This window comes from Rhinoderma darwinii, unplaced genomic scaffold (assembly GCF_050947455.1).
Source record: "Rhinoderma darwinii isolate aRhiDar2 unplaced genomic scaffold, aRhiDar2.hap1 Scaffold_956, whole genome shotgun sequence".
Lineage (NCBI taxonomy): Eukaryota > Metazoa > Chordata > Amphibia > Anura > Rhinodermatidae > Rhinoderma > Rhinoderma darwinii.
In genome coordinates, this window is record NW_027464531.1 from 1 (window position 1) to 117,500 (window position 117,500).

A 117,500-nucleotide genomic window follows, 5' to 3' on the forward strand; every position below is an offset into this window, starting at 1 on the left:
ATGAAGTGCAGAACTTTTGGGATTTTTTTGACGTCAAATTAAATCAACTTTTTTTTGAGGACCCTCCCCCCACGGCTTTATAAGCTTTAGAGACCCTTCTTTATAGGGGGCTACTACAAGTGGATCAGATCCATATTTAACGTCCATTATTTAGGGTCCGGTTTGCAGTTATATTACGTAGACATCAATGATTATAGATACGGCTCATAAGCCCCTCCCCCTCCAGGTAACGTATATATTATATGAGGTGGATGAACTGAACCCTCAAACTTCACTGCATTTACACCCCAAAATGAATTTCCCCCTAAATTCTCTCCGTAGTGTCCGCGTCTTACCCCGGCCGCCCCTGCTGTGATGTCCCGGGTCGTGCACTCTTCCTCCGTCTCTGCGGCTGTTGTGAGACGTTATCTCAGGTACCTGCACTGTGGCCACACCCCCAACCGAGGGACGTTCACCTTCTTAAAGGAAAAGGACTCAAGAAATGAAGGATGGGGGGGGGTCATCAAAACTGCTGCAAAGGAAAAGTGGAGCAGTTGCTAATTGTAACCAATCAGCTGCCGCTCATGAGAAACGCGAGGTGGGATCTGATCACTTACTGAGAAGCGGCGGCTCTTTTCCGGTCTTTTGACATTTCTTAGTTGTATTTGGAACAGTTGGATAAAAAAAAAAGCCAAATGGCCGTAATCTCAGCGCCCATACGTGTTGTCAAACCAGCCAACTTATACAATGACACCCCGACCTCCATAGACGTGACCCCGACCTCCATAGACATGACCCAGAGGTCCAAAAACGTGACCCCCAACCACCGTAGACGTGACCCCGACCCGTATATTTCACCATAGATGTGATATTGGTGAATCCGCCGCCTCCAGGGAACATGAATTATCCTCCTGCTGCTTCAATTCCATTTGGCTGAGATCAGATCCTATAAATCACACAATGTTCTGTAAATCGGTCACCTGACACCGCGACATGTAACTTACCCGCAATGTCACAGCGAGAACGAGAAAGCGTAACAGGCGGCAGCAAATTATCATCATCTTGTTGCCAAATAAATAATTCTCTCCATCCATGAAGAAATCCTCCAGATTATAGAGAAGTTACTGCTGAGGGGAGGGATGTGATGTAACCGCCGCCTGTGATCAGATCGTTTACCCCCAAACTGCAAAGCATCATGGTCCATAAATCAGGTCACTAATCTCTGTAAATTAAATGTTAAATCTGCCTGCCACTAGGGGGAGCTCACTGCATATAGATCTATAATGGAGTTCAATGACGGCTGTATATATCTGTATGTAGTGAGCTCCCTCTAGTGGTGGCTGCAGGAAGTAGAATGTTATCATGTAACTCTATGGGAGCTGTATATATCTGTATGTAGTGAGCTCCCTCTAGTGGTGGCTGCAGGCAGCAGAATGTTATCATGTAACTCTATGGGAGCTGTATATATCTGTATGTAGTGAGCTCCCCCTAGTGGTGGCTGCAGGTAGCAGAATGTTATCCTGTAACTCTATGGGAGCTGTATATATCTGTATGTAGGGAGCTCCCTCTAGTGGTGGCTGCCGGTAGCAGATTCTGTAACTCTATGGGAGCTGTATAGAACTGTATGTAGTGAGCTCCCCCTAGTGGTGGCTGCAGGCAGCAGAATGTTATCATGTAACTCTATGGGAGCTGTATATATCTGTATGTAGTGAGCTCCCCCTAGTGGTGGCTGCAGGTAGCAGAATGTTATCATGTAACTCTATGGGAGCTGTATATATCTGTATGTAGTGAGCTCCCCCTAGTGGTGGCTGCAGGTAGCAGAATGTTATCCTGTAACTCTATGGGAGCTGTATATATCTGTATGTAGGGAGCTCCCTCTAGTGGTGGCTGCCGGTAGCAGATTCTGTAACTCTATGGGAGCTGTATAGAACTGTATGTAGTGAGCTCCCCCTAGTGGTGGCTGCAGGTAGCAGAATGTTATGTAACTCTATGGGAGCTGTATATATCTGTATGTAGGGAGCTCCCTCTAGTGGTGGCTGCCGGTAGCAGATTCTGTAACTCTATGGGAGCTGTATATATCTGTATGTAGTGAGCTCCCCGTAGTGGTGGCTGCAGGCAGCAGAATGTTATCATGTAACTCTATGGGAGCTGTATATATCTGTATGTAGTGAGCTCCCCCTAGTGGTGGCTGCAGGTAGCAGAATGTTATCATGTAACTCTATGGGAGCTGTATATATCTGTATGTAGTGAGCTCCCCCTAGTGGTGGCTGCAGGTAGCAGAATGTTATCCTGTAACTCTATGGGAGCTGTATATATCTGTATGTAGGGAGCTCCCTCTAGTGGTGGCTGCCGGTAGCAGATTCTGTAACTCTATGGGAGCTGTATAGAACTGTATGTAGTGAGCTCCCCCTAGTGGTGGCTGCAGGTAGCAGAATGTTATGTAACTCTATGGGAGCTGTATATATCTGTATGTAGGGAGCTCCCTCTAGTGGTGGCTGCCGGTAGCAGATTCTGTAACTCTATGGGAGCTGTATATATCTGTATGTAGTGAGCTCCCCGTAGTGGTGGCTGCAGGCAGCAGAATGTTATCATGTAACTCTATGGGAGCTGTATATATCTGTATGTAGTGAGCTCCCCCTAGTGGTGGCTGCAGGTAGCAGAATGTTATGTAATTCTATGGGAGCTGAGAAATATAATGGCGATTGCGACCTCGGTCGCTGTTAAGTAACAGCGCCATTACCTAACAGCGACCGAGGTCGCAAATGCCGCATATCCTTATCTACGGACGGAATCCGTGTCTGAAGAAGGTCGAATGTATGGACCGAAACGTAAAACCTATTTTTGAATTACTACATTTCGCTATACGTGAAATAAAATATCACTTATTGTATAATACCTTGGAGTGCGGAGTTCCCATTTTTTATAGGTTGGCGTGGAAGCCTAATCACGCACCCTTGAAACACGAAGTGCTGCGGGATCAAGAAAGTACCATAGCTGAGAAATATAGCCACGCCCCTAAACTGTCAGACATGCGGAGAACATGGCGGCCAGACCCTATAAAGCTTTTCCGCCATTTTTAATTTCTTTAAAAAAAAAAATTTTGAAACCGCAGTGGAGTCGTTGCCCGGAACATCCCAATAGATTACGACGTTCACTTTCCAGTGCGGTTTAAGAAATAAAAGCAGTGATCTGATTGGTCGCTCAGGCGGTTGCTCCCCCTGGTTTATATACACAAGGTCTGAAAGGTAGAAAATCAAAGAGATGAATAACCTGAAGTCTGATCTAATGGAGGAAGCGCCAATGTTAGGACTGAGGTTTCCATGATCAGATTCTCAGGCGCCGCTGCTCACGTGTTCAGTGCAGATGGAATTCGTCAGCTCCACCTGTGACTGAACAATGGGGCGATTTATCCCAGGAGATTATATATTTTAATCTGCAGAAAATTGCAGTTATTACATTACAGGACATTTATATAACCTGAGGATCGGGGCGAGAACATCCTGCGGACCGCGCTGAAATCACAGGGTAATGTCAGATTCCTCCGGTACAATGTATACAGCGACGCTTCTCCTCTAATGAACACCGGTCTGGGCATTACAGCCGTCAGTAAGTTGCTGATGATGGATCTGCCGCAGTCAGAATCCTGCTTTTATTTCATGTCTTATGCTCCAGTCGCATCCAAAGCTGCATTTACAATGAGGCAACCTACTACCTGGAATTGACACACCTCTAATAGCTGAACATGAACAGCGCGTGGTGTAAATACTACATCAACCACAGAAGAGACTGAACCAGCAGGGAGAGGCATTAAGATGTTAAGATGAGGGCCAACAGCAAACCAGCAATGTTATAAATGCAGCTTTGGATGTGATTGGAGAATTAGATTAGAATTGTACACAGTAAAAGACACAAAACGAATGTGAATATTTTTGGTATTTTATTATTATAAAGACTGAATGTTCCACGTCCGAGGCGGATGATATAAAACATTGCGTCCAGGGCGGAATTTTTTGAAAATTTATTTTTTCATTTCGGTCGTTTCATTTTCTGTGATGATTGGAGAATATTCAGTCTAATCATCAGATCCGTCCAGGAGGCGCTGGAAGGAGAAGGGACTGAACATTTGACCCGTGCCGGAGTAAAACTTGTTCTGGAACTCCACCCTTAAGAGAGAGAGACGGAGGTGAGAGAGAGGCCGTAATCACCGCACAGCTCGGGAACATCACATGACAACACAAAGACGAGGAAGAGGCGGTGCCGCTTCCAAGAAAACCAACTTTTTTTTTTTTTACAAAAAATGTTGCTGCACTTTGCTTATTAGTCTCCTATTGGTCAGGATGGTCTGCAGCTCCCCGTGATGTCACTCGGTATGCACGCTCAATGGATAAGAAGTTTTACTTTAACCCCTTAATGACTGACTGTGACCTTAGTAGTAGCAACTGCTTGTGGGATCGGTAAGGGGATGTTTTATAATGTATCTGTCTCATGTGGTGTCAAGCCCCGCCCCCGAGGAGCTCTCATGCTGTTAACCGATAAATAGAATGTGTGGGATATTATATTTATTATCTAAATATTGGGCGATTCCAGAAGCCGGCTCAAGACAGCAAGATCATCAGGATATATTTGTGACGTGAATATATACAGCAACATGGACACCCCTGTACTTACCAGTGGAGACGCAGCGCATGAAGGAAGGCGGACAGACCTTCCATGACCAGCAATATGGCTATCGAGAGGACAGCAAAGGCGGCAAAAATTACAAAAACACCAATCAGGCCGCCCCAACCAGCGCTGGAGAGTCCAAAGTGCATCACCATGGTCCATAACACCTCAGAGAGCTCTGCAGGGGAGGAACCAAGGGCGGGTTAATGAAGCAGCAGCAAATGAGGAAATCGCAATAAAGGAACAGAGAAAAAAAAAGGGTCAGAATATATAGAAATGATAAAAAAATATATATTAATAACAAACATTAAACTTATCAGTGTGAAAAGACTAGAGGGGATTATTATAATGTACAGGGAGGGGCTTATTATAATGTACAGGGAGAAGCTTATCATACACGTACAGCAAGGGGCTTATTATAAGTGTACAGGGAGGGGCTTATTATAAGTGTACAGGGAGGGGCTTATTATACACGTACATGGAGGAGCTTATTATAAGTGTGCAGGAAGAAGATTAGAAGTGTACAGGGAGGGGCTTATTATAAGTGTACAGGGAGGGGCTTATTATAAGTGTACAGGGAGGGGCTTATCATAAGTGTACAGGGAGGGGCCTATTATAAATGTACAGATAGGGGCTTATTATAAATGTACAGGGAGGGGCTTATTATAAGTGTACAGGGAGGGGCTTATTATAAGTGTACAGGGAGGGGCTTATTATAAGTGTACAGGGAGGGGCTTATTATAAGTGTACAGGGAGGGGCTTATTATAAGTGTACAGGGAGGGGCTTATTATAAGTGTACAGGGAGGGGCTTATCATAAGTGTACAGGGAGGGGCCTATTATAAATGTACAGATAGGGGCTTATTATAAATGTACAGGGAGGGGCTTATTATAAATGTACAGGGATGGGCTTATTATAAGTGTACAGGGAGGGGCTTATTATAAGTGTACAGGGAGGGGCTTATTATAAGTGTACAGGGAGGGGCTTATTATAAGTGTACAGGGAGGGGCTTATTATAAGTGTACAGGGAGGGGCTTATAATAAGTGTACAGGGAGGGGCCTATTATAAGTGTACAGGGAGGGGCTTATTATAAGTGTACAGGGAGGGGCCTATTATAAGTGTACAGGGAGGGGCTTATTATAAGTGTACAGGGAGGGGCTTATTATAAGTGTACAGGGAGGGGCTTATTATAAGTGTACAGGGAGGGGCTTATTATAAGTGTACAGGGAGGGGCTTATTATAAGTGTACAGGGAGGGGCTTATTATAAGTGTACAGGGAGGGGCTTATTATAAGTGTACAGGGAGGGGCTCCCTACTTGATCCTCACACAACTTTAAGATTCACCATGACAGTAAATATATATATACACACACACACATACACACACACACATTTCCTATATTATAGCACATCACAGGTCATTACAAGGTTTAATGGCTTAGACTTAGACAACCCATTTGTGTTAGAAAGGTTCCCCCCAATAATAAGTTCATCACATGATGCCCCGCAGAACGATCAGCTGTAATCTGTATGGGAATCCCGCAGCAAGTGTCCAATTCACCTGCAGCGCCACCACAGGATAAGTGAAGCATTACTCAGATGCTATAGAAACCTATGGGATGTATGTGTTATGCGCGGACAAGCCGGGTCCTCCAGACACTCTTTATCCAAAGTGGCTGCGCGGATATAAAGATTAGAATCCTGAACAGGGACCCCCCCCCCCCCCCTCTATTATTCCAAAATAGTTTTTTTTAAGACAGACACCCCCAGTTCTGTATTCAGTCCCTCATGGGGACATAGTCATTGGAGAAAGAGGAGGAAGTGATGGACGGGGGAAGGGACGAGGTTACAGGTGAGAGGTCGGTCTTACGTGCATGCGCCAGACTCAGGGCCCAGAGACGCAGGTAGGAGGCCGTGTTGGAGATGCAGCCCAGGCAGTACTCTATGGTGTGGATGGACTGGTGAACAAAGACGTCCCCAAAATCAAACTGTAAAGAGAGAGAACAATGAGCAGCAAGTCCCCATCACACGGGTCAGGTCCTGATTATTGTGGAGAACAGAAGAAATTATCATCTCGTTACTAAAGCGGCTCATCAGATTTCCTGCGCAATCCCTCGTGGCCGCCACAAGACGTTTCCTGCACGATTTCATACATTTCATTAGTCATGTGACTTGTGGTCTGGATATAAACCCAAGAATTACAACAAACGAGACCATAAAGTGCAGACACGACAGATTAGACACCTATGGACTCGGCAGAGAAAACCAACACTAGAAGCTTCTGCAGGATAAGACACCTGCTGCCACCTGCCTGCTAGGACTAGTACTACAGCTATGCTGCCACCTGCCTGCTAGGACTAGTACTACAGCTATGCTGCCACCTGCCTGCTAGGACTAGTACTACAGCTATGCTGCCACCTGCCAGCTAGGACTAGTACTACAGCTCTGCTGCCACCTGCCTGCTAGGACTAGTACTACAGCTCTGCTGCCACCTGCCTGCTAGGACTAGTACTACAGCTCTGCTGCCACCTGCCTGCTAGGACTAGTACTACAGCTCTGCTGCCACCTGCCTGCTAGGACTAGTACTACAGCTCTGCTGCCACCTGCCTGCTAGGACTGTTACTACAGCTCTGCTGCCACCTGCCTGCTAGGACTAGTACTACAGTTCTGCTGCCACCTGCCTGCTAGGACTGGTACTACAGTTCTGCTGCCACCTGCCTGCTAGGGCTGGTACTGCAGCTCTCTACTACACTCACGTCATAGTTAGGGGGGCTTCCATTGCTGTTTGTCATCACTTTTCTAGAATGACCCCGTGTCATAGGCAATGAGTTATTTACTTTAAAGACTTTAAATAAGGATATATAGATACAACTCTATACTGTCTATACGTGACTTAGTCTTGATAGACAGCCCGATCCTGAAAGGGCGAGGGTCTTGTCTAAAGTAGGTGGAATTAGACGTGTGTGGAGCTATGGTATGGGTAAAGGACAGTCTGTGGGTGCGGATTAAATCCTGCCGATGCCTGGGACATGATTGGCGCGGTTTAATACAGTTTATGAGGGTATAATCTGCCCCTTTCCTACCTCACCCCCGTGTCCTCCATGATCATCGTGCCCTCCATGGTCTCCATGTCCAGCCCCGTGTTCCTTCTTTTTTTCTTCCTTTTTGGAGTGATTTGATTGTGCATTTTCCACGTCTGTGATCTCAATATCTTCTTCAGGTGAGGATGATGAGTGCAACTGTGAGAGATACAGAAAGCAGGGCCGGGAATCAGTGACTTCACATGTAGCGGCCGAAATACCCCCCGACGTGCAGGTTTACCGCAATTCAGAACAGTCTTTACATTGATTGTTAATGGCCACGTGGTTTTGCAGGTAAACATCAGTTTAATCCGGTATAAACACTTCGGTCGATAAAGGGTTAATAGGGTTACAATAAAATACTTTTCCACATTTGATGCAGGACAGAAATCAATGCACTTGTCCTCTGTTATCAGCCATCTCAGGCTAGGGATTAGGCTGATGGTAGGACAGGTGAAAACTATTGTTTTCTGTTGTCAGCCATCTCAGACGTCAAGCCAATTTGATAATATTGCAAAAACTCCAGTCCTAGCGCGGTGTCGTCATAGACATGGTCCGTAGCGGAACAAGCTGCGTACATAGTAATCCCACAGGGAAATCTACTCCCCAATAATAAAGCCCGGTGACCCCCACTCACCATTCGCTGCTGTTTCTGGTGATTGGCTCGTAGGATGAAAGGTTTTATTAGAAGCATCCAAGGAACGGCCAGGAGCGCAAATATGACCAAGAAACTCTGAATGTCTTTCTGAAACCGAAAAACGTTACATGATATTACTGACCGCGATAAACCGCGGGGACGGCGGCGGGAAGAAATGCTACAGGGACCGAACTACACAAGTAATAGAACTACAAGTCCCAGCATGCTGGTGTATAGATAGCTGGAGCCCTCTGCTGGATAACATGAGCAATTACAATAAATTCAACTCCACCCTAACAGACCTTGACAGATCCCACAACTAAAGAATCCTAAAGCGTCAGATCCCCTCCAGGACTAGAGATTTCCGTCACTGGATCCTCCGACACCAGACGGAGCACGGATCTGGACTTCTCAGGTCCCCCCAGAAGATTTACCTGGTGCTCGTAGAGCGGGGCGTTGGTCGGGTCGTTGTAGTTAAACAGGAACATGTTGATGAAGTGAATGAGGATACTGGGGGCCTCCTGGGAGTTATTCACATTGTACACGCACCACTTGAAGATGATCATAAACACCAGATAACCGAACAGACACAAGATGAAGATCATCTCCGGGACAAACTGCAGGATGATGTTAATGTGTCGCCGGAAATTACTGAAAAAAACAAATAAAACGGAACAGCGGACGTGGAGATCCAGTAAAATATCACAGCCCAAGTATCAGCCCAGTTACTGTCAACCAAACCTACATGTGGTTCAGCAAACCGAGTACCACCCCAAACACCATCTGCGTGATCCCCAAAACCACCGACATCTTCATCTTGTAGGAGTTCAGGAAAGTCAGCTTGTTCTTAGCAATATTCCAGATCTGCGGAAAACACGGGACAAAAGCAAATATTAGGGAGCAAAATACACGTGCCAAGAAAAACGACAAGAAAACGGTAAATCAACTCACCGGGTCAATCCCAAATGGATAAGGATTCCCAGAAAATACACCGGTTATCTTTGGATCTAGTTGTAAATCAATTCCCTGATGAATTAATTGATCACTAAGAAAGAAAACAAAACTTATCAATTCTACAATGTAACCAAATAATATCTGCCCCCTATATACAGGAATATAACTACTATAATACTGCTCCTATATACAAGAATATAACTACTATAATACTGCCCCTATATACAAGAATATAACTACTATAATACTGTTCCTATATACAAGAATATAACTACTATAATACTGCCCCTATATACAAGAATATAACTACTATAATACTGCCCCTATATACAAGAATATAACTACTATAATACTGCCCCCTATATACAAGAATATAATTACTATAATACTGCCCCTATATACAAGAATATAACTACTATAATACTGCTCCCTATATACAAGAATATAACTACTATAATACTGCTCCTATATACAAGAATATAACTACTATAATACTGCTCCTATATACAAGAATATAACTACTATAATACTGCCCCCTATATACAAGAATATAACTACTATAATACTGTTCCTATATACAAGAATATAACTACTATAATACTGCTCCTATATACAAGAATATAACTACTATAATACTGCCCCTATATACAAGAATATAACTACTATAATACTGTTCTCTATATACCAGAATATAACTACTATAATACTGACACCTATATACAAGAATATAACTACTATAATACTGCCCCCATATACAAGAATATAACTACTATAATACTGCCCCTATATACAAGAATATAACTACTATACTACTGCCCCTATATACAAGAATATAACTACTATAATACTGCCCCCTATATACAAGAATATAACTACTATAATACTGCTCCTATATACAAGAATATAACTACTATAATACTGCTCCTATATACAAGACTATAACTACTATAATACTGCTACTATATACAAGAATATAACTACTATAATACTGTCCCCTACATACAAGAATATAACTACTATAATACTGTCCCCTACATACAAGAATATAACTACTATAATACTGCCCCTACATACAAGAATATAACTACTATAATACTGCCCCCTATATACAAGAATATAACTACTATAATACTGCCCCTATATACAAGAATATAACTACTATAATACTGCTCCTATATACAAGAATATAACTACTATAATACTGCTCCTATATACAAGAATATAACTACTATAATACTGCCCCCTATATACAAGAATATAACTACTATAATACTGTTCCTATATACAAGAATATAACTACTATAATACTGCTCCCTATATACAAGAATATAACTACTATAATACTGCTCCTATATACAAGAATATAACTACTATAATACTGCTCCTATATACAAGAATATAACTACTATAATACTGCCCCCTATATACAAGAATATAACTACTATAATACTGTTCCTATATACAAGAATATAACTACTATAATACTGCTCCTATATACAAGAATATAACTACTATAATACTGCCCCCTATATACAAGAATATAACTACTATAATACTGCTCCTATATACAAGAATATAACTACTATAATACTGCTCCTATATACAAGACTATAACTACTATAATACTGCTACTATATACAAGAATATAACTACTATAATACTGTCCCCTACATACAAGAATATAACTACTATAATACTGTCCCCTACATACAAGAATATAACTACTATAATACTGCCCCTACATACAAGAATATAACTACTATAATACTGCCCCCTATATACAAGAATATAACTACTATAATACTGCCCCTATATACAAGAATATAACTACTATAATACTGCCCCCTACATACAAGAATATAACTACTATAATACTGCTCCTATATACAAGAATATAACTACTATAATACCGCTCCTATATACAAGAATATAACTACTATAATACTGCTCCTATATACAAGAATATAACTACTATAATACTGCCCCCTATATACAAGAATATAACTACTATAATACTGCTCCTATATACAAGAATATAACTACTATAATACTGCCCCCTATATACAAGAATATAACTACTATAATACTGCCCCCTATATACAAGAATATAACTACTATAATACTGCCTCTATATACAAGAATATAACTACTATAATACTGACACCTATATACAAGAATATAACTACTATAATACTGCCCCCATATACAAGAATATAACTACTATAATACTGCCCCTATATACAAGAATATAACTACTATACTACTGCCCCTATATACCAGAATATAACTACTATAATACTGCTCCTATATACAAGAATATAACTACTATAATACTGCTGCTATATACAAGAATATAACTACTATAATACTGCTCCTATATACAAGAATATAACTACTATAATACTGACACCTATATACAAGAATATAACTACTATAATACTGCCCCCATATACAAGAATATAACTACTATAATACTGCTCCTATATACAAGAATATAACTACTATAATACTGCCCCTATATACAAGAATATAACTACTATAATACTGCCCCTATATACAAGAATATAACTACTATAATACTGCCCCCTATATACAAGAATATAACTACTATAATACTGCCCCCTATATACAAGAATATAACTACCATAATACTGCTCCTATATACAAGAATATAACTACTATAATACTGCCCCCTATATACAAGAATATAACTACTATAATACTGCTCCTATATACAAGAATATAACTACTATAATACTGCCCCCTATATACAAGAATATAACTACTATAATACTGCCCCCTATATACAAGAATATAACTACTATAATACTGCCTCTATATACAAGAATATAACTACTATAATACTGCCCCTATATACAAGAATATAACTACTATAATACTGTCCCCCATATACAAGAATATAACTACTATAATACTGCCCCCTATATACAAGAATATAACTACTATAATACTGCTCCTATATACAAGAATATAACTACTATAATACTGCCCCCTATATACAAGAATATAACTACTATAATACTGCTCCTATATACAAGAATATAACTACTATAATACTGCCCCCTATATACAAGAATATAACTACTATAATACTGCCCCCTATATACAAGAATATAACTACTATAATACTGCCTCTATATACAAGAATATAACTACTATAATACTGCCCCTATATACAAGAATATAACTACTATAATACTGTCCCCCATATACAAGAATATAACTACTATAATACTGCCCCCTATATACAAGAATATAACTACTATAATACTGCCCCTATATACAAGAATATAACTACTATAATACTGCCCCCTATATACAAGAATATAACTACTATAATACTGCCCCCTATATACAAGAATATAACTACTATAATACTGCCCACTATATACAGGAATATAACTACTATAATACTGCTCCTATATACAAGAATATAACTACTATAATACTGCCCCTATATACAAGAATATAACTACTATAATACTGTTCCCTATATACAAGAATATAACTACTATAATACTGCCCCCTATATACAAGAATATAACTACTATAATACTGCCCTCTATATACAAGAATATAACTACTATAATACTACCCCTATATACAAGAATATAACTACAATAATACTGCCGCTATATACAAGAATATAACTACTATAATACTGCCTTCTATATACAAGAATATAACCACTATAATACTGCCCCCTATATACAAGAATATAACTACTATAATACTGCCCCCCTATATATAAGAATATAACCACTATAATACTGCTCCTATATACAAGAATATAACTACTATAATACTGCCTCCTATATACAAGACTATAACTACTATAATACTGCTCCCTATATACAAGAATATAACTACTATAATACTGCTCCTATATACAAGAATATAACTACTATAATACTGCCCCTATATACAAGAATATAACTACTATAATACTGCCCCCTATATACAAGAATATAACTACTATAATACTGCCCCCTATATACAAGAATATAACTACTATAATACTGCCCACTATATACAGGAATATAACTACTATAATACTGCTCCTATATACAAGAATATAACTACTATAATACAGCTCCTATATACAAGAATATAACTACTATAATACTGCCCCCTATATACAAGAATACAACTACTATAATACTGCCCCTATATACAAGAATATAACTACTATAATACTGTTCCCTATATACAAGAATATAACTACTATAATACTGCCCTCTATATACAAGAATATAACTACTATAATACTGCCCCCTATATACAAGAATATAACTACTATAATACTGCCCTCTATATACAAGAATATAACTACTATAATACTGCCTCCTATATACAAGAATGTAACTACTATAATACTACCCCCTATATACAAGAATATAACTACTATAATACTGCTCCCTATATACAAGAATATAACTACTATAATACTGCCCCCTATATACAAGAATATAACTACTATAATACTGCTCCTATATACAAGAATATAACTACTATAATACTGCCCCTATATACAAGAATATAACTACTATAATACTGCTCCTATATACAAGAATATAACTACTATAATACTGCCACCTATATACAAGAATATAACTACTATAATACTGCCCCCATATACAAGAATATAACTACTATAATACTGCCCCTATATAGAAGAATATAACTACTATAATACTGCTCCCTATATACAAGAATATAACTACTATAATACTGCTCCTATATACAAGAATATAACTACTATAATACTGCCCCTATATACAAGAATATAACTACTATAATACTGCCCCTATATACAAGAATATAACTACTATAATACTGCCCCCTATATACAAGAATATAACTACTATAATACTGCCCCCTATATACAAGAATATAACTACTATAATACTGCTCCTATATACAAGAATATAACTACTATAATACTGCCCCCTATATATAAGAATATAACTACTATAATACTGCTCCTATATACAAGAATATAACTACTATAATACTGCCCCCTATATACAAGAATATAACTACTATAATACTGCCCCCTATATACAAGAATATAACTACTATAATACTGCCTCTATATACAAGAATATAACTACTATAATACTGCCCCTATATACAAGAATATAACTACTATAATACTGTCCCCCATATACAAGAATATAACTACTATAATACTGCCCCCTATATACAAGAATATAACTACTATAATACTGCCCCTATATACAAGAATATAACTACTATAATACTGCCCCCTATATACAAGAATATAACTACTATAATACTGCCCCCTATATACAAGAATATAACTACTATAATACTGCCCACTATATACAGGAATATAACTACTATAATACTGCTCCTATATACAAGAATATAACTACTATAATACTGCCCCTATATACAAGAATATAACTACTATAATACTGTTCCCTATATACAAGAATATAACTACTATAATACTGCCCCCTATATACAAGAATATAACTACTATAATACTGCCCTCTATATACAAGAATATAACTACTATAATACTACCCCTATATACAAGAATATAACTACAATAATACTGCCCCTATATATAAGAATATAACCACTATAATACTGCTCCTATATACAAGAATATAACTACTATAATACTGCCTCCTATATACAAGACTATAACTACTATAATACTGCTCCCTATATACAAGAATATAACTACTATAATACTGCTCCCTATATACAAGAATATAACTACTATAATACTGCCCCCTATATACAAGAATATAACTACTATAATACTGCCCCTATATACCAGAATATAACTACTATAATACTGCCCCTATATACAAGAATATAACTACTATAATACTGCCCCCTATATACAAGAATATAACTACTATAATACTGCCCCCTATATACAAGAATATAACTACTATAATACTGCCCACTATATACAGGAATATAACTACGGTACTATAATACTGCTCCTATATACAAGAATATAACTACTATAATACAGCTCCTATATACAAGAATATAACTACTATAATACTGCCCCCTATATACAAGAATACAACTACTATAATACTGCCCCTATATACAAGAATATAACTACTATAATACTGTTCCCTATATACAAGAATATAACTACTATAATACTGCCCCCTATATACAAGAATATAACTACTATAATACTGCCCTCTATATACAAGAATATAACTACTATAATACTGCCTCCTATATACAAGAATATAACTACTATAATACTACCCCCTATATACAAGAATATAACTACTATAATACTGCTCCCTATATACAAGAATATAACTACTATAATACTGCCCCCTATATACAAGAATATAACTACTATAATACTGCTCCTATATACAAGAATATAACTACTATAATACTGCCCCTATATACAAGAATATAACTACTATAATACTGCCCCTATATACAAGAATATAACTACTATAATACTGCTCCTATATACAAGAATATAACTACTATAATACTGCCCTTATATCCAAGAATATAACTACTATAATACTGCTCCTATATAAGAGAATATAACTACTATAATACTGCTCCCTATATACAAGAATATAACTGCTATAATACTGCCCCTATATACAAGAAAATAACTGCTATAATACTGCCCCTATATACAAGAATATAACTACTATAATACTGCCCCCTATATACAAGAATATAACTGCTATAATACTGCCCCTATATACAAGAATATAACTGCTATAATACTGCCTCCTATATACAAGAATATAACTACAATAATACTGCTCCTATATACAAGAATATAACTACTATAATACTGCCCCTATATACAAGAATATAACTACTATAATACTGCCCCTATATACAAGAATATAACTACTATAATACTGCCCCTATATACAAGAATATAACTACTATAATACTGCCCCTATATACAAGAATATAACTACTATAATACTGCTCCTATATACAAGAATATAACTACTATAATACTGCCCTTATATCCAAGAATATAACTACTATAATACTGCTCCTATATACAAGAATATAACTACTATAATACTGCTCCCTATATACAAGAATATAACTGCTATAATACTGCCCCTATATACAAGAAAATAACTGCTATAATACTGCCCCTATATACAAGAATATAACTACTATAATACTGCCCCCTATATACAAGAATATAACTGCTATAATACTGCCCCTATATACAAGAATATAACTGCTATAATACTGCCTCCTATATACAAGAATATAACTACAATAATACTGCTCCTATATACAAGAATATAACTACTATAATACTGCCCCTATATACAAGAATATAACTACTAAAATACTGCCCCTATATACAAGAATATAACTACTATAATACTGCCCCTATATACAAGAATATAACTACTATAATACTGCCCCCTATATACAAGAATATAACTACTATAATACTGCCCTCTATATACAAGAATATAACCGCTATAATACTGCCCCCTATATACAAGAATATAACTACTATAATACTGCCCCCTATATACAAGAATATAACTACTATAATAATGCTCCCTATATACAAGAATATAACTACTATAATACTGCTCCTATATACAAGAATATAACTACTATAATACTGCTCCCTATATACAAGAATATAACTACTATAATACTGCTCCCTATATACAAGAATATAACTACTATAATAGTGCTCCTATATACAAGAATATAACTACTATAATACTGCCCCTATATACAAGAATATAACTATTATAATACTACCCCCTATATACAAGAATATAACTACTATAATACTGCCCCTATATACAAGAATATAACTACTATAATACAGCCTCCTATATACAAGAATATAACTACTATAATACTGCCCCCTATACACAAGAATATAACTACTATAATACTGCCCCCTATATACAAGAATATAACTACTATAATACTGCTCCTATATACAAGAATATAACTACTATAATACTGCTCCTATATACAAGAATATAACTACTATAATACTGCTCCTATATACAAGAATATAACTACTATAATACTGCTCCTATATACAAGAATATAACTACTATAATACTGCCTCCTATATACAAGAATATAACTACTATAATACTGCCCCCTATATACAAGAATATAATTACTATAATACTGCTCCCTATAAACAAGAATATAATTACTATAATACTGCCCCCTATATACAAGAATATAACTACTATAATACTGCCCCCTATATACAAGAATATAACTACTATAATACTGCCCCTATATACAAGAATATAACTACTATAATACTACTCCTATATACAAGAATATAACTACTATAATACTGCTCCCTATATACAAGAATATAACTGCTATAATACTGCCCCTATATACAAGAATATAACTGCTATAATACTGCCCCTATATACAAGAATATAACTACTATAATACTGCCCCCTATATACAAGAATATAACTGCTATAATACTGCCCCTATATACAAGAATATAACTACTATAATACTGCCTCCTATATACAAGAATATAACTACAATAATACTGCTCCTATATACAAGAATATAACTACTATAATACTGCCCCTATATACAAGAATATAACTACTATAATACTGCCCCTATATACAAGAATATAACTACTATAATACTGCCCCTATATACAAGAATATAACTACTATAATACTGCCCCCTATATACAAGAATATAACAACTATAATACTGCCCTCTATATACAAGAATATAACCGCTATAATACTGCCCCCTATATACAAGAATATAACTACTATAATACTGCTCCCTATATACAAGAATATAACTACTATAATACTGCTCCTATATACAAGAATATAACTACTATAATACTGCTCCCTATATACAAGAATATAACTACTATAATACTGCTCCCTATATACAAGAATATAACTACTATAATAGTGCTCCTATATACAAGAATATAACTACTATAATACTGCCCCTATATACAAGAATATAACTATTATAATACTACCCCCTATATACAAGAATATAACTACTATAATACTGCCCCAATATACAAGAATATAACTACTATAATACTGCCCCTATATACAAGAATATAACTACTATAATACAGCCTCCTATATACAAGAATATAACTACTATAATACTGCCCCCTATACACAAGAATATAACTACTATAATACTGCCCCCTATATACAAGAATATAACTACTATAATACTGCTCCTATATACAAGAATATAACTACTATAATACTGCTCCTATATACAAGAATATAACTACTATAATACTGCTCCTATATACAAGAATATAACTACTATAATACTGCCTCCTATATACAAGAATATAACTACTATAATACTGCCCCCTATATACAAGAATATAACTACTATAATACTGCCCCTATATACAAGAATATAACTACTATAATACTGCTCCTATATACAAGAATATAACTACTATAATACTGCCCCCTATATACAAGAATATAACTACTATAATACTGCCCCTATATACAAGAATATAACTACTATAATACTGCCCCCTATATACAAGAATATAACTACTATAATACTGCCCCCTATATACAAGAATATAACTACTATAATACTGCCCCTATATACAAGAATATAACTACTATAATACTGCCCCCTATATACAAGAATATAACTACTATAATACTGCTCCTATATACAAGAATATAACTACTATAATACTGCCCCTATATACAAGAATATAACTACTATAATACTGCCCCCTATATACAAGAATATAACTACTATAATACTGCCCCTATATACAAGAATATAACTACTATAATACTGCCCCCTATATACAAGAATATAACTACTATAATACTGCTCCTATATACAAGAATATAACTACTATAATACTGCCCCCTATATACAAGAATATAACTACTATAATACTGCTGTCAGGGATCATTACTATGTATATTGTCTGAAAAATATTATCCTCACATATATGTATATACATTTCAGTTCTTTGTGTAATATACTGATATATATAACAAGTTCTTTGTTCATGTCGGACACACCTATGGAAGACACCGCCCCCTGGAATGCAAAGAGGAGTGTGCAGAAGAATGTATAGCAAAAGTTACAGCAGAAGAGCCAATGGAATTCAAGCAAGTCACACATCTATAGGGAGGGGCATGTGTCTTCTCTGTGTGTGTTTCTTTGGTTCTGAATAAAGGGCACTTCTTCCTGGCTGACATTGAAGCTGTACCTCAGACATTTGTGTGGTGTACTTCTTTCCAGGCATGCCTTCAGCTTTCAATTTACAGAGGTGGTTATTCGGTGTGAAATACGGACCTGACACTGCCCTCTATATACAAGAATATAACTACTATAATACTGCCCCTATATACAAGAATATAACTACTATAATACTGCTCCCTATATACAAGAATATAACTACTATAATACTGCTCCCTATATACAAGAATATAACTACTATAATAGTGCTCCTATATACAAGAATATAACTACTATAATACTGCCCCTATATACAAGAATATAACTATTATAATACTACCCCCTATATACAAGAATATAACTACTATAATACTGCCCCAATATACAAGAATATAACTACTATAATACTGCCCCTATATACAAGAATATAACTACTATAATACAGCCTCCTATATACAAGAATATAACTACTATAATACTGCCCCCTATACACAAGAATATAACTACTATAATACTGCCCCCTATATACAAGAATATAACTACTATAATACTGCTCCTATATACAAGAATATAACTACTATAATACTGCTCCTATATACAAGAATATAACTACTATAATACTGCTCCTATATACAAGAATATAACTACTATAATACTGCCTCCTATATACAAGAATATAACTACTATAATACTGCCCCCTATATACAAGAATATAACTACTATAATACTGCCCCTATATACAAGAATATAACTACTATAATACTGCTCCTATATACAAGAATATAACTACTATAATACTGCCCCCTATATACAAGAATATAACTACTATAATACTGCCCCTATATACAAGAATATAACTACTATAATACTGCCCCCTATATACAAGAATATAACTACTATAATACTGCCCCCTATATACAAGAATATAACTACTATAATACTGCCCCTATATACAAGAATTTAACTACTATAATACTTGCCTCTATATACAAGAATATAACTACTATAATACTGCTCCTATATACAAGAATATAACTACTATAATACTGCCCCTATATACAAGAATATAACTACTATAATACTGCCCCCTATATACAAGAATATAACTACTATAATACTGCCCCTATATACAAGAATATAACTACTATAATACTGCCCCCTATATACAAGAATATAACTACTATAATACTGCTCCTATATACAAGAATATAACTACTATAATACTGCCCCCTATATACAAGAATATAACTACTATAATACTGCTGTCAGGGATCATTACTATGTATATTGTCTGAAAAATATTATCCTCACATATATGTATATACATTTCAGTTCTTTGTGTAATATACTGATATATATAACAAGTTCTTTGTTCATGTCGGACACACCTATGGAAGACACCGCCCCCTGGAATGCAAAGAGGAGTGTGCAGAAGAATGTATAGCAAAAGTTACAGCAGAAGAGCCAATGGAATTCAAGCAAGTCACACATCTATAGGGAGGGGCATGTGTCTTCTCTGTGTGTGTTTCTTTGGTTCTGAATAAAGGGCACTTCTTCCTGGCTGACATTGAAGCTGTACCTCAGACATTTGTGTGGTGTACTTCTTTCCAGGCATGCCTTCAGCTTTCAATTTACAGAGGTGGTTATTCGGTGTGAAATACGGACCTGACACTGCCCTCTATATACAAGAATATAACTACTATAATACTGCCCCTATATACAAGAATATAACTACTATAATACTGCCCCTATATACAAGAATATAACTACTATAATACTGCTCCTATATACAAGAATATAACTACTATAATACTGCTCCCTATATACAAGAATATAACTACTATAATACTGCCCCTATATACAAGAATATAACTACTATAATACTGCTCCCTATATACAAGAATATAACTACTATAATACTGCTCCTGTATACAAGAATATAACTACTATAATACTGTCCCCTATATACAAGAATATAACTACTATAATACTGTCCCCTATATACAAGAATATAACTACTATAATACTGCCCCCTATATACAAGAATATAACTACTATAATACTGCCCCTATATACAAGAATATAACTACTATAATACTGCCCCTATATACAAGAATATAACTACTATAATACTGCCCCCTATATACAAGAATATAACTACTATAATACTGCCCCTATATACAAGAATATAACTACTATAATACTGCCCCAATATACAAGAATATAACTACTATGATACTGCCCCTATATACAAGAATATAACTACTATAATACTGCCCCTATATACAAGAATATAACTACTATAATACTGCCCCTATATACAAGAATATAACTACTATAATACTGCTCATATATACAAGAATATAACTACTATAAAACTGCTCCTATATACAAGAATATAACTACTATAATACTGCCCCTATATACTAGAATATAACTACTATAATACTGCCTCTATATACAAGAATATAACTATTATAATACTGCCCCTATATACAAGAATATAACTACTATAATACTGCCCCCTATATACAAGAATATAACTACTATAATACTGCCCCTATATACAAGAATATAACTACTATAATACTGCCCCTATATACAAGAATATAACTACTATAATACTGCTCATATATACAAGAATATAACTACTATAAAACTGCTCCTATATACAAGAATATAACTACTATAATACTGCCCCTATATACTAGAATATAACTACTATAATACTGCTCCTATATACAAGAATATAACTACTATAATACTGCCCCTATATACAAGAATATAACAACTATAATACTGCCCGCTATATACAAGAATATAACTACTATAATACTGCCCCTATATACAAGAATATAACTACTATAATACTGCCCCTATATACAAGAATATAACTACTATAATACTGCCCCCTATATACAAGAATATAACTACTATAATACTGCCCCTATATACTAGAATATAACTACTATAATACTGCTCCTATATACAAGAATATAACTACTATAATACTGCCCCTATATACAAGAATATAACTACTATAATACTGCCCGCTATATACAAGAATATAACTACTATAATACTGCCCCTATATACAAGAATATAACTACTATAATACTGCCCCCTATATACAAGAATATAACTACTATAATACTGCCCCCTATATACAAGAATATAACTACTATAATACTGCTCCTATATACAAGAATATAACTACTATATACTGCCCCCTATATACAAGAATATAACTACTATAATACTGTTCCTATATACAAGAATATAACTACTATAATACTGCTCCTATATACAAGAATATAACTACTATAATACTGTTCCTATGTACAAGAATATAACATATATAATACTGCCCCCTATATACAAGAATATAACTACTATAATACTGCTCCTATATACAAGAATATAACTACTATAATACTGCCCCCTATATACAAGAATATAACTACTATAATACTGCCCCCTATATACAAGAATATAACTACTATAATACTGCCCCTATATACAAGAATATAACTACTATATACTGCCCCCTATATACAAGAATATAACTACTATAATACTGTTCCTATATACAAGAATATAACTACTATAATACTGTTCCTATATACAAGAATATAACTACTATAATACTGCTCCTATATACAAGAATATAACTACTATAATACTGTTCCTATGTACAAGAATATAACATATATAATACTGCCCCCTATATACAAGAATATAACTACTATAATACTGCCCCCTATATACAGGAACATAACTACTATAATACTGCCCTCTATATACAAGAATATAACTACTATAATACTGCTCCCTATATACAAGAATATAACTACTATATACTGCCCCCTATATACAAGAATATAACTACTATAATACTGTTCTTATATACAAGAATATAACTACTATAATACTGCTCCTATATACAAGAATATAACTACTATAATACTGCTCCTATATACAAGAATATAACTACTATACTACTGCCCCTATGTACAAGAATATAACATATATAATACTGCCCCCTATATACAAGAATATAACATATATAATACTGCCCCCTATATACAAGAATATAACTACTATAATACTGCCCTCTATATACAAGAATATAACTACTATAATACTGCTCCCTATATACAAGAATATAACTACTATAATACTGCCCCTATATACAAGAATATAACTACTATAATACTGTTCCTATATACAAGAATATAACTACTATAATACTGCCCCTATATACAAGAATATAACTACTATAATACTGCCCCTATATACAAGAATATAACTACTATAATACTGCTCCTATATACAAGAATATAACTACTATAATACTGCTCCTATATACAAGAATATAACTACTATAATACTGCCCCTATATACAAGAATATAACTACTATAATACTGCCCCTATATACAAGAATATAACTACTATAATACTGCTCCTATATACAAGAATATATCTACTATAATACTGCCCCCTATATACAAGAATATAACTACTATAATACTGCTCCCTATATACAAGAATATAACTACTATAATACTGCTCCTATATACAAGAATATAACTACTATAATACTGCCCCTATATACAAGAATATAACTACTATAATACTGCTCCCTATATACAAGAATATAACTACTATAATACTGCCCCTATATACAAGAATATAACTACTATAATACTGCTCCTATATACAAGAATATAACTACTATAATACTGCTCCTATATACAAGAATATAACTACTATAATACTGCTCCTATATACAAGAATATAACTACTATAATACTGCCCCTATATACAAGAATATAACTACTATAATACTGCTCCCTATATACAAGAATATAACTACTATAATACTGCTCCTATATACAAGAATATAACTACTATAATACTGCTCCTATATACAAGAATATAACTACTATAATACTGCTCCTATATACAAGAATATAACTACTATAATACTGCCCCTATATACAAGAATATAACTACTATAATACTGCTCCCTATATACAAGAATATAACTACTATAATACTGCCCCTATATACAAGAATATAACTACTATAATACTGCCCCTATATACAAGAATATAACTACTATAATACTGCTCCTATATACAAGAATATAACTACTATAATACTGCCCCTATATACAAGAATATAACTACTATAATACTGCCCCTATATACAAGAATATAACTACTATAATACTGCCCCTATATACAAGAATATAACTACTATAATACTGCTCCTATATACAAGAATATAACTACTATAATACTGCTCCTATATACAAGAATATAACTACTATAATACTGCTCCTATATACAAGAATATAACTACTATAATACTGCTCCTATATACAAGAATATAACTACTATAATACTGCTCCTATATACAAGAATATAACTACTATAATACTGCCCCTATATACAAGAATATAACTACTATAATACTGCTCCCTATATACAAGAATAGAACTACTATAATACTGCCCCTATATACAAGAATATAACTACTATAATACTGCCCCTATATACAAGAATATAACTACTATAATACTGCTCCTATATACAAGAATATAACTACTATAATACTGCCCCTATATACAAGAATATAACTACTATAATACTGCCCCTATATACAAGAATATAACTACTATAATACTGCCCCTATATACAAGAATATAACTACTATAATACTGCTCCTATATACAAGAATATAACTACTATAATACTGCTCCTATATACAAGAATATAACTACTATAATACTGCCCCTATATACAAGAATATAACTACTATAATACTGCCCCTATATACAAGAATATAACTACTATAATACTGCTCCTATATACAAGAATATATCTACTATAATACTGCCCCCTATATACAAGAATATAACTACTATAATACTGCTCCCTATATACAAGAATATAACTACTATAATACTGCACCTATATACAAGAATATAACTACTATAATACTGCCCCCTATATACAGGAATATAACTACTATAATACTGCTCCTATATACAAGAATATAACTACTATAATACTGCTCCTATATACAAGAATATAACTACTATAATACTGCCCCTATATACAAGAATATATCTACTATAATACTGCCCCCTATATACAAGAATATAACTACTATAATACTGCTCCCTATATACAAGAATATAACTACTATAATACTGCTCCCTATATACAAGAATATAACTACTATAATACTGCTCCTATATACAAGAATATAACTACTATAATACTGCCCCTATATACAAGAATATAACTACTATAATACTGCCCCCTATATACAAGAATATAACTACTATAATACTGCCCCTATATACAAGAATATAACTACTATAATACTGCCCCTATATACAAGAATATAACTACTATAATACTGCCTCCTATATACAAGAATATAACTACTATAATACTGCCCCTATATACAAGAATATAACTACTATAATACTGCTCCCTATATACAAGACTATAACTACTATAATACTGCCCCTATATACAAGAATATAACTACTATAATACTGCTCCTATATACAAGAATATAACTACTATAATACTGCCCCTATATACAAGAATATAACTACTATAATACTGCCCCTATATACAAGAATATAACTACTATAATACTGCTCCTATATACAAGAATATAACTACTATAATACTGCCCCCTATATACAAGAATATAACTACTATAATACTGCCCCCTATATACAAGAATATAACTACTATATACTGCCTCTTCTATGACTAATGCCTGATCTCTGCTGTGAGGTTTTATACTGTATATATCGTGTGGACACCAGTTCTGGATTCTTTAGGCGACATTCGCACGACAGTGAAAAAAAATGGCCATGAAAAACTGATGGATTTAATTTCTTGGTTTTATTGTCCAAAACCCCTGAAAACACCACAGTTCTTATGTAGATAGCACAACAGTGTCCCCTGTGGATAGTCACACCCCCATATAGTGCCACAGTGCCAATGTATATAGCACCACCCCCCACTGTAGATCGCAAACCAATGTAAATGACCCCCCCCTGTAGATAGCACCCCCCATGTATATAGCACCCCACTCCTAGAGGGAGCCCCTGATGTCTCTGTCTCTCGGCCGGGGATTCCGCTCCTTCAAGGAGCTACAGCGGCGCTACCTGGGTGGGGAGGGGGGTGAAAGTGCCATCTACGGGGTGGGGGGATGGCGCTATCTATGGGGGGAGGGTCGAAGGGAGACAGGGGTCCCTGGCAAGAGATCTCGCAATGCTCTGGCCGGAGACTCCACAGTTGAAAGCCCGACATCACTGTCCATATATGGATAGTAAGGTCATGGGCTTCCCCAAGCTCAGCGCTCAAAGTAGCGCCGTGTGCGGGGAATCCTCGGCCGGTAAAAACTTCTCCATTGACTTGTATGGGAGCCGTGGGGCCGTCAAAGCGGACAAAAATAGGACATGTTAATACACACATAGAACGCTATTGTTCTGAAAACGCTGTGTGAATGTAGCCATACTTTTTGCTCCAGACGCCCCTGTGCCCGGATCTTACTCATTGGATGTACCTTAGTGACCTGACGACCTTTCCCCTTTCTATTCGATAATATAATACTGCCCTTATGGCTATATGACGAGGCGGGGGAGGGGTGGTACATACTTCCAGGTGCCGTTGGTGAACATGGGGCGGACTCTCCACGATGACCCGAATATGTTGAATGACTTGGAGAAGCAGTCATTGTAGATGAATCCGGTGTAGATGGAGAATATTCCCATGAGGAAGATCAGGTATCGCCCCCCGAAAAACGTGTTCCAGATCTAGAGGAGAACATGGTGTAACATGAAAGATCAGCGGACGTCCTGAGGTCACCGGGGGCCACACGGGGACCCCTAATGTGAAGACACTGGAGCTCTAACATTAATCTACGGACTGAACCCTAAAACATCCAGAACCTTCAAACTTTTAAAGTGTTTCTCAACCCCCCCCCCCCCCCCCCAAAAAAAAAAGAAAAACATAATTTATCTATAGGATAGGGGAAAAATTCTCTGATCGGTGGGGGTCTGACTGCGGAGAGCACGACCGATCACCAGAACGAGGGTTCCTGAGTCCCCTATGTGAATGGAGCGGCACTACACATGCTCGTCCACCGCTCCATCTACACAGGGGGGATGGGGGCGCTCCTTCTCAGGAGTCCGGCCTGGGGATAGGTGATGAATGTATTTTTATGGGAAAACCCCTTTAACTCATCAAAACCATTCTGTACATTTTTGTTATAGAGAAACTAGTGGGGTCCTGGTACACACCATAACACTGAGGGTCTCTCTATGACCGGAGACATTTCCCCTTTAAGTAAACAAAGGGACGTTCATTTTCTACTTGTTTTAAAATCTCATGTGACGACAATGTAACAAGGCGCGAGCGACAACGTAACAAGGCGCGAGCCACAACGTAACAAGGCGCGAGCCACAACGTAACAAGGCGCGAGCCACAACGTAACAAGGCGCGAGCCACAACGTAACAAGGCGCGAGCCACAACGTAACAAGGCGCGAGCCACAACGTAACAAGGCGCGAGCCACAACGTAACAAGGCGCGAGCCACAACGTAACAAGGCGCGAGCCACAGCGTAACAAGGCGCGAGCCACAGCGTAACAAGGCGCGAGCCACAACGTAACAAGGCGCGAGCCACAACGTAACAAGGCGAGAGCCACAACGTAACAAGGCGCGAGCCACAACGTAACAAGGCGCGAGCCACATCGTAACAAGGCGCGAGCCACAACGTAACAAGGCGCGAGCCACATCGTAACAAGGCGCGAGCCACAACGTAACAAGGCGCGAGCCACAACGTAACAAGGCGCGAGCCACAACGTAACAAGGCGCGAGCGACAACGTAACAAGGCGCGAGCCACAACGTAACAAGGCGCGAGCCACAACGTAACAAGGCGCGAGCCACAACGTAACAAGGCGCGAGCCACAACGTAACAAGGCGCGAGCCACAACGTAACAAGGCGCGAGCCACAACGTAACAAGGCGCGAGCCACATCGTAACAAGGCGCGAGCCACAACGTAACAAGGCGCGAGCCACAACGTAACAAGGCGCGTGCCACAACGTAACAAGGCGCGAGCCACAACGTAACAAGGCGCGAGCCACAACGTAACAAGGCGCGAGCCACAACGTAACAAGGCGCGAGCCACAACGTAACAAGGCGCGAGCCACAACGTAACAAGGCGCGAGCCACAACGTAACAAGGCGCGAGCCACAACGTAACAAGGCGCGAGCCACAACGTAACAAGGCGCGAGCCACAACGTAACAAGGCGCGAGCCACAGCGTAACAAGGCGCGAGCCACAGCGTAACAAGGCGCGAGCCACAACGTAACAAGGCGCGAGCCACAACGTAACAAGGCGAGAGCCACAACGTAACAAGGCGAGAGCCACAACGTAACAAGGCGCGAGCCACAACGTAACAAGGCGCGAGCCACATCGTAACAAGGCGCGAGCCACATCGTAACAAGGCGCGAGCCACAACGTAACAAGGCGCGAGCCACAACGTAACAAGGCGCGAGCCACAACGTAACAAGGCGCGAGCCACAACGTAACAAGGCGCGAGCCACAACGTAACAAGGCGCGAGCCACAACGTAACAAGGCGCGAGCCACAACGTAACAAGGCGCGAGCCACAACGTAACAAGGCGCGAGCCACAACGTAACAAGGCGCGAGCCACAACGTAACAAGGCGCGAGCCACAACGTAACAAGGCGCGAGCCACAACGTAACAAGGCGCGAGCCACAACGTAACAAGGCGCGAGCCACAACGTAACAAGGCGCGAGCCACAACGTAACAAGGCGCGAGCCACAACGTAACAAGGCGCGAGCCACAACGTAACAAGGCGCGAGTCACAACGTAACAAGGCGCGAGCCACAACGTAACAAGGCGCGAGCCACAACGTAACAAGGCGCGAGCCACAACGTAACAAGGCGCGAGCCACATCGTAACAAGGCGCGAGCCACAACGTAACAAGGCGCGAGCCACAACGTAACAAGGCGCGAGCCACATCGTAACAAGGCGCGAGCCACAACGTAACAAGGCGCGAGCCACAACGTAACAAGGCGCGAGCCACAACGTAACAAGGCGCGAGCCACAACGTAACAAGGCGCGAGCCACAACGTAACAAGGCGCGAGCGACAACGTAACAAGGCGCGAGCGACAACGTAACAAGGCGCGAGCGACAACGTAACAAGGCGCGAGCCACAACGTAACAAGGCGCGAGCCACAACGTAACAAGGCGCGAGCCACAACGTAACAAGGCGCGAGCCACAACGTAACAAGGCGCGAGCCACAACGTAACAAGGCGCGAGCCACAACGTAACAAGGCGCGAGCCACAACGTAACAAGGCGCGAGCCACAACGTAACAAGGCGCGAGCCACAACGTAACAAGGCGCGAGCCACAACGTAACAAGGCGCGAGCCACAACGTAACAAGGCGCGAGCCACAACGTAACAAGGCGAGAGCCACAACGTAACAAGGCGAGAGCCACAACGTAACAAGGCGCGAGCCACAACGTAACAAGGCGCGAGCCACAACGTAACAAGGCGCGAGCCACAACGTAACAAGGCGCGAGCCACAACGTAACAAGGCGAGAGCCACAACGTAACAAGGCGCGAGCCACAACGTAACAAGGCGCGAGCCACAACGTAACAAGGCGCGAGCCACAGCGTAACAAGGCGCGAGCCACAACGTAACAAGGCGCGAGCCACAACGTAACAAGGCGCGAGCCACAACGTAACAAGGCGCGAGCCACAACGTAACAAGGCGCGAGCCACAACGTAACAAGGCGCGAGCCACATCGTAACAAGGCGCGAGCCACAACGTAACAAGGCGCGAGCCACAACGTAACAAGGCGCGAGCCACAACGTAACAAGGCGCGAGCCACAACGTAACAAGGCGCGAGCCACAACGTAACAAGGCGCGAGCCACAACGTAACAAGGCGCGAGCCACAACGTAACAAGGCGCGAGCCACAACGTAACAAGGCGCGAGCCACAGCGTAACAAGGCGCGAGCCACAACGTAACAAGGCGCGAGCCACAACGTAACAAGGCGCGAGCCACAACGTAACAAGGCGCGAGCCACAACGTAACAAGGCGCGAGCCACAACGTAACAAGGCGAGAGCCACAACGTAACAAGGCGCGAGCCACAACGTAACAAGGCGCGAGCCACAGCGTAACAAGGCGAGAGCCACAACGTAACAAGGCGAGAGCCACAACGTAACAAAGATCTACAGAACGGAAATCAATACAAACCCTGATCAGAATATTAATTATTTCTGCCGTTCCCCTCCCCCGTCTTCTCACCTCGTTGTCACTTTTTGCAGCCAGAAGACTTTTCTCGTTCAGGAGCATCCAGGCCGCGAAGCCCAACATGACAGCGCCGTGTCCGCAATCGCCAAACATCACCGCGAAGAGGAAGGGGAAGGTGACGATGGTGTAGGGGGCTGGACAAGAGATAAGATGCATCAGCTCAGGGGCTCCTCATGGGGGTTAGGTCAGTACCCCCAAATAATTCATGGCCCCCTCCCCCACCCCAAAAGATGATGTTTTGTGTATTGAAGATCTTACTTGGGTTCATTTCTCTATAATTCCCCACACCATAGGCGTCTACGATGTTCTGGAAGCCGGCGGTGAACTTATTGGTCCGGTTGAAGGTTGGCGGCTCCAGTGTGGTTGGTACGTCAGTCAGGATGGGAGCGATGACGGAACTGCTGCGATCCTACAATGGAAGAGTCTGTTACACGCAAGTGGTTCTGTGGGTAACTAGGGGCCCCCCAATGAGGCTTAGGGCCCCGGCTATTATAACCAGTGCAGGAGTCGGTGGTTATTACAGGCTGGGGTGACATATATTCGGACGCGCTCACCATGCCGCGGTGCAGCGCCTGTTTGATACGTTCCTTGTCGTCCACTGGGCACCAGATCTCGGCGATGACGCACTGCTGAGTGACGTCGATGTTACACAGGTTCAGAACGTGGTACACGGCCTTCATCTTCTTCACCTTGATCACCCAGACGGACAGATTCTGCGCAGCTTCCAATAGTACGCGCTGGCGGTGGGACTCGGTCTGTGTTATGACCTGAAACGGACGATAAGTCGAAATGAAGACGATTTTCATAAGTTACAAAAGTGAAAAAACGAAGACTCAGAGCGAAATTATAATCTATTCCTGGGTTTATGTTCTATCACATGGATTCATCTTACGTCACCTGTCTGGGAATGGAATAGAATAACAAAGCTGCAGTGTGGACTGACACTTAAAGTGAGGGCAGTGTAATTCTGTAGAAGAATGTAAAGGTATAAATCCATTTAGGAGACCAAGAGAACAGAAGAGAACGACTCGGACTGATCGTTATAGGTTTTCTCCACCCACCGAATTCAGATCCTCAATCCTGGTGTTCACTTCAGCAGCCATGTCCCGGCGCTCAGCTGCGGACTCTGGACACGGGTACACTGTCGCTTTAAACCTGTAATATAAGAATATTAGGATCAGGTCATCAGTGGGATATTGCACATATATAATCCCTGAATACGCCACCCACTGACATACACCCTGAATACGCCACCCACTGACATACACCCTGAATACACCATCCACTGACATACACCCTGAATACACCATCCACTGACATACACCCTGAATACGCCATCCACTGACATACACCCTGAATACGCCACCCACTGACATACACCCTGAATACACCATCCACTGACATACACCCTGAATACGCCATCCACTGACATACACCCTGAATACGCCATCCACTGACATACACCCTGAATACGCCACCCACTGACATACACCCTGAATACACCATCCACTGACATACACCCTGAATACGCCATCCACTGACATACACCCTGAATACGCCATCCACTGACATACACCCTGAATACACCATCCACTGACATACACCCTGAATACGCCATCCACTGACATACACCCTGAATACGCCATCCACTGACATACACCCTGAATACGCCATCCACTGACATACAGGGATGAGCACATGCGCCCGCCGCTGCACTCAATTTCTATGGGACTGATGGAAACAGCCGAGTGAGTTCTCAGCTGTTCCTGTCATTCTCGTAGACTTTAAATGGAGCGACAATGCGCATCCTCAACCCCCGCTCCATTCAAGAGGTGAGGAGCAACAGGGGATTCAGGACCGCCGCTCTCATGATTGGTGGGGGTCCCAGCGATCAGACAATTATCGCATGTCCTGTAGATCGGTAATAATTGTCTATTCTGGGATTATCCCTTTAATGGGAAGTCTGGTATAAAAAGTGCTCTCCAGTCTCATATAAATGGAAACCCCTGCGTAGCAGGACCTGCTCATACAGCTGATGTTTGTTACAATGTACCAGTGCAGGTAATCCTCTATGATACACTGACGTGTGTTTGATCAGGACGGGTTTTTAGCCTATAAATGTACACAATGAATGTTCCCATTCACTGACAGCAAGCAAAATCTTGAAAAGGGTGAGGAACTGAAACACGTAGGAAGGAATTGACGAAGATTGAGGTCTCATAGACTGTCGCACGCTGGAGTAATATGCGCTATATTTATTAGGGGCGCACACTTCTTAATAAACTTGGCGCAGCTTGGACTGTCTGTGCGACACAAATGCATTTCTGGTGTAAATGAACGTAAATCTGTCGGGCTCCGGTGACCCGGCCCCTCTGCCTCGAAGTCCCGCACACTATTTTAAAAGTGGCGAGAGCGGCGTCAAATTTTAAAAGTCGAAAATTTACTTGCAAAACGGTCGTGCTCCAAAATATGCAACTTTTTTTATGCCAGAAAACTGGTGCAAATCGCTCAATAAACCTCCCCCGAAGTCTATTAGAAAGTTGCAGGACTTTTCATTATACATAAGACTGGACAAGCGCTTGGCTGGTATTTTTTCTCAATCAGACAGAGGGGTCTGGGGGGAGCACCAGGACCCAATCCAATTGAAGAAACGGTGAGGGTCCTTGAAATTGTACAAGCGTCTATACAGATCAAGAATAGTAAGTTCTCGTGCAATGCATAAAAGTGACCACTAGATGTCCCCAGCGCACCCCTCACAGATCTTCTTGATCTTCTGCTTGAGCTGCTCGCCCTGGTAGAATATAATGAAGACGTTCTTCTTCACCTCTTCTTTCTGCAGGAGAACGGAGACAGATCATGTGATTATACAGCAATGTCACGAAGCAGAAGCCACCGCAGCGGGAGATCTGGTAACGTAAGCGAGAAAATCATTCTGGAAAACCAATTCTGAGATTTATGGAGGATTAGAACCCGAGAGGCCACTGATCATAGATGTTGATGCAGACGATGTCTCCAAGACAGAAGAGAAATGGGACAGGTCGTCATCAGGGGAGCAGCCTAAAGGTGGCCGCACACATTACACTAATGTCGCCAAATCGTCGGATTTCAGCGGGACCGGCCGTGTATTAGATGTTCGGCCAATCTTTGTTTGACAGATGTCGGAGAACCAAGTGATTGGGCATGTTACATTTCCGCATGTCCGATCCTTTGTTCCCAATAAGGAAAAGCCGCTGCCAGGTGTGTGTGAACGCGGCTTATGCCCCTCTCCCCGTTGAGAACACGTGCACCGTCGCCAGATCCTGCGTGCATGTGTATGGGGGGGGGGGGGGTAACTGACGACCTAACACGTGTTTCTCCGACAGCCATTAAAGGCGTGCGGCCTCTTTAAAACGTAACTAAACTTTTATAAAACTTTTGACATGTCTGAAGTTTTGATCAGTGGGGGTCCGAGCACTGAGACCACCCAAAGTGGCAGAAACGCTTGGGTGATCGCTGTGCCGTTTTATTTATGATCGGCTTTTCTTCGGAGCGGAGTACGAGCTCAATAGAAAGTCCATGAATCCGTGCACCGCTCCGAGGAAAGCCGATCAGAAACGTAGCGGCACAACGATCGCACCAGCTCTTCCGCCGCTTAGTTTTAGCGATCGGTGGGGGGTCTCAGTGCTTGGACCTCCCCGACCAAAACTTCTTACGTGTCACCACAAAATGTCAAAAGTTTTTGAAAAGTTTAGTCACCGGTTACTTCGGCGCCTGTTCCCTCACGTGACCGCATCTCCGCCGTCCGGTAAAGAGGTAAAAGGATTTTTCTTGTAAGATAAACTTTAAGGCTCAGAACAGACTCAAGAAAACGTTCTGTCTATTATCCCGACTCCTCCGTAATCTTAGGTTTTGTGTGCTTGTTTATTGCTAGGAGGAGAGAGGATAAGCGTCTGGCGCCGCTGATCTCTCACTAGAACATAGGATCAGATGAGTAAAAACACAACTTGTCTGATCCTTCTCCGCCCCTATGGCATTGTTCAGGCAGCGGGCACCGACATGAGGAGATTGGCGGCGGTTCTCACATCTGTTTTGCAGTGAGTTCTGGGCTGATCATAAAACATTCCCCTCTGTATTCCCGGGGGGACTGGGGCCCCGGAGTCACCATCTTCCCCTCTGTATTCCCGGGAGGACGGGGGCCCCGGAGTCACCATCTTCCCCTCTGTATTCCCGGGGGGACCGGGGCCCCGGAGTCACAATCTTCCCCTCTGTATTCCCGGGAGGACCGGGGCCCCGGAGTCACCATCTTCCCGCCCGTATTTCCTTACTGTAACGGGATCCTCCAGAGACGTGTCCAGCTCACTGTACTTCAGGTAGATGTTCCCCCTGCAGACCCTCCACAGCAGCCGCTCGAAGGACGCCATTCTCTCCCTCCCGATCACCCCGGCCGTGAACCTGCAAAATGAGAGGAGGATCGGATCAGAACCGGAGACACCAAGCGACACTGGATACCCCTGCGGCTGCGTTCCACCCTTTCTGCGTTTTTAGGGTCATTACATTTTGAAAACGAGACGATCGCAACGTGAAGTGACAGGAAACGTCCGCTGATGACTCGTTACTTTGTGTCTCCCCAGCAGATATAACGTCACCGGTCCTGGAATATCAGGGAGGTCCATTCCTAGGACTAAGTGACGGCGTCATGTATGGAAAACACACAACCTGCGCCCATTGCTCCATCTAGCTCGGACGAAAATCTGCGAATAGTCCCAGCGACGCTTTCTCAGATCATTTTACAGGTTCAATTCCACACTGCAGTGCATCATGGGATGCCACCTCAGATGATAGGTGAATGTCAGACACAGCACAGTGCTGAGAAATCGTGGCAGAAGCCAGCTGAATTATGAATGCAGCTCTGGAGGTGACTGAAATAGAAGATAATGTAACAGCAGAACTGTGAATGTGACTGGACAGGAGGTATCAGTAGAATTGTGACTGCAGCTCTGGTTGGGATTGGAGTAAGACCGAATGTAACAGTAGAATTGCTGATGCAGCTTTGGATGTTACTGGAGTATAATACATAATTTAAAGCAACTTGATATAACAACCTTTGCTTTAATTTCATATATTTTTAATTTGCAACCGCAGCTCAGAACGACTCGAGGATAACGGAGGAGAACATTTACAGCTGCGGATCAGGGTATCGATCGCTATATATTAATATCAGATACAACGCGGCACATACCCCAGTTTGCCAGCGGCAGCAGCGGAAGGGACGGTCCGAAGCTCCAGGAGGCTGCTGGTGTCTTCATTAAAAAAATCATCAGGAAGATTCGCTTCAGCCTGGACACGGAATAGAACGAAATAAAAAGAGAATGTCACATCTGAAAGTCATGTGATGAGTGATTGTATAGAGGAGCCCCGTGTGGTTATCAGTGGTCACTGCAGCCGATCCCACCCCCCCCCTATAACAAGAACAAACCTCAAAGAAATCCTGAGTCTTCTTCAGCAGATGCTTCAGCTCCGTCAGCTCCAGAAAGTTCTGTTTCAAGGTCTGCTGGTTACGATTTACCTCCTGCAACTCCCCCTCCAACTTCTCCAACACCGTCTGTAAGATATTTAACATATAGGATATCATAGTAACATAAATAAAGTAGTCACAGCTCCGCCCCCTGTTACTGAGAGGTTGTCATAGCCACGCCCCCTGTTACTGACATCACTGATATATAATATAATTACACTGTGATCAGACATGAGATCCACACATCTTATATACAGTCACAGCTATTCATCTATTACTACTGACAACCAGCCTGTATATCATGTGTGAGAGGTTGTCACAGCCCCGCCCCCTGTTACTGACATCACTGATATATAATATAATTACACTGTGATCAGACATGAGATTGTGATGGTATAGAACAACCTATAATCAATGATATAAGTGTAATGTATGTACTACTTCAAGGTAGAAGGATAAACGAGTCTATATTTTGGGTATTATTGAAAGGTTATGGAATGTGATAATCTGCAGATGTTCTGCCGAAACTAGAAATTGCGAATTCATTATGTTATGAGGGTACTACCAGGAACTAGGGAGTCTGTTTACAGACTTTTTGGGTTCTGGGCGTACAGCCAAGATAGATATGGGTAGAACACCGGATTAAAAATTAGATGTAAGGAATAAGAACAATGAATGTAGAGATAAGAATAATGAGGAAAGAAACCACAAGAATGTATATGTGTCTGCACGTAATTATATGATATTTTTACTATATAAACTCTGTGTCTCTGCAAATAAAGTCAGAAGTATTTTTGCCTTGAGAAACGTCTCAGTGTGTCTTTGCTTCTCCGAGCTCGCACCCCCCCCCACCTGATTTGAACCTGCATGGAGATCAAGGCGTAACGTGACCTCATTGTGATCACAGAAATTGGCGCCCGAAACAGGGACTTGACCAGAAGGACGGCACCCCACCTAGGGGATCTCCCGGGACTAGAGTGGCGACTCTCCAGACTAAGGAACGGGCAGACCACAGCTGCAGCAACGTAAGAAGACTTAATTCTTACAAACTCTGCTCTGCACCTTCCTGTCTGGTAGGTCACCTTCCCGGTAGTACTCCTGAGGGATAGAGGGGCCACATGAGGGTATTTTTAGTGTAAAAATCTGGTCAAGTCTATATGTAATCCTACCCTCAGGATAAAGTGCCTGATCTCCATGACAGTATTTGTATGAATGTTGTAGAAACCCAGTTTTGTGTCACAAATGCATTTTAGAATAAGGAAATTGTTTTTTGGAAAAAAACTTCCGATAATCCGGCAAATTACCAGAAACATGTGTACATGCTTCAGGTGACTATGGGGATTATGATAGGCTAAATTTTAGCCTGGAAATCGAAAATTTTGTGCAATCTGATAATCCGGCAAAATACCGAAAATGTGTGTACAGCATTGAGGTACTTGCGGGGATTATCATGCACTGATTTTCAGCTCAAAATTCCAGAATTTTCTGCAATCCGATAATCCGGCATGTCAAATGAACAGCTTGATTTTACGTTTGCCTTATTATTTGGATCAGGAATATTTGTCATATTACTGTTATGGTGTGGAGGATATCTCCTTGAGTGGTGTTTAAAGTGAATAAGAAGAAAGTAAGCTAGTTATAAAAGGAATTTAATTCTCTGGCCAGAGTAGAAGAAGGTTTAAAAGGGTTTTGAGGGGATAAGTAACTGTATAAAATAGGTGAGAAAGGTAGTGTGGGACTTTCCCTAACAGCCAATAGCCATAGTGTTTGTTAGTGAAGATAAAAACTGAGAGAGAAGGGTAAGAGTCCCCTCCATCATAGCAGGGCTATGGGAAACAGTCACGGCAAACGAGAGTTTGAGGTATGGCATATGGGTGAGCAAGCACCTGTTAAAAGGGTGTAAGCTTACTAGGGGATCGTAAATCCAGAAATTCACCTATCAGGAAAACTACCCCCTACATAACTTAGGGTCTGCCTATAGGCGACCACTTATAACTAGACAATGGGGAACTGGTGTCCCTATTAAGTACGGAAATTAGAAACTGTCTAAAACAGATGAGAATGGAATTCGTCTGTCAGCTAAAATCTGTAACAAGAGTAAGTACGGAAGCTAGAAACTGTCTAAAATAGATGAGAATGGAATTCATCTATCAGTAGCTAAAATCTGTAACAGGAGTAAGTACGGAAACTAGAAACTGTATAAAACAGATGAGAATGGAATTCATCTGTCAGTAGCTAGAATCTGTAACAAGAGTATGAGATGAGCACCCCAAAGGACAAACCGCCAAACAGTAGTAGCAGAAAGAGAAGGTAAAAAGGCAACGCAGGGAACAAAAAAATAAATAAATAAAAAAAAAAAAAAAAAAAAATTAATGAAAGCATGTGGTCTAGAATCCCATGGACGGTTAGACGCAGAAAAATGGAATGAATGTTGTGACACAAAACGTGGATGGTTGAAAGATAAAAAGTTACAGGGGAAAGCAGAAGCATGGAGAAAAGTGTCAGAAGAAGTAGTACGAGGAGGTTGTCAGAGGAAATTCATATTTTATAAAGTAAAGTTTAAAGCAAAGGAAGTGATAGAAGTAGTAGTTGTTTTAATGTTGCAAATGACCTTATAGTAAATTCCCATATGGTATAATTTAGAATCAACTAGTGTGACAAGAGAAGGGGGAGGTGAAGAACAGCTGCTAGTGAGATAAGAAATGTAATCTTGTTCTTGAAATGAATGGACACAACATTAAATGCTGATATAGATATTTTGTATGACTTTGTGTCATTTTGTAGATTGAATCAGGAAAAGTGATAAATGTAATAATGTATAAGCAGTCCTTCACAGCCAAACCACCAGACACCTCTGTCTTATATTATGAGACCCTTGATCCTGTCATACATTCTGCACAGAGTGCAGAGTTGCTTGCCCTGATCAAGGCATGATAACTGGCAGAGGGAAAAAGAGGAGGGCGGCTCCAAGCCGCAGATTGGGCAAAAGGTATTCTGGAGAACAAAGGGAAGTTGGAAGGTAGAAAGTTGATGAAAAGTGCTTTAGAGGGATTTGCAGAAGAGGAAGTTAGGAATAAGAAATGTATTGTATGTATTAGAGAACAGGACCAGCAGACGCCCGGTAATGGCGTCCGTACCTCATGTTGAGTGTGTCCTCATTGTTGGTGGGAAACCCCCTGCGCGATGTTTCCAATGGGAGAGGCTGCCCCCCCCCCCCCTGCCCCTGATGTGGCCACGCCCGGCCCAACCAAATCAGTATGAAATAATCACCTTGTTAATTTTGTCATTTGTAGTGTCTTTTCTATTTACAGAAGTTCCAGTTTTAGTTCACTGATGAAACAACACGTCATCATAATATAGAGATGGTGGCCGTCAGATTGTACTGTTAAACATTAACGTAGATAATTCCTGTACAATGGTGTGATGAATGATTGCAGATACGTATGTTGTTTTGCCGGCATTGAAAGTGTTAAGATTGTGAGAAGTTGTGAGAAATGAGTTTGTGACCCCCCTCCCTCCCCCCTAAAGTGTGCTGTGTTTGGGAGGAGGAGGAGGGGGGCTGACTGGGTGCAGTCTGCAGGGCTGATGAGACAAAGGGATCTCAATATGCACTGCTGAGATATATATATATATATATATATATATATATATCAGTAATGTCTACAAACCGAAATAAATTTCTTCTCTTTTGCGCAAGCGCTGTTGGTTATAAAAGTTACGATATTTATGTGTTATGATGTGATCAGATTTCATGTGTTTTGATGTTAATTCAGATGTATTAAACTACAGATACGGTGAGACACGGGGGTTTGAAAATGTATGTGCCCCCCCACCGTTCCCTATTTTTTATATACAGTTTATTGGTTTGCAGTAATTAATGTTATCAGAGATAATATTTTCTGTTTTATTGAATAACTAACTACAATTGTTTTATTTTTGATTTCACACATGAGTTATGTTATTGTAAAGATCAAATGTTTGTCAGGAAAAAGTTATTTTTGTTTCAGGCTGTTGTACATTACAGGGGGTTAAACTAGTGTTATGTTGAGATGTAGTTTTGAACTCTGCTACATCACTCTCGCAGAGTCCACAAAGGGGGGAAGGGTGAAGGAACTGATCAGGTACAATTTTGATTTATGTGTAAGAGACCATCCCCCTCCAGCAAAGTTACACAGGAGGCGATGTGACATCACTCACACGAGTCTTTATGGATTTGGATGAGGGAGAAGGCAAAACAAAACTTGTCTGGACATTGTTAATTTGATGTAAAGTTTTTGGGGATGTTTTATTTTTATTTGTTTTTGTATTAATCAAGAATTTGCAGAACCTGATAAAAGTGAGATTCTCAAAGTATTCTGCATTATCAGCTGAATGAGGAGGAGTTGTGTTTGGTAGCGGCTTGTGACACCAATCCATGGAGTACCTCTACGCAAGCATATACTTTGTACTGTACTGAACAAAATGGACATGCCACTGCAGTTCTCACACAAAGTCATGGACCACAGCAGCGCCCGGTAGCATATTATTCAGCTAGACTAGACCCTGTGGCCCGAGGTTCCCCATCATGTGTGAGAGCTATCATTGCTGTAAATTCAATGTTAAACAAGGCCTCAGATTTGGTCCTGGCATTTCCAGTCCAAGTTTTGCACCACATGATATTACTGCTATTTTTTATTCAAGTACAGCTGAAGCATTTGTCAACAGCAAGATATCTAAGATTAACCTGTGCGCTTCTTCTCCCTGAGCAGGTCACATTCCATAGCTGTACTACATTGAACCCAGCTACCTTACTGCCTTTGGAGCAAGGGGGAGAAGACGTAGGTAAAGTATGGTCACAATTTTTGTCTGAAACTGATGAACATGATTGTATGGCCCTTATGGCCCAGGAAACAGTGGGATTCGCACATGTAAAAGATACCCCACTCCAAAACCCAGACCTAATACTCTTTGTGGATGGTTCAAGGTATTGTGTAGAAGGATCTTTTTTTTACAGGATATGCAGTAACCACCGAAGATGTAGTCCTAGAAGCAGCCTCCTTACCAGCGTCCCGCTCAGCACAAGAAGCGGAGCTTAAGGCCCTGGCAGCAGCATGCCAACATGCAGAAGGAAAGACAGCAAATATATACACTGACTCTCGATATGCTTTTGGGATTGCACACGATTATGGCCCCATATGGAGGGCAAGACAATTTTTGACCTCTGCAGGTACACCTGTAAAGAATGCAGACTTTGTAAAATATTTGATGGCGACCCTGATGTTACCCACAGAAGTAGCAGTAGTAAAAATTAAAGCTCACACTAAGGTGAGTTCACCAGAGACAAAAGGAAATGCTTTGGCAGACCAAGCCGCAAAAACAAGCAGCACAGAAGCTACCCGTGTTAGCAGCCGTATGTCAGATAAAAGATCCAGAGGAAACAAGACCAGCTGTAAGCCCGGAACTACTGCAAAAACTTCAAGGACAAGCAACAAAAGAAGAAAAAGACAAGTGGACGGCCCAAGGAGCAACGCTACGAAAAGATGGCTTCTGGCAAGGCCAGAATAAACTGTGCCTGCCTAAGACAATGTTCCCAATGATGGCCCAAATAACACATGGAGAGACACACCAGTCAAAAACGGCAATGATGGACTTGGTAAACAAGGTGTGGTATGCCCCAGGGTTTAGTGTGATGGCCAGCAGTTTTACACAAGGATGCATGATCTGTGCAACACATAATATTGGAAGAACTGTAAAAGTACCACAGAAGCACACACCCAGACCTATATATCCGTTCCAGAGACTACAGATAGACTATATTCAATTACCAAAAGTTGGTACCTAGGAGTATGTGCTTGTTTGTATTGATCTCTTTTCAGGATGGCCAGAAGCTTTTCCAGTCACCAAAGCTACAGCCGTAGCCACAGCAAAGAAACTGATCAACGAGGTGGTGTGCAGATATGGAGTTCCAGAGGTGATCGAGAGCGACAGAGGAACTCATTTTACGGGTGAAATCATGAACCATGTGTTGTCAGCTCTAGGCATAAGTCAAGCCCTACATACACCATACCATCCACAAAGTAGTGGGAAGGTTGAGAGACTAAATGGGACTCTCAAATTGAAAATCCAAAAAGCAATGGTAGAAACCGGGAAACCATGGACCGAGTGTCTACCATTAGCCTTGTTCTCAGTAAGATACACGCCCACAAAAAGAACAGGTCTCAGCCCATATGAGATCTTATTTGGGTCGGCTCCCAGATTAGGATGTTATTTTCCACAGGTGCTCCAAATGCAGTATGGTAGACTAACAGATTATGTATAAACGCTGAACAAACAATTGACCAAGGTGCATGCACAAGTCTTTGCTTCCATTCCAGATCCTGATTCAGTTGAAGGGACGCATAAGCTAGAACCAGCAGATTGGGTCGTTGTCAAAAGACACGTGAGGAAAAGTCTAGACCCAAGATTTGACGGACCATTTCAAGTCCTACTCGTTACAAGCACCTCAGTGAAGCTCGAAGGAAAGACAAGTTGGATTCACGCCAGTCATTGTAAAAAGGTTCTTCAGCCAGAAGAATGAAGATCTTTGTGGTTGTTGCGGCGGTTGTTGCGTGTGCTCTTATACAAAAAGGCAGAACTGCTACTCCTGTACACGTAATCAGTACAGAATCACTGGAACAGTTCAGGACAGGGTGGGCGAATGCCACAGTGGATAGAAAGCAGGGTAACTACACCTGTAAGGCCAATGCCCCGTGTTATACTACAAATGTGACTACAACCGAAGGGACTTGGAAAAAAGGACCACATGGAGGGACTGTGTACCTTCACATAGACAAAACAGCCAACATTAGCATACAAGAAGAGACGGCTGTTGTTTTGTTGTTATGAACCAGATTTACAGTATCTACAGAAATATACAACCAGTAAAAATAGAAACGAAATGATAAATAAGATTTATGAAAGATGCAACAAGGAGAGGCTCAACTCTACGATTGTAATAAAAGAAACTGATGGGATGATATTATGTATGAATAATAGCGAAATAAGAAATAGAATATATTTTGTATTCTTGATAACAATTTTAAGAGATAGTTTTAAGCCACATATAACAGTACAAAGTCTGGAAAGAATCCCACACACTTGTAAGAGCGCTGTAACCCAACAGCAGAAAGAGAATGTACACTTCAATATTTCCTTCCCTGAATCCCCCAGCTGTCATAGACAAAAAAGAGAATGGTATGACACGCTATTAGGAGGGGTAGGAACGGGATTAGGAGTATTGAATGGTATACAGTTAGAAACAGTTATGAACAAATTAAACTCAGTGGGAGACGACACATCTACTGCATTAAGGATAGGTGCGTCATGATTACCTACTACCTTTGTCTTACAACAGAAAGGGTTAGCTATAGATGAACTGTTCCTAAATGTTTTTAATGAAAGTATGCTAACCAAATATAGAACATTACAGAATGTATCAACTTTTGTAAATTGGACAGTATGTACGCTTAAAACGATGTGGCAACAAGAACAGATGAATAATTTTAAGAATAAATTGTTTAGTAGTCATGTTAGGAAATGGACAGACATTCTGCCCATAGGAAAGAGAAATGATACGTGGTTATTGTTCCAGCCTGAGTATACTGAGTGTACACCTAGATGGTGTGCAGGAAGACTAATAGCATTTCATGTGAAAAATCCTACTCTATTATGCAAATGTATTATTATGCCAATGGTAATGATTGATCCGGTGACATTATTAGGACAATATTGGATGCCGGAAATGAAAGGAACACACATAGATTCTCAAAATAAGACAAGGAATATAGATTTGTGCCAATTAACAGAGCATGGATATGTATGTAATCGACAGTCAGGGATATATGAACCTTGTCTAATGCAGCACCAGGATAATGTATGCGCACTCACTATAATCCCACAAGCTAACCTACAGGTATATATTGAAGTAGGTCCACAGCATGTATGTTTAATAACTAACAATAGACAGACCCTTAGCCAGTTTAATCTCATAGGACCATTTTCAGGATGTCTATACAATGTGACGCATTTGACTTGGAGGAACCAAACTATAGTGTTCCTGCCTACTTTAGAAGAAATAATGTCCACTGTATGGGTACCTGAACCTTTGCCCTATGGAAATTTTAGTTTGCCACTGGAAGAGTTAAAACAAGTGTTACAAAAGTCTAAAGACGTAAAGAAATTGATAGCAGCCCATAATGTAACTCTAAGTAAAGTGAAAATATTGGCTACAATAGCAGCTAGGGAAGTAATAAATTTATCGTCAGCAATAAAAGATGCTAGTGCCCATCACTGGTATGACGTTTTTACAGGATTCTCACCTACAGCTACTAAAATATTACATGTGCTTTTCCAACCGTTGATTTGCTTAATGATATTATTTGTATTGCTTACATGTTTCAATTGTTATGCATTTTGCAAGATAAGGGAAGCATTCAATCAGAGGCCTATACATTATGATCAAAGAGTGTTGTGAGATTACCCCACCTACATACCTGTGTGAATCAAGTGAAGAAATGGATCGAAGCCTTGCTATCAGGAGATAGAAGTAGCATTGGAATTTAGGTGTTGGTAAAATCACAAAAGGAGGGATTGTGATGGTATAGAACAACCTATAATCAATGATATAAGTGTAATGTATGTACTACTTCAAGGTAGAAGGATAAACGAGTCTATATTTTGGGTATTATTGAAAGGTTATGGAATGTGATAATCTGCAGATGTTCTGCCGAAACTAGAAATTGCGAATTCATTATGTTATGAGGGTACTACCAGGAACTAGGGAGTCTGTTTACAGACTTTTTGGGTTCTGGGCGTACAGCCAAGATAGATATGGGTAGAACACCGGATTAAAAATTAGATGTAAGGAATAAGAACAACGTATGTAGAGATAAGAATAATGAGGAAAGAAACCACAAGAATGTATATGTGTCTGCACGTAATTATATGATATTTTTACTATATAAACTCTGTGTCTCTGCAAATAAAGTCAGAAGTATTTTTGCCTTGAGAAACGTCTCAGTGTGTCTTTGCTTCTCCGAGCTCGCACCCCCCCCCACCTGATTTGAACCTGCATGGAGATCAAGGCGTAACGTGACCTCATTGTGATCACAAGATCCACACATCTTATATACAGTAACAGCTATTCATCTATCACTACTGACAACCAGCCTGTATATCATGTGTGAGAGGTTGTCACAGCCCCGCCCCCTGTTACTGACATCACTGATATATAATATAATTACATTGTGATCAGACATGAGATCCACACATCTTATATACAGTGACAGCTATTCATCTATTACTACTGACAACCAGCCTGTATACCATGTGTGAGAGGTTGTCACAGCCCCGCCCCCTGTTACTGACATCACTGATATATAATATAATTACACTGTGATCAGACATGAGATCCACACATCTTATATACAGTAACAGCTGTTCATCTATTACTACTGACAACCAGCCTGTATATCATGTGTGAGAGGTTGTCACAGCTCCGCCCCCTGTTACTGACATCACTGATATATAATATAGTTACATTGTGATCAGACATGAGATCCACACATCTTATATACAGTAACAGCTATTCATCTATTACTACTGACAACCAGCCTGTATATCATGTGTGAGAGGTTGTCACAGCCCCGCCCCCTGCTACTGACATCACTGATATATAATATAATTACACTGTGATCAGACATGAGATCCACACATCTTATATACAGTAACAGCTATTCATCTATTACTACTGACAACAAGCCTGTATATCATGTGTGAGAGGTTGTCACAGCCCCGCCCCCTGTTACTGACATCACTGATATATAATATAATTACACTGTGATCAGACATGAGATCCACACATCTTATATACAGTGACAGCTATTCATCTATTACTACTGACAACCAGCCTGTATATCATGTGTGAGAGGTTGTCACAGCCCCGCCCCCTGTTACTGACATCACTGATATATAATATAATTACATATGATCAGACATGAGATCCACACATCTAATATACAGTAACAGCTATTCATCTATTACCACTGACAACCAGCCTGTATATCATGTGTGAGAGGTTGTCACAGCCCCGCCCCCTGTTACTGACATCACTGATATATAATATAATTACATGTGATCAGACATGAGATCCACACATCTTATATACAGTCACAGCTATTCATCTATTACTACTGACAACCAGCCTGTATATCATGTGTGAGAGGTTGTCACAGCCCCGCCCCCTGTTACTGACATCACTGATATATAATATAATTACATTGTGATCAGACATGAGATCCACACATCTTATATACAGTAACAGCTATTCATCTATTACTACTGACAACCAGCCTGTATATCATGTGTGAGAGGTTGTCACAGCTCCGCCCCCTGTTACTGACATCACTGATATATAATATAATTACATTGTGATCAGACATGAGATCCACACATCTTATATACAGTAACAGCTATTCATCTATTACTACTGACAACCAGCCTGTATATCATGTGTGAGAGGTTGTCACAGCCCCGCCCCCTGTTACTGACATCACTGATATATAATATAATTACATTGTGATCAGACATGAGATCCACACATCTTATATACAGTAACAGCTATTCATCTATCACTACTGACAACCAGCCTGTATATCATGTGTGAGAGGTTGTCACAGCCCCGCCTCCTGTTACTGACATCACTGACATATAATATAATTACACTGTGATCAGACATGAGATCCACACATCTTATATACAGTAACAGCTATTCATCTATTACTACTGACAACCAGCCTGTATACCATGTGTGAGAGGTTGTCACAGCCCCGCCCCCTGTTACTGACATCACTGATATATAATATGATTACATGTGATCAGACATGAGATCCACACATCTTATATACAGTAACAGCTATTCATCTATTACTACTGACAACCGGCCTGTATATCATGTGTGAGAGGTTGTCACAGCCCCGCCCCTGTTACTGACATCACTGATATATAATATAATTACATGTGATCAGACATGAGATCCACACATCTTATATACAGTAACAGCTATTCATCTATTACTACTGACACCAGCCTGTATATCATGTGTGAGAGGTTGTCACAGCTCCGCCTCCTGTTACTGACATCACTGATATATAATATGATTACATGTGATCAGACATGAGATCCACACATCTTATATACAGTAACAGCTATTCATCTATTACTACTGACAACCGGCCTGTATATCATGTGTGAGAGGTTGTCACAGCCCCGCCCCTGTTACTGACATCACTGATATATAATATAATTACATGTGATCAGACATGAGATCCACACATCTTATATACAGTCACAGCTATTCATCTATTACTACTGATAACCAGCCTGTATATCATGTGTGAGAGGTTGTCACAGCCCCGCCCCCTGTTACTGACATCACTGATATATAATATAATTACACTGTGATCAGACATGAGATCCACACATCTTATATACAGTAAAAGCTATTCATCTATTACTACTGACAACCAGCCTGTATATCATGTGTGAGAGGTTGTCACAGCCCCGCCCCTGTTACTGACATCACTGATATATAATATAATTACATTGTGATCAGACATGAGATCCACACATCTTATATACAGTGACAGCTATTCATCTATTACTACTGACAACCAGCCTGTATATCATGTGTGAGAGGTTGTCACAGCCCCGCCCCCTGTTACTGACATCACTGATATATAATATAATTACACTGTGATCAGACATGAGATCCACACATCTTATATACAGTGACAGCTATTCATCTATTACTACTGACAACCAGGCTGTATATCATGTGTGAGAGGTTGTCACAGCCCCGCCCCCTGTTACTGACATCACTGATATATAATATAATTACATTGTGATCAGACATGAGATCCACACATCTTATATACAGTCACAGCTATTCATCTATTACTACTGACAACCAGCCTGTATATCATGTGTGAGAGGTTGTCACAGCCCCGCCCCTGTTACAATCATCCTATAAATGACATCCATTGCTCACCTCAAGATCAATCATTTCTCTCGGCAGTGGCGTCTGCGGCAATTTCTCAGGGTTTTTTACAATTATCTTGTCGTTCTGCATCTCACACTCCAGGAATCCTAAGAGGTGAAAGTCGTGGCATCAGTTTATATTCCGGGGTCAGCACGTTATTTATTAGGGGCTTCAGTCACGTTTATAATGAACTACAGGAGACATTTTCCCTTTCACTCATTTATTACATTTTATATTTGATTAATTCCTGGTTTGGAGCCTCATCATTGTATCATGAAAAGTACGACAACTTTCTAGAATAGTTTGTGTTTCATTTCCTTGCCATTCTCAAGATCTCTGCTTGCTGTCAGCGATTGGGAACATTTATTATTTACATCTATAGGCTGACAATCTGTCCTTAACCGAATACTTCTCACAGCTGAGGGTTCATTACAATTGTATCAGGTCTAGACAACGCTCTGTGAGTTAGAGAGTAAATACTTGTATTCCCCATAATGTAACATATTTTCTTTGAACTCCGTGTTGTGCCGTTCCTATGTTGTTTCTCCTAGAAATATGCGAATAAATTAACAACAGGGTGTTAGCAGTTGGGGGTGTCTCTACACGGACTGATACTGTCCAATCAGTGCTGAGAGAGTGAGACTGTAGGGACACGCCCCTTAGACAAGAGGAATGGTAACACCCAGTTGACAATTTATTCACAAATTTCTTGGAAGAATAACAGAGGAACGGCACAACAAAGAGAAGTTATGTTCCAGCAGAGTTACCTCATAGGGAATATACAGATTACCATAAGAGACATGTCAGGAGAGGGGCCTTGTGCTCTTAAAGCAGCCTGGACTCCAACTCCAGACTGATGTATGTTACCTGCACTGATACATTGTAACAAACCATCAGGACAGGAGAGATTTGCCTGCTGGTGTGCTTTGCTCACAGAGAAGTAACAACCCCTCAGCTGTGAGAAGTATTAGGTCAGGAGAAGGTTTTCATCCTTTGCAGGGATCTTGAAAATTGTTAGCAATTAAAACACAAAGTCTATTAGAAAGTGGCAGAAGATTTTATTATACGAGGATTAGAACAGACCTGACTCTCCAGCGCCTCCTCCTGGTTACAGCTGGTATATTGCAGCCTCTTTTCGGGCCGGGATCTTGAGTCTCCCATCTGCAACCCCCCCCCCCCCCCCACATATAATCACCGAGACGAGAGCTGATTATATGTGAACTCACGTGAGATCCGCTCCATCCCCTCGCAGCGCCGAACCTCATTCACGAACCTGCGCTGGAAATTGTTCACACTGAGATTCAGCTGCAACAAAGCGGAAAGTGTAAAAATCCCAAACTATAGAATTACATCACCGACCTCTACAGATCTGCAGAGCATTGCTCCTCTACCTCCTGACAGATACATAGTGATATATCCTGCAGATTATTACACCACTGACCTCTCTACAGATCTGCAGAACATTGCTCCTCTACCTCCTGACAGATACATAGTGATATATCCTGCAGATTATTACACCACTGACCTCTCTGCAGATCTGCAGAACATCGCTCCTCTACCTCCTGACAGATACATAGTGATATATCCTGCAGATTATTACACCACTGACCTCTCTACAGATCTGCAGAACATTGCTCCTCCACCTCCTGACAGATACATAGTGATATATCCTGCAGATTATTACATCACCGACCTCTACAGATCTGCAGAGCATTGCTCCTCTACCTCCTGACAGATACATAGTGATATATCCTGCAGATTATTACACCACTGACCTCTCTACAGATCTGCAGAACATTGCTCCTCCACCTCCTGACAGATACATAGTGATATATCCTGCAGATTATTACATCACCGACCTCTACAGATCTGCAGAGCATTGCTCCTCTACCTCCTGACAGATACATAGTGATATATCCTGCAGATTATTACACCACTGACCTCTCTACAGATCTGCAGAACATTGCTCCTCTACCTCCTGACAGATACATAGTGATATATCCTGCAGATTATTACACCACTGACCTCTCTACAGATCTGTAGAACATTGCTCCTCCACCTCCTGACAGATACATAGTGATATATCCTGCAGATTATTACACCACTGACCTCTCTACAGATCTGCAGAACATTGCTCCTCCACCTCCTGACAGATTCATAGTGATATATCCTGCAGATTATTACACCACTGACCTCTCTACAGATCTGCAGAACATTGCTCCTCTACCTCCTGACAGATACATAGTGATATATCCTGCAGATTATTACACCACTGACCTCTCTACAGATCTGCAGAACATCGCTCCTCTACCTCCTGACAGATACATAGTGATATATCCTGCAGATTATTACACCACTGACCTCTCTACAGATCTGCAGAACATTGCTCCTCTACCTCCTGACAGATACATAGTGATATATCCTGCAGATTATTACACCACTGACCTCTCTACAGATCTGCAGAACATCGCTCCTCCACCTCCTGACAGGTACATAGTGATATATCCTGCAGATTATTACACCACTGACCTCTCTACAGATCTGCAGAACATTGCTCCTCCACCTCCTGACAGATACATAGTGATATATCCTGCAGATTATTACACCACTGACCTCTCTACAGATCTGTAGAACATTGCTCCTCTACCTCCTGACAGGTACATAGTGATATATCCTGCAGATTATTACACCACTGACCTCTCTACAGATCTGCAGAACATCGCTCCTCTACCTCCTGACAGATACATAGTGATATATCCTGCAGATTATTACACCACTGACCTCTCTACAGATCTGCAGAACATTGCTCCTCTACCTCCTGACAGATACATAGTGATATATCCTGCAGATTATTACAGCACTGACCTCTCTACAGATCTGCAGAACATTGCTCCTCTACCTCCTGACAGATATATAGTGATATATCCTGCAGATTATTACACCACTGACCTCTCTACAGATCTGCAGAACATTGCTCCTCCCCCTCCTGACAGATACATAGTGATATATCCTGCAGATTATTACACCACTGACCTCTACAGATCTGCAGAACATCGCTCCTCTACCTCCTGACAGGTACAGTGATATATCCTGCAGATTATTACACCACTGACCTCTCTAGAGATCTGCAGAACATTGCTCCTCTACCTCCTGACAGATATAGTGATATATCCTGCAGATTATTACACCACTGACCTCTCTACAGATCTGCAGGACATTGCTCCTCTACCTCCTGACAGATACATAGTGATATATCCTGCAGATTATTACACCACTGACCTCTCTACAGATCTGCAGAACATTGCTCCTCTACCTCCTGACAGATACATAGTGATATATCCTGCAGATTATTACACCACTGACCTCTCTACAGATCTGCAGAACATCGCTCCTCTACCTCCTGACAGATACACAGTGATATATCCTGCAGATTATTACACCACTGACCTCTACAGATCTGCAGAACATTGCTCCTCCACCTCCTGACAGATACATAGTGATATATCCTGCAGATTATTACACCACTGTCCTCTCTACAGATCTGCAGAACATTGCTCCTCTACCTCCTGATTGATATATAGTGATATATCCTGCAGATTATTACACCACTGACCTCTCTACAGATCTGCAGAACATTGCTCCTCTACCTCCTGACAGATACATAGTGATATATCCTGCAGATTATTACACCACTGACCTCTCTACAGATCTGCAGAACATTACTCCTCTACCTCCTGACAGATACACAGTGATATATCCTGCAGATTATTACAGCACTGACCTCTCTACAGATCTGCAGAACATTGCTCCTCTACCTCCTGACAGATATATAGTGATATATCCTGCAGATTATTACACCACTGACCTCTCTACAGATCTGCAGAACATTGCTCCTCCCCCTCCTGACAGATACACAGTGATATATCCTGCAGATTATTACACCACTGACCTCTACAGATCTGCAGAACATTGCTCCTCCACCTCCTGACAGATACATAGTGATATATCCTGCAGATTATTACACCACTGTCCTCTCTACAGATCTGCAGAACATTGCTCCTCTACCTCCTGATTGATATATAGTGATATATCCTGCAGATTATTACACCACTGACCTCTCTACAGATCTGCAGAACATTACTCCTCTACCTCCTGACAGATACATAGTGATATATCCTGCAGATTATTACACCACTGACCTCTCTACAGATCTGCAGAACATTGCTCCTCTACCTCCTGATTGATATATAGTGATATATCCTGCAGATTATTACACCACTGACCTCTCTACAGATCTGCAGAACATTGCTCCTCTACCTCCTGACAGATACAGAGTGATATATCCTGCAGATTATTACACCACTGACCTCTCTACAGATCTGCAGAACATTGCTCCTCTACCTCCTGACAGATACATAGTGATATATCCTGCAGATTATTACACCACTGACCTCTACAGATCTGCAGAACATTGCTCCTCCACCTCCTGACAGATACATAGTGATATATCCTGCAGATTATTACACCACTGACCCCTCTACAGATCTGCAGAACATTGCTCCTCTACCTCCTGACAGATACATAGTGATATATCCTGCAGATTATTACACCACTGACCTCTCTACAGATCTGCAGAACATTGCTCCTCTACCTCCTGACAGATACATAGTGATATATCCTGCAGATTATTACACCACTGACATCTCTACAGATCTGCAGAACATTGCTCCTCTACCTCCTGACAGATACATAGTGATACATCCTGCAGATTATTACACCACTGACCTCTCTACAGATCTGCAGAACATCGCTCCTCCACCTCCTGACAGATACATAGTGATATATCCTGCAGATTATTACACCACTGACCTCTCTACAGATCTGCAGAACATTGCTCCTCTACCTCCTGACAGATACATAGTGATATATCCTGCAGATTATTACACCACTGACCTCTCTACAGATCTGCAGAACATTGCTCCTCCACCTCCTGACAGATACATAGTGATATATCCTGCAGATTATTACACCACTGACCTCTCTACAGATCTGCAGAACATCGCTCCTCTACCTCCTGACAGATACATAGTGATATATCCTGCAGATTATTACACCACTGACCTCTCTACAGATCTGCAGAACATTGCTCCTCCACCTCCTGACAGATACATAGTGATATATCCTGCAGATTATTACACCACTGACCTCTCTACAGATCTGCAGAACATTGCTCCTCTACCTCCTGACAGTGATATATCCTGCAGATTATTACACCACTGACCTCTCTACAGATCTGCAGAGCATTGCACCCTCTACCTCCTGACAGATACATAGTGATATATCCTGCAGATTATTACACCACTGACCTCTCTACAGATCTGCAGAACATTGCTCCTCCACCTCCTGACAGATACATAGTGATATATCCTGCAGATTATTACACCACTGACCTCTCTACAGATCTGCAGAACATTGCTCCTCTACCTCCTGACATACATAGTGATATATCCTGCATATTATTACACCACTGACCTCTCTACAGATCTGCAGAACATTGCTCCCCTACCTCCTGACAGATACATAGTGCTATATCCTGCAGATTATTACACCACTGACCTCTCTACAGATCTGCAGAACATTGCTCCTCTGCTTCCTGACAGATACATAGTGATATATCCTGCAGATTATTACACCACTGACCTCTCTACAGATCTGCAGAACATTGCTCCTCCACCTCCTGACAGATATAGTGATATATCCTGCAGATTATTACACCACTGACCTCTCTACAGATCTGCAGAACATTGCTCCTCTACCTCCTGACAGATACATAGTGATATATCCTGCAGATTATTACACCACTGACCTCTCTACAGATCTGCAGAACATTGCTCCTCTACCTCCAGACAGATCCATAGTGATATATCCTGCAGATTATTACACCACTGACCTCTCTACAGATCTGCAGAACATCGCTCCTCTACCTCCTGACAGATACATAGTGATATATCCTGCAGATTATTACACCACTGACCTCTCTACAGATCTGCAGAACATCGCTCCTCTACCTCCTGACAGATACATAGTGATATATCCTGCAGATTATTACACCACTGACCTCTCTACAGATCTGCAGAACATTGCTCCTCTACCTCCTGACAGGTACATAGTGATAAATTCTGCAGATTATTACACCACTGACCTCTCTACAGATCTGCAGAGCATTGCACCCTCTACCTCCTGACAGATACATAGTGATATATCCTGCAGATTATTACACCACTGACCTCTCTACAGATCTGCAGAACATTGCTCCTCTACCTCCAGACAGATCCATAGTGATATATCCTGCAGATTATTACACCACTGACCTCTCTACAGATCTGCAGAACATCGCTCCTCTACCTCCTGACAGATACATAGTGATATATCCTGCAGATTATTACACCACTGACCTCTCTACAGATCTGCAGAACATCGCTCCTCTACCTCCTGACAGATACATAGTGATATATCCTGCAGATTATTACACCACTGACCTCTCTACAGATCTGCAGAACATCGCTCCTCCACCTCCTGACAGATACATAGTGATATATCCTGCAGATTATTACACCACTGACCTCTCTACAGATCTGCAGAACATTGCTCCTCCACCTCCTGACAGATACATAGTGATACATCCTGCAGATTATTACACCACTGACCTCTCTACAGATCTGCAGAACATTGCACCCTCTACCTCCTGACCGATACATAGTGATATATCCTGCAGATTATTACACCACTGACCACTCTACAGATCTGCAGAGCATTGCACCCTCTACCTCCTGACCGATACATAGTGATATATCCTGCAGATTATTACACCACTGACCTCTCTACAGATCTGCAGAACATCGCTCCTCCTCCTCCTGACAGATACATAGTGATATATCCTGCAGATTATTACACCACTGACCTCTCTACAGATCTGCAGAACATTGCTCCTCTACCTCCTGACAGATACATAGTGATATATCCTGCAGATTATTACACCACTGACCTCTCTACAGATCTGCAGAACATTGCTCCTCTACCTCCTGACAGGTACATAGTGATATATCCTGCAGATTATTACACCACTGACCTCTCTACAGATCTGCAGAACATTGCTCCTCTACCTCCTGACAGATACATAGTGATATATCCTGCAGATTATTACACCACTGACCTCTCTAGAGATCTGCAGAACATCGCTCCTCTACCTCCTGACAGGTACAGTGATATATCCTGCAGATTATTACACCACTGACCTCTCTACAGATCTGCAGAACATTGCTCCTCTACCTCCTGACAGGTACATAGTGATAAATTCTGCAGATTATTACACCACTGACCTCTCTACAGATCTGCAGAACATTGCTCCTCTACCTCCAGACAGATCCATAGTGATATATCCTGCAGATTATTACACCACTGACCGCTCTACAGATCTGCAGAACATCGCTCCTCCACCTCCTGACAGATACATAGGGATATATCCTGCAGATTATTACACCACTGACCTCTCTACAGATCTGCAGAACATTGCTCCTCTACCTCCTGACAGATACATAGTGATATATCCTGCAGATTATTACACCACTGACCTCTCTACAGATCTGCAGAACATTGCTCCTCTACCTCCTGACAGGTACATAGTGATATATCCTGCAGATTATTACACCACTGACCTCTCTACAGATCTGCAGAACATTGCTCCTCTACCTCCTGACAGATACATAGTGATATATCCTGCAGATTATTACACCACTGACCTCTCTACAGATCTGCAGAACATCGCTCCTCTACCTCCTGACAGATACATAGTGATATATCCTGCAGATTATTACACCACTGACCTCTCTACAGATCTGCAGAACATCGCTCTGTCCCCTATACACATATTAATATGTCCTGCAGATGATTCCACCTCTGGGCCCGGTACTCACATCTCTGAACTGCACCAGGCCCAGTTCTCCCAGCTCAGCGATGCAGCAATATCCGGCCTCCACCTGCAGGATCAGCTGCGTCAGACACATCTCCTCGCTCCGGAATAGGGACCCCGACATCTTATAACCTTTTTCCCTTATCAGACACCTGGGAAATATTTATCGGGGGACTCCACCTATAGGATCTGTCATAGAGAATAACATTAGTGATCTGTGACCCGTCACTATTCTGGGGGCCCAAAGACCCCTCTGACACCAGTATAATAAATGACATCTCAGGTGGGGGCTTCACGTTACCGCTCCACTTGTCCTGCGCTATTAACATCTTCAGTGCTGAGCGGTGAGATTTTCTGGAAATTTGTAATAGATTTTGTTTCATTTCCTCACTTTCCAAGATCTCTGCTTGCCATCAGTGAATGGGAACATTATGGTTTACATCCAGAAAACCTGTACAGACCTAATACTTCTCACAGCTGAGGGTTCGTTACAATGTGTCCAGTCCAGACAATCCTCTGAGTTGTATAAACCATCAGCATGAATCGCTCTCCTGTCCTGATAGTTTGTTACAATGTATCAGGCAGAGTCCAGGCTGTTAAGCTCACACAGGATTGTCTAGACTGGATACAATTGGAACAAAACCTCAGCTGTGAGATGTATTAGGTCAGGAGCGGGTTTCAGACACTGAATGTAAACTAGAATGTTCCTATTCACTGAAAGAAAGCAGAGATCTTTATACAGTGATGGAGCGTCATGGACATAAATCATTTCAATAGGGTTACAATCAATGCTGCTCCTCAGCGCTGCGTGGGGGAATCTGAAATCTCCAAATAGATCCGTTGGGGGTCCCTATGTCCTATCTGATCCATTGAATCGACACGATCATCCGGTTACCACGGAGATGCACTAATCAATACCAGAGCAATTTAGAATTGGTCGTCTCATCCCTACGGATTTATCAGTGACGTTTTCTGCCTCTTTGTCACTCTGTATAGTGAACGGCGCACAGTATGGACAAGTTCCGATGGGGATTGTAGTCCGGAACGATAATCCAATACTGGAGCGCAGCAAATTATAATCCCACACAAAGGGGCAGATTTACTCCTGTGCTGCGGCTACACCTGGCCCCAAAAGAACAGATGTTTGCACCTCACTAGACGCTTGTCGAAAGCGTCTCGAAAGGGGTGTGGCTTATTGAAATGAGGCGCAGTTTAAAGTGCTCGAAAATTGTGCCAGAATTCGCGCAGAAAACTCGTAGTCGAAGCCGTCCAGGAGATAAAGTGTCTGACATGTCTAGCAAGAAGAGCCACATTTATCATACACGTTTGGCGCGTCCTCTGACCGCCTGGCCTACGTTTACGCTCTCTAAATCTCAATCGGATTATTGCGGAGGAACGCGGCAGAAACAGCGGAAACGTCATTCGCCCGCAGGAGCCGGGACTCACCTGCAGCAGGGCAGCTCCTCTCTCTCCTGGTACCTGTTCTCTGCTGAGGTTTTGTGGCTCTGTGTTTGGATGTTCTGCCCCCCCCCCGCCTCCCCTTCTCCCGGGATCTGCACTGAGCAGCATCTGACCGGCTCCCCCTCCCGCACGGCAGAGCTGAGTGTGTTGTGGCAGCACAGGTAGAGTTATAGGTAATAACACACCAGGTATGTGGAGCTGCCCCCGCTGCCAATCACCCCTCACCATCATTTAACCCCCAAAGAACCAATGATCCAGAAGGGGGGCAAAAATAATAATCAAAAATATATTTAGCTCTTAAGTGACTGGTAACACAGCAAAAGATGCTTTAACTATTAGGTGTCATGACAGAAATTGGGTCCTGTAGTTAGGCATGACCCTCCAGAAGGACTACGACTCCCATCATTCTGCAGCAGCTCTTATACGCTTGTAGATATAGCGTAGTATATACCTATATAGATATATATGGGGCAGAGTAGCCTCATCTATGATCCCCTCCCCCAGCTCTGTAATAAGCTATAAAACACCCGGGGTCACCTTCACAGGGCTCATGTTTAGGAAACACTGAACCGGTTGAGTGGTGGCCCCGGGCCCCTCCGGCCGGCTCTGTACTGGGCTGAGGTCATGATACACATCCCCCCAGTGTAACTAGTGCTCCCAGTATACAATATAGTCACATTCTGCTGCATCTTTATCACTTGCTCCCAAGTCCCACAACTTACTACGGTAATATACTCTGTGTTTAAATTCCTCACTATTTTCCTGATCTCTGCTTGCTGTCAGTGAAATGGAACATCACTCCTTTTTAAATCCAGAGGCTAAAAACCTGTCCTGACCTCATTTACTCACAGCTGAGGGTTTGTTACAGTTCTACCCAGTCTAGACAATCCTCTGTGAGCTAAACACAGCAGCACAAATCTCTCTCCTATCCTGATAGTTTGCTACAATGTATCAGTACAGGTAAAATGTATCAGTCTGGAGCCCAGGCAGTTTACCTCACAAAGGATTATCTAGACTGGAAACAACTGTGCCAAACCCTCAGATGTGAGAAGTATTAGGTCTGTACATGTTTTCAGCCTCTGAATGTAAACAAGAGTGTTCCCATTCACTGACTGCAAGCAGGGATCTTGGAAACAACGAAAAAAGTAAAGCCCCGATTAGAAAGTTGTAGAAGTGTTAATGATGCAGCGATTACAGGGTTATTACCATCCGGTTCGCTCCGTTTTCTTGCAGCGCCGGGGTCCTGCGCGGAGTTTGCATGTTCTCCCCGTGTTTGCGTGCGTTTCCTTCGGGTTCTCGATTTCCTCTCACACTCCTAAAATATACGGATAGGTTAGTTTGACATTTTGATTGTAAGCCCCAATGTCAACAAGCGCTGACGTGAGCGATGACGGTTTCTGTACGGCGCTGCGGAATATGTTAGCGCTATAAAAATGAATCACATCTCAGACATTAACATATGATGGGACCTGCAGCTCCCTGAAGATCGGGCCCCGACACCCGCCTGCTGTGCGGTCCCCATAACTGCCATAGAAGTGGATGAAGGCCGGGAACACGCGCGGCCTACTCTACGTTCTCCGTCAGCGGCCGCGTCCCCGCGGTTAACGTCGCCGGCCTCAGAGGTGGAACTCATCACACATGAATGTCTGACATGGGAATCCCCCTTTAAACTTTCTATATTTAATATTGGTCACGTGTAGCGGACGCGGTTTTTTATTTCGGATGCGGTCGTTGATGATTAGACGGTTACATTGTGATGATAGGCGGGCGGTATATGAATTATTATCAGCGTGTTTATGGGATACACTGTATTCTGTGTATGGGAGGCTTCAGCACAGGTGAGGAGGGGGCGGGGCTATGACTCCTGCAGCACAGGTGAGGAGGGGGCGGGGCTATGACTCCTGCAGCACAGGTAGCCCCTCCCTCCGTCCCTGGTCAGGTCGTAACTCTGCAGTCACATCGGAGCCAGTGCAGGAAATCTCTGCCGAGCCTCAATATGAAGAGCGTCGTCGTCGTCGTCCTCCTCCTCCTCCTGCTCTGCTACATCCAGGAGTCCTGGGCAGGTGAGATTATTAATCACGGATATTCTAGTAATCCCCAGGGACCTCCGATACTCAGATATATGGAGAATTGATGAATCTATCACCTGTATGACACCTGCAGCAGTGAAATGTCCAATATAATGTACACCTGTAATCTGATATAATGTACCCCAGTAATCTGGTATCATGTACCCCAGTAATCTGGTATCATGTACCCCTGTAATCTGATATAATGTACCCCAGTAATCTGGTATCATGTACCCCAGTAATCTGGTATCATGTACCCCAGTAATCTGGTATCATGTACCCCAGTAATCTGATATCATGTACCCCTGTAATCTAGTATCATGTACCCCAGTAATCTAGTATCATGTACACCAGTAATCTAGTATCATGTACCCCAGTAATCTGGTATAATGTACCCCAGTAATCTGGTATAATGTACCCCAGTAATCTGATATAATGTACCCCAGTAATCTGGTATCATGTACCCCAGTAATCTGATATCATGTACCCCTGTAATCTAGTATCATGTACCCCAGTAATCTGATATAATGTACCCCAGTAATCTGGTATCATGTACACCTGTAATCTGGTATAATGTACCCCAGTAATCTGATATAATGTACCCCTGTAATCTGGTATCATGTACCCCAGTAATCTGATATCATGTACCCCAGTAATCTGGTATCATGTACCCCAGTAATCTGGTATCATGTACCCCAGTAATCTGATATCATGTACCCCTGTAATCTAGTATCATGTACCCCAGTAATCTGATATAATGTACCCCTGTAATCTGGTATAATGTACCCCAGTAATCTGATATAATGTACCCCAGTAATCTGGTATCATGTACCCCAGTAATCTGGTATCATGTACCCCTGTAATCTAGTATCATGTACCCCAGTAATCTGATATAATGTACCCCTGTAATCTGGTATAATGTACCCCAGTAATCTGATATAATGTACCCCAGTAATCTGGTATCATGTACCCCAGTAATCTGATATCATGTACCCCAGTAATCTGGCATCATGTACCCCTGTAATCTGATATAATGTACCCCAGTAATCTGGTATCATGTACACCTGTAATCTGGTATAATGTACCCCAGTAATCTGATATAATGTACCCCAGTAATCTGGTATCATGTACCCCAGTAATCTGGTATCATGTACCCCAGTAATCTGATATCATGTACCCCTGTAATCTAGTATCATGTACCCCAGTAATCTGATATAATGTACCCCTGTAATCTGGTATAATGTACCCCAGTAATCTGATATAATGTACCCCAGTAATCTGGTATCATGTACCCCTGTAATCTGATATAATGTACCCCAGTAATCTGGTATCATGTACCCCTGTAATCTGGTATCATGTACCCCTGTAATCTGGTATCATGTACCCCAGTATTCTGGTATCATGTACCCCAGTAATCAGGTATCATGTACCCCTGTAATCTAGTATAATGTACCCCAGTAATCTGGTATCATGTACCCCAGTAATCTGGTATAATGTACCCCAGTAATCTGGTATCATGTACCCCTGTAATCTGGTATAATGTACCCCTGTAATCTGGTATCATGTACCCCTGTAATCTTGTATAATGTACCCCTGTAATCTGGTATCATGTACCCCAGTAATCTGGTATCATGTACCCCTGTAATCTGGTATCATGTACCCCAGTAATCTCGTATCATGTACCCCTGTAATCTGATATAATGTACCCCAGTAATCTGGTATCATGTACCCCTGTAATCTGGTATCATGTACCCCTGTAATCTGGTATCATGTACCCCAGTATTCTGGTATCATGTACCCCAGTAATCTGGTATCATGTACCCCTGTAATCTAGTATAATGTACCCCAGTAATCTGGTATCATGTACCCCTGTAATCTGGTATCATGTACCCCTGTAATCTGGTATCATGTACCCCTGTAATCTAGTATCATGTACCCCAGTAATCTGGTATCATGTACCCCAGTAATCTGATATAATGTACCCCAGTAATCTGGCATCATGTACCCCTGTAATCTGATATCATGTACCCCAGTAATCTGGTATCATGTACCCCTGTAATCTGGTATCATGTACCCCTGTAATCTGGTATCATGTACCCCAGTATTCTGGTATCATGTACCCCAGTAATCTGGTATCATGTACCCCTGTAATCTAGTATAATGTACCCCAGTAATCTGGTATCATGTACCCCAGTAATCTGGTATAATGTACCCCAGTAATCTGGTATCATGTACCCCTGTAATCTGGTATAATGTACCCCAGTAATCTGGTATCATGTACCCCTGTAATCTAGTATAATGTACCCCAGTAATCTGGTATCATGTACCCCAGTAATCTGGTATAATGTACCCCAGTAATCTGGTATCATGTACCCCTGTAATCTGGTATAATGTACCCCAGTAATCTGGTATCATGTACCCCTGTAATCTTGTATAATGTACCCCTGTAATATGGTATCATGTACCCCAGTAATCTGGTATCATGTACCCCTGTAATCTGGTATCATGTACCCCAGTAATCTCGTATCATGTACCCCTGTAATCTGGTATCATGTACCCCTGTAATCTGATATAATGTACCCCAGTAATCTGGTATCATGTACCCCTGTAATCTGGTATCATGTACCCCTGTAATCTGGTATCATGTACCCCTGTAATCTGGTATCATGTACCCCAGTATTCTGGTATCATGTACCCCAGTAATCTGGTATCATGTACCCCTGTAATCTAGTATCATGTACCCCAGTAATCTGGTATCATGTACCCCTGTAATCTGGTATCATGTACCCCTGTAATCTGGTATCATGTACCCCTGTAATCTAGTATCATGTACCCCAGTAATCTGGTATCATGTACCCCAGTAATCTGATATAATGTACCCCAGTAATCTGGTATCATGTACCCCTGTAATCTGATATAATGTACCCCAGTAATCTGGTATCATGTACCCCTGTAATCTGGTATCATGTACCCCTGTAATCTGGTATCATGTACGCCAGTAATCTGGTATCATGTACCCCTGTAATCTGGTATCATGTACCCCTGTAATCTGGTATCATGTACCCCTGTAATCTGGTATCATGTACCCCTGTAATCTAGTATCATGTACCCCAGTAATCTGGTATCATGTACCCCAGTAATCTGATATAATGTACCCCAGTAATCTGGTATCATGTACCCCTGTAATCTGATATAATGTACCCCAGTAATCTGGTATCATGTACCCCTGTAATCTGGTATCATGTACCCCTGTAATCTGGTATCATGTACGCCAGTAATCTGGTATCATGTACCCCTGTAATCTGGTATCATGTACCCCTGTAATCTGAGATTTAGCCCGCTAATATATTTCCCTTTAATCGGAAATGATAAACCCGTTATCTGATATAATTCACCCTCCTAATCTGATATCGCTTTAATCTGATGAGCTACACCTGTAATCTGAGGCATATACGTCTTTTCTTATGTGACTCGATTTTCACTGTCAGTTTATCCTATAATGTACGCAATGTGTCCTATAGAACCAATCCATGCACTGTATATGTATCCCGTAATCTGCTGTGCGCCATTATCCCCGTATACCTGCAGTCCCATGTAATGTGCCCAACATCAACGTATCCATCATCCAATCCCATGCGTTCAGTGTCATCATATCCTAATCCAGCATGTAGTGTCCAGCATGAAGGCATCTCAGCGTATTCCCAATCCCACGGCATCTCTACTGCAATACAACGTATCCCTCTAATCTGATATACCATATCCACCATATCCCTATAATCTAGCATAAGGCTTTCGGGGCATGCTGGGAGTTGTAGTTTCACAACACCTCTGCTGTAATCCTATACAATGTCTGGCTGTAATGTGATATAGATGCAGCGCTCCGCCCGGTGTGATATATATCCGGTACCTCCGCCGCGGGATAACGGTCGCCTTCTCTTCTTGTTTCAGCGTCCAACACCACCGTGGAAAGTTTGCTGCAATGTCCAGGTGAGCGGCTCCAAGTTTATTCATGTGAAGTGTGAGGAACGTTCCCGGCTCTGCTACATCGCTGCACAACATGTTCATTCCTAATTAGGGAAGAGAAAAGCCGTAGATCTGTTCTCAGATACATTCAGATCCCAGGAGTCACAATTAACCCTTTATTCTTTCATCTGCCTGTGTCCGAAGTTCTGCGCTGATTAATTCCACAATATCTCCTTATAGCTGGCAGATCCGTTTTCCCTGATACAGAGCTCCAAATCTTCTGCATAGACATGAGCTACATGATAACATTGTTTTCCTGCAGCCACCACTAGGGGGAGCTCACTACATAGTATACCGTAAACTCCTGAGCTCCCCCTGGTGGTGGCTGCAGGAACAGAGATTATTATCATGTAACTCCAGTCTATGCAGTGGATTTGGAGCTCTGTATCAGGAAAAAGGACCATTACAAAGATATATCAATGCAAAGTCAAATACTTTTGCGTGAAAAAAGACAGAAGTATTGTAGGTATGATAATATTATTGGCTAGAAAGGGCCTATAACAAGATGGCGTTGATATGTGGTATATGTATATTGGGGTATACAGCACACGTCTAGTTACGAGTCCGGTACCCCCTCCCCCCACCTATGATTGATGGCCGCTGATGTATATGCTGGAGCACATTGGGGGTCGTCAATCATTGGTGAGGGGGAGGGGCTCATGTATACGCTGTACGTTTTATTTTACTAGATGAATGGGTATCACGGCCTAACTAAAGGAAAATTAACGGTGGACACATCTGTATCTAAACGGTATCTAATCGCCGGTCATTATAATACGCGGTACCGATCCGTTGTGCAAGAAAAATGTGAGACTTTACGTGTTTCCTCTCTCAACAGCGAACAATGATCTCTGCGACGTGGCGAGCCGGTGCTGTATGCCCGCTATGGACAGTTACGGATGGATCGCCGCCGCCGTGGGCTGGAGTTTGTGGGTTTTCACGCTCATCCTCATGTGCATTTTTAAAGTCATGGAGCTGAGACCGAACGAGCCCAAATACCTCCAGGCGTAAGACCACGAAACCGTCAACCCACATGGACAGAACATTAGCAAAATATGAAATCTGTATATATGGCGTCTGGAGAAAATCAGACTAACGGTTATAATTCAGCTTCCCAATCATGTGACATTTACCTGGACACGGATGGCACCGGCACAATGACAAAGTACTTCTATCTGGTCACGGCTTTCATTCTAGAACCTGCAGAAGAAAAATGGCGGCAGATAGATCTGCCTCAGAGAAGACAAGGCCTTGTTGGTCCTAGCAACCAATCAGATTCCAGCTTTCATTTTCCAAGCTCAGGATAAGAAATGAATGAAGTGATGTGATTGGTCAGCAGTGTAGTTACTGTACCAGAGGTGTAGCCCCTAGCAACCAGACTCCACAGCAGGTTAGAAAAGAAAAGTTGTGATCTGATTGGATAATTTTAGCTACTCCTCCTACATGATGCCTGTAGGCAGACAGGAAGTGGAGGAGTTGAGCCAATCAGATTCCTTTTCTTAACTGCACTGGACAAATGAAAGCTGAACTCTGATTGGTCGCTATGGGCAACAAAGTCACTTTCATTGATTCAGTTTTCAAATATGAGGCCCAGACTCTCCTAAATTTAGACAGTATAAAACTGGAGCGGCAGAAAACGCGCAAAATTTATCACGGCGGCGCACGTTATATTTATGTATTTGGCACAAATCGAGACATGTCAGACACTTTTCTCTTTCTTATGCCACCTCATGACTTACTTATTTTACACCAAAATTTTGTACCCACATGGCGCACGCCGTATTATATCAGCCGCATTTTGCGACTCCTAAGCCACGCCTTTTTTTTCCGACACTTTCAAAACTGTTGAAGATGCAAAAAAATGTCTAAACTACATAATAAATTAAGCGTGCACCGTGTACTCCACTTTCTGGGCGCAATTTGTGACAGATTTCTGGTACATTTTACTTACGTACCCCAGTGTTTTCTCGCCATTTTTATCAGAATAACATGAGGGGCAGCCATTTAATCACCTCTCTAGATGTCAGAGAAGGGTCTAGAAATAAGCAGGAGGCACAGCGTACCTCAAGCCTCAGCGGCGTCAGCCACAAAATGGCTGCCAGCAAAGATTATTAGTACAATTTGTAACCGGTGTCATTGAGGAGGGAGAATTGTGGCTCCCGGGGACGAATTAGAAACAAATACATTGTGAACATTTCATTTTTTCACAGAAATTAACGCGGTTACGTTAATTATCCGCACAGACAACGCCCCTATATAGAATAGATATTCACACGTAATTATCACCTCCTTATAAGAATCGTCAGGACGTCCCGGCGCATTATTAATCATTTCTTGTAATAAAATAAAAATGTTGGCGCCATTTTATGCAAAATTTGAAGAAAATAAAATCTAAAAAAATGCAATGATTTTTTTTTTTAATGACTTTATTCATTTCTAACATGCACCAGTGACACGACCACCAAATACCAGCCACGACCCCCGGGACGGGACTCCCCACCCCCCACCACGTGCACATAGTAAAAGAACAAAACAAAAAAACAACATTAAAAAAAGTAAAAACAAAAACGGAGGTCACAGCAAATCTCCCCCCCAGGACCGGTCCCGCCAGCCCCACCCCCAATCAAAACAAAGAGGTTTATATACATAGACGTGTTTATGGGAAAACAGACCTGCAGGGCCCGCGACGCAAATACCCCGGGGGCCGCACACAAAACAGTCCAGAATTAACCCCTCCACGGTCTGATAGACCAGCACACTGGACCGTGAAGGTTTCCGTTTAAAGGGGAACGACAAGAAACGGTGCGGAGATGACTAGAAATCCTGCGTTTGGTTGATCGGAAAAAGTCAACGTTTTGTTTGTTCTGTCCAGTTCTGCGCAGTTTGTGATTTTCTTCGTACTTCAGAAATAATAAGTGTTGATTTGCGGATTGTGTTTTCCCGTTCGATCGCACGGTACGATCTCTGCGCCGTCAGGCGGTTTGTATATTGCTGCGTTGAATTAGCACCTTAAGTTAACTCCTTCATTGCCGGATGGATCAGCAACATCAGGGAATAAATCAGGAATCAGTAGGATCATCACCGGGTTACCCATACAGCCCTGGGGCCCTATAGAGGGCTCTATTGATTTGGACCAGAGGAAGGGGTCATAAGGGGATAACCTGGACTCCTTGTGGTGGGTAGTTCTAAGTATACAGCAAGAATAAATCACCCCAATAATGGACCCCAGAAATGTAGTGTCGCCTCCTACAGTATGTAAATTTGCCCTTTGGGTCACCTACAGGTAGAAAGTAGTTACTACACCCCTGATTTGCTCTTTAGGTCACCTACAGGCATTAGTAGGTACTACACCCCTGGCTTACCCTTTAAGCCACCTACAGGCAGTGAGTAGGTACTACACTCATGAGCCACCTACAGGTAGTAAGTAATTACTACAACCATGATTTGCTCTTTAGGTCACCTACAGGCAAGAAAAAGTTACTACACCCATGATTTGTTATTTAGCTCACATACTGGTAGTAAGTAGGTACTAAACCCATTTGCACTTTAAGTCACCTACAGGCAGAAAGTAATCACTACACCCATGATTTGCCCTTTAAGTCACCTACAGGCAGAAAGTAATCACTACACTCATGATTTGCCCTTTAAGTCACCTACAGGTAGTAAGTAGTTACTACACCCCATAATTACAGTTGGGTCTGTATTGCAACCAATAATTCTCCGCTAACTACCAGCTATAAGTAGACTGCCAGGTATGAGTAACTTGCGGGATGGGTCACACACACACACAGTATGTGGGTACTGTACCCCATAATCTGTCCTTTTGGCCACCTACAGGCTGCCGGCAGGTACTACATCTCATGGTTTTCAGTGTATGCCCCCTGCATCCTTTAGGCAGGTTGTTATTATTGGGACCCCCCTGAATCCTCATCATCCTCACTCAGCATCTATTGGGGAAAATCTTTCAATAACAACTCATTTACCAAGAAAAAACAAACAAAACCTTCCTGTTCTTATTACTCAGCACCGTCCTGTTTACGGATGAAACATCTAAATTACAACCACAAACAAACCCGTCCCGTCCCGGCACAATCTGCTCCGCTCCTCCCTGTACAACCAAAACCTGCTGGATCCTTCACCCCTCATGACTTCATCACTCGTCTTATTCCGGAGCGACGTCTCCACCTGCGGCTCCCACCAATGTCCACACATCCTCGTCCCCATGTAGTATCAGAAGACCGGACCCAGAAACAACCTGCACCCCCCGCCCACTACCCGAATTCTGGACCGTCAGATGTCCGTCCATCTCGCGGCTCCTCATTGTCGGAGGTCGTCAGCGCTGATGTTGACAGCAGTGACGGACATTATTTTCTGCTATTTTTTAAGACCACGTAGACCCCTCCAATGTCCCATAAAACCATCTACTGAGGTGCCGGAGTTCCCGGTAATCCGGCAAGGGACAATATTTTTTTAGGCTGTCTGGACTATAAGGTGCCGGACTTACAATCTTTACCTGAATCATCAGGCTTCTCCACTAACTTCTAATAGAGGGTCCTGATTCAGAGTGACCTGTAGGGGGAGGGGGTACAGCTTCCGGACCCCAACACTTATCTGTACCGGGGTTCAACTATTCAGCTGCTGCAACTCATATGGCAGAGGAGTATTAGGACCCCTCAGTGTCTGCACCCCCTATAGCTGCACCCCTGAGGTCGTTTATTGCCCCCATCTGATTACAGGCCCAAGAACCGGATGACATCCCAGTACAGCGGACAGCGACCGTCAATAAGAGGCTATAAGGGGTTTTCCCGTTTTATGTAGAAGCCTAATCAGTTTATAATAAAAAGTTCTCCAGTTTTCTCAAAAACAATTAAAATCTCTGCTTGCTGTCAGCAAATGGGAACAATTATGGTTTACATTGAGGATGAAAATCTGACCTGGTCATGTGAACGGTTCGTTACAGTGTACCAGTCATGCAGCTGTGTGAGCAGCCTGTTGCCAGGACAGATTTTCTGCCACTGAACAGAAACAAAAATTGGTTCCATTCACTGACAACTACGCTTTACTGCTGAATCTGAAATGACTTATCTGGGTCTGATACCCGCTGCTCGTGGGCTTGATAAGGTTCCCTTTTAAAGACGCCATCAGACACGTGGACCCTACAGAACGTTCGATCCCCTCCCCCATGGTTATCTTTCGGACCTGTTGCTGACCCATCCAGATATAATGATGTCCGGGTATGGGATTCTCTCATTTCTCACTATTCCGGCTGCTCCTCCCATCCCCCCCTCTGGCTTCCATAGGAAGCGGACTCTATGCCAGCGGCGGTGAAGCCCCCCATCAGCTGTGGTAGGTGGGGGCGACCGCCTGTTTCTGGGAGAGGCGCAGCAGTTCTTCCCGGATGGCCTTGATGAGGGAGGCCGAGGAGTGACCCGGGTGGAGGTCCTCAGCTGAGCTAGAAGGGTAACAGATGGAAGGCGGCAGGTGTGAGCTGGGCTGGCGATTGGGGCCCCTGTTCACAGAGAACATCTGGGGGCCACCGACATCCTGGGCTCCGTGTGTGTGACCCTGTAAAACAGGAAGATTTCCAATTCATGTCCCATTCACAGACAGCAAGCACAGAATAAGAAAATGGTGAATGGATTTACATTAGACAATAGAATATTTTTACCATTATTTGGGGTGGGGGGCACAGTTTGGGCAGGGGTGAGATTCTCGACACCCCCAGTTACAGTGACATTAATGGATCCAGTCCAGAAGAAGAGTCTCCTGTACGACAACTTACTGCATCTCTGTGCGGCACGCTTCTTGGCGCTTCTTCTTCATGATTATAATAGGACGGCCACCCGGGGCCAGAAGATGGTAGCAGAGGTCTGCCGGATGCCAACTCAGAGGTCTGCGCCCCCATTCGACTTGCAATTCCCACCTGCGTCAGCTGATGGATCTGGGCAGAGCCTGAAAAGTGATGTCATAAAATGTTAAAGGAGCAACTACACCTAAAACCCAGAGATTATAATAGTGCTGGAGTGATATAAGAGGAGCGGCTGATATCAGTCACACATATGATGTAATGTCTCTGGAGGATATAATAGTGCTGGAGTGATATAAGAGGAGCGGCTGATATCAGTCACACATATGATGTAATGTCTGGAGGATATAATAGTACTGGAGTGATATAAGAGGAGCGGCTGATATCAGTCACATATGATGTAATGTCTCTGGAGGATATAATAGTGCTGGAGTGTTATAAGAGGAGCGGCTGATATCAGTCACACATATGATGTAATGTCTCTGGAGGATATAATAGTACTGGAGTGTTATAAGAGGATATCAGTCACACATGATATAATGTCTCTGGAGGATATAATAGTACTGGAGTGATATAAGAGGAGCGGCTGATATCAGTCACATATGATGTAATGTCTCTGGAGGATATAATAGTGCTGGAGTGATATAAGAGGAGGGGCTGATATCAGTCACACATATGATGTAATGTCTCTGGAGGATATAATAGTGCTGGAGTGTTATAAGAGGAGCGGCTGATATAAGTCACATATCATGTAATGTCTCTGGAGGATATAATAGTACTGGAGTGTTATAAGAGGAGCGGCTGATATCAGTCACACATATGATGTAATGTCTCTGGAGGATATAATAGTACTGGAGTGATATAAGAGGAGCGGCTGATATCAGTCACATATGATGTAATGTCTCTGGAGGATATAATAGTGCTGGAGTGTTATAAGAGGAGCGGCTGATATCAGTCACATATGATGTAATGTCTCTGGAGGATATAATAGTGCTGGAGTGATATAAGAGGAGCGGCTGATATCAGTCACATATATGATGTAATGTCTCTGGAGGATATAATAGTACTGGAGTGATATAAGAGGAGCGGCTGATATCAGTCACATATGATGTAATGTCTCTGGAGGATATAATAGTACTGGAGTGATATAAGAGGAGCGGCTGATATCAGTCACATATATGATGTAATGTCTCTGGAGGATATAATAGTACTGGAGTGTTATAAGAGGAGCGGCTGATATCAGTCACATATGATGTAATATCTCTGGAGGATATAATAGTACTGGAGTGTTATAAGAGGAGCGGCTGATATCAGTCACATATGATGTAATGTCTCTGGAGGATATAATAGTACTGGAGTGATATAAGAGGAGCGGCTGATATCAGTCACACATATGATGTAATGTCTCTGGAGGATATAATAGTACTGGAGTGATATAAGAGGAGCGGCTGATATCAGTCACACATATGATGTAATGTCTCTGGAGGATATAATAGTACTGGAGTGATATAAGAGGAGCGGCTGATATCAGTCACATATGATGTAATGTCTGTGGGGGATATAATAGTACTGGAGTGATATAAGAGGAGCGGCTGATATCAGTCACACATATGATGTAATGTCTCTGGAGGATATAATAGTACTGGAGTGATATAAGAGGAGCGGCTGATATCAGTCACACATATGATGTAATGTCTCTGGAGGATATAATAGTACTGGAGTGTTATAAGAGGAGCGGCTGATATCAGTCACACATATGATGTAATGTCTCTGGAGGATATAATAGTACTGGAGTGATATAAGAGGAGCGGCTGATATCAGTCACACATATGATGTCATGTCTCTGGAGGATATAATAGTACTGGAGTGATATAAGAGGAGCGGCTGATATCAGTCACACATATGATGTAATGTCTCTGGAGGATATAATAGTACTGGAGTGATATAAGAGGAGCGGCTGATATCAGTCACACATATGATGTAATGTCTCTGGAGGATATAATAGTACTGGAGTGATATAAGAGGAGCGGCTGATATCAGTCACATATGATGTAATGTCTGTGGGGGATATAATAGTACTGGAGTGATATAAGAGGAGCGGCTGATATCAGTCACATATGATGTAATGTCTCTGGAGGATATAATAGTACTGGAGTGATATAAGAGGAGCGGCTGATATCAGTCACACATATGATGTAATGTCTCTGGAGGATATAATAGTACTGGAGTGATATAAGAGGAGCGGCTGATATCAGTCACACATATGATGTAATGTCTCTGGAGGATATAATAGTACTGGAGTGATATAAGAGGAGCGGCTGATATCAGTCACACATATGATGTAATGTCTCTGGAGGATATAATAGTACTGGAGTGTTATAAGAGGAGCGGCTGATATCAGTCACATATATGATGTAATGTCTCTGGAGGATATAATAGTACTGGAGTGATATAAGAGGAGCGGCTGATATCAGTCACACATATGATGTAATGTCTCTGGAGGATATAATAGTACTGGAGTGATATAAGAGGAGCGGCTGATATCAGTCACATATGATGTAATGTCTCTGGAGGATATAATAGTGCTGGAGTGATATAAGAGGAGCGGCTGATATCAGTCACATATGATGTAATGTCTCTGGAGGATATAATAGTGCTGGAGTGATATAAGAGGAGTGGCTGATATCAGTCACATATGATGTAATGTCTCTGGAGGATATAATAGTGCTGGAGTGATATAAGAGGAGCGGCTGATATCAGTCACACATGATGTAATGTCTCTGGAGGATATAATAGTACTGGAGTGATATAAGAGGAGCAGCTGATATCAGTCACACATATGATGTAATGTCTCTGGAGGATATAATAGTACTGGAGTGTTATAAGAGGAGCGGCTGATATCAGTCACACATATGATGTAATGTCTCTGGAGGATATAATAGTACTGGAGTGATATAAGAGGAGCGGCTGATATCAGTCACACATATGATGTAATGTCTCTGGAGGATATAATAGTGCTGGAGTGATATAAGAGGAGCGGCTGATATCAGTCACACATATGATGTAATGTCTCTGGAGGATATAATAGTGCTGGAGTGTTATAAGAGGAGCGGCTGATATCAGTCACACATATGATGTAATGTCTCTGGAGGATATAATAGTACTGGAGTGTTATAAGAGGAGCGGCTGATATCAGTCACACATATGATGTAATGTCTCTGGAGGATATAATAGTACTGGAGTGATAAGAGGAGCGGCTGATATCAGTCACACATATGATGTAATGTCTCTGGAGGATATAATAGTACTGGAGTGATATAAGAGGAGCAGCTGATATTAGTCACACATATGATGTAATGTCTCTGGAGGATATAATAGTGCTGGAGTGATATAAGAGGAGCGGCTGATATCAGTCACATATGATGTAATGTCTCTGGAGGATATAATAGTGCTGGAGTGATATAAGAGGAGCGGCTGATATCAGTCACATATGATGTAATGTCTCTGGGGGATATAATAGTGCTGGAGTGTTATAAGAGCAGCGGCTGATATCAGTCACATATGATGTAATGTCTGGAGGATATAATAGTACTGGAGTGATATAAGAGGAGCGGCTGATATCAGTCACACATATGATGTAATGTCTGGAGGATATAATAGTACTGGAGTGATATAAGAGGAGCGGCTGATATCAGTCACACATATGATGTAATGTCTCTGGAGGATATAATAGTACTGGAGTGATATAAGAGGAGCGGCTGATATCAGTCACACATATGATGTAATGTCTGGAGGATATAATAGTGCTGGAGTGATATAAGAGGAGCGGCTGATATCAGTCACATATGATGTAATGTCTCTGGAGGATATAATAGTACTGGAGTGATATAAGAGGAGCGGCTGATATCAGTCACACATATGATGTAATGTCTGGAGGATATAATAGTGCTGGAGTGATATAAGAGGAGCGGCTGATATCAGTCACATATGATGTCATGTCTGGAGGATATAATAGTGCTGGAGTGATATAAGAGGAGCGGCTGATATCAGTCACATATGATGTAATGTCTCTGGAGGATATAATAGTACTGGAGTGATATAAGAGGAGCGGCTGATATCAGTCACACATATGATGTAATGTCTCTGGAGGATATAATAGTGCTGGAGTGATATAAGAGGAGCGGCTGATATCAGTCACATATGATGTAATGTCTCTGGAGGATATAATAGTACTGGAGTGATATAAGAGGAGCGGCTGATATCAGTCACACATATGATGTAATGTCTCTGGAGGATATAATAGTACTGGAGTGATATAAGAGGAGCGGCTGATATCAGTCACATATGATGTAATGTCTGGAGGATATAATAGTGCTGGAGTGATATAAGAGGAGCGGCTGATATCAGTCACATATGATGTAATGTCTCTGGAGGATATAATAGTACTGGAGTGATATAAGAGGAGCGGCTGATATCAGTCACACATATGATGTAATGTCTCTGGAGGATATAATAGTGCTGGAGTGATATAAGAGGAGCGGCTGATATCAGTCACATATGATGTAATGTCTCTGGAGGATATAATAGTACTGGAGTGATATAAGAGGAGCGGCTGATATCAGTCACACATATGATGTAATGTCTGGAGGATATAATAGTACTGGAGTGATATAAGAGGAGCGGCTGATATCAGTCACACATATGATGTAATGTCTGGAGGATATAATAGTACTGGAGTGTTATAAGAGGAGCGGCTGATATCAGTCACACATATGATGTAATGTCTCTGGAGGATATAATAGTACTGGAGTGATATAAGAGGAGCGGCTGATATCAGTCACACATATGATGTAATGTCTGGAGGATATAATAGTGCTGGAGTGATATAAGAGGAGCGGCTGATATCAGTCACACATATGATGTAATGTCTCTGGAGGATATAATAGTACTGGAGTGATATAAGAGGAGCGGCTGATATCAGTCACACATATGATGTAATGTCTGGAGGATATAATAGTGCTGGAGTGATATAAGAGGAGCGGCTGATATCAGTCACATATAATGTAATGTCTCTGGGGGATATAATAGTACTGGAGTGATATAAGAGGAGCGGCTGATATCAGTCACATATGATGTAATGTCTCTGGAGGATATAATAGTGCTGGAGTGATATAAGAGGAGCGGCTGATATCAGTCACATATGATGTAATGTCTCTGGAGGATATAATAGTGCTGGAGTGATATAAGAGGAGCGGCTGATATCAGTCACATATGATGTAATGTCTCTGGAGGATATAATAGTGCTGGAGTGATATAAGAGGAGCGGCTGATATCAGTCACATATGATGTAATGTCTCTGGAGGATATAATAGTGCTGGAGTGATATAAGAGGAGCGGCTGATATCAGTCACATATGATGTAATGTCTCTGGAGGATAGAATAGTGCTGGAGTGATATAAGAGGAGCGGCTGATATCAGTCACACATATGATGTAATGTCTCTGGAGGATATAATAGTACTGGAGTGATATAAGAGGAGCGGCTGATATCAGTCACATATGATGTAATGTCTCTGGAGGATATAATAGTACTGGAGTGATATAAGAGGAGCGGCTGATATCAGTCACACATATGATTTAATGTCTCTGGAGGATATAATAGTGCTGGAGTGATATAAGAGGAGCGGCTGATATCAGTCACATATATGATGTAATGTCTCTGGAGGATATAATGGTACTGGAGTGATATAAGAGGAGCGGCTGATATCAGTCACACATATGATGTAATGTCTCTGGAGGATATAATAGTACTGGAGTGATATAAGAGGAGCGGCTGATATCAGTCACATATGATGTAATGTCTCTGGAGGATATAATAGTACTGGAGTGATATAAGAGGAGCGGCTGATATCAGTCACACATATGATGTAATGTCTCTGGAGGATATAATAGTGCTGGAGTGATATAAGAGGAGCGGCTGATATCAGTCACATATGATGTAATGTCTCTGGAGGATATAATAGTACTGGAGTGATATAAGAGGAGCGGCTGATATCAGTCACACATATGATGTAATGTCTGGAGGATATAATAGTACTGGAGTGATATAAGAGGAGCGGCTGATATCAGTCACACATATGATGTAATGTCTGGAGGATATAATAGTACTGGAGTGTTATAAGAGGAGCGGCTGATATCAGTCACACATATGATGTAATGTCTCTGGAGGATATAATAGTACTGGAGTGATATAAGAGGAGCGGCTGATATCAGTCACACATATGATGTAATGTCTGGAGGATATAATAGTGCTGGAGTGATATAAGAGGAGCGGCTGATATCAGTCACACATATGATGTAATGTCTCTGGAGGATATAATAGTACTGGAGTGATATAAGAGGAGCGGCTGATATCAGTCACACATATGATGTAATGTCTGGAGGATATAATAGTGCTGGAGTGATATAAGAGGAGCGGCTGATATCAGTCACATATAATGTAATGTCTCTGGGGGATATAATAGTACTGGAGTGATATAAGAGGAGCGGCTGATATCAGTCACATATGATGTAATGTCTCTGGAGGATATAATAGTGCTGGAGTGATATAAGAGGAGCGGCTGATATCAGTCACATATGATGTAATGTCTCTGGAGGATATAATAGTGCTGGAGTGATATAAGAGGAGCGGCTGATATCAGTCACATATGATGTAATGTCTCTGGAGGATATAATAGTGCTGGAGTGATATAAGAGGAGCGGCTGATATCAGTCACATATGATGTAATGTCTCTGGAGGATATAATAGTGCTGGAGTGATATAAGAGGAGCGGCTGATATCAGTCACATATGATGTAATGTCTCTGGAGGATAGAATAGTGCTGGAGTGATATAAGAGGAGCGGCTGATATCAGTCACACATATGATGTAATGTCTCTGGAGGATATAATAGTACTGGAGTGATATAAGAGGAGCGGCTGATATCAGTCACATATGATGTAATGTCTCTGGAGGATATAATAGTACTGGAGTGATATAAGAGGAGCGGCTGATATCAGTCACACACATGATGTAATGTCTCTGGAGGATATAATCGTGCTGGAGTGATATAAGAAGAGCGGCTGATATCAGTCACACATATGATATAATGTCTCTGGGGGATATAATAGTACTGGAGTGTTATAAGAGGAGCGGCTGATATCAGTCACATATGATGTAATGTCTCTGGAGGATATAATAGTACTGGAGTGATATAAGAGGAGCGGCTGATATCAGTCACACATATGATGTAATGTCTGGAGGATATAATAGTGCTGGAGTGATATAAGAGGAGCGGCTGATATCAGTCACATATAATGTAATGTCTCTGGGGGATATAATAGTACTGGAGTGATATAAGAGGAGCGGCTGATATCAGTCACATATGATGTAATGTCTCTGGAGGATATAATAGTGCTGGAGTGATATAAGAGGAGCGGCTGATATCAGTCACATATGATGTAATGTCTCTGGAGGATATAATAGTGCTGGAGTGATATAAGAGGAGCGGCTGATATCAGTCACATATGATGTAATGTCTCTGGAGGATATAATAGTGCTGGAGTGATATAAGAGGAGCGGCTGATATCAGTCACATATGATGTAATGTCTCTGGAGGATATAATAGTGCTGGAGTGATATAAGAGGAGCGGCTGATATCAGTCACATATGATGTAATGTCTCTGGAGGATAGAATAGTGCTGGAGTGATATAAGAGGAGCGGCTGATATCAGTCACACATATGATGTAATGTCTCTGGAGGATATAATAGTACTGGAGTGATATAAGAGGAGCGGCTGATATCAGTCACATATGATGTAATGTCTCTGGAGGATATAATAGTACTGGAGTGATATAAGAGGAGCGGCTGATATCAGTCACACACATGATGTAATGTCTCTGGAGGATATAATCGTGCTGGAGTGATATAAGAAGAGCGGCTGATATCAGTCACACATATGATATAATGTCTCTGGGGGATATAATAGTACTGGAGTGTTATAAGAGGAGCGGCTGATATCAGTCACATATGATGTAATGTCTCTGGAGGATATAATAGTACTGGAGTGATATAAGAGGAGCGGCTGATATCAGTCACATATGATGTAATGTCTCTGGAGGATATAATAGTGCTGGAGTGATATAAGAGGAGCGGCTGATATCAGTCACACATATGATGTAATGTCTCTGGAGGATATAATAGTGCTGGAGTGATATAAGAGGAGCGGCTGATATCAGTCACACATATGATGTAATGTCTCTGGAGGATATAATAGTACTGGAGTGATATAAGAGGAGCGGCTGATATCAGTCACACATGATGTAATGTCTCTGGAGGATATAATAGTGCTGGAGTGATATAAGAGGAGCGGCTGATATCAGTCACACATATGATGTAATGTCTCTGGAGGATATAATAGTGCTGGAGTGATATAAGAGGAGCGGCTGATATCAGTCACACATATGATGTAATGTCTCTGGAGGATATAATAGTGCTGGAGTGATATAAGAAGAGCGGCTGATATCAGTCACACATATGATGTAATGTCTCTGGGGGATATAATAGTACTGGAGCGTTATAAGAGGAGCGGCTGATATCAGTCACACATTATGTAATGTCTCTGGAGGATATAATAGTGCTGGAGCGTTATAAGAGGAGCGGCTGATATCAGTCACATATGATGTAATGTCTCTGGAGGGTATAATAGTGCTGGAGTGATATAAGAGGAGCGGCTGATATCAGTCACACATATGATGTAATGTCTCTGGAGGATATAATAGTGCTGGAGTGATATAAGAGGAGCGGCTGATATCAGTCACATATGATGTAATGTCTCTGGAGGATATAATAGTGCTGGAGTGATATAAGAGGAGCGGCTGATATCAGTCACATATGATGTAATGTCTCTGGAGGATATAATAGTACTGGAGTGATATAAGAGGAGCGGCTGATATCAGTCACATATGATGTAATGTCTCTGGAGGATATAATAGTACTGGAGTGATATAAGAGGAGCGGCTGATATCAGTCACACATATGATGTAATGTCTCTGGAGGATATAATAGTACTGGAGTGATATAAGAGGAGCGGCTGATATCAGTCACACACATGATGTAATGTCTCTGGAGGATATAATAGTGCTGGAGTGATATAAGAGGAGCGGCTGATATCAGTCACACATATGATGTAATGTCTCTGGGGGATATAATAGTACTGGAGTGTTATAAGAGGAGCGGCTGATATCAGTCACACATTATGTAATGTCTCTGGAGGATATAATAGTGCTGGAGCGTTATAAGAGGAGCGGCTGATATCAGTCACATATGATGTAATGTCTCTGGAGGGTATAATAGTACTGGAGTGATATAAGAGGAGCGGCTGATATCAGTCACATATGATGTAATGTCTCTGGAGGATATAATAGTGCTGGAGTGATATAAGAGGAGCGGCTGATATCAGTCACATATGATGTAATGTCTCTGGAGGATATAATAGTACTGGAGTGATATAAGAGGAGCGGCTGATATCAGTCACACATATGATGTAATGTCTCTGGAGGATATAATAGTACTGGAGTGATATAAGAGGAGCGGCTGATATCCGTCACATATGATGTAATGTCTCTGGAGGATATAATAGTACTGGAGTGATATAAGAGGAGCGGCTGATATCAGTCACATATGATGTAATGTCTCTGGAGGATATAATAGTGCTGGAGTGTTATAAGAGGAGCGGCTGATATCAGTCACACATATGATGTAATGTCTCTGGAGGATATAATAGTACTGGAGTGTTATAAGAGGAGCGGCTGATATCAGTCACACATATGATGTAATGTCTCTGGAGGATATAATAGTACTGGAGTGATATAAGAGGAGCGGCTGATATCAGTCACACATGATGTAATGTCTCTGGAGGATATAATAGTGCTGGAGTGATATAAGAGGAGCGGCTGATATCAGTCACACATATGCTGTAATGTCTCTGGAGGATATAATAGTGCTGGAGTGATATAAGAGGAGCGGCTGATATCAGTCACATATGATGCAATGTCTCTGGAGGATATAATAGTGCTGGAGTGTTATAAGAGGAGCGGCTGATATCAGTCACATATGATGTAATGTCTCTGGAGGATATAATAGTGCTGGAGTGATATAAGAGGAGCGGCTGATATCAGTCACATATATGATGTAATGTCTCTGCAGGATATAATAGGACTGGAGTGATATAAGAGGAGAGGCTGATATCAGTCACACATATGATGTAATGTCTCTGGAGGATATAATAGTACTGGAGTGATATAAGAGAAGCGGCTGATATCAGTCACACATATGATGTAATGTCTCTGGAGGATATAATAGTACTGGAGTGATATAAGAAGAGCGGCTGATATCAGTCACATATGATGTAATGTCTCTGGAGGATATAATAGTACTGGAGTGATATAAGAGGAGCGGCTGATATCAGTCACATATATGATGTAATGTCTCTGGAGGATATAATAGGACTGGAGTGTTATAAGAGGAGCGGCTGATATCAGTCACACATATGATGTAATGTCTCTGGAGGATATAATAGTACTGGAGTGATATAAGAGGAGCGGCTGATATCAGTCACATATATGATGTAATGTCTCTGGAGGATATAATAGTGCTGGAGTGATATAAGAGGAGCGGCTGATATCAGTCACATATGATGTAATGTCTCTGGAGGATATAATAGTGCTGGAGTGATATAAGAGGAGCGGCTGATATCAGTCACATATGATGTAATGTCTCTGGAGGATATAATAGTGCTGGAGTGATATAAGAGGAGCGGCTGATATCAGTCACATATGATGTAATGTCTCTGGAGGATATAATAGTACTGGAGTGATATAAGAGGAGCGGCTGATATCAGTCACACATATGATGTAATGTCTCTGGAGGATATAATAGTGCTGGAGTGATATAAGAGGAGCGGCTGATATCAGTCACATATGATGTAATGTCTCTGGAGGATATAATAGTGCTGGAGTGATATAAGAGGAGCGGCTGATATCAGTCACATATATGATGTAATGTCTCTGGAGGATATAATAGGACTGGAGTGATATAAGAGGAGCGGCTGATATCAGTCACACATATGATGTAATGTCTCTGGAGGATATAATAGTACTGGAGTGTTATAAGAGGAGCGGCTGATATCAGTCACACATATGATGTAATGTCTCTGGAGGATATAATAGTACTGGAGTGTTATAAGAGGAGCGGCTGATATCAGTCACACATATGATGTAATGTCTCTGGAGGATATAATAGTGCTGGAGTGATATAAGAGGAGCGGCTGATATCAGTCACATATGATGTAATGTCTCTGGAGGATATAATAGTACTGGAGTGATATAAGAGGAGGAGCTGATATCAGTCACACATATGATGTAATGTCTCTGGAGGATATAATAGTACTGGAGTGATATAAGAGGAGCGGCTGATATCAGTCACACATATGCTGTAATGTCTCTGGAGGATATAATAGTACTGGAGTGTTATAAGAGGAGCGGCTGATATCAGTCACACATATGATGTAATGTCTCTGGAGGATATAATAGTACTGGAGTGATATAAGAGGAGCGGCTGATATCAGTCACATATGATGTAATGTCTCTGGAGGATATAATAGTACTGGAGTGATATAAGAGGAGCGGCTGATATCAGTCACACATATGCTGTAATGTCTCTGGAGGATATAATAGTACTGGAGTGATATAAGAGGAGCGGCTGATATCAGTCACACATATGATGTAATGTCTCTGGAGGATATAATAGTACTGGAGTAATATAAGAGGAGCGGCTGATATCAGTCACATATGATGTAATGTCTCTGGAGGATATAATAGTACTGGAGTGATATAAGAGGAGCGGCTGATATCAGTCACATATGATGTAATGTCTCTGGAGGATATAATAGTACTGGAGTGATATAAGAGGAGCGGCTGATATCAGTCACACATATGATGTAATGTCTGGAGGATATAATAGTACTGGAGTGATATAAGAGGAGCGGCTGATATCAGTCACACATATGATGTAATGTCTCTGGAGGATATAATAGTACTGGAGTGATATAAGAGGAGGGGCTGATATCAGTCACATATGATGTAATGTCTGGAGGATATAATAGTACTGGAGTGATATAAGAGGAGCGGCTGATATCAGTCACACATATGATGTAATGTCTCTGGAGGATATAATAGTACTGGAGTGTTATAAGAGGAGCGGCTGATATCAGTCACATATATGATGTAATGTCTGGAGGATATAATAGTGCTGGAGTGATATAAGAGGAGCGGCTGATATCAGTCACACATATGATGTAATGTCTCTGGAGGATATAATAGTGCTGGAGTGATATAAGAGGAGCGGCTGATATCAGTCACATATATGATGTAATGTCTCTGGAGGATATAATAGTACTGGAGTGATATAAGAGGAGCGGCTGATATCAGTCACATATGATGTAATGTCTCTGGAGGATATAATAGTGCTGGAGTGATATAAGAGGAGCGGCTGATATCAGTCACATATATGATGTAATGTCTCTGGAGGATATAATAGTACTGGAGTGATATAAGAGGAGCGGCTGATATCAGTCACACATATGATGTAATGTCTCTGGAGGATATAATAGTACTGGAGTGATATAAGAGGAGCGGCTGATATCAGTCACACATATGATGTAATGTCTCTGGAGGATATAATAGTACTGGAGTGTTATAAGAGGAGCGGCTGATATTAGTCACATATGATGTAATGTCTCTGGAGGATATAATAGTACTGGAGTGTTATAATAGGAGCGGCTGATATCAGTCACACATATGATGTAATGTCTCTGGAGGATATAATAGTGCTGGAGTGATATAAGAGGAGCGGCTGATATCAGTCACATATGATGTAATGTCTCTGGAGGATATTATAGTACTGGAGTGATATAAGAGGAGCGGCTGATATCAGTCACACATATGATGTAATGTCTCTGGAGGATATAATAGTACTGGAGTGTTATAAGAGGAGCGGCTGATATCAGTCACATATATGATGTAATGTCTGGAGGATATAATAGTGCTGGAGTGATATAAGAGGAGCGGCTGATATCAGTCACACATATGATGTAATGTCTCTGGAGGATATAATAGTGCTGGAGTGATATAAGAGGAGCGGCTGATATCAGTCACATATATGATGTAATGTCTCTGGAGGATATAATAGTACTGGAGTGATATAAGAGGAGCGGCTGATATCAGTCACATATGATGTAATGTCTCTGGAGGATATAATAGTGCTGGAGTGATATAAGAGGAGCGGCTGATATCAGTCACATATGATGTAATGTCTCTGGAGGATATAATAGTACTGGAGTGATATAAGAGGAGCGGCTGATATCAGTCACACATATGATGTAATGTCTCTGGAGGATATAATAGTACTGGAGTGATATAAGAGGAGCGGCTGATATCAGTCACACATATGATGTAATGTCTCTGGAGGATATAATAGTACTGGAGTGTTATAATAGGAGCGGCTGATATCAGTCACACATATGATGTAATGTCTCTGGAGGATATAATAGTACTGGAGTGATATAAGAGGAGCGGCTGATATCAGTCACATATGATGTAATGTCTCTGGAGGATATAATAGTACTGGAGTGATATAAGAGGAGCGGCTGATATCAGTCACATATGATGTAATGTCTCTGGAGGATATAATAGTACTGGAGTGATATAAGAGGAGCGGCTGATATCAGTCACATATGATGTAATGTCTCTGGAGGATATAATAGTGCTGGAGTGTTATAAGAGGAGCGGATGATATCAGTCACATATGTAATGTCTCTGGGGGATATAATAGTACTGGAGTGATATAAGAGGAGCGGCTGATATCAGTCACACATATGATGTAATGTCTCTGGAGGATATAATAGTACTGGAGTGATATAAGAGGAGCGGCTGATATCAGTCACATATGATGTAATGTCTCTGGAGGATATAATAGTACTGGAGTGATATAAGAGGAGCGGCTGATATCAGTCACATATGATGTAATGTCTCTGGAGGATATAATAGTTCTGGAGTGATATAAGAGGAGCGGCTGATATCAGTCACATATATGATGTAATGTCTGGAGGATATAATAGTACTGGAGTGATATAAGAGGAGCGGCTGATATCAGTCACATATATGATGTAAAGTCTCCGCACTGGAGATGTGTGTTATAAAGTAGGGATCATGGGGGAGGGGAGGTTTCCATTCTATTTCCCCGTCCTACAGTCGGCCTCTACCAATGGGAAGCTCCTATAGGGTTTACTCACCAGAAGTGCTCCCCAGGGGCCGCGGTCTCGCTACGGATGGTACGTCCTCGGGATACATGCGGCCGGGGTACTGACCTTCTGCCTGCTGAGACTCAGTGGCGGCCGCTTCAGGTGGGGGCAGGAATCCGGATCCGAACCCTGGGCTTCTACAAGGAGAGGACGACAGTGGCGCTCATTTATTAGTCTGTCCACGCTAGGATAATGGCGCTGCTACGCAGAATACGGTGCTTCAGAACGTGCGAGACTTATTGTTGTATCGCGCCATTCTAAGCGCACTAGTTCTATAATTCACAGGTGGGGGAGGTGCCGGGTTGGATGAGGAGCGCCGGCATGAAGGGAACGGGCTGTTACGGATCAGTCATCGCACGCTCTGGAGTCGATGGGCCGTGAATGCTGCACCAGATCATTAAACCCGAAGAGCGGCGGCTGGAAATTTCCAGCTACAGCCCCAGTGTCAGCAGCATTCTGGGCAATGAAGGAGGTTCTGCAGCAGCACCTTATAAAACAACTACCGACCTGACGAAGAGGGTTTGTCACAACGTATCAGTGCAGGTAGAGCCGGATGTCCAGGACAGGAGAGAGAGGTCCTACCACTGTGTTTATCTCACAGAAGACTGTCTACACTGATACATTGTAACAAGCATATCAGCTGTGTGAGCAGGACTAGGTGAGAACGGGGCTCAGCCTCTGAATATAAACAATGAATGTTTCCATTCACTGACAGCAGGCTGAGATCTGGTATTGAAAAGTAAAACAGATAAGAACGTTGTAAAACTTTACATTATAGCTGCATAAGACTGGACCGGCCCCGAGTAAAGATTGTGCTGCCCCCTGCTGGTGTCTATATGTAACAGGAGCGGTTACCTGGTCATCAGACTGGGCGCAGACGTCTGCGGCACCCCAAAATCCACAAATCTCTGAAATGGAAGAAAAACCTCATGATAAGGAAACGAGTTGTCCAGTGCTTATATATTCTACTCCAGTCACATCCAGAGCTGCAGTCACTATTCTGCTATCATATCCTGTCTCATACTCCAGTCACCCCCACAGCTGCAGTCACAATTCTGCTATTATATCATGTCTTATACTCCAGTCACCCCCACAGCTGCAGCTTAGATATTTGTTAGCACGGTCTAACAGCTGTAAGCAGTGTCGGATGTAAAAAAAACTACTACCACAATGCACCGCAGCAGAGCACGCTCTGTAAAAATGTTGAATATGATGGGAAATGTGGGATCTCGCAGCCTGAGAGCGAACAGGAACCAAGTAGAATTGTGAATGCAGCTCTGGATGTGACCAGAGTATAAAATATACACAGAATTTTGCTACATGTAACCTGTTCTTAGGCAGATTGATGCGGTCATGTGATTATTCAGAGCCAATGACATGAGAGCATGTAATGCCCCGGTGATGTCACGCGATGTCCCGGCAGCGCACACTGAGCACGCTCCTGCCGGGACGTTTGGCTGCGGTGCGATTATGATCAGAATACTCACATTGTAGTGGGGGGACTGATGAGAGGGATATTGTCCCCGCCATGGTGCCGACCCCTGACCGGTCCGAGCCGACGAGCTGTTCACCGGATGCTGCTCTATAGTATTTCCTGACGGCAGCGCCCCGGGCCCCTGGCTGCTCGGGGCCACCAGTGCAAAGGCATCATCCAGCAGGGACTGCATGGTCTGACGCACCTCTTCGATGGATGGCTGGGGGGCCACGTACTGAGCCGGGAGACGCGGGGGGGAGCCGGGATACTTGCCGAGGTCGGACAGCGCGGTCGGGTTATCGGAGGGGAGATCGGGGTCAGACTGAAAGAAGAAAATGATAATAATCTGGAGCGGAACGTGAGACAATATAACGTTACAGCCGGTGCGACAGCTGTGCATGGTGTACAATGCGTGCTACTGTAATCTGTTATCAGACACTTTCACCGCATCACATCAGCCAATGACATCGCTCTGCATTATATCCGAACAGAAATAAAAGTCTGTCACTGGGTGATAACAGAGAACGGCGGTTACACTCCGCGCCACATTATATGCTACGCACCACGTAGGCGGAGTTACTGACGCCCGGGGGTCTCTTGTAGGTTCCGTCGCTGTCCGTGGTAATGAGGCGATCTCGATCCGCATCTGGAGGGCTTGAAGACCCCTGTTGCTTGCGCCGTTGTTTTGGCGACCGCCTCGCTCGTGAACTGCAAGTTAATGGGGTCAATTTATTAAAGCAGAATTCAAGGACACAATTATAAATGGTGACTTCAGCTTACCTGCTGCGTCTACTGGAGTCTGAGATTCCCCTCAAGCTGCTGCTCTGTCCCTTTCCCATACTTTACACTGCAGCTCTGCTCCATTAGGACACTGCTATGATCAGTGACTGCATATTAACTGCATTGTCTTTTGGAGTCCTAGGTTGTCTGAAATTCCCCTCTCATCCAGGCTCAAGCTGCTGCTCTGTCCCTTCCCCATGCTTTACACTGCAACTCTGCTCCATTAGAAGACTATGATCAGTGACTACATATTAGCTGCACTGTCTTTTGGAGTCTGGGATAGTTTAAACTCAACCTCCTGTCTCATCAGAGGCTTCAGGCTGCTACTCTGTCCTCCACCTTGCTTTGCACTGCAGCTCTGCTTATTCAGCTTGGTCTCAGATGCTCAGCAGGAAGTCAGTACATGGAGAGATTATTACATTACAGCGAGGACAGAATCATTATAAACTATGGAGAAGCTGCTGCAGACCGCGAGAGGGAGGGGCCTCTGTGGAGGGGAGGAGTCTGAACTAACGCTGGAGAGCAGCTTTAAATCACCAATCCCTTCAGGGTTGAGGCAAGTGACATCACACAACGATACTTAGAAGATTCATCTCGGCATAGTCCTGAGCAGATGGAGTATTCTTTAGTGTCTCACCTCCTGCGCGGCTCTATAAACACAGTGGGGACGCCCAACACGGGCTCCAGGATCTTATCGAACTGCATCTGTGCTCTGCGGTACATCCGCTGCCGCTCCTTGGTGTCTGTCATTCCCACAACGTCCACCAGGGGGAACTCGTAATGCCCCTTCCTCTTGGCTCGCAGTCGGATTTTGTTGCGGTGGTGCTCGATCTCTGACTTGTGCCGCAACGTGGTCTGAATCTGCGCGGGACAGACAAGTAAGACGTCACGTGACCTCACGTGTGATAAATAAAAACATACGTTTCAGTAAGGCGCCAACCGTGCCAGCACAAATAACGCGGTTTACAGCTGCGTAACGAACGTTAAAGATTCAATGGAAATAAAACGTAATCGCCGTGTAATGAGAAGTTCTGATGCCTTTTCATAGACCGTTTCAATTCCTCACAATTTTTAAGATTCCTGCTTGCTGTCAGTGAACAGAAACAAATCTGGTCCTGCTCACATCGCTGATGGTTTGTTACAATTTTAATCCTCTGAGATAAACACATGAGCAGCACTAAACTCTCTGACAGTTGGTACAATGTATCAGTGCAGAGAAAACGTATCCGTCCGCAGTTCAGACTGTTCAGTTCAAAGACAATTATTTAGACTGGATTCATTGCAACAAACCCTCAGCTGTGACAGGTAATAGGTCAGGATGGGTTTTCAGCCATATATACACAAGAATGTCCCCATTGAGCCTGGCGCTACTTGGCAGACATTTTGGGCGTACTGATCAAGGTGCCTTTTGCGCGACTCGTGGCCCGTGACTACATGCAGCTTTCCTAGGCCACGACTGCCAGCCATATATGCCAATACTTTGTGGCGCTGGTCCATAAAAACGAGCCACGCCCCTTATGACTTGCTAGCCACGCCCCCTTTGATGCATCTTTTAGAAGCACGAGGAAGAACAAGATTACTAGCGCCGCGACTTTTATAACTACGGTGCTCGTCACTTGCGCCACTTCCACCCGGTCACCTTCCCTCTATATCAGAGGGGAGCGAAGGAAACGCCACGACGCAGTCACCCCTATAGAATATAGTTCCCCGCTTTTCTCATACGTACCTCTCTGTTTACCTTATTTGCTGCCACTTCCCGCTCGGCAGTGGACAGCCCGTGCATGGGTGGAGCTGCCATCGGCTGCATGGCGATCAGCTGAATCCTGCTGGGGAGCTGCCGGCTGGCTTCAGAAGAACGCGACATTCGGTCGACGTGTTCAAAGATGGAGGCTGAAGAAAGCGGTTCTGTGCCACTGCTCAACACGGGCATCTCTGCAGAGAAAGAAGCAGCTGGGTCAGCGCCCGGCACAGGACAACAGCGCCCGGCACAGGACAACAGCGCCCGGCACAGGACAACAGCGCCCGGCACAGGACAACAGCGCCCGGCACAGGACAACAGCGCCCGGCACAGGACAACAGCGCCCGGCACAGGACAACAGCGCCCGGCACAGGACAACAGCGCCCGGCACAGGACAACAGCGCCCGGCACAGGACAACATCAGGAGCAGTCACATGACCATACTGATGTCACAGCCGTGCGCAATACATCATAACAGCAGAGCCAGCACAGTCCGAGCAGCTACATTTACCTCCCTTGCCGGTCGGTCGCAGTCTGGTTTCCCGCGGTGGAGCGGACGGTCTCAGAGACTCCTCTTCTCCGGACTCCTTCCCACTGGATGGGTCACTGGTGGTGGATCCGGGGTCGGAGGGAGTGACTCTACTGCCAAGGAAGAAAGAAAAAAATGAGAGATACATCAAACGTCTGATAATCCAGAATCCAATGGTGTGAAAATCCTGCTAATCCGTAACAGGACGAAAACAATCCTGAATGTCCGAACAGCAAAAACGTCTTTAATAATCTGGACTCCGTGTTCCCACTTCCAGGGTAATGACAGCGGCAGCTACGCGGCGCGGACACGAGGGACGGACGCCGGGGTGACCGCAGGGATTACACCACCTGCCTATACGTCTGATAATCTGGCACCAGACATACCGGATTATCGGAAAATAGCAGAAATGAGAAGCTTTGTACCCGGGCTCTGCCCTCACCTGCTTCGATGGCGGCCGATCTTGCTGGGTTTAGCGGAGCCCTTGGACCTCGGCGTCGGGATGTCGCCATTCTCGGATGGCGTGGAGTCTTTGAGAGGCCCGTGCAGCGCCGGCGGCGGAGGCTCGTGGACCACCAGGACCTCGTCTTTATTGTGCTGACCCAGGTGCTGCTTGGCAAAGTCAAAGCCTTTAACGTTGGGAGCCTGGAGCTGCGGACAAGTCACGTGATCAGCACTAACTGCAGAAACGGAATGAGCGCCCCCATGTGGACTGATGTGGGATGACCTCAGAGGACGCTGCCACAACACAGAGTGTGGCCAATAAATGACTAACGACCAACGGTATATACACGTCCCAGCACCCACACATTTCTGTAGTGACGAGATATTAGGGGGCTACCAGTGACCCCCATCCCGGGACCGGTCCCCACCTTCTGCCTCTGCTGTAAGTTGCTTATAGTGTCAGGCTGGAAGTCCAGCTTGTCCGTCCGGCACAACTTCCAGTACAGAATGACAATGATGACCGTCACCACCAGCACCGGCACGGCCACGCCCACAATGATCCACAGGTTCTGCGCCTGACGATCGGACTCCGGGGGCTGGTTAAGAGCTGCAGAGACAAAGCGACAATTCAGTGACCGCCGCGGTGAAAGCTCAAATCAGCCGGCTCCTCCCATCACTCACGTTGCGCCACCACGCCCTGCAGGCGATATCCGAGGATGATGGCCGCTCGCTGGATGTTCACCTCATTGATCAGGCTCGAGGCCTTGTCAGCAGCGAGACGCTCCCCGTACCGATCCTCCATGAAATAGACCAACTGAACCGGGTCATCCTGGCCGTCCAGACGCGAGACATTGACTACCTGGGAGGAGACACAAGGATCAGCGGGAAATTAAAGGGCCGGTGCAGCCTGAAGAAGAAAACGCATAATTATTCTATCATGAAAAGTTCTGCATCTTCTAAAAGATTTTGTCGCACATTTTTCAAGATCTCTGCTTGCAGTCGGTAAATAGGGACATTCTAGTTTAAAACAACCTGTCCTGACTGTAGTGATCCCTCCATGTCACAAGCAGCAACGGTACAGATAACGTGGCGACCCTGCAAACAGCTCCTCATATCTGATCTTCCGGGACTCCTGTAAGTGGAACGTCTGAGCAACTGCAGCCGAACCAGAAGCGTCAGATTATAAATCTCTTCTATATATTTTATCATTCCTTATCATACACCTGTCAGCCCCGCCCCGTTAGGTTGTCACTGCCCCGCCCCCGGTTACTTAGAGGTTGTCACAGCCCCTCCCCTGTTACTGAGAGGTTGTCACTGCCCCGCCACCAGTTACTGAGAGGTTGTCACTGCCCCGCCACCAGTTACTGAGAGGTTGTCACTGCCCCGCCACCAGTTACTGAGAGGTTGTCACTGCACCCCCCCGTTACTGACATCACGGATATATAATATAATTACATTGTGATCAGACATGAGATCCACACATCTTATATACAGTAACAGCTATTCATCTATTACTACTGACAACCAGCCTGTATATCATGTGTGAGAGGTTGTCACAGCCCCGCCCCCTGTTACTGACATCACTGATATATAATATAATTACACTGTGATCAGACATGAGATCCACACATCTTATATACAGTAACAGCTATTCATCTATTACTACTGACAACCAGCCTGTATATCATGTGTGAGAGGTTGTCACAGCTCCGCCCCCTGTTACTGACATCACTGATATATAATATAATTACATTGTGATCAGACATGAGATCCACACATCTTATATACAGTCACAGCTATTCATCTATTACTACTGACAACCAGCCTGTATATCATGTGTGAGAGGTTGTCACAGCCCCGCCCCCTGTTACTGACATCACTGATATATAATATAATTACACTGTGATCAGACATGAAATCCACACATCTTATATACAGTAACAGCTATTCATCTATTACTACTGACAACCAGCCTGTATATCATGTGTGAGAGGTTGTCACAGCCCCGCCCCCTGTTACTGACATCACTGATATATAATATAATTACATGTGATCAGACATGAGATCCACACATCTTATATACAGTCACAGCTATTCATCTATTACTACTGACAACCAGCCTGTATATCATGTGTGAGAGGTTGTCACAGCCCCGCCCCCTGTTACTGACATCACTGATATATAATATAATTACACTGTGATCAGACATGAGATCCACACATCTTATATACAGTGACAGCTATTCATCTATTACTACTGACAACCAGCCTGTATATCATGTGTGAGAGGTTGTCACAGCCCCGCCCCCTGTTACTGACATCACTGATATATAATCTAATTACATTGTGATCAGACATGAGATCCACACATCTTATATACAGTAACAGCTATTCATCCATTACTACTGACAACCAGCCTGTATATCATGTGTGAGAGGTTGTCACAGCCCCGCCCCCTGTTACTGACATCACTGATATATAATATAATTACACTGTGATCAGACATGAGATCCACACATCTTATATACAGTCACAGCTATTCATCTATTACTACTGACAACCAGCCTGTATATCATGTGTGAGAGGTTGTCACAGCCCCGCCCCCTGTTACTGACATCTCTGATATATAATATAATTACACTGTGATCAGACATGAGATCCACACATCTTATATACAGTCACAGCTATTCATCTATTACTACTGACAACCAGCCTGTATATCATGTGTGAGAGGTTGTCACAGCCCCGCCCCCTGTTACTGACATCACTGATATATAATATAATTACACTGTGATCAGACATGAGATCCACACATCTTATATACAGTCACAGCTATTCATCTATCACTACTGACAACCAGGCTGTATATCATGTGTGAGAGGTTGTCACAGCCCCGCCCCCTGTTACTGACATCACTGATATATAATATAATTACATGTGATCAGACATGAGATCCACACATCTTATATACAGTAACAGCTATTCATCTATTACTACTGACAACCAGCCTGTATATCATGTGTGAGAGGTTGTCACAGCTCCGCCCCCTGTACTGACATCACTGATATATAATATAATTACACTGTGATCAGACATGAGATCCACACATCTTATATACAGTCACAGCTATTCATCTATTACTACTGACAACCAGCCTGTATATCATGTGTGAGAGGTTGTCACAGCCCCGCCCCCTGTTACTGACATCACTGATAATAGCAATTAGACCTACCGGTAATTGTATTTCCAGGAATCCATCATGACAGCACTACAGGAGGTTGCCCTATTGACCTCTGTAGGGACAGGAAGACAGAGAGGTTACAAGGCCCCTCCCACCACCCACTTGCCAGTGTTTTTCAATTACTACACCAGGATGGACATATCCCTATTTTATTTCTAGGGATAATAACTGACATGTTAAATGCACAAATCAGAATTCAATAAGGGAGGGAATATAATGGTGCTGTCATGATGGATTCCTGGAAATACAATTACCGGTAGGTCTAATTGCTATTTTCCAGTACATCCCTCATGACAGCACTACAGGAGCAATACCAGATTATAATGCTCAGGGCGGGACTACGGATTGGAGGACTTTCCGTCCAAAACTTAAATCCGTCTCGGACAGAACATCGAGTCTATAATGTTTGTAAAACGTATGATGGCTTGACCAAGTGGCAGCTTTGCAGATTTGGTCAATAGAGGCTTCTCTTCTTTCTGCCCAGGATGCCGAGACTGCCCTTGTTGAATGGGCTCTGATGCCTTGTGGGGCACATAGTCCTTGGGACTTGTAGGCTTCTTGTATGGTGGTTTTTACCCATCTCGCTAGAGAGCCTTTTGAGGCTTTCTTTCCTCTATTCTTTCCCCCAAACAGGACAAATAGATTTTTATCTCGTCTCCAGGAGGAGGTTCTATCCAGATACTGAAGAATTGTTCGCCTGACATCCAGGCAATGGAATTTTTCTTCTTGTTGGTCTTTTGGATCTGGATAAAAGGAAGGTAGAATTATTTCTTGTTCTCTATGGAAAGCGGTAGATACCTTTGGAATAAATGAGGGATCCAGCTTTAGGATGATCTTATCCTCTCGTACTTTTAGGTACGGTTCTATGATTGACAGAGATTGGATTTCTCCAATCCTTCTTGCTGAAGTAATAGCGACTAAGAATGCAGCTTTTAGAGTTAAAAAATGCATACTAATTTTGTCGAGCGGCTCAAAGGGGGGCTCACAAAGAGTCGTTAACACCACATTCAAATCCCAGGTAGGAACTGATTTCTTTAGGGAAGGTTTCAGTTTAGAGACCGCTTGGGTGAATCTTCTGATCCACCGATGTTCAGCCAGAGGAGTGTTAAAAAAATTACCTAAGGCTGAAATCTGCACTTTTAAGGTACTAGGGCGAAGTCCTTTTTTGAATCCCGATTGTAAAAAATCTAGGATTTTTGCAATGTTGGGAGAAAAGGGATCTGGTCCTGGGATTCCATGCCAGGAACAGAATTTCTTCCAAATCTTTTGATAGATTTTTGAGGTAACTTCTTTATGACTTGATAAGATAGTTGAAATTACCTCGTCTGACAGACCATGGTTCCTCAAGATCCGCCTTTCAGGATCCAGGCTGACAATTTCAGAGTTTCTATTCCCTGAAAGAATAAGGGACCCTGGGAGAGAAGATTCTCCCTGACTGGGAGCATGATAGGATCTTCCAACGCTAGGTATTGTACGATTGGAAACCAACTTCTTTTCGGCCAATAGGGAAGAATAATGATGAGCTTTGTCAAATCTTCCTGGATTTTTCTTAATACCATTGGTATTAGAGGAAACGGAGGAAAGGCATAGGCCAGATCCATGTCCCAGGGTTGGGACAATGCATCTACTCCCAATGGGTTGTCTCTGAGATTTAGGGAGAAGAATGTCTCTACTTGAGTGTTTTTCCTCGTGGCAAACAGGTCTATTTGTGGATAACCCCAATTTCGGGTTAGGCAACGAAAGACTTCCTTGTTTAGGGACCATTCTCCTGGGTCTACTTTTTCCCGACTCAGGAAATCTGCTGATAGGTTCTCTGAGCCTTTTAGGTGGACTGCCGTGACTGATAGGACGTTTTCTTCTGCCCAACTGAAAATTTGTGTAGAGAGGGCCTGAAGAAGAGTGTGTCTTGTTCCCCCTTGATGGCGAAGAAAGGACACTGCTGTCGTGTTGTCCGATAAAATTCTTATATGCTTCCCTTTTATGGTGGGTGAAGCTCTTCTAAGTGTCTCCCATACAGCTCTTAGTTCTTTGAAGTTTGAAGACATCATCTTCATTTGACCAGTCCATGTGCCCTGAAAGTGTTGGTCTTGGATTACTGACCCCCAGCCGTGTTTGCTGGCATCTGTGGTAATCACTACATAAGGAGAAGTTCTCCAGGGGACTCCCTTGTCTATGTTGTTTGTGCAGAGCCACCACAGGAGAGATGATTTCACAGTCTCGGAAATTTGCATTTTTAAATTCAGGGAGTTTTGTTTTCGATCCCACCGGGACAAGATCAGATTCTGTAAGGGTCTGGAGTGAAATTGGCTCCATGGAATAGATTGGATGCAAGATGTCATCATTCCCAACATCCGCATACATTCCCTTATGGAACAGGCGTCTTTCCCCCAAAATTTTCTTACTTCTGCCAGTAGGAGTATTTGTTTCTCTCTTGGGAGGAAGGAATGCTGAAGGGAGGAGTCCAGCAGTACTCCTAAGAAGACCTTCTGTTTCTGGGGAGGAAGACTCGACTTCTGAAAGTTGATTATCCATCCCAATTTTTGTAGTAGGGAAAGAACCTGTGACTGACTAAGATAGCCGGAGTATCTGCTGTCAACAAGAAGTCGTCTAGATATGGGATAATTACTATACCTTGACTTCTTATGAATGCCATGATCTCTGCCATAATTTTTGTAAAAATTCTGGGGGCGGAGGAAAGGCCGAAGGGGAGGCAGACAAACTGGAAGTGGAGAATGGAAGGACCGTCCTGAATTGCGAATCTGAGGAATCTCTGGTACGCGGGGTGGATAGGAACGTGATAATACGCATCCTTTAAATCGATCGTACACATTGATGCCTCTTCCCTTATTAGAGGAATAGTCGATCTGATAGACTCCATCTTGAATTTCCGATAATTCACCCATTTGTTTAGGAACTTCAGGTTGATTATTGTCCTGTAGGAACCATCTGGTTTTTTGACCAAGAAGATTTTCGAATAGTGGCCCTTGCATATCTCGTTGTGGGGAACTGGGGAAATGGCTCTCAATTTGAGTAATTTCTGGACGTCCTGGATAAGTACCTGATGAAGATCTTTTGCTTGGTACTGGGTTATTAGGAATTTCTCTGGAGGAATGGAGGAAAATTCTATTTTGTATCCTTCTTCTATTATCTTTAGAACCCAGGGGTTCTGGGTTATTCTCGACCATTCGGGATAAAATTGTAGGAGTCTTCCCCCCACACTCTTGGCGTCATTGCTTTGAGGGCTGGAATGAATTATTTGGGTTAAGGAGATATCCTCGACCCCTTTTCCCTTTGGGGTAACTCCAGCGACCTGACTTCCCTTTCCCGCTGTAGTTCTGTGAGGTAGGATCCCTCTGTTGGCGAAATCTTCCAAATTGAGGGGGTTTTTTTGGTTTCTCTTCAGGAAACCCCTTTTTCCTATCTGCTGCATTCTCCAGTATGTTATCAAGGAGAGGACCGAACATCAGAGACCCTGTAAATGGGATAGAACACAACTTGTTTTTGGACTTAGTATCTCCTGACCACATTTTGAGCCATAATGCTCTTCTAGCAGCATTTGAGAGAGCCCCATTCCTGGCAGCAAATCTAATAGATTCTGCTGAAGCGTCTACCAAGAATCCGGTTGCCATTTTTAGTAACGGTAGAGATTCTAGTAGCTCTTGTCGTGATGTCTTCATCATCAGATGGGTCTCTAGCTGGTTTAGCCATATGAACATTGCTCTTGCTACGGATGTGGCCGCGATATTAGTTGAGATCAAGGCAGAGGAAGATTCCCACGCTCTTTTTAGTAGTCCGTCTGCCTTTCGGTCCATGGCGTCCCTCAACTGAGAGGAATCTTCAAAGGGGATTGCGGTTTTTTTTAGCAACCCTGGCGACTGGGACATCTACTTTTGGGATTTCATCCCAAGGCTTAGTGTCCTCTGGATCAAAGAGAAGTCTGTTCTTAAAATCTCTTGAAATGAAGAGCCTTTTTTCTGAATCTTCCCATTCAGTTGTCACCATTCTTTTAAGATTTTCGTTTACCGGAAAAACCCTTGTTTTCTTTCCCGTTAGACCTCCAAACATCTCATCCTGGATGGTATGTGGTTGGTCCACTTCGGGAATATCCATAGTTTCCCGTATTGCTTGAATTAGGGTATCAGACATCTCGGAAGAGAAGAAAATTTTTTTCTCTTGAGTGGAAGAAGTTGAAGGTAAGAGTTCGTCTCTTTCTTCTAACTCATTTTCCGATAGGTAATAGCACTCCTGTTCAGAGTCAGACCCCTGAGAAGGAGGACAATATTTTTGATCCACTTCAATCCGTGGTCTTTTTGCCCGGGAGTGTGAGGGAGTTTCTTGCGGAGGGGCGAGGGAGGCTACTGACTGACCCACTTCCTCACGAATCATAGTCCTAAGTTCGGACATGAACGTTGGTTGTTCCTCCTTTAGTATTTTGGCAATACAATCCTGACACAATTGTTTTTTATGGGACTCTGGCAATTTTTTTGCACAAGTCGCACATTTTTTAACCTTCTTTTTATCAGTTTGTCTCTGAGAGAAATCTTTTTCCTAGAGAAAACAGAAGGTAGGTAAAGTATGGTGTACATACATAAGGGGTCATACCCTTCCCCAAGGGTGAGACTCCCGTGACCCTGGGACATATCTGGAGTTCCATCAGGACGAGGAAGTTCCATATCGCGACAGGTAACAGGCAATGCAATATGCAAACCACAAAAAATAAATCCAAGTTAGAGTTATCAGCTCTAACTACATACCTGTGCGTGTCCCTTTAAATGCGGGCGTTTTGAATTTCCCGCCTTCCAAGATGGCCGCGGACCGGAAGTAGCCCGACGTCATATCCGGTCGGCTATTCGTCCAGCGTGTACCTGGAGTGCAGCCGCCATAGCCGGCGCTAAGGCTTGCTATGCGGTGCAGCGAGGATCCCTGCCGGTGCGTCCATGCCTATGGAGCTGCCGGTCCCCGCCTGGTCCGCGGTCCGGCCGAAGCCTGCTTGGGAAACCCCAGCCCCCACACACTACCAGAACCCTGCCTAGGATTCCTCCGGTAGGTGTCTTAGGGAGGGAGCTAAGGGACCCGTCGTATGAGGGGTGTTAGCCTGGGCTTTAGGGGGAAGAGAAGGGGGAGTGCACGGACCCCCCGATCTTGCCCCCTGCCCGAGTTTTTTCCTGCACTAATACAGGAGCGACGCTCTCTGCTCCTGACCCTTGTGGGGACAGGAAGAACACTGGCAAGTGGGTGGTGGGAGGGGCCTTTTAACCTCTCTGTCTTCCTGTCCCTACAGAGGTCAAGAGGGCAACCTCCTGTAGTGCCGTCATGAGGGATGTACTGGAAATATAATATAATTACATGTGATCAGACATGAAATCCACACATCTTATATACAGTAACAGCTATTCATCTATCACTACTGACAACCAGCCTGTATATCATGTGTGAGAGGTTGTCACAGCCCCGCCCCCTGTTACTGACATCACTGATATATAATATAATTACATGTGATCAGACATGAAATCCACACATCTTATATACAGTAACAGCTATTCATCTATCACTACTGACAACCAGCCTGTATATCATGTGTGAGAGGTTGTCACAGCCCCGCCCCCTGCTACTGACATCACTGATATATAATATAATTACACTGTGATCAGACATGAGATCCACACATCTTATATACAGTAACAGCTATTCATCTATTACTACTGACAACCAGCCTGTATATCATGTGTGAGAGGTTGTCACAGCCCCGCCCCCTGTTACTGATATCACTGATATATAATATAATTACATGTGATCAGACATGAGATCCACACATCTTATATACAGTCACAGCTATTCATCTATTACTACTGACAACCAGCCTGTATATCATGTGTGAGAGGTTGTCACAGCCCCGCCCCCTGTTACTGACATCACTGATATATAATATAATTACACTGTGATCAGACATGAGATCCACACATCTTATATACAGTCACAGCTATTCATCTATTACTACTGACAACCAGCCTGTATATCATGTGTGAGAGGTTGTCACAGCCCCGCCCCCTGTTACTGACATCACTGATATATAATATAATTACACTGTGATCAGACATGAGATCCACACATCTTATATACAGTAACAGCTATTCATCTATTACTACTGACAACCAGCCTGTATATCATGTGTGAGAGGTTGTCACAGCTCCGCCCCCTGTTACTGACATCACTGATATATAATATAATTACATTGTGATCAGACATGAGATCCACACATCTTATATACAGTAACAGCTATTCATCTATTACTACTGACAACCAGCCTGTATATCATGTGTGAGAGGTTGTCACAGCCCCGCCCCCTGTTACTGACATCACTGATATATAATATAATTACACTGTGATCAGACATGAGATCCACACATCTTATATACAGTAACAGCTATTCATCTATTACCACTGACAACCAGCCTGTATATCATGTGTGAGAGGTTGTCACAGCCCCGCCCCCTGTTACTGACATCACTGATATATAATATAATTACATTGTGATCAGACATGAGACCACACATCTTATATACAGTCACAGCTATTCATCTATTACTACTGACAACCAGCCTGTATATCATGTGTGAGAGGTTGTCACAGCCCCGCCCCCTGTTACTGACATCACTGATATATAATATAATTACACTGTGATCAGACATGAGATCCACACATCTTATATACAGTGACAGCTATTCATCTATTACTACTGACAACCAGCCTGTATATCATGTGTGAGAGGTTGTCACAGCTCCGCCCCTGTTACTGACATCACTGATATATAATATAATTACACTGTGATCAGACATGAGATCCACACATCTTATATACAGTAACAGCTATTCATCTATTACTACTGACAACCAGGCTGTATATCATGTGTGAGAGGTTGTCACAGCTCCGCCCCCTGTTACTGACATCACTGGTATATAATATAATTACACTATGATCAGACATGAGATCCACACATCTTATATACAGTACCAGCTATTCATCTATTACTACTGACACTACCCTGTATATCATGTGTGAGAGGTTGTCACAGCCCCGCCCCCTGTTACTGACATCACTGATATATAATATAATTACATTGTGATCACACATGAGATCCACACATCTTATATACAGTCACAGCTATTCATCTATTACTACTGACAAGCAGCCTGTATATCATGTGTGAGAGGTTGTCACAGCCCCGCCCCCTGTTACTGACATCACTGATATATAATATAATTACATTGTGATCAGACATGAGATCCACACATCTTATATACAGTAACAGCTATTCATCTATTACTACTGACAACCAGCCTGTATATCATGTGTGAGAGGTTGTCACAGCTCCGCCCCCTGTTACTGACATCACTGATATATAATATAATTACACTGTGATCAGACATGAGATCCACACATCTTATATACAGTCACAGCTATTCATCTATTACTACTGACAACCAGCCTGTATATCATGTGTGAGAGGTTGTCACAGCTCCGCCCCCTGTTACTGACATCACTGATATATAATATAATTACACTGTGATCAGACATGAGATCCACACATCTTATATACAGTCACAGCTATTCATCTATTACTACTGACAACCAGCCTGTATATCATGTGTGAGAGGTTGTCACAGCCCCGCCCCGTTACTGACATCACTGATATATAATATAATTACACTGTGATCAGACATGAGATCCACACATCTTATATACAGTCACAGCTATTCATCTATTACTACTGACAACCAGCCTGTATATCATGTGTGAGAGGTTGTCACAGCCCCGCCCCCTGTTACTGACATCACTGATATATAATATAATTACATTGTGATCAGACATGAGATCCACACATCTTATATACAGTAACAGCTATTCATCTATTACTACTGACAACCAGCCTGTATATCATGTGTGAGAGGTTGTCACAGCTCCGCCCCTGTTACTGACATCACTGATATATAATATAATTACACTGTGATCAGACATGAGATCCACACATCTTATATACAGTCACAGCTATTCATCTATTACTACTGACAACCAGCCTGTATATCATGTGTGAGAGGTTGTCACAGCTCCGCCCCCTGTTGCTGACATCACTGATTTCCCACTCACCTGCACTGCGTTGCTCCCGGCATAGCTGGCTCTCTTCCACCGGCGTTTCTGTAACGTGGCCTCACTAATGATCTGCGCCAGCTTCCGCTCCATCTCCATCTGAAACGCCTCGTCTCTGAGGTGCTGCTCCTGAACTCCCAGCAGAACTGACAGAGAAGATGATGACAGCAGCAGAGAGATCAGGAGGTGCAGATTTACGTGTAGAAATGATACAATATAATGTGTAATGTTTACTACTGGGATACATTGGGGGAGATATACTGTAACTAAGCAGCACAGAGTATTTCAGGAGAGGAATGTGCTGCTCTTGAGGGGTACAGTGCAATATTATTCAGGCTTCGTCATCGGGGTCACTCACTTGTCCGGAGCCAGGAATCCTTCAGGAGTGGAGAGATGTTCAGCTGCGGATATGTGGATGCTGCATGGAAGAAGAGACATCACTGACTGTACAACGACTATACAGAGTACGGCTGACTGCCGAGAAAGAAGTTGTCAGAGCTCCGCCCACTACAAGCATTGCTGAATAGTTCTGACTGGTAACAAAATATCTACAATTAAGGGAGTAAAGTATAATGTATCGTAAAAAGTTCTGACACGTTCACTTATTAGACTTTGTGTTTCAATTCTTCCCTATTGTATATATATATATATCTGCTTGCTGTCAGTGAATGGGTACATTCTTGTTTACATCTAGAGGCCAAAAACTGTTCAGACCGAATACTTCTCACAGAAGAGGGTTTGATAAAATTGTATCCAGTCTAGACAATCCCCCGTGAGCTAAACACATCATCCGCATAAATCCCTCTCCTGTGCTGATAGTTTGTTACAATGTATCAGTGCAGATAAAATATATCAGTCTGGAGTCCAGGTTGTTTCGCTCTCAGAAGATTATCTAGAGAATATAATTGTAACAAACCCTCAGTTGTGAGAAAAATTAGGTCAGGACAGGTTTTTTTTAGCCCCCCGGATATAAATAAAGATGTTCCAATTCACTGACAGTAAGCAAAGATCTTGAAAAAGTAGAGGAATTGAAACACAAAGTATATCATAACCGCTGAGTTTTATAAAAGTTGCCCTTGGCTACATGATGACGTTTACTGTGCAAAGGTGACGCACCCCGCACCTGTGGTCACATGACTGATGTCGTATTCTTTCTTCTAATATAAGGAGCGGGGAAATAAATGTTCGGGGGGGGGGGGGGGGGTTAGGGGGCTGTAAGATCCAACCTCATGCCCCCTCATCACGGTGTTTGTTCTCACTGTTCCCGGGATTGTGGGAAAGTTTTGGGTGTTGTTTCTGTTCAGTTCCTGTGTTATTCTTGTACGAGTCAGTGGAGATCGGAGGGGTCGGGGGCTTTGTCTGTGCCAACAACCACCGAGCACACAATGACATCAGTCGCTGCCGCCGGGCGGGACACCCCCCTCCAGAGCTTCCCTGAAATAATGGGCGACGATGACATCACAGGTCCCAGCCCGGTCCTGTACTCGGAGCTGCAGCAGTCGTGTCACATCTTCTCAGTCATCAGCACTTTACACGCAGCGCCGCTTCGGATTTACAAACTATAGTACTTATGTCTTCTACTCTATTCACATCCAGAGCTGCATTAATAATTTGACTGGCTTCCTGCTGGCTCAGTGTGAGCGCTCACTAGACAGCCGTATGAGGAGGATAATATCTCCCCTGTATAACTCAGTATCGCGCAGTGATTTGTAGGACCTCAGCTCTTTCCAGCGGTCAGGTAGACGTCTGTCAGCACAGCTCTGAAAAACTCCACGTTATAGACGGTGGAGTTCAGATTGCAGCTCTGGATGTGACTAGAGCATAATACACGATGTAACACCAGATTTCTGAAAGCAGCTCTGGATGTGACTGGAGGATAAGACATGACGTTACTTAGTATTGTAGGATGAAGATGATGTTCTGAGGCCGAGCGACGCGTTAAAGGGGCGGACGAATTATCGTTATTAGGATGGACGGCCCAAGGAGAAAGATTTCGAGCGATCTACGGTTTATGACGCCTCACTTGTCTCTTCCAAGCCCCACCCATCCTTGCCTAGGCCCCACCTCTTTTCCCATAAAGCTCACCCCCCCCCATGTTCTCTAGTCAGTACACAATCAGCCCCTACACTTCTAGTAGAATTTTCCATACTCACGTTCTGCAATTTGCTTCACTGGAAACCCCAAGAAGAAGCTGAACTCCACCAGACTGAGGTTCCGCAGCTGATCGCTGACGTCCGATCCGTTCAAGAAGCCGTTACGTTCTCTGACGGCGTAAGAGACGGTGACCGGGGCCTTCCAATACCCCACCCGCGACGCGCTGGAGGTGATGTTCACGATCTGCATGCAGGGGGAGAAAAGCAATCCAGAAGTTGTAGACGTCTGCTGCTCTCCAGGCCCCGCCCCCTTATTAAAGCTCCTCCCCTCAGCCTGGATGCAGCAGCTAAACATGCACGGACTTACTGAGATTGTGATTATACAAACATAGCTGCAGTGTAAAGCATGGGGGACGGATAGAGCGGCAGCCTAGGTCTCTCATAAGACAGGCGTATATTTCAGACTCCAATAGACAATGTAGTGGAGCTGGAGTCACTGATCATAGTGGAGACCTAATGGAGCAGAGCCGACATGGAGGACAATAGAAGGTATCAGACATGGGATAGCGGCTCGAGGAAAACGGCTGCACGCCCTATAGCGGACGCCATGATGCTTGGGGGTGCGGTGTAAAAGCGCTGGGGGCGTGGTCACTGGACGGTAATAGTGACAGCAGCGTCATTGAGAGGTCAGTAATAAGGTCTTATGATCTCCGTGACGGTCTATAACGAACGTTACCTGGACGGTGAAATTGTCGCTCTCCTGCCGCAGTCGCCTCACTTCGTGCAATGCCAGCGTTAACCCCTTCTGTATCTGCTCACTGAACGTGCAGAGTCTGATGTCCACCGACTGCGGCACGAACTGCAGCACTGAAAGACGCAAAATGTGCATCACGTGATCCGTAATAAACGAATAAAATACAACGTATCATGGCCGCAAAAACTAACAAAATGTGGATGGAAGCCATGCTGGGAGTTGTAGTCCCACCCCAGTTGGACAGATACAGATCAGCTTGGAGAGACTTGACCCCAGCAGAACATCTCACCCGTCTGAACGTGGAACCTCAGATCTAATCCCATAAACGCAGTCTGCAGGGAAAGGATGGGGGGAAATCCTCCGACAACCAGACCGCTCCCGCTCAAGACGTGACCAACAGCGATCGCCGTGTAAACGACCGGACCGGACGTCACCATGAACGAGTAACTCTCCGACATCGAATAGACCTGTGAGCGAGAGAACGACCAATGAGATCACAGAGATGTGCGCAATGTAGTACCACCGATCACCAGCAGGCGTCGCCAAATGCAGCAGTGAGGACTACACGGTATATAACGCAGCAGTGAGGACCACACGGTATATAACGCAGCAGTGAGGACCACACGGTATATAACGCAGCAGTGAGGACCACACGGTATATAACGCAGCAGTGAGGACTACACGGTATATAACGCAGCAGTGAGGACTACACGGTATATAACGCAGCAGTGAGGACTACACGGTATATAACGCAGCAGTGAGGACTACACGGTATATAACGCAGCAGTGAGGACCACACGGTATATAACGCAGCAGTGAGGACTACACGGTATATAACGCAGCAGTGAGGACTACACGGTATATAACGCAGCAGTGAGGACCACACGGTATATAACGCAGCAGTGAGGACCACACGGTATATAACGCAGCAGTGAGGACCACACGGTATATAACGCAGCAGTGAGGACTACACGGTATATAACGCAGCAGTGAGGACCACACGGTATATAACGCAGCAGTGAGGACCACACGGTATATAACGCAGCAGTGAGGACCACACGGTATATAACGCAGCAGTGAGGACCACACGGTATATAACGCAGCAGTGAGGACCACACGGTATATAACGCAGCAGTGAGGACTACACGGTATATAACGCAGCAGTGAGGACTACACGGTATATAACGCAGCAGTGAGGACCACACGGTATATAACGCAGCAGTGAGGACTACACGGTATATAACGCAGCAGTGAGGACCACACGGTATATAACGCAGCAGTGAGGACTACACGGTATATAACGCAGCAGTGAGGACTACACGGTATATAACGCAGCAGTGAGGACCACACGGTATATAACACAGCAGTGAGGACCACACGGTATATAACGCAGCAGTGAGGACCACACGGTATATAACGCAGCAGTGAGGACCACACGGTATATAACGCAGCAGTGAGGACCACACGGTATATAACGCAGCAGTGAGGACCACACGGTATATAACGCAGCAGTGAGGACCACACGGTATATAACGCAGCATTGAGGACTACACGGTATATAACACAGCAGTGAGGACTACACGGTATATAACGCAGCAGTGAGGACCACACGGTATATAACGCAGCAGTGAGGACCACACGGTATATAACACAGCAGTGAGGACCACACGGTATATAACGCAGCAGTGAGGACTACACGGTATATAACACAGCAGTGAGGACTACACGGTATATAACACAGCAGTGAGGACCACACGGTATATAACGCAGCAGTGAGGACTACACGGTATATAACGCAGCAGTTGAGGACCACACGGTATATAACGCAGCAGTGAGGACCACACGGTATTTAACGCAGCAGTGAGGACCACACGGTATATAACGCAGCAGTGAGGACTACACGGTATATAACGCAGCAGTGAGGACCACACGGTATATAACACAGCAGTGAGGACCACACGGTATATAACACAGCAGTGAGGACTACACGGTATATAACGCAGCAGTGAGGACCACACGGTATATAACGCAGCAGTGAGGACCACACGGTATATAACGCAGCAGTGAGGACCACACGGTATATAACGCAGCAGTGAGGACCACACGGTATATAACGCAGCAGTGAGGACCACACGGTATATAACACAGCAGTGAGGACTACACGGTATATAACGCAGCAGTGAGGACCACACGGTATATAACGCAGCAGTGAGGACCACACGGTATATAACGCAGCAGTGAGGACCACACGGTATATAACGCAGCAGTGAGGACCACACGGTATATAACGCAGCAGTGAGGACCACACGGTATATAACGCAGCAGTGAGGACCACACGGTATATAATGCAGATTATTCGATGATTTCTCCGGACACACAGCTGACACTCTTATTATCGCAGATGATTTGACTCTTCGCTCAGCACATCTCGCGGCAGCCTCTGTGCTCCACATCTTTACTCTCGGGGGTTTCCGTGTTTTCACAGCGTTGTGTATCGGAGTTTATATTTTGTCTCTATGGAAAAGCTGTTGCTACCGGCGGACATCGGGGCGCTGCATACAACAGAACCGGAGGGGACTCGGGGGACGGGAAGATAAAAACACGCACGTCTCAAGTGTCTCACTACCAGTTAGATCAACTATCGTGCATTTCATTTCGGTTAATGCCTCCTACAAGATCAGCACACTCCTTTCCTGAAACACTCTGTGCTGCTGGGGACTGCTTTTTCCGCTATGTGTGACCTCTCACAAGAGCAGCACATTCCTCTAGTGAAATACTCTGTGCTGCTGGGGACCCTGCGCCTCCCACTATCTTACTCTCAGTCCGTGACCTCACATAATATCAGCACACTTCTGAAACACTCTGTGCTGCTGTGAACACTGCTGATCTGCTTAGCTAGGTTTTCCATTTCCACCCCTTTAAGGGCTCCCACTTCCTATGAATTTAGCACTTCCTCCCGGAGCCTGTAGTAGTCGCCGCACCGTGGATATAGCGGAGAATCTGCCGGCGATCTATAATGTATCTGACAGTTTCTAGATTTGCCGCCTGATAAATAATATATGTGAGATCTCCTGAGGTTATTGTGGTGGGGGGGGAGCAGCGGGACAGAGACCTGAAGAAAAACCGCTGTGATCTGTGAAAACGGAGGACGTCAGGCCTGGGGCGTACAAGTGTCCTGAGGGGGAGGCACACGGGGCAGATCATACACGGTATCACCGGCGCCATAATGCGAGAACAAGCTGCAGCTCCAACACAATGCTGGGAGTTGTAGTTGTACTGATGAGGATGCATCGGCCCTCAGATTTACTGGGGTCTCATAAAATCTTTACCCGCGGGGATCTCGGGGTGCGCTCCGGCCCCTACAGCCGTTCTATGTCGGAGCTGAATCCCTGTAGAATGAAAACTTCTGCAACTTTCTAATAGACTTTGTATTTCCAATCCTCACCGTTATCAAGATCTGTGCTTGCTTTTGGTGAATGGGAGCATTGTCGTTTACATCTAGAGGCCGGTCCTGACCTAGTCCTGCTCATACAGCGGATACGGACACAATGATATTTACTCTGCTCTGCAGCAGCACCAATCTGCTTCCTGTTCTGATAGTTTGTTACAATGTACCAGTGCAGGTAAATGTATCAGTCTGTAGTCCAGGCTGGTTACACCGACACATTGTAGGGAACCCTCAGCTGCGAGTGGTTTTTATTTCGGTCTGTAGTTTTCCTGTAATTTCTCTCCGGATATCTACTGGGATCCGCGTTCATTATCGCCGCACAGTTCGCTGCTTTGTCAACGCTGCGACGCGTTCGTTATCACTGGAGGCGATTCCCTCTGACGCTTTGTATAATTAGATGACTGTAGACGGAGGTGAGCGGTAGATCAGGTGACGTGACGCAGGTGACAGGTACGATATGTAGATATATGATCCGTCCAACATCACTTATTATAGTGGGAATATCCCGGCTGCTCGGACAGTCGCTGTGATGACTCAAAGCAAGACCATCATTCAGTTCAATAACACTGAAGCACCGACGCACGGGCACCTGTGTGTCCATCACATGACCCTGTAACGAGCCCTGCACCTGTGTGTCCATCACATGACCCTGTAACGAGCAGTGCACCTGTGTCCATCACATGACCCTGTAACGAGCCCTGCACCTGTGTCCATCACATGACCCTGTAACGAGCCGTGCACCGGTGTGTCCATCACATGACTGACGAGCCGTGCACCTGTGTCCATCACATGACCCTGTAACAAGCCGTGCACCGGTGTGTCCATCACATGACTGTAACGAGCCGTGCACCTGTGTCCCCATCACCTGACCCTGTAACGAGCCGTGCACCTGTGTGTCCATCACATGACCCTGTAACGAGCCCTGCACCTGTGTGTCCATCACATGACCCTGTAACGAGCCCTGCACCTGTGTCCATCACATGACCCTGTAACGAGCCCTGCACGTGTGTCCATCACATGACCCTGTAACGAGCAGTGCACCTGTGTCCATCACATGACCCTGTAACGAGCCGTGCACCGGTGTGTCCATCACATGACTGACGAGCCGTGCACCTGTGTCCATCACATGACCCTGTAACAAGCCGTGCACCGGTGTGTCCATCACATGACTGTAACGAGCCGTGCACCTGTGTCCCCATCACCTGACCCTGTAACGAGCCGTGCACCTGTGTGTCCATCACATGACTGTAACGAGCCGTGTAGTCAGACACGTGACTGGTCAGGCTGGGAGTGTGTGGTACCTGACTCTATGCTGCCCCCTAGCCCTGTGGTTACTCCATCATATTTCAGGACACTCACCTCCAGCTCCACGGATCGGTTATAATGCATCGTTAGCGTTTCCTTGATTAACTCGGTGATGTTCTGCATATTCGTTCCACGGGACAGAACTGAAAAATAAATACAGTTAATACTCCAGGACACCGGACAGATGGAGACCCCTCCAGTCATTACTCCACCTCAGCCCCCAGTCCCACCTTCTTCTGGAGACCCCTCCAGTCATTACTCCACCTCAGCCCCCAGTCCCACCTTCTTCTGGAGACCCCTCCAGTCATTACTCCACCTCAGCCCCCAGTCCCACCTTCCTCTGGAGACCCCTCCAGTCATTACTCCCCCTCAGCACCCAGTCCCACCTTCCTCTGGAGACCCCTCCAGTCATTACTCCACCTCAGCCCCCAGTCCCACCTTCTTCTGGAGACCCCTCCAGTCATTACTCCCCCTCAGCACCCAGTCCCACCTTCCTCTGGAGACCCCTCCAGTCATTACTCCACCTCAGCCCCCAGTCCCACCTTCTTCTGGAGACCCCTCCTGTCATTACTCCACCTCAGCCCCCAGTCCCACCTTCTTCTGGAGACCCCTCCAGTCATTACTCCATCTCAGCCCCCAGTCCCACCTTCTTCTGGAGACCCCTCCTGTCATTACTCCACCTCAGCCCCCAGTCCCACCTTCTTCTGGAGACCCCTCCAGTCATTACTCCCCCTCAGCCCCCAGTCCCACCTTCCTCTGGAGACCCCTCCAGTCATTACTCCCCCTCAGCACCCAGTCCCACCTTCCTCTGGAGACCCCTCCAGTCATTACTCCACCTCAGCCCCCAGTCCCACCTTCTTCTGGAGACCCCTCCTGTCATTACTCCACCTCAGCCCCCAGTCCCACCTTCTTCTGGAGACCCCTCCAGTCATTACTCCATCTCAGCCCCCAGTCCCACCTTCTTCTGGAGACCCCTCCTGTCATTACTCCACCTCAGCCCCCAGTCCCACCTTCTTCTGGAGACCCCTCCAGTCATTACTCCACCTCAGCCCCCAGTCCCACCTTCGTCTGGAGACCCCTCCAGTCATTACTCCCCCTCAGCACCCAGTCCCACCTTCCTCTGGAGACCCCTCCAGTCATTACTCCACCTCAGCCCCCAGTCCCACCTTCTTCTGGAGACCCCTCCTGTCATTACTCCACCTCAGCCCCCAGTCCCACCTTCTTCTGGAGACCCCTCCAGTCATTACTCCATCTCAGCCCCCAGTCCCACCTTCTTCTGGAGACCCCTCCTGTCATTACTCCACCTCAGCCCCCAGTCCCACCTTCTTCTGGAGACCCCTCCAGTCATTACTCCACCTCAGCCCCCAGTCCCACCTTCTTCTGGAGACCCCTCCAGTCATTACTCCACCTCAGCCCCCAGTCCCACCTTCTTCTGGAGACCCCTCCAGTCATTACTCCATCTCAGCCCCCAGTCCCACCTTCTTCTGGAGACCCCTCCAGTCATTACTCCACCTCAGCCCCCAGTCCCACCTTCTTCTGGAGACCCCTCCAGTCATTACTCCATCTCAGCCCCCAGTCCCACCTTCTTCTGGAGACCCCTCCAGTCATTACTCCACCTCAGCCCCCAGTCCCACCTTCTTCTGGAGACCCCTCCAGTCATTACTCCACCTCAGCCCCCAGCCCCACCTTCTTCTGGAGACCCCTCCAGTCATTACTCCACCTCAGCCCCCAGTCCCACCTTCTTCTGGAGACCCCTCCAGTCATTACTCCACCTCAGCCCCCAGTCCCACCTTCTTCTGGAGACCCCTCCAGTCATTACTCCACCTCAGCCCCCAGTCCCACCTTCTTCTGGAGACCCCTCCAGTCATTACTCCACCTCAGCCCCCAGTCCCACCTTCTTCTAGAGACCCCTCCAGTCATTACTCCATCTCAGCCCCCAGTCCCACCTTCTTCTGGAGACCCCTCCAGTCATTACTCCACCTCAGCCCCCAGTCCCACCTTCTTCTGGAGACCCTTGTAGACATTTTTCCTATAATTTTTTCCTCCCCACCATCCAAAAACATTTATATTTTTATTTTTCCGTCGACATCGCCGTATGAGGGCTGTTATTTTGCGGGGCAAGTTGTCGTTTCTAACAGCCCCATTTATTGTACCATATAACGTACCCCACCACCGTGTTCACTGCGCGGAACAACGACATGCTAACTTTATTCTGCGGGTCAATACGATTACGGTGGAACCAGATTTGATCTTTTACTACATCTACAACTAATTTGTTCTGTGCCGCCATATTCTTTTTTTTTTCCGGTGTGGGGGGCTTATTTTTTTGCGGAGTGAGTTGTAGTTTTTATTGGTATCATATTAGGGTACATGCGACTTTTTAATCACTTTTTATGGGTGCGAAGATGACCCAAAAATGTGCAATTGTGGCGGCTTTAATTGATGTCTTTTTTACGGCGTTCGCCATGCGGGTTAAATAACGTTATATTAGAATAATTCTGTTTATTTTTAATTTATCCCAAAAAAATTTGCATTACTTTAGGGAAAAAATAGGAATTTATTATTTTTTATATTTGTATTTTTAATTTAGTCCCCTAGGGGGCTTGAGTATGTGATCGTTTGATCGCTGGTACAATACACTGCAATTCTTTTGTATTACTTGCATTGTGATTTTTACCGGCTCTGGTCTCTGGCACCAAGATTGCAGACATGGGGTCTTCATTAGGCCTCTGGTCTGAAATCTTTATAACCACCGGCAGCAGCAACCGTGCCGCGTGTGCGCCGATGGAGTGACTGAGGGCCCATCCCCTCTGTAACAGCTGAGATTCAGCGGTTGCTATTGGCTGTGGCATTAAAGCAGTTAAACAGCCGGGATCGGAGTGATCTCCGATCCCGGCCATTAGAGATCGGAGCCAACTGTAAAACATTGCGGACATCTGCGGCGTATGGGGCGGGCTCAGCCATAACGACTAGGACGTACAGGTCCTTCAAATGTCCATAAGGGGATAAAGGAGGACTCTACTCTAAAGGGAAGACTCTAGTTTGGGGTTTTCTGTCATTCGTCCAAGTCCCCAAATCCCAAAATCTGCCCTACTCCGAGACCCCCACTACTGTTTGCAATGATTGACGTGGCGGAGCTCTACTCCCTGGCTAGTAACAATGTCAAGCTGTGAGCCCCCAGGTAGGACAGAGGTCGTCATAACCCCCCCCCCCCCCCGGTAAGTAGAACGATTGACTACTCACTAACAGTAACCAGATAAGGTTCCGGATTAGATACATCACACACGAAGCTTGGCCGTGTCGTGGTCAAAGTTGATGTAGCTGTGAGTCCAGAAGGAGGGGTGACCAGCGCCGACAGGGTTGACGTGGTCGTCGTAGCTCTAGGAGTGACGCTGTTGGTTCTAGAGAACTGTGGAGTGGTTGTATCCCGCGTGTTATGGGTGACCGCCACCGGCGTGGAAGAACTCGGTATAGAAGTTGCACCTGTAGCAGTAACAGGTTGGGTTGAGGAAGGAGAAGGGTGGACATCCGAGGAGTGTGGAGTAGTCGGAGAGAAAACCCCACTCGCGGTTGGCTGTGAACTCAAAGACAACGGCAAGCTTACTGTAGATGTTGGAGTTATGGTTGCTAAGAAGACAGCGGTGGACGGTTGGCTTGACGTAGATGGGAAGTCTATTGTAGATCTAAAACTTAATGTAGATTCCAGACTTCCCGTGAATGGTAAACTGATGGTGGATATGGGTGGCATGCTGGGGGGAGGTGGAAAACTGGGCAATATCGTAGCAGTAGCTGAAATCAATGAGGTATAGACCTCCGAGATGTCTACGACAGATGTATACACGGACTCAGGAGGGAACGTCATCATTGGAGACCAGGTAAGTAATGAGGTTGGAAGTAGCTCCTCAACCCAAGAACTGTTGGTATGGTCCAAACCAAAGGAAGAGGCGGGCAAGGCAGATGTGGTGGCATTCAGTGCAGAGGATGAAGGCAGTAGAGCGGTAGCACCAGTGGAAGTACTTGAGGTATAGAGGATGCTGGATTCCGATGGCATGATGGTGGACTTCACCTCCCACATTTCGGAGAACTCAGAGAAGATACTTGAACTATTCTCAGGCCAATCAACGCTAGACGACGGAGTGAAGGCAGATAGTGCAGTGGAATTCAAGGCGTCCCAGGGCATGACCTCCACTCCAATGGTTTCCAGTATGGATGTAGAAAAAATCCCCAATGTGGAATGACTGAATATGGAATCAGATATTGCAAGTAGAGACGATGAGTCCTGAGGTTCGAATACAGACACATGACTGGACGCCAACGAGGAGGAAACTTCTTCAACCAACGAAGAAAAGAAGCCGCTAGGCTCAGGGGTGGAAAATAACCAGAAGTAACTGGAGTCCAAAACAGACGTGGACTCCATAGGAGTAGATATGGTTTGCGTGAAGTACATGCCGGATACAGTCGGCACAAATGCAGGAGCTTCGGCTGTAGTCGCTGGTTCATAGATCGAACTGTCAAGAAGAAGAGGTGGAGAGATGGGCATTGCTGTGGTAGAAAAAGGTGACTCAAGACCAACCGATGGCACAGACGAGACAAGCAGTTCTGGAAGTGAAGGCATTAGCGTAGACTCCACTGAAGAAACCCAATGGCTCTCCATCTCTGAACTCCGAGCAGGAAACACAGTGGATATGTGGACTTCAGTAGAGTCCATGATGTTGGTGAAATCCATAGAAGAATCTAGAAGATCTGTAGGACTTGAAGACACCGGGGGTAATGGAAGAGAAGACAAAGCGGAGTCAACAACTTCAACTGTAGACGCCTCTTGGTCGTTGACGACACCGGTGGGAGGAATGTCCTCTAGAAACCCCGACGTCAAGATGGTGATGGTTTCCATATAATCCTCCGACCACCACTGAGTGTAAAGAACGTCAGTGGACACGGCGTCCGTCGTCTTCAGCAACGTCGGCTCGTACTCAGAAACTGCAGCAGGCACTGAAGTTTGGAGCAAACTAGACGTGCTTTCCGGGATTGACGTCATTGGACTTTCTGGAATATCAACGTAGGAGGTTTCATATGTTAGAGACGTCACGGGTAAAGTCACGGTGGGGCTGGTGGTTAAATCCCGTGCAGTAACGAACCCTAAATCGGAGAAGATGCTATATAAAGGAAATGTGGTTGCACTGCTGGTAACCTCCTGTGGGACGGTCATACTTGGCATGTATGGACTATCCACGGGGGTAAGAAGCCCTTCAGGTGGAGAGGCCTCCGGCGTGTTGGATACAACCGTAGGAACTTTAATGGAGGAGATCAAATGAGAAGCTGTAGAGAGTTGACCAAATCTGGTACTTTCCACAGAGTAACTCGAGGTGACAACTTCTCCATAGTCGCTGGACAACGGAAACGTTTCTGGTGACCAAGTAATTTGGTTGACGCTACTAAACGACCCCAGTGGTGGAGCGGTCATACTTTCTTCCAAATAAACGTGGGACGGATGAGATGGAAAATTTACACTGGTTTCTAGGGGGACAGGAGACGTTGGATCCAAACGAGGAGACGATTCCACAACATCAGAGCTGACGTCATCCGTCTCGGGAAGTTGCGTTGTCATGGAGTCTTGTGTAACTCGAGTGATCGAGAACAACTGGGACGCTTGAGATGAAAGACTCGGAAGTAAAAAGACGTCATCTTGAAGGGCGGCTTCACTGGAGAGAGGCCGGGGGGTCTTTGTGGGGTCCATTGTGAGGATTATATCTGGGATCTGGAGGGCGATTGTTTCTGAAGGGCCCGGTTCTTCTGAGGAAATGGTTGCTGGGAAGACGTCTTCAACGACTTCATCTGGGACTGACGCATTTTTGGTTAAGTTTGAGTTCTCCTCCGCCCTCAGGATCAGGGGGCCAAAATGAACAACTGAAAGAAAAAAACAACAAATTATAGAATAAAAAAGAATATTAATAAAGAACAAAAAACATAATAAAAAAAAAAGTTATATAATAATTAAATGATAACAATAAAAAATATGAATAGAATAAAAATCCGAATATTAATAAAATAATGAGAATATAATAACACAACATTATAATAACGCTAAACAAAGGATTATAAAATGATGAATAATGATAATTAATAATTTAAGGGCACAGTCCCAAGTTACCGGCAGCCGGATGTGGCCGAAACCACGCTCACTTGCACCGCACGATTTTGCCGCCATGCGCCACCGCATGTGTACATAGCTTCAGCCGCAACGTGAGACCGTACCCTCATCATGACATATAATAATAATAAAATAAACATAATTACCAATGATTATAATATTATAAAATGAATAAAAATTGTCGTAAGAATAAAACCCGGACGATGGAATCGCAATAAGTCCTTATAATAAAAAAACGAATTCAACGAAAACAAAAAAATATGAAACATAAGAACCATTGTCCGTCCATTCAGAGTAGAGGATAAAACGGCGCGTTTCGCACATCCGTCGCTTCCTCCCGTCTATTTTGGGCCACCTATAGTTGTTAATTTTACACCCGTGAATTCTGGGCATTTTGTGGGTGCAGCAGACGTGCCCCCCGTCTATAAGAGTTCAGTATTTATAATTATAAATTCCTGGAATTTTCCACGCCATTATCCAGCGAGGCTCAATGTCTGACCCTCGGCCCACACGCAGCTCGGACATTTTCGGAGAACCTTATAAGACGTTGTATTTGCTATACGACTCGTAAACACTTTCACAAGACGACATTTTATTTTTGGAAATTGATCGGCTAACTGATCAGCGTGATAGTAAAGCGGGGAGGGGGGGGCACTCATTACGCTCTCCCCCCAGAGGCCCCTTCCCAGAGCCCGATACGCCGCACCAGCAGAAGGCGCGAGCACGTCGTCACCTTGAACTGAAAAAAAACTATCAAGGATTCTACCCAATTGCAGAGTATTTAAGGAGACAGGAGCCGCAGCCGGTAAAAAAGAAGAAACCGTGACGTCATCTATAAACGGTTTTGCTTCTCAGTCCGTGGGATTTCCTGCCCCGAAAGATTCTCCAATAATGAAATAGAAGAATATAATTATATTTTATTTACGCCGCCGTATCGCTGTACTAAATTGCCTGCGGTCTGACCGTGTTCATGTGCGAAGCCTGAATAAGTCTTTAAAGGGTTAATGATAGGCCTGGTTGCCCCCAGCAACCAGTGTTCAGCTTTCATTTCCCCAGAAGATGAAAGCTAAAACTTGATTGGTTACTCTGGGTCACAGGGCCACACCCTCTCTTAGATACAGAACTGCTGTCCATAGCAACCAATCAGAATTCAGCTTTCACTTAACCTTCCCTGAAAAAAAAATAAAACGTGGGCTCTGATTGGTTGTCATGGGCACAGTTTTGTCTGGAGGTTATGCGGTGTAAATACGAAAACTTGAAGGTTATTCAAAAACCCATCAGATTCATGTACAAATCCTAACCAGATACTGTAACCCCCATCATTCATGGTCCTAGTCCTATGGAGAATGGGGGTAATACACGATCAATGTCCGACCGCTAGAAGCTTTTTCCAAAGGCCGAATTTCCGCCCACTGAAAATAACGTGCTGAGCCGGCGGCCTCCGATAAAGCCTGGCAGAGCCTACAGTGGCGCGGTTATCCTGGTATCGCGGTTACTTCGCCCGAGCAATCTATGGCCGTCACATTGGTGGACTCCGCCTCCTTTAGGGGGATATTCACACGCCGCAGTTCAGTCGCGGTTTTTGCTATGACACCGTGTTTTGCCAGTAAAGTGAAAATAAAAAAAGCTGAAAAAAAGGCAATGCGACCGCAGCGTCTGAATACACCCTGAAATAACATCACTCGAATTACAGCGGAACATTGCGGCGGGAGCCATTGTAATCCCCGCAGATTTCAGCGAATTCTTCTTCCTCCCCGGAATATTTACAAGCAGCGACAGGAGGCAGGTGAGAGGATTGCGGCTTCCAATCCGATTTCTCATTCCCTTGGGAGCCGCACAGAAGGGGCGAGGAGGCCGAGAATTGTGCCAAGAACAAAGACCCCGAGGAGGGGGCGCACATGGTGAAGTGTCAATGTTATAAAGTCGGCCATGGACGGGTCGACCGGCCCCCGATTCAACCCGTGTTCTGATATTCTTTTACAATTGTATTTTTTAAAGGGCCATACACCGTGATATAACAGCATTCATATCACAGTATAAGATTCGGACTGCGAGGGTTACCGGCCCTTTAAATCAGCTTGTATTGTACCTAAATGATATTTGCCACTACTTCATGATCTGACATTTTCCACAGATGAGATCGGCGACGTCTCCTAAGAATCAGATTATTCATGAAGAGACGTCTTTGTTTTACAAGCTTTAATTCGCCGCTTCGCTGGTTTCCTGATTTTAATTTTAATCTGGACGAGCGTCCGTCTCATGGAATGCGGTCGGGCTTTATAACACCGTGCAGCTGATTAAAGCGGACGGAGGCCGCACAATGCGGAAATGTCACCGCCGAGATTTAAAGGACGGTCCAGGGCGACCGCAAGAACGAAGATAACCGTCTTAAAGGCGCAGTACATCCTGATTTAGAAATCATATTTAGATTAAGGAGGCCTCCGGCGTAGTTCACCCTCCACAGATCCCGGCATCTGTGTCGACCCCGAGAACAATCTCACTAGAAAACCGTGAAAATAAAAAGGCAAAAATTTAGAATTTAATTTAGAAAATCAACGCTGACCCGGACCCGAAGAGCATCGATTCCCTGAAGCTGATCGGCCGTTGTCCCGTCCATTGCTTTACTTATCTTGTACCAATTCTAAGATACATTAAGCCACCAGTCACCTTCAGAGCTGCACTCATAATTCTGCTATTACATCACGCCTTATACCTTAGTCACACCCAGAGCTGCATTCACAATTGTAGTGGCTGCCTCTTAGACACCCCCTAATAGCGTAGCTGAGCGCTTATAATGAGCGGGGCAGCTCGTTTTTCCTACATCAGACGCCTAAACACTTCAGAGAACGCAAATCAACAGCGAAAACTGTTGCAGTCACAGAACAAGCAGGATATGCGGGGAGATTTCAGCTCTGAAGCCACTGTTTGTTCATGGAGATTTATTCTATAGATTGTGCTCAGGACAGACGCTAATTGATGGGAGGATTGAGGAGCCATCGCCGGTGAAGATGCTTCACTAAATCCTACTTACTGGGGTATCCTCAGTGTCGCCCCCTCCCCGCGCTCTGCGAGGGTCCTCTAATGCACTTCCCACGTTATACCCGGCAGGTCGATGCATTTTCTCCTTTTTGTATAAGAATAAAGGACGATTCATCAGAG

The 117,500-nt window shown here is 43.1% G+C and overlaps 2 protein-coding genes across 2 annotated transcripts; both read right to left on the minus strand.

Moving 5' to 3' along the window:
- Positions 1-3,916: 3,916 nt before the first annotated feature.
- On the minus strand, positions 3,917-59,239 carry ATP6V0A4 (ATPase H+ transporting V0 subunit a4). Its single transcript, XM_075849552.1, has 21 exons — positions 59,155-59,239; positions 56,492-56,676; positions 49,745-49,823; positions 48,528-48,625; positions 36,425-36,550; positions 36,188-36,285; positions 35,274-35,400; positions 33,720-33,802; positions 32,031-32,124; positions 31,524-31,736; positions 31,228-31,378; positions 30,964-31,103; positions 27,272-27,429; positions 9,311-9,404; positions 9,105-9,223; positions 8,794-9,010; positions 8,360-8,467; positions 7,726-7,881; positions 6,513-6,630; positions 4,648-4,819; positions 3,917-4,142 (listed from the first exon to the last, which is right to left on the minus strand). The coding sequence occupies exons 2-21, from the start codon at positions 56,609-56,611 to the stop codon at positions 4,052-4,054; spliced, it is 2,562 nt and encodes an 853-aa protein (XP_075705667.1). The 5' UTR covers positions 56,612-56,676; positions 59,155-59,239; the 3' UTR covers positions 3,917-4,051.
- Positions 59,240-63,991: 4,752 nt separating this feature from the next.
- KIAA1549 (KIAA1549 ortholog) lies at positions 63,992-116,746 on the minus strand. The gene is made up of 21 exons (XM_075849551.1): positions 116,677-116,746; positions 111,437-114,097; positions 108,248-108,336; positions 103,730-103,907; positions 103,423-103,553; positions 102,747-102,930; positions 100,952-101,011; positions 100,594-100,739; positions 89,890-90,067; positions 89,637-89,815; positions 89,207-89,415; positions 88,747-88,877; positions 88,224-88,429; positions 87,135-87,358; positions 86,281-86,425; positions 85,731-86,039; positions 85,099-85,151; positions 84,235-84,380; positions 69,823-69,992; positions 65,174-69,605; positions 63,992-64,084 (listed from the first exon to the last, which is right to left on the minus strand). The coding sequence occupies exons 1-20, from the start codon at positions 116,744-116,746 to the stop codon at positions 69,378-69,380; spliced, it is 5,697 nt and encodes a 1,898-aa protein (XP_075705666.1). The 3' UTR covers positions 63,992-64,084; positions 65,174-69,377.
- Between the last annotated feature and the right edge of the window lie 754 nt (positions 116,747-117,500).

Bases quoted from the DNA above. Each gene is read 5' to 3' on its own strand.
- ATP6V0A4 (XM_075849552.1), bottom strand. From the start codon at position 56,611: ATGTCGGGGTCCCTATTCCGGAGCGAGGAGATGTGTCTGACGCAGCTG. The intron at 33,803-35,273 runs GTAAGGAAATAC...GTTCTCCTGCAG, and splicing joins CTCTGGAGGATCCCGTTACA to AAAGAAGAGGTGAAGAAGAA. The intron at 31,379-31,523 runs GTGAGCGCGTCC...CTTCCATTGTAG, and splicing joins AGGCGCTGCACCGCGGCATG to GATCGCAGCAGTTCCGTCAT.
- KIAA1549 (XM_075849551.1), bottom strand. From the start codon at position 116,746: ATGTACTGCGCCTTTAAGACGGTTATCTTCGTTCTTGCGGTCGCCCTG. The intron at 103,908-108,247 runs GTGAGTGTCCTG...TCTCGCTCACAG, and splicing joins ACCGATCCGTGGAGCTGGAG to GTCTATTCGATGTCGGAGAG. The intron at 89,816-89,889 runs GTGAGTGATGGG...TTGTCTCTGCAG, and splicing joins GCAGGGCGTGGTGGCGCAAC to CTCTTAACCAGCCCCCGGAG.